This window comes from Coregonus clupeaformis, chromosome 28, assembly GCF_020615455.1.
Source record: "Coregonus clupeaformis isolate EN_2021a chromosome 28, ASM2061545v1, whole genome shotgun sequence".
NCBI lineage: Eukaryota > Metazoa > Chordata > Actinopteri > Salmoniformes > Salmonidae > Coregonus > Coregonus clupeaformis.
This window is the reverse complement of record NC_059219.1, coordinates 35,698,318-35,842,496: the sequence shown is the minus strand read 5'-3', so window position 1 is coordinate 35,842,496 and position 144,179 is coordinate 35,698,318. Positions and strand designations below refer to the sequence as shown.

At 45.1% G+C, this 144,179-nt stretch overlaps 2 protein-coding genes across 5 annotated transcripts; one reads left to right on the top strand and one right to left on the bottom strand.

The window, feature by feature from the left end:
* Positions 1-24,610: 24,610 nt before the first annotated feature.
* On the bottom strand, positions 24,611-32,288 carry LOC121543696 (interferon-related developmental regulator 1). Its single transcript, XM_041853824.2, has 11 exons — positions 32,069-32,288; positions 30,396-30,500; positions 30,079-30,160; positions 29,676-29,800; positions 27,927-28,084; positions 27,780-27,830; positions 27,366-27,544; positions 27,052-27,160; positions 25,991-26,125; positions 25,525-25,749; positions 24,611-24,963 (listed from the first exon to the last, which is right to left on the bottom strand). Exons 1-11 carry the CDS (start codon positions 32,097-32,099, stop codon positions 24,877-24,879), a joined length of 1,287 nt encoding a protein of 428 aa, XP_041709758.1. The 5' UTR covers positions 32,100-32,288; the 3' UTR covers positions 24,611-24,876.
* A 26,658-nt stretch (positions 32,289-58,946) lies between these two features.
* On the top strand, positions 58,947-133,744 carry LOC121543697 (ras association domain-containing protein 3). Of its 4 annotated transcripts, none has more exons than XM_041853826.2 (7): positions 58,947-59,498; positions 69,959-70,092; positions 127,468-127,575; positions 128,737-128,901; positions 130,872-130,959; positions 132,773-132,888; positions 132,972-133,744. In XM_041853826.2, the coding sequence occupies exons 1-7, from the start codon at positions 59,123-59,125 to the stop codon at positions 133,119-133,121; spliced, it is 1,137 nt and encodes a 378-aa protein (XP_041709760.1). In that variant the 5' UTR covers positions 58,947-59,122; the 3' UTR covers positions 133,122-133,744. The 4 variants fall into 4 exon arrangements, with proteins under 4 accessions (XP_041709760.1, XP_041709761.1, XP_041709762.1 ...); XM_041853827.1 differs by lacking the exon at positions 58,947-59,498 and adding an exon at positions 65,796-65,942; XM_041853828.1 differs by lacking the exons at positions 58,947-59,498; positions 69,959-70,092 and adding an exon at positions 100,833-101,207.
* The last annotated feature ends 10,435 nt before the right edge of the window (positions 133,745-144,179 follow it).

Here is a 144,179-nt window from a genome sequence, read left to right as displayed (position 1 = left end):
TTCTAAAGGGCAAAAGAGCTCAGCCTATGAATTACAAGGTAGGGGATCTAACTGAAGCAAAATACTAATTAGAAGACATCAATAACCAGGCGTGGAGGAGAGCTGTCCACGGCCAGCGGACCAAAGGTTAATTGATAAAAGGATAGTGATCCCACTCCATGGGTTTTCAGTGACACCCGCTTTGACTCTGAATATTCAATGACTTGTATTCATCCCTTTGACATGTTGTCAAAATGGAAATCTATCATTTGAATTGCAAGCAGTCAAGCACTTGCTTTCATATTTGAGTGTGAGAGAGGGTGTTTGTGATTTTTGTCAAAGACAGGTGTTCTCTGTAGGCTGGGCGGATGCGACTTGAGAGTGTTATTTTGAAAGATATTATACATAATTATTTTCCTGGTGGATAGTTGTTATAGCGACTGCTTGACTGGTTGTGAGAGGAAGTGATTTATACAACTGAATGAGTACACCACCGATGAGTAGTAAGGCTAATTATAATTGTTTCTATGATTGTAGATCTTGGTACTTGAAATATTTAATTAGTTAATTGGATGTGCAATGTAGTAAACTTAATTTCAACCCAACAATATCCCTCTCTTCATCTGTGTTTGGGAAGACATCCACAAACCACTACTAGACCACTAAAACAATGACTGGATGTATTTTCCCATTTTTTCCTCTATTTCACTGTCAAAGTGACTGTATTTCATGTCGTTTCTGTGGTTGGCATCATCAGGCTCAGTAGTGTGTGTACTGCAGTGCAGAGACACCTATTAGAGACACCTATTTCCCTCAGATTACACAGACCCACAAAGAATTTGAAAACAAACCCAATTTTGATAAACTCCCATATGTATTGGGTGAAATACCACAGTGTGCCATCACAGCAGCAAGATTTGTGACCTGTTGCCACAAGAAAAGGGCAACCAGCGAAGAACAAACACCATTGTAAATACAACCCATATTTATGTTTACTTATTTTCCCTTTTGTACTTTAACTATTTGCACATAATATGACATCGTTAATGTTTACTGTTAATTTTTTTATTGTTTATTTAACTTTTGTTTATTATCTATTTCACTTGCTTTGGCAATGTAAACATGTTTCCCATGCCAATAAAGCCCTTAAATTGAATTGAATTGAGAGAGAGAGCGAGAGAGCGAGAGAGCGAGAGAGCGAGAGAGCGAGAGAGAGAGGAGACTCAAATTATCATGTCTGATATCATTACCAGAGACCATTAAACTGTAATGATGTTCTTGTCATCTGAATTTGCATCTGAAGGGCCATTCTCCGAAGCAACACAATCAAATCAAATAATATCATATCACAGACACAGACACAGACACACACACACACACACAGATATGTACACACAGACATGTACACACATACACACACATGCATGTGCACAAGCACTCATACACACAGAGACAGACAGACATAGACACACACACAGACAGACAGACATAACATTAGACACACACACACATACACATATTCCCACAGGTGAGGTGATGACATAATGCATCAGCTGGGGGATATTGAATGCATGAAACCGGAGCGTTCGTCTGGAATGTGATTACCATTTTGATTTCTCATCTCATTTCTTCCTCTGGATTATCTATGCGATTTTCATTTGTTGCATGTATATCAGCTGTGATGAAAATCATATTTTTCTGACGAATCCAGTGCCTTTTTCCTGGTCTAGCTAGCTAGTCATCGGCTTTCTCTTTTGTGTGCAATAACTGTGGAAAGCAGAGAATTCAAATGTCAGTCACATCATCTGAACATTACGGTTTAAAAGGTTACATGTGGGCAGAGTCTGGAGCTGAGCAGTAGTCTGTGAGACTCGAAGTCAGACCAGAACATCCTTCAGCAATACAGAGGCTTACCAGGGATAGGGTGACAATGCAGCTACTGACGGTAAATGACTGTTGTATTTCAATAGATTTCCTGTTAGAGAGGAGAACAAAAATGTTACAGTAAACTGGAAAGCGGTGACAGTACTGATGGAAAATGAAATGGCCGCCATAAATAATGGCAATGTATTTACTGCCCTTGTAAAAAAAATATGATGGAATACATTTGAACCTTGAATGCATAGTAAAATGAGTTGAAGGATATATGGCGGGTGGCGGATGGCTAACTGACTGTAATTGCGCCTTAGCAATAGGCCTTTCCTTTAAAGTGTGTATGTGGAGTAATAAAGATAAGGTTATCTATTGTAGAGGGGTTTTCAGACGGCTGACATACTGTATGGGAGTATTCCTTTAGAGGAAATCATGGCTGCTACACGCAAGGATAGCCAGCCTGGCACTTGACGACCTTGTTTAATTCACTAGCACACTCTCACACTCTTGCCGAGACACACATGTGCAAGTGCACACACACATGGATACGTACACACGGACGCGCACAAACTCAAACATGCACACTCAAATGTGCAGACCAGCCACACACTTGCATGCATGCACACTCACACACACACACACACACACACACACACACACACACCAGCCCAAGGCAAGACATCTCAGTCCTCAGTGTTATCAGCAACCAGAAGCCACAGACAATGAAGCTCTGTGAAGTAACTACCTACTCTACATGTCTACATATATTTGGCTGTGTTCTATGATCCACTCATGTTAATACACAGTTATCTATTTTCTGCCTCACACAGCTGCCCTTTACGTCCTTTTATCAATTAAAGATCACAGAATGTTATAAAATCCCTCCATTTACAGAAAGTACAAAGCGTCCATCCACATTGTTCTCTGATCTTAGCGTAATGATACACTCATCATTTGTGTAATTACGATCCCGAGGATAGATCTGTCAGAAGAAAATGAGTTTCCCTCACCTTGGCTACTGTACTGTAGCGCTGAAATAAAAACAGCTCCTTTGAAATAAACCTAATTAAAAGAGGATGGGCTATGTGGGCTGATGGGGAGTGTAATGACAGAACCAGTGGTTGGTGGGGGAGATGGGAAAACAAGTTAAAAGGTTCCTGTATTAGAAGAGAGAGAAGACCGTCTGACTGGTGGGGGATGCTCCAGTCATGGGAATGAGCCAATCAGCTTGCTCTCTCCCTCTGAGCCGCTTGGCAACAACCTCCTCGGCAAAGGCAAGCTTCTGTGTGTGTGCGTGTGTGTTAATCATGTGACAGCCTGTACATGCCCCACTCCTCTGTATTCAGATATTGTATGAGAGCCAGCTGTGTAATGCACTCAGGGTAGACTAAACACACACATGAGTGCACACACACACACACACACACACTTTAATTTGTGCTATAAAATGCATGATTCAGGGGTGACCACTTTCATCCCATGATTGACAGATAAATGGATGACCTCATGAATTTATAATGAAGGTCCAGCTATAAGTAGACATGGCACTACAGTCTGTATAGTTGGAACCAGAATATACAATGATCATTTAGAAGCTACAGTATAAACTGATAGCTCAAGTCCCATATGGAAAACATAAAGAAGAATTGAACAAGATTCTTATGTTCTGCAGCAAATACACATACAAGATTCATAGAAGATTCTTGTAATAGCTGACTCACTGTTAATGTTGCATGTATTGTATAAAAACCATACAAGAGACATGTAAGCTTTCTATGGTCTTACATACCATATCTATGTAGGAAGATCACCACAGTCATGTATTCAAATCAAATCAAAGGTATTTATTAAGCCCTTTTTACATCAGCAGATGTCACAAAGCGCTTATACAGTATTCAATTGTGTTTGCCACATAAAGGCATTTAAGTTAACGCGTATACAAATACACCACTGAAATATAATCAGCCGTACAAGATTCTTATTTGATTTTGATTATTATTTTCCATAGGGGTTTATATATCATATATGTATCCAGGTTAGTCCTATTGAGATAATGAGATCTCAATTCTATAAGGAAACCCAGGGCAAGAGGAAGTATAATCATGTTTTTATTAACCAGTGTAAGAAGGCTACGAAAGGGTACGGAATATTCTCACTCACCAGCATATTAAGGGAATGAAAGGGTGTTCAGCACATGATATAGGTAAACTCCAGTATTGGCCCTGTATCTCTCCCTTCCTGTCAGGGTGGCTGTGTTTTGGGCTCCTAGGCAATGTTTCTAAAGAGGAGATAAAGCCGGGTTCCCGCTGAGGCCTTGGCTCCACTGCCAGAGCGCTAGCTGGCTCGTGCTGCTCACTCGCAGGTGTCTTCCAACACACCCTGGCCTTCTGTATCTGGCAGCTACACACAAACAGTTGTCAGCCTCAACGGGGGCCTGTGTGTGTGTCACTGGCCTCCATCATGGGAGAGAGGGGGATGGAGGGAGGGGATGTGTGTGTGTTTGTGCATGCATGCGTGTACATGCTTCGCTGTGTGTACATGTAAGTCACACTGCCACACAGAGTAGGAGCTACAATGCATCTGTGCCCAGCATGACAAATGCGTACCACTTCACTCAGGTCTAGAAACATTATGTATGGACACTCATTTGGTGTCAGTCAGAGTGACATACAATAATGTATAGACTGATGGGTTGCCCTTTTACAAAGTGGATTCATTCAACAAACTATTTAATTGGTCTGTTTAGTGATTATATCATCAGATTAAAACAAAAATGCATATATTTTCTCATGCCAAACAAACATTGTTTTCACAAATTCAGTGCAGTAGATCTGCGTCTGTTGAATGTTTACAGAAACGCAAATGAGATACTGAAGATTACAGTAAAATTCATAATTTAGTATACTTTGCTATACATTACAGACACACAAACACAGTGGAGTAGTTACAGAAGTACCAATGTGATTTTCCCAAGGCACTCTATTTGTACAGTATAGTGCATAAAGACTTGTCATTCCATTCAGTTTAGTGGTAAATAACTGCCACCTGCTGGTGGAAAATACAGTCTGCTTGACATTCCTCAGACATTCTTAGAACATGTAAATGCTTTAAAAAATATATATATAAAGATGAAGACATAAATACACAATTCTAACCTGTTTAAAAGAATGTCAAATACAACGCATTCGAATACCACCTATTATAAATGTAGATTATACAGCAGTACAGTATCCCTTCACCCCCCTCATAATCGTTTCTTTGATTAACACATGCTCCGCTGTATCATTCTCTCCTCACATAAACTACCATAACATAACCTAGATGATATGGGATAGGAGGAAGAGAGGAGAGGGACAGTCACAGAGTCATATCATCAAGAAATAAATTGTGCCATTAACCCATATGGGCTCTTTTGAGATAAGTGCTCCGTTCAAGTAGGCCCTGCATCAAGCGCAGCAGAATGCACCAAGACAAAAGGCTTGTGTCTAAATCCTTTCTAAGAACTGCTTATGAGGCTGACGACAAGTGACAACCCTCTCTCTTTGGCAAGCATGCCGTTTCAATATGCATTCTGTTTGTGTGAAGTGGAATATAAGCCACACTCTCCTGTGAGTTTTGAGAGGAAGACTGAAGAGAAGGGGTACCTCACTATGAGCAGTGGCTCTGGCTGAGGTCCAGGTACTGTTGAAGGAGAGTCTTCCACTGTCTCATCTCCTCCAGGTAAGTCCTCTCCACTTCACTACCGCCTGCTAACTCACCCATCCTCGATGTTGTCTCAACTGAGGACACAACATAGAAAGATAGAGATTGATTGATTGATTGCTTGAATTAATTAATTCATTAATAGGGGTATCAATATGTTGTGTACACTATTTGCATAGCATAAAGCAGGTAGGATTGGGTTTCTTGAGTGATGTAGGCCTATAGCATTTGAAATAATGTATGTAGATATTGATAGGTTATCATTGAAAAGGATATTGCTAGGTTACCCATCAGATAGACAGCGTAGGCAGACAGCACCAGGCTCAGCAGCAGAGCCAAAGTCAGGAGGATGAAGAGGATGAGGAAGAGTCTGGGTCGAGGGTGAGTGTGTGATGTTTTACTGCCCTCCTCTTCCTCACTGGTGTGTAGCGTCTTAATGCTCTCCTCTTCGATGCCAACAGTACTGTGTCCATTCACCAGCTGCATCACACCAAACAGGCAGCCTGGGAGATTAATACATTCTTTAACCTCTTCTTCAAGGGTTATTGTTGAGCTTCATGTTTTGTTTGTAGAGGTAGATGGAGGCTGCCTCTGGCTCTTTTAGAACATCTTATGTGTGTGTTTCAATGAGCCTTATCTATGTCTATTGATAGTACTTTGATTGATCCCTGGTAAATTAGTAGGAATAGATTCAGAGGTATCATAGACATGTTTTTTTAACATATAATTAGGCATAATGATTATGGCTCTAGATTGCAGGAAAAAGCTGTTTCAGGTGTATGAAAAATGCTAAATTCCCCAGAACACCCACCACCCTCCATCCTCACATACTTCGTGCCCTCTCTACAATAATGGGTGCATGAAGAAATAGATTTGTATACTTTTTGCCACCCTCACCTGGTGCAGGCCGGTGTTATGATACTGATGATTTGTCGCCACAGATGGTTTGTTTACATTCTACGGTTGTGACTTGATGGAGTAGGCCTACAGCTCCGTCTAGTGGTCACGTCGGGTACAGCAGTGGTTGACAACTGTAGCATTGAAGCTAAGCCTAACCCTAACCCTTTTCCTAAGGGTAACCTCATTCTTATAACCTGCTACGTTAATTCACCTAACCTGCCACGTTAATTATCTTAACTTGCCACGTAAGTTATCCTAACTTGCTATATAAACAAACCATACCATCAGTATCACCACACTGGTCATTGCTGTTGGCATTCTTCCCTCTTCTTTCTCCAGGAGTGGGTGTGGTCTGAGAGCTCATTGGCTGTTCTGAAACCAACCAGAGGAGAGGACAGTCAGGGCCTACTACTATATCTATCCAGAACCCTTACAGACCAAACACACCACCATAGAAAATAAGCCTTGACATTATAAAGAACATACAATTCATATACTGCACCATCATGACGGGAGCATTCATAATTCAATGTGGTATAACTGATTCCAGGCAAACCATGTGAGGGACATTTTATTTCCTGGATTCTGTCAGATCTCTGCCTTTGATAAAAATAAATACATGCCTCTCACCATGGCGGATTATTGATATGCACACATTCATAATCAGAGTACCTACAACATGCATGTGCATATATGAATATCTGAGTACAACATGTACAGTACATTATGCACATACACTACCAGTCAAAACCCAATTGAGATGGTTTGGGATGAGTCGGACTACAGAGTGAAGGAAAAGCAGCCAACAAGTGCTCAGCATATGTGGGAACTCCTTCAAGAATGTTGGAAAAGCATTCCAGGTGAAGCTGGTTGAGAGAATGGCAAGAGTGTGCAAAGCTGTCATCAAGGCAAAGGGTGGCTATTTGAAGAATCTCAAATATAAAATATATTTTGATTTGTTTAACACTTTTTTGGTTACTACATGATTCCATGTGTTATTTCATAGTTTTGATGTCTTCACTATTATTCTACAATGTAGAAAATAGTTTTGAAAAATAAAGAAAAACCCTGGAATGAGTAGGTGTGTCCATTTCTTCGCTGTATTTGTGGATGTTCAATATCAATACATAATTTCCTCCTTCCATCATATTTCCTTCTGTTATTTAGATTGATATCCACCATCTTGAAACCAGGTCAGTAAAAACACTTCAATGTGAGCCTATACGTGTACCTGCACCTCTCAGTGAATGTTTCTCTGACACAACAACAGCCAAAGCCCCACACTTCCTTTGTGCCTTGTCAACAAGGCAGAGAGCCTCAAGACTAGAGCTGACTAATTATACCCCAGCGGAGGTGACACACTAACAGGTGGCTGCTATCCCAGGCTCCCAGTCTCCCTAGGGACATGGACAGCCATCCAACCACTGCAGCCAGCCAGCGCTCAGCTCAGCCCAGTTTTCTCGCTCTTACAGTACCTCTGGAGACTAATTTGCTGCATCTGATTTAAAGGCACTCGACACACGCCACCATGGAGAGGTTCAGATTAGATATACTGTATATGCTAGCAGTTACCTGGACATTGTGAAAGCAATGCATGGATCTCCCAGTGTGTTTACATCCATCAGTGGGAGCACACAGCACAGCAACACACACAGTGAGCACCTGAGAGGAAAATGTGAGGAGTGAGGCGTTCTGCGACAATTTTTTATTGTGATAGGCAGCAGAGCTGGCTGGCTCCGGGGCCAACTGTATACAGGGGTGGAGGGATGGTGGGGAGGACAGTGTGAGTGTGTGTGTGTGGGGGGGGGGAGATAGAAAAATACTGTACATGAAAGCGGTTAGCATCCATCTGGAAGTTTGTGTGTGTGTGTGTGTGTGTGTGTGTGGACGTTGTCGCAACTGTTCTTAGGCTTCGATAGGCTGGATGCCTCTATTACCCTTGGGGGACTAACCAGCAATGGTAATGACTCTCTCACAGCTTTGCACCTCCCCACTTTCACTAACAGTTTGCACTAAACCCATCAAACATACTGTATAGTACCTACGCACATACGCAATGCCAGTGCAATGAATGCTATGAATATGCAACGGAGACAGTTTAAAGTTCATTATAACTCTAACATGATTGGAGACTGGAGCATAACTACTCATCACTATCAGCTATTCCATGCTGTTCAGACCTTCAAGCTCACAAAAGGTCTAGACAATATTCTCCTTGACCATGGAAAGCTCATATTGGTAATCCTAGAGAGGTTTAGTGAAGAGAAAGTGCTAAGTCTCCCGAGTGGCGCAATGGTGTAAGGCACTGCATCGCAGTGCTAGGTGTGCCACTAGAGATCCTGGTTTGAATCCAGACTCTGTGGTAGCCGGCCGCGACCGGGAGACCCATGGGGCGGCGCACAATTAGCCAGCGTCATCCAGGGTAGGGGAGGGAATGGCCGGCAGGGATGTAGCTCAGTTGGTAGAGCATGGCGTTTGCAACGCCAGGGTTGTGTGTTCAATTCCCACGGGGGGCCAGTATGAAAATGTATGCACTCACTTAACTGTAAGTCGCTCTGGATAAGAGCGTCTGCTAAATGACTAAAATGTAAATGTAAGTCATTCAGTAAAACAAGGACAGCCATTGAGTCTAGACAAAAGTGAGGACAGAGAATGCATTCAATAATCTGATTGAATTTGTACCAGTCAAGGAACATTCCTAAGCTTTTTCTTCGTATCTTGGACTAAATAACCCACAGATAGATAAAGAGCTTATATATTGTAAGATTCCACACAGCCTCAAGAGAATAGTGTCTGTGGACTGACTGACCTAGTCTACATGCATATGATGTGGGAATGAATAAGACAAGTCACTAATAAACAGACACAAACCTGTGAGTTTCAGCAGGTCCTTGGGGTCGGAGCACATGTTCATCTTGTGGAGGTCATTCAGTGATTCTGCCGTGTACAGTTTTCTCTCCTCGTCGAAGCACTCCAGGTCTAGACATATCTCTGTCATCGTCTCTGATGTTAGGGCCATCTTGAAGACAGGAAAGACTCTCTCAATGGAGTGTTATCACAAACTTAACCACAGAGCGCCAATTCCATGCCTTAAACCCGACCCCAATCCATAAACCAGATACTTTCAAAGTGGCGCAGCGGTCTAAGGCACTGCATCTCAGTGCTTGAGGCGTCACTACAGACCCCCTGGTTCGATTCCAGGCTGTATCACAACCGGCCGTGATTGGGAGTCCCATAGGGCGGCGCACAATTGGCCCAGCATTGTCCGGGTTTGGCCGGTGTAGGCTGTCATTGTAAATAAGAATTTGTTCTTAACTGACTTACCTAGTTAAATAAAGGTTAAATATATATATATATTAAAAAGAAAAGTGAACAAAAAAGTAATACAAATAAAATAAAAATGGACTTCAAAATTAGTTGATTCCAAAAATAGTCCAAATGAAGAGGCTAATAGTCCCTTTTTGAAGTGAGTAAAAAAGCCTGGCTTTAGTAATGGGTGACCCAGTGGCCACTGAGAAATGGGGCCAGGGCTGGGCATGGACCCCCTGGGGAGGCATGTGGGACATGACCCTCAGCAGGTCCACCCGGTCAGGGCCATGGAGGGAGGAATGACAGTGTTATAGTCTGGCACTGCTATCCCCTATTTCCCTCCGTCACTCCCGATTCGTCTGACAGACAGACAGCTGTGCCCTTGTCTTTTCCCCTGGGTCCCTGATAAATGACAGCTCAGAGGGTTTTAGAGAATACCATTTGCCATAGCCAGGAAAGGACTCACATACTGGAATTCACACATTAAAGGGTCAGTTCATGACCATTAGCGCGCAGCCTTCACCCCCATTAACACTGATAGGTCTATCAGTCTCTGGTTCAAAGTGCCTATAAAGTGGCATGTACAGTAGTCTGGTCCAAGATCCGTATGTGATTTATTCAATTCCTCTGAGTATCATTATTATACATACATTATATAGCATGATAACAATAGACTGTGGAGTGAGTTCTCCAGAGCACACACAGAGATTTGGGACCAGGCTAGCAAATACTGTCGTCTAAACAAAATCAACACAAAGTGTTGATCATTAGCTAAGCTAGTTTGACAACAAAGATACTTTGTCCCAGACCTTCAAGAATCATTGGCTGAGATTGCTAATTTACATACTGTTAGTCCTAATTGTAAAACTATAAGTTATCTATTGCCTGCCTTGCTCAAACGCTTTCTGGCAGTAAGTCATTGTTTTTCTATCACTGTACTTACCAGTTTGTAGGAGAAAAATTAAACCCGAAAGGTAAAGGATTTCCAAGCTGGATCACAATAAACTTGTGTGGTTGTTACCTCAATAAGCCAGACGGATACAGTGTTAATATCACAGCATTGTGTGTGTCGGTGTGTCCTCCTTTGCATGATGATCCATTTATCCCAACTAAATTTGGCCCGAGAGAGACAGAGCAGAGGATCAGGTTTCCAAATAGGCCTACTACCTGCCAAAACTTTAGATGAAGACCATCCCGTTCCCAATGTTAGCGGAAACCATTGGCATGAAAGATGCATCTGTCTATTTGTTCCTAACTTGGTGTTAAGCGATACCGTTTTCATAGCCTAAAGTTCAAGGCTTTGGTAGATTAAAGGGATAGTTTACTCAAATTACATATTGGTTTCCTTACCCTGTAAGCAGTCTATAGACAAGGTATGGCAGTCAATGGTACACTATATATACAAAGGTATGTGGACACCCCTTCAAAATAGTAGATTCGGCTATTTCAGCCACACCTGTTGCTGACAGGAGTATAAAATCGAGCACACAGCTATGCAATCTCCATAGACAAACATTGGCAAGAGAATGGCCTTACTGAAGAGCTCAGGGACTTTCAACGTGCCACCGTCATAGGATGCCATCTTTCCAACAAGTCAATTCGTCAAATTTCGGCCCTGCTAGAGCTGCCCCGATCAACTGTAAGTGCTGTTATTGTGAAGTGGAAACGTCTAGGAGCAACAACAGCTCAGCCGCAAAGTGATAGGCCACACAAGCTCACAGAACAGGACTGCCGAGTGCTGAAGCGCGCACTGTGTAAAAAGTGTCTGTCCTCGGTTGCAACACTCACTACCGAGTTCCAAACTGTCTCTGGAAGCAACGTCAGCACAATAACTGTTTGTCGGGAGCTTCATGAAATGGGTTTCCATGGCCGAGCAGCCGCGCACAAGTCTAAGATCAGCATGCGCAATGCCAAGCGTCGGCTGGAGTGGTGTAAAGCTTGCCGCCATTGGACTCTGGAGCAGTGGAAACGTGTTCTCTGGAGTGATGAATCACGCTTCACCATCTGGCAGTCCGACGGACGAATCTGGGTTTGGCGGATGCCAGGAGAACGCTACCTGCTCGAATGCATAGTGACAACTGTAAAGTTTGGTGGAGGAGGAATAATGGTCTGAGGCTGTTTTTCATGGTTCAGGCTCCTTAGTTCCAGTGAAGGGAAATCTTAGCGCTACAGCATACAATGACATTCTAGACGATTCTGCGCTTCCAACTTTGTGGCAACAGTTTGGGGAAGCCCTTTCCTGTTTCAGCATGACAATTCCCCCGTGCACAAAGCGAGGTCCATACAGAAATGGTTTGTCGAGATCGGTGTGGAAAACTTGACTGGCCTGCACAGAGCCCTGACCTCAACCCCATCAAACACCCTTGGGATGAATTGGAACACCGACTGCAAGCCAGGCCTAATCACCCAACATCAGTGCCCGACCTCACAAATGCTCTTGAGGCTGAATGGAAGCAAGTCCCCGCAGCAATGTTCCAACATCTAGTGGAAAGCCTTCCCAGAAGAGTGGAGGCTGTTATAGTAGCAAAGGCGGGACCAACTCCATATTAATGCCCATGATTTTGGAATGAGCTGGTGTCCACATACTTTTGGTCATGTAGTGTAACTACTGTATGGTACCTATGTTAGTATGAACACATTTCACATCCAAATAATCTATAAATAACTTGAGTCACAAAGATTTTTATATTTTAGGTTGATTTGGACATTTGCACAAAAATGCATACATAGGTACCATTGACTTGCATTGGTGCAATATGTCATTTTGCAATTTGGTTGAACTATCCCTTAAAGCTAGAATCCTAAGTTGCTACATCCATTTTGGGACTTATAAATTAGTGATATATACCCATTGATTCTTGAAAAATAAAACGTAATGTCTCATGAGCTTAGTTCAACTGGCGTACTGCATCAGAACCCAACATATAAGCTTGTTTTACTCCAGCGTTTGTAAACAACATAAATGTAATGGGTTGAAAACAAAGTCACTAAAAACAGACACCCCTTTATTATTATTATTTTTAAACCAATTTGTTTATGTACACTACCGGTCAAAAGTTTTAGAACACCTACTCATTCAAGGGTTTTCTTTATTTTTTACTATTTTCTACATTGTAGAATAATAGTGAAGACATCAAAACTATGAAATAACACATATGGAATCATGTAGTAACCAAAAAAGTGTTAAACAAATTTATTATATTTGAGATTCTTGAAATAGCCACCCATTGCCTTGATGACAGCTTTGCACACTCTTGGCATTCTCTCAACCAGCTTCACCTTGAATGCTTTTCCAACAGTCTTGAAGGAGTTCCCACATATGCAGAGCACTTGTTGGCAGCTTTTCCTTCACTCTGCGGTCCGACTCATCCCAAACCATCTCAATTTGGTTGAGGTCGGGGGATTGTGGAGGCCAGGTCATCTGATGCAGCACTCCATCACTCTCCTTGGTAAAATAGCCCTTCCACAGCCTGGAGGTGTGTTGGGTCATTGTTCTGTTGAAAAGAAATGATAGTCCCACTAAGCCAAACCAGATGGGATGGTGTATCGCTGCAGAATGCTGGGGTAGCCATGCTGGTTAAGTGTGCCTTGAATTCTAAATAAATCACAGACAGTGTCACCAGCAAAGCACCCCCACACCATAACACCTCTTCCTCCATGCTTTACGGTGGGAAATACACATGCAGAGATAATCCATTCACCCACACCGCGTCTCACAAAGACACGGCGGTTGGAACCAAAAATCTCCAGACCAAAATACACATTTCCACCAGTCTAATGTCCATTGCTTGTGTTTCTTGGCCCAAGCAAGTCTCTTCTTCTTATTGGAAATTTATGAGGCTGGTAACTCTAATGAACTTATCCTCAGCAGAGGTAACTCTTGGTCCTCCATTCCTGTGGCGGTCCTCATGAGAGACAGTTTCATCATAGATGGTTTTTGCGACTGCACTTGAAAAAACTTTTTAAATTCTTGAAGTTTTCCGGATTTACTGACCTTCATGTCTTAAAGTAATGATGGACTGTCGTTTCTCTTTGCTTTGAGCTGTTCTTGCCATAATATGGACTTGGTCTTTTACCAAATAGGGCTATCTTCTGTATACCCCCCCCACACACACACACACACACACACCTTGTCACAACACAACTGATTGCCTCAAACGCATTAAGAAGGAAAGAAATTCCACAAATTAACTTTTAAGAAGGCACACCTGTTAATTGAAATGCATTCCAGGTGACTACCTTATGAAGCTGGTTGAGAGAATGCCAAGAGTGTGCAAAGCTGTCATCAAGGCAAAGGGTGGCTATTTCAAGAATCTCAAATATAAAATATATTTTGGTTTGTTTAACACTTTTTTGGTTACTACATGATTCCATATGTGTTATTTCATAGTTTTGATATCTTCACTATTATTCTACAAAATAGTAAAAATAAATACAAATCCTTGAATGAGTAGGTGTTATAAAACTTTTGACCGGTAGTGTATTTGTCTTAATTAATCTAAATTGTATCTTCTTAGTAGTCCATCAGGCCAATAGATGGCGGTGTTGCACTGTGGTAGTAAGAGAAACAGCAAGTTCTGGCCAAGCGCGCACATCATTCTTCCGAATAAAGAAAGCGCCAGAACTTTGCAGACGTAAACTTTTTGGGGGCTCGTCCGGGATAGCGCCACTATCTGGTAAATTGCTGATTCTACAACTGGGTGATACGGACGTCAGAGCTGCGGAGAAGGCTGCGAGAGTTATCCAGAGAGCTGAGGCTACAGGGACGACTTCGAGAGTCACCAGAGAGCGGATTGAGGAGTGGCTCAAGAAGAAGCACATTAAGGTCCTGGAGTGGCCTAGCCAGTCTCCAGACCTTAATCCCATAGAAAATCTGTGGAGGGAGCTGAAGGTTCAAGTTGCCAAACGTCAGCCTCGAAACCTTAATGACTTGGAGAAGATCTGCAAAGAGGAGTGGGACAAAATCCCTCCTGAGATGTGTGCAAACCTGGTGGCCAACTACAAGAACTGTCACAGACAATGACACTACACCGAGCGAGACCAACAACACCTCAACAACCAAAGACACTGTGAGTAATTGGTCAGCACATGCAGCACCCCTGGTTGCAGAACAGGTATCTGGGTTGATAAGGGTTATTGATGTAGCAGCACTGTTTCCCCCGTAGAGAATTTAAGTTCCATGGTGGCCAAATCTCTGATTCTGTTTCTGATTTTACTTACAGTAGTATATGTAAACAAATTGATGAGGGTCTCCAAGAGAAATACCCTGAGTCAGAGGTAGTCAGAAATGTTCTAAGAGTAATCAAGCCAGGTACTTTCAGGGACATGTTGACAAACAAAGAGGATTTTACTGTAGTGGAGCTGAAACGCTTCTTTAGGTCTCACCTCAGAGATAAAAGTAGCACAGAGCTCTTTCAGGAGCTGAGTAACGCTATACTGCAGGACAGGGAAACGCCTCAACAGTTTGCATACAGGTTAATGGGGCTCAAACAACATGTACTGTTTGCATCACAGCAGAGTGGTGATGAGTTTGACTATGACAAGAAGCTGGTACAGGGTGTGTTGCTTCACACACTTTACCAAGGGCTCAGTGAAAAATACACTAAAATCAGAGATGAACTCAAGAAATATACCTCTGATTGTAGCGTGACTGATGACTTAATCCTCGAGCAGATAACACAATCAGCCAGTGAGGAAGCAGATAGACAGAAGCGTCTAGGTCGCAGTGCTAGACACAGACCATTAAATGTCAACTCAGCACAGCAACAAGGGGACAGTGAATATTGTGACCAGTCTTCCCCCACTCAGGTTGATGGTGAAGTGAAGGCCAATCGCACAGCCATCCAGGAGCTGACCGCAACAGTGTCTGCACTGGCTAAAAACCTGGAGAAAATTATAAAACCTGCTGCAGGTGAGGCCCAGGGGTACACACATCCCCCACCCTCCGGAGGTCAGACAAGAGTTGAGGCCCAGGGATATGCCCATCATCTATCCTCCAGAGCACCGACAAAATAGGAACCGAGATATGCCTCTTCACCACCATACAGAGCAACGACGACAGACAGGGCCCACACTAAGGGTAAATGTCAAGACTGTGTCCAGCAGGGAATTGAAAGCTGCCCTCACTGCTTCCATTGTGGACAAGAAGGACACAGAGCTGTCGGCTGCCTAACGAGACAGACGTCGTGAAACGGGTCCAGGTCGCTGGCGAGGGACAGACTGACCGCTGCAAACAAAACGTCCCTACTCCAAATCAGCTGTGTGAAGACAGAGAAACCAGCTACACGTCCACACACAGGAACATCAACACACACTCGGCCTAAGACACCCAAGGTGAAACGCGTTGCACAGCTTATTGGCAATAGATGTATGGTCTCATGCATATGTAATGGAGTCAAAGTTGAGATGTTGTTAGACATTGGGGCACAGGTTAGCATTGTACGGAGGGCCTGGGTAGAGAACGCTTTGCCAAGCGTTGAGATCCAACCCCTTGAGACTGTTAACTGAAGGCCAGCTCCACGTGACTGCAGCAAACAACACTACTGTCCCCTTGAATGGATGGATAGTGTCCCTGTAGCTTCTGAGTAGTAAACATGGGAAAATGGCCATACATGTGCCTATGCTAGTTAGTCAGAACTGTGTAGACTGTCCACTACTAGGCTTTAATGTCATAGAGGAACTCATCAGAGAAAACTGTAAACAGACTGATGGTGTCAATCTCAGTGCACTGCTGAGTGAGGTGATGAATGTAAAAGAAAAAGCTGTTGAAAAAAAATGAAACCATGGTCTCTGCCATTAAAGTGATGACCCATGAAGAAATTTGACTGAACTGTTTGGTAAAAGCGGGAAAGAAAGGACTTACCATTCCCACAGGTTAAATAGCTGAGGTGAAATGTAGAATCAGAGCTTGGCCAGAGGGAGGAACAATGATGTTCGAGCCAGCCATGGACAGCCATTGCCCAGAGGGTTTAGAGCTGTTTCCATGCCTCGTGGATTTGCCCTGTGGAGCCTCGAAGGTGGTAAAGATTCCAATTCAGAAATCCACACAACATGACATTTACCTCTCTCAGAGAACAGTGCTGGGTTGGGTAGAGCTGATGGATTACATCAGACATGTCATCACAGCACCTGACTGTCAGAAGAAGCATGTGAGTCAGTCTAGTAATGCTTTCCTATGCTCCACTCAGCTTCGCCATGGTGAGCAGAGAAAAGAGAGTCACACACCAGTTGGGTCCAGAGAAAAATGGCACCCACCTATTGACTTAGAACATCTACAGGAACAGGAACAGAAAATAGTCAGAAGAATGCTGTATGAAGAATCTGATGTGTTCGCACAGGAAGATGGAGATATGAGCTGCATTCCGAACCTTAAGCTGAAACTCAACTTGAAGGATCACACGCCTGTCCAGAAAAGTTACAACTCCATTTCGAATCCTCTATACAAAGAGGTGAAGGAATATGTCCAAAACCTACTGGAGAGAGGCTGGATCAAGAAATCCACATCTCCATATTAATCCCCGGTGGTCTGCGTGCGCAAGAAGGACAGCAGCCTGCGGTTATGTGTCGACTTCAGGGAGCTGAATCGCAAGACCATCCCTGATTGTCATCCGTTGCCACGGATACAAGACCTGCTGGATAACCTAGGGGGATACACATGGTTCTCGATACTCGACCAAGGCAGCGCTTACCATCAAGGCTTTGTGGATGAAAGCTCAAGACAAGCCACCGCGTTCAGCGCCCCCTGGGGGCTATATGTGTGGGTCCGCATCCCCTTTGGTTTGGCCAATGCCCCATCCGCTTTCCAGAGGTATATGGAAGGAGTTCTAGAGGGCATGAGAGACGACTGCTGTTCTCCATATCTGGATGATGTTCTCTGCTATTCCAAGACGTTCAGTGAACATGTGGAAGACCTGAGAAGAGTGTTTAGTCGGATGAGGAAGCACGGTAACAAACTGCGACCGAAAAAGTGTGAAGTCTTCAGACGCCAGGTGAGGTACAGTGAGGGAAAAAAGTATTTGATCCCCTGCTGATTTTGTACGTTTGCCCACTGACAAAGAAATGATCCGTCTATAATGTTAATGGTAGGTTTATTTGAACAGTGGGAGACAGAATAACAACAAAAAAATCCAGAAAAACGCATGTCAAAAATGTTATAAATTGATTTGCATTTCAATGAGGGAAATAAGTATTTGACCCCCTCTCAATCAGAAAGATTTCTGGCTCCCAGGTGTCTTTTATACATTTTTTTTTACATTTACATTTTAGTCATTTAGCAGACGCTCTTATCCAGAGCGACTTACATTTAGTGAGTGCATATATAATTGTTTTATACTGGCCCCCCATGGGAATCAAACCCACAACCCTGGCATTGCAAACACCATGCTCTACCAACTGAGCTACATCACTGCCGGCCATTCCCTCCCCTACCCTGGGCCAATTGTGCGCCACCGCATGGGTCTCCCGGTCGCGGCCGGCTACGACAGAGCCTGGATTCGAACCAGGATCTCTAGTGGCACAGCTAGCACTGCGATGCAGTGCCTTAGACCACTGCGCCACTACAGGTAACGAGCTGCGATTAGGAGCACACTCTTAAAGGGAGTGCTCCTAATCTCAGCTTGTTACCTGTATAAAAGACACCTGTCCACAGAAGCAATCAATCAATCAGATTCCAAACTCTCCACCATGGCCAAGACCAAAGAGCTCTCCAAGGATGTCAGGGACAAGATTGTAGACCTACACAAGGCTGGAATGGGCTACAAGACCATCGCCAAGCAGCTTGGTGAGAAGGTGAGCACAGTTGGTGCGATTATTCGCAAATGGAAGAAACACAAAATACCTGTCAATCTCCCTCGGCCTGGGGCTCCATGCAAGATCTCACCTTGTGGAGATGCAATGATCATGAGAACGGTGAGGAATCAGCCCAGAACTACACAGGAGGATCTTGTCAATGATCTCAAGGCAGCTGGGACCATAGTCACCAAGAAAACAATTGGTAACACACTACGCCGTGAAGGACTGAAATCCTGCAGCGCCCACAAGGTTCCCCTGCTCAAGAAAGCACATATACATGCCCGTCTGAAGTTTGCCAATGAACATCTGAATGATTCAGAGGAGAACTGGGTGAAAGTGTTGTGGTCAGATGAGACCAAAATCGAGCTCTTTGGCATCAACTCAGCTCGCCGTGTTTGGAGGAGGAGGAATGCTGCCTATGACCCCAAGAACACCATCCCCACTGTCAAACATGGAGGTGGAAACATTATGCTTTGGGGGTGTTTTTCTGCTAAGGGGACAGGACAACTTAACGGCATCAAAGGGACGATGGACCGGGCCATGTACCATCAAGTCTTGGGTGAGAACCTCCTTCCCTCAGCCAGGGCATTGAAAATGGGTTGTGGATGGGTATTCCAGCATGACAATGACCCAAAACACACGGCCAAGGCAACAAAGGAGTGGCTCAAGAAGAAGCACATTAAGGTCCTGGAGTGGCCTAGCCAGTCTCCAGACCTTAATCCCATAGAAAATCTGTGGAGGGTGCTGAAGGTTCGAGTTGCCAAACGTCAGCCTCGAAACCTTAATGACTTGGAGAAGATCTGCAAAGAGGAGTGGGACAAAATCCCTCCTGAGATGTGTGCAAACCTGGTGGCCAACTACAAGAAACGTCTGACCTCTGTGATTGCCAACAAGGGTTTTGCCACCAAGTACTAAGTCATGTTTTGCAGAGGGGTCAAATACTTATTTCCCTCATTAAAATGCAAATCAATTTATAACATTTTTGACATGCGTTTTTCTGGATTTTTTTGTTGTTATTCTGTCTCTCAAATAAACCTACCATTAAAATTATAGACCGATCATTTCTTTGTCAGTGGGCAAACGTACAAAATCAGCAGGGGATCAAATACCATTTTCCCTCGGATCGTATCCAGCAAGGGAGTACAAATCGACCCAAAAGACTTGGAGGCTGTGTTGCGGCTAAAGGAGAGGGAGCCACAGACAGTTGGAGAGGTCAGAACACTGCTGGGATTCTTCGGCTACTACAGGTCGTTCATCCAAGATTTCTCCAGGATGGCCAAACCCCTATTTGAGCTGCTACAAAGTCCATCAGAAGAAAAGGGGAAAACTGCCATGCCCAAATCAACCAGAAGAAAAACCCAGGCCAAAAAGGTTAGCAATGGACAATGGCATCCCAAGACACCAGTCCAATGAACGGCTGTACACAGAGCCATCGTAGCCAAGTTGGTGGACATGCTAACCAATCCACCCATACTAGCATACCCAGACTGTGACTTACCATTTGTGCTACACACTGACGCTTCCAATGAGGGTCTAGGGGCTGTCCTTTACCAACATCAGAACGGGAGACTACGTGTAATCGGGTATGGGTCCAGAACGCTAACTCCAGCAGAGAAATACTACCACCTCCACTCTGGCAAACTTGAGTTTTTAGCACTTAAATGGGTGATCTGTGACAAATTTAGAGACTATCTATACTATGCACCCACCTTTACCGTATACACAGACAACAACCCTTTGACCTATCTTCTGAGCACAGCTAGACTCAACGACGTAGGTCACCGCTGGGTCGGGAGTTGGCCGACTTTCACTTCGACCTGAAATACAGACCTGGGAAAATGAATGCAGATGCTAACACACTGTCTCGTTGTCCTGTCGTTCTCCACAACCACGTGGGTAAATACACAGAATCTATGCCACCAGAAGTAATCTCAGCGGTATGGCAAGGAAGCAGAGCAGTGAAAAATGAGGATGTTCCATGGGTGGCTGCGCTGCAAGTCAACTCTGGAGAGGGTGGTGTATCACCTGAAGGAGTGCCTGCCATCACACCAGAGAATATCAAGGCTGCCCAGCATGAGGATGCTGCAATCAGAGAAATCATCTCGCTGAAAAACAAAAGATGGAATCCAAATGAGAAAGAGAAAAAGCTCATGGGACCAGAAATAACGAGACTAGTCCATGAGTGGAACAAGCTGGTCATGGAAAATGGAATCCTGTGCAGACAGGCTGGACAACGAAAGCAACTTGTACTACCCAGCAAACTGAAATCAGTGGTGCTGAAGAACTTAGATGACGACATGGGCCACGTCGGAGCAGACAAAGTGATCCATCTAGTCAGGGAAAGATTTTACTGGCCATTCATGCAGCGTGAAGTAGAAGACTATGTGATCTGACAATGTGCATGTATCAAGCAGAAACATCCCTGTGTTCCAGAGAAAGCACCAATTGCTTCTCTCCGTCGACTATATGCACCTTGAGCCAAGCAAAGGAGGCTATGAATATATTATTGTACTGGTCGATCATTTCACACGCTTTGCACAGGCCTACCCAACGAAGAACAAGTCAGGAAGAACTGCAACCGAGAAGATATTCTAAGAGTTAATTCCTCGGTTTGGCTATCCTAGTAAGCTTCATCACGACCAAGTGCGAGAGTTTGAGAACAACCTGTTCCAGAGACTCCAGCAGCTTGCAGGGATCTCACACTCTCAAACTACAAGGGAACCCTGTGGAAAGGATGAATAGAACACTCCTACAGAGTGGAAAGACCATCTAACAAACATCGTCCATGCCTATAACAGTACAAGGCACGAGGCAACGGGATACTCACAATTTTTCCTCCTGTATGGCAGAGCCCCACGCCTTCCTATCGACCTACTGTTCAACCTCAAACCAGAAACAGTGACAAGAACCCAACAAACATTCGCAGAGAAGTGGGCAACAAAGATGCAAGACACATACAAAATCACTTCTGAGAACAGTCAAAAGTCCTCCGTGAAAGGGAAGAAGTACTACGACAAAGGTGTCAAAGGTGCAACTCTACAGCCACGTGATTGAGTCCTTGTGAGGAACCTATCAGAAAGAGGTGGCCCCGGGAAACTCCGTGCTTACTGGGGTAAAAAAGTACACCGAGTTGTGGAGAGAATTAGAGACTTCCAGTGTATAAGATCCAGTCAGAGTCTGGAGACAAAGCTCTTTGTGTGCTGCGCTGGAACTTCCTGTTGCCTGGAAATGACTTGCCAGTGCATCAAGACACTCCAACCAAACCTGCGAAAAGAACAATACCAAGACAAAAACAGACAACAAACAGTAACATGATTGACCAAGAATCGGACAGTTCAGATGAAAGCTACTTACCAGCACAGTCCTCGGGTCCATCAGAGCGACCAAGTTTACCAGAGTGGCGTACCAGACTGCAAGCTACTGCTCAGGAGTTCAGACCTACAGTGGCACAGGAAATAGAACAGATCCAGCAACAGTCTGAAGGACCTGAACAGCACATAATGGAGGATGAAGTGCAGGAGGAACTCCAAGATGTTGTGCTAGTACAGTGGCAAGAGGTCAATGGAAAGGAATACTTACCTGTGAGAAGGTCCTGGCACACTGGAAGGCCCAGAGAAATGTTTAGCTATGAGATATTTGGGACACCCGTCATACCAGTCATGGAGACAAGGAGCAAACGCAGTTGTGCTCAATTCTTACATGGTGCCTGGAAACATGATGACTTATCCAGTTTTACAAGGAGGTTACTGGCATGAAGGAACACCACTTGTCTGGACATGCTAGACACTGACTAGAAATTGACTTGACTATAGACAGACAAACAAATAGATGCCAGGAGTCATCAAAAAGAGGAGGGGAGAATGTAATGGGTTGAAAACAAAGTCACTAAAAACAGACACCCCTTTATTATTATTTTTAAACCAATTTGTTTATGTATTTGTCTTAATCTAAATTGTATATTCTACATGCTTTAGCGTAAGTAGTCCATCACGCCAATAGATGGCGCTGTTGCACTGTGGTAGTAGGAGAAACAGCAAGTTCTGGCCAAGCGCGTGCACCATTCTTCCGAATAAAGAAAGCGCCAGAACTTTGCAGACGTAAACTTGTGTCCGTTCTTTTTACTATTATAGGCCACCTCAGCTACAGACTGAGGCCGGTAACATAAACACTGTATAGCCTCAAAACATGGTTAAAACTATACTTCTGATATCAGTCCTTGCATCGATAGCTCTGTCTGAATTTGAGAGTGGTTACATTTCTCGATAACACTTTATTTGGATAGTCCATCTGTAGATGCGCTACAGACGAGAGGCTGGGACCAGCCGGTGCGCCAACGGATTGGCTGAGTAAGTCTAAACCACGCTCAGTCTCTACTCTGATTGGCCAGCAGGGAGTGGGAAATATCTCTGTCAGAGTATTTGAAGAAGAACTCAGAACAATGGATTAGTTCTCTGAGTGCCCTGCGTGGTATTTCAGTGGACCCGTATATACGAACATCATATTTACCATTGAAGGTTTTGCATTAATTAAAATACTAGTCTATTTAGAAGACGTGTATTGACCTCTTTTGTTCCCAATACCAGATTTGAATTACGCAATTTCTAACAATACTAACCCAAATGATGGACTATCCAAATAAAGCGTGACCCATTTCTCCAGGCCCATCCCTCAGCTTACCAAAAAAGATGCGGATGACCACTTTATGGTTTCAATTAAGGACTCTATAAATGTTTTTTTAATAATCGATAGCAGGTATTTGGCAGTGTTTAGGATCCAAACTCCAGAGAAGCAGGGACGTTCTTGGTTGTTTGACAAGTTACTTAATCATGCAGCATGCATCTCTGCAGTGTAGCATTAGTGTTCTATTACGAAACAGTCATACAAGTACTGTAATGCTGCATATCTTCTTCCCCAGTCCTTTCCTCATGTCAGCTTACACAAGGACTAAAGTGCGCACGCCGCTCTGGAGGACCCATTGTACAAACGGCAACATTCTCTGAAATGTCAACGTGACCGTTGCCTAGGAAACTGTAAAGCAGTTCCTCTTCATCAAATGTGAAATCGGCTTCCTGGAAAAGCTGACCCCAAATTAGTCTGCCATTGTGGTCCTCTGTAGCTCAGCTGGTAGAGCACGGCGCTTGTAACGCCAGGGTAGTGGGTTCGATCCCCGGGACCACCCATACACAAAAATGTATGCACGCTTTGGTTAAAAGCGTCTGCTAAATGGCATATTATTATACTGATCTTGTGTGAGTCAGAAAACCATTACATAATATGACACACTTCAGCTCAACATGCTTCTTATCCTATGACTGGTCTGCTTGAGGACTTGTCATAAACAATGATTGACCTAGTGATATGTACTGAAGATCAAGAAATGCACATTGAGACTTGTTCAGTAAGTATTTATTTGAGTTTCTCACTTCCCCAACAGACCTACTAAACTACACTGTGTACAAAACATTAACACCCGCTCTTTACATGACAGACTGACCAGGTGAAAGCTATGATCCCTTATTGATGTCACTTGTTAAATCCCCTTCAATCAGTGTAGATGAAGGGGAGGAGATGGGTTAAATAATGATTTTTAAGCCTTGAGACATGGATTGTGTATGTGTGCCCTTCAGAGGATGAACGGGCAAGACAAACAATTTTCAAATTCATTTGAATGGGGTATGGCAGTAGCTGCCAGGTGCACCGGTTTGTGTTTAGAATTGCAACACTGCTGGGTTTTACACACTCAGTTTCCCATGTGCGTCAGGAATGGTCCACCACCCAAAGGACATCCAGCCAAAGGACATCCAACTGTGGTAAGCATTGGAGTAAACATGAGCCAGCATCCCTGTGGAACACTTGAAACCCCCAACGAATTGAGGCTGTTCTGAGGGAAATGGGGGGTGACTCCATATTAGGAAGGAGTTCCTAATGTTTGGTATACTCTGTATATAACAAAATACACCAGGATTCAGTGGGGAAAGTCCATTGGAAGTGTTATCCAATTAGTGCATTTTCAAATAATATATCTCAATATTAATGAACACAAACATTAAAACAGAGCAACAAAGTCTGCATCTCACATGACACTTTATTCCCTACATACACACACTGGCTAAAATTTGTGCACTGGCAAGCCTATATGGGGAATAGGGCATCACTTGAGACATTTTATTATCTGGATAAGAGCATCTGCTAAATGACAAAATAAATAATAATATTTACAAATACCAACCACTTGTTGGATAAATGAAGGATAGTAACAACCGTGATATTCAAGATGGTTAAATTGATGGTTTATAAAAGAGCAGGTTGGACCATTAAATCACATCAAAACTCCCCAACGTCAATCCTCTTGTCTCTGAACTTGTTCCTGGCCTTTGTCCGAGCCTTGAATGCAGCTGCGTTGTAGAGATGCTGGAAAAGAAGACCGCAGTGTTAACACAATAAAATACAGGTTATTTTTTGCGTTGGAAGTATATCCATGTGAATGTCACGCCAATTACACATTTGAAATGTAAATACATAAATAATTAACCCAATGAGTCCAACCACAACGGAGGTGTGATTTGGACTTCTAGCCACTTTTCAATATTGTGCGTTTCAGCTATAGACTGCTGGGTTGTACCATTGGATTCATCTATTTCTTCAGCATTCATTGGTGTGTGTGGGGTGCGCTAGAGCGGTGTTAGAGACATGGGCGGATCCCGAAGGGGCTGGGTCTTTTTACAAAAACATCTGTAGAGTCCAAATGGTTTGAGCTACAAAATTGACAGAATGCAACTGTTTATGTCAAATTGTTTTGTGATGTACTTGTAGACCTGGTTGTCCTGAAAATAAAATGGTAAAACACTTAATTGCGAGGCTAAATATAAAGGCTGGAGATAAAGTCAGATAAATGAAAATAGTTAAATTAGCCATCAAAGTTAAATTAGCCATCAAAGAAAGAAAAGTATGCAGTCTAGTAAGGTTACTTACCCTTTCGAAGCGGGAGATTTTCATGGACTTTAGTGTGGCCGCGTCAACCAGCATGGGTGGTCCCAGTTCAAACACATCACGGATAAACTCATTAGCCTGTAGGTGGTAGTTCATGCCAGAGCCCACAAACTCCCTGAAGGCGTCGTAAGTCCTCTTCCTCACCCAGCTGTCGATGGTCATACGCTCAGTGCTGAAGCGGATTGTCTCAATCTGAAAGTCCCCTTCCTAACACACACACACACACACAGGTCAGCTGAGGCAAGGCTACACTGTTCTAGATTCTCACAAGACAAACAAATGGGTAAACATTGATAACTAGAGGGGTAGATTAGGTTGGCAATGGCAACCAGCTGACGACACAAGCACACAGAACTCACGCCATGAATCGGCAATGAGTCATCACATTACATTTAAATTCTATTCCCCAGACAGTGCTCATCTACTATTGTATAATCTGCCCACTCACCTCCACAGCCTTGAGCACGTCCCTGAACACCGACCTCTGCTTCCTCTTGTCAGTCTTGGCACGGTGTTTGTTGCAGTCGGTGGCCAGAGAGTTCAGCTTGTCACACAGGGGCTCCCAGTCATCATACTCAAACTCCTGAGAACATCACAACAGAGCACTGGTCAGTCATCACTAAAGAAGTGTTTACAGATTAACATGCTATGCTGGCACTGTATTTCTGTCAAATTCAATTTTAGTTCAGTACAGGATGGGGTTGTGTACGGCTATACGAAAATCCAAAACAGATGTTAGTATTCATTTTTGAGCAAAAACTATACTCATATTTTAACTGAAAAGGCTTTTTCTAAATTGAAATATCCATGTTACATACAAGGATATACCATGCATGACATTACAAATTATACATTTTATAAAACAGTGCTCCCCATAAAACAAATATTTAAAAATAACTGTGGCCTTCATGTGTAGCTTGTTGTTTATGTTAGCCAAGCAAAGAGTGTCAATGTTTAGCATATGTAGTGAGAGTTCACTAATGCAATGAAAGATTAAATAAATTTACAGAATTTAAAAAAAGTTACCGAAATGAGAAGGAATAGGCTACAACGAGCAACTAACAGGTAGGCCATTTCATCTGAATGGGTGTTGGGGAGAAATCGCAAAATGTGTCCTCAATTAGCCTAGCTAGCTAGCTTTTCAAGGCTACTCCAGACAAAACAGGCTCGGTTATATGGGATAAATAACATTGTGGCTGCTACAAGTTAGCTAGTCTTGGCTGTAGCTTCCCTCTCTCTGCCGCCGTCTGCTCGCTCCTATATAACCGGCACCTCTGCAGCTGCAGCAATGCTCAGGTTAAAAACGTACATTAAAAAAAATACACATTCTTTCGAATGTCCAGCTATCTGACAAATTCATGATACTATTCGAATAGGAAAATTTCAACCCCCCATCCCTAGTACAAGGGGATTGAAAATCCAATGCGAGCTTTGAACAGCACTTTCTAAATGAAATCTCAATGAATCTCCTGAATTGAAACATAGACCAAAGAACAGGTGAGCACTTACAGGGTCCTTGTCCCTAGCCAGCTCAAACAGCAGAGCGATGGTCTCTCCCGCTGCTATCCTCATGTTGACGTCATCGTTCTCCAACAACCGGGGTAGTTTGGGCAGGTGCCTGAAAGACAAAAACAAGTAGACTTTCAATTTAAGGCTTCCCGTCACCATGATATTTCCTTCATTACACTGGTACGACAACTGGAGAGGTAAGGACATCTCAGGCACGCACATTCACCATATTGTTTTGATCAGATGCAGCCAAGGCTGAAACGGACTGAAAGTTGTGTCCCAGAGAGACTTAGAGGTTCGCGTTAAGTACATACTTATGTGTGACTGCTTTGACCTGGCTGGCTGTGCAGATTGTGAGTAGCAGGGCCCAGGAGAGGAGGGCATTGGTGTGGAGCAGGGTGGTCTGGGGGTTGAGAGAGGGGCGACTCCCATCCTCCTTCACATAAGAACGCATGAACAAAATCTCAAAGCTCTCCATGGTGGCATACACATCCTGGAGACCCAACAGAGAGAAAGGGGTTAATCTTTTATGTTAAACCAGGGTGTGAGATTGGACTATGCAGTCATTTGGAGAGTAGTCTTGGTTTCGTAGCTTGTTCCAAATGCTGAACAGAATAAATGTTACACAGAATGCCAAATGCTTCAGCAGCACAAAAGACAAAAGTATTTCCACATACACTCAAGCATAGAGATAACATCACATTGGAACATCAAACATAGCCACATACCAGGATGTCATCTTCCACCACGAGAGTGCACAGGCCCAAACTTGTTGCACACTATAACGAAATAACAAAGGCTTTCAGTACAACAATAAAAGGCAATTTATAGCAAACCAACCTTATTTTAATGACAGGGTCCAGGCAGATACTCACAGCTTGTCTGGCTTGGATGTTGGCTGTTCCATCCAGAAGAATGTTCTTGAAGATGGGTTTGAGAGTCTTGAACACCTCCTCGCTCTCGATGCCTGAGCCCAGCTGAATACACAGCAGACAGGCCAGGGAGGCTGCCGCACGCTGCTCCTGTCCTTTACCTGAGATAGAGGGATTTGATTTATTAGGATGCCCATTAGCAACAGCTAGTCTTACTGGGGTCTGACGTATAACAAAAAATACATTACAGACAAAATACTTTACAATTTACATACATTAACATGTAGCGTGTGTGCGCATCTATCAGTTACACATACGCCAGTACATACACACAACAAGTAGGTCACATGGGGGAGAGGCATTGTGTTATTTGTTTTTTTTTTAAACCAGGTTTGCTGTTGACTTGCGCTATATAAGATGGAAGGGAGTTCCAACATGAATGTTTCTTATAAAAACAAGTGACGCAGTCAGTCTTTCCTCAACTCGTAGCCAAGAGAGACTGGCATGCATAGTATTAATTTTAGCCCTCTGATTACAATGAAGAGCAAGACGTGATGCCCGGTTCTGGACCAGCTGCAGCTTAACTAGGTCTTTCTTTGCAGCACTTGACCACATGAATGGACAATAATCAAGATAAGATAAAACTACAGCCTGCAGGACTTGCTTTGTGGAGTGTGGTGTCTAAAAAGCAGAGCATCTCTTTATTACAGACATACCTCTCCCCATCTTTACAACCATTGAATCTATACGTTTTGACCATGACAGTTTCCAATCTAAGGTAACGCCAAGTAATTTAGTCTCCTCAACTTGTTCAACAGCCACACCATTCATTACCAGATTCAGCTGAGGTCTAGAACTTAGGGAATGATTTGTACCAAATATAATGCTCAGTTTTAGAGATGTTCAGGACCAGTTTATTACTGGCCACCCATTCCAAAACAGACTGCAATTCTTTGTTAAGGGTTTCAGTGACTTCATTAGCTGTGGTTGCTGATGCGTATATGGTTGAATCATCAGCACAAATGGACACATGCTTTGTTTAAAGCCAGTGGCAGGTCATTGGTAAAAATAGAAAAGAGTGGAGGGCCTTGAGAGCTGCCCTGCGGTACACCACACTTGACATGTTGGACATTAGAGACGCTTCCATTAAAGAAAACCCTCAGTTCTATTAGATGGATAGCTCTCAAGCGACGATATGGCAGAGGCTGAAAAGCAATTACACAAGTTCTCAACAGGTTATGGTCAATAACATCAAAGGCTGCACTGAAATCTAACAGTACAGCTCCCACAATCTTCTTAATATACATTTATTTCAACCAATCAGTCATTTGTGTCAGTGCAGTACATGTTGAATGCCCTTCTCTATAAGCAGGCTGATAGTCTTGTTAATTTGTTTACAGAGAAGTAGCATTGTATTTGGTCAAACAATTTATTTTCAACAGTTTGCTAAGCGCTGGCAGCAAGCTGATAGGTCTGCTTTACCACTCTTGGGTAGCGTACTGACTTTGGCTTCTCTCCAGACCTGAGGACAAAGACTTTCCTCTAGGCTCAGATTAAAGACATGACAGATAGCTGACTCTATAGCCACTCCTACCATCCTCAGTAGCTTTGAGAGAGGGATTACAGTAACTGCTGAACCAGAACTCTAGATTCAAACACATAAATAATACAATGTGGGTCTGTATTGGTATTCGGTGAATATGAAGCATGAATTGGTGAAAGACAAAGCCTGTAGTAGTGGTAGTAGCTCACCTTTCTTGAGACAGCGCTCAATGCTGTCGGTGATGGTCATCCTCCTGTCCGAAATAAACTCGTACAGGATCCTGGTTGCCATGGCAGCCTTCAGCCCATCCAGGGCTCCTTGTCTAGTCTTGGCACTGTCAACGAGGTAAGATAACAATAAAGATTTAGGCCTAGTGTCTGCAGTAGCTTATGTAACAGCTTCACGATTCAATTCAATTATCAGCAGCGATCTGTGAACGGAAAGGATGACGTCTTGTTGCATTGTGTTCGTTATATAACAGATTTAACATCTCAGGTTCCATCGACCCAGTTCTAGGCCTATGATGTGATCTGGTTCCATGTCATCTGAAAGCAATACAGCTAACAGAGAAATAGCAGGTAGATCAGTTTCCCCACAGTGGTTTAGACTTGCCTCTTATCCACGGTGCTGTCAATGAAAACCTTCAGCTTGTACTGGAAATCCTCCTGGGCTGCCTCCTCGCCTGCCTCCCCCCCTACACATAGGAAGACGAATACAATACACCATGAGAAATACAGACTTGTACTAGGCTATTCCATTTGTAGATCGTATTCTTTGAACCATTTAAGACAAAAGCATAACGTAAAAGGCTGTATGGTATTTATCACAACTGAATTGTTACAGTACTTTACTTATTTTTGTTGACTTGCCCTTTGTTGCTTTATGACTGGGACACACAGGCAAGCATGTGTACACACACAATCACACACCTTCGTCTGCCACACTCATGGCGTCACTGAAGCTGCTGCAGTGGCTGAGGGTCTCGATGGAGGCATCCTCATCGCTGAAAGGTTGCACAGCTCCATGCTGCCCCCCTGAAACACAATTACATGATATCCCCACCAAAAAAATCATACATTAAGTAATGGTACAATATGTGCATTTTACTCTGGGGGTTTAACTAGTACACTTCCATGCAAGCACACTGCAGAACGTTAAATGCAATTATTTGACATGTGCTTGTGTTTGACAGAACAAAAAGCCAGATAGCTACTATTATGGGACATGCACTTGATCTTCTCTCCCTTCCGTCAATGGCTCCCTAGTCTTCTGCCGACTGTGCAAACAGCACAGCTCCTTGGGTAGGTAGCTGGCCAGGCAGTGACATAATCTAAACCCAGCTGGTGCAGCTTATTATGATAGGAACAGTCTTATCTGAGAGGGAGGGCCACACTGTCTGCTCTGCAGTGTGTAAATGTGACCATGTTCACGTGGCAATCCATTGCTTCCTTCTCAGACCACAGCACTGAACAACTGATTCTGAAAAAGCGGCAGACGCCACCCAAGTAGCTAGTCGCCTACCACGATCCTGCTTTATAGCATAGCTGGCACTATAACGTGTGCAAGTTATGTAGCTAGCTTGCTGTAATGTGAATAACTGGTTAGCTAGCTAGCATGGCTATCTAGGTAGCTAGTCCAGCGAGTGTTATATAACCATGAGGGGATTCGATTAATCTGTCCCGGTCAGGCGTGTTTTACACCGGGTGAACGTTGATTGCATTAGTTTTGGAACCGGGCTGCCTCCCGGGCGTGAGCCAGGTGTCCCGTTCAAACTCCACGGCGAAGACGGCTCAAAACTAAAGTTACGTAATCAAGCAAGTGCAGTAATGAGTAGGATTCGGTGTTCTCACATGCAAACGTGTTTTCTTTTTGTTAAAAACGCAATGTCTGCCTGCCCAATGAAAACCAGTTAAAAAATTCAAACGTATTTTATGGAAAAGCGATGTTGTACGTTTCTGGACGATGCACCATGCTGCCCGATGCACAACATGACCGAGCGGCGCAGATAACTGTTCCATTTTAGATAGGCGCTTCTCCCTCACCGTTTTTGCCCGTTGACGTCACTGGCCATAGACCGATTCCCCGCGGCTCAGCATAATCGAATCCGCCCAGTATTTGACTTCATCGGCTGTCGACCTCACTCAAATGTTGTGGCGTCCTTCCAACTAAACTTCGTGTACTCAAACACCCATCCTTTTACAGGAAGGGAGCCAAAGTGAACTCGCTAAAAACTAACAAATATGAGCAACACTGGCCAGCTGACGTTAGTTGCTAGGTAACAAATTCGTTTCAAACGTCAATTTAAAAATACTGTGTCGGATGTCATTTCTATAAATCACAATACTCATACAATAATGTCGGCAAACAATATGATATTGAGAGTTCTTTGTCAGATAGCGAGAGTTCTTTGTCTGAAAGATCTTGGCCTGATGTCAACGATAAACATATTTAATGATGCCACACTGTTTTGTAGTCCTCTCAGACATTACTTGTCTATGATCTCAACACGCTGTAAGAATGCATAGAACTACAACTCCTACAACGCATAAAACTCAAACGACGAGAGTAGGCCAAAACAACCGGTCTGTAGCGACTTGCTTACCCCTAGAACTCCTCTTCTTGGACCTTGGCATTTTCGTGCAGATAAGTATGAAAATATGACCAAAAATCAGCCGATACACGACCAGTTTTTATTAAACTGTCTCATAAATTGACAATCTTCCCGTGGCACGGTAGAGAGAAAGGAATTAAAAGCTATCCTGGAGAAAGACTGTGGGCGAAGACGATACATTTTCCCTCAACAAAAAACTAGGGCTGCGTTAATGGCGCGAGGTGTTAAGTATTTATACGACTGACGTCACATGATCAGGCATGGGTTTATCCCTACACCGCCGACCAATCATGTTGCATAAGTGTATGACGTAATGTGATTGGCATCTCTTTGCTGTCTGTCGTCATGTTCTCTGTGGTAATTTTTTCAGCCACATGAGGGTGCTGCTACCCTGTCCATAAAAGCCCTGCTGGCTCGGTCCTTGCTATTCGGATTCCTTTGTACGTCCAACTCTGACGTCACCCTATCGAAGTTGAAAATGGTAATGGCTAACCTACCATTTTCAACTTCGATAGGGTGACGTCAGAGGTAAGGTTAGGGTAAGGGTTAAGTGTAGTGTAGTGATGGCCCAAGGATCCCGGATAGCACTAACCCTGCTGTATCACTGGCCTAAAATCCTCAGTGGTGAAGTCTTCTGACTGGGTGGACAATGATGTATATAAACCCAATGATATATATATATACGCACAAAGATGCATATAAATGAGTAGCCTATATAAACGATGAAACACATAATTGGTAGTGGCACGCACTCGTCTTCTATTTGACACAGCTTTGGCCCAGTCTTTTAATGTAGGTTTGGTTGGCTACATCTTAGCAAACAAACATCCATATCAATCATTAGATTAGGCTAAGGTCAAATATTTAATTATTTGCGTGAACCTTTTTAACACTATTGATGCTGGTCAGAATTTCAGCTTTTACATTCAGATGATACCATAACTTATAATATAGGATAACAACCTTATAAAAAAAAGAAAGAGAGATTTTTGAAATTCTTTTCAGAGTTTTATTTTTATAGTTTTGCATGCAAGATAAGGCTTCTGCTTTGATGAATGAAAGTAATGTAAGGCAATGTTAATGCCTTGATGAATTTGAAAATGCAAATGTAATTGGAAAAAATAAAATATTGTAATTGAATAAAACAATGTAATTGGGGGAAAACTAAGACAAGGCTTCTGCCTTGCTGAATTGAAATAGCAAAAATAATGTAACTGAAAAACAAATGTAAGATTATGTTTCAGTTTAGAAGAAAAGTGTTAATCTAGGGTCCTCTCTCCTCGTCTTTAGTACAGTGTAACCGATGTTAAATTGCGTATATCATCTATACATTAAAGTAGGATAGGCCAGTCTTAGCCATAATTACGCATGGTCAGAATTCCAGTTGTATATTCAGATAGGCCTACAATAACTGTGGAACAATTACAGTGGGGGAAAAAAGTATTTAGTCAGCCACCAATTGTGCAAGTTCTCCCACTTAAAAAGATGATAGAGGCCTGTAATTTTCATCATAGGTACACGTCAACTATGACAGACAAAATGAGGAAAAAAAATCCAGAAAATCACATTGTAGGATTTTTTATGAATTTATTTGCAAATTATGTTGGAAAATAAGTATTTGGTCAATAACAAAAGTTTCTCAATACTTTGTTATATACCCTTTGTTGGCAAAGACACAGGTCAAACGTTTTCTGTAAGTCTTCACAAGGTTTTCAAACACTGTTGCTGGTATTTTGGCCCATTCCTCTATGCAGATCTCCTCTAGAGCAGTGATGTTTTGGGGCTGTCGCTGGGCAACACGGACTTTCAACTCCCTCCAAAGATTTTCTATGGGGTTGAGATCTGGAGACTGGCTAGGCCACTCCAGGACCTTGAAATGCTTCTTACGAAGCCACTCCTTCGTTGCCCGGGCGGTGTGTTTGGGATCATTGTCATGCTGAAAGACCCAGCCACGTTTCATCTTCAATGCCCTTGCTGATGGAAGGAGGTTTTCACTCAAAATCTCACGATACATGGCCCCATTCATTCTTTCCTTTACACGGATCAGTCGTCCTGGTCCCTTTGCAGAAAAACAGCCCCAAAGCATGAGGTCCTCCAAACACGACGAGTTGAGTTTTTACCAAAAAGTTCTATTTTGGTTTCATCTGACCATATGACATTCTCCCAATCCTCTTCTGGATCATCCAAATGCACTCTAGCAAACTTCAGACGGGCCTGGACATGTACTGGCTTAAGCATGGGGACACGTCTGGCACTGCAGGATTTGAGTCCCTGGCGGCGTAGTGTGTTACTGATGGTAGGCTTTGTTACTTTGGTCCCAGCTCTCTGCAGGTCATTCACTAGGTCCCCCCCGTGTGGTTCTGGGATTTTTGCTCACCGTTCTTGTGATCATTTTGACCCCACGGGGTGAGATCTTGCGTGGAGCCCCAGATCGAGGGAGATTATCAGTGGTCTTGTATGTCTTCCATTTCCTAATAATTGCTCCCACAGTTGATTTCTTAAAACCAAGCTGCTTAACTATTGCAGATTCAGTCTTCCCAGCCTGGTGCAGGTCTACAATTTTGTTTCTGGTGTCCTTTGACAGCTCTTTGGTCTTGGCCATAGTGGAGTTTGGAGTGTGACTGTTTGAGGTTGTGGATAGGTGTCTTTTATACTGATAACAAGTTCAAACAGGTGCCATTAATACAGGTAACGAGTGGAGGACAGAGGAGCCTCTTAAAGAAGAAGTCACAGGTCTGTGAGAGCCAGAAATCTTGCTTGTTTGTAGGTGACCAAATACTTATTTTCCACCATAATTTGCAAATAAATTCATTAAAAATCCTACAATGTGATTTTCTGGAAAAAAAATTCTCAATTTGTCTGTCATAGTTGACATGTACCTATGATGAAAAGTACAGGCCTCTCTCATCTTTTTAAGTGGGAGAACTTGCACAATTGGTGGCTGACTAAATACTTTTTCCCCCCACTGTATATCACTAAGCTGTACATTAGGATCTTCCAAGATGATTGAAGTCAATAAGAGCAGGACTGGAAAAAGCCTACATACTAAGTAACTCTCCGGGAGTAGGCCAACCCAACATCACAAAGATGGAACCTCAGGAAGATCAATACAGTTTTTAATTATAAAAAAGACAATCATAGCAAATAATGAAAGGCTTACTTTGGCTGCACAATCTTCCTCTGCTTCCCTTTTTCTGTTAGTACTTTGTGTCAGGGTAACAGTGACATCAGAGTCTGAGGAACCATCCACGGAGCAGCTTGCAGAAGAGTTAACAATCTGCCGATTACATGAATAAATTAATACTATGTTCTCAACAATGCTACAGGGATAATACAACCAAATTGCATATGTGTCTTTACATTTGATTGTTAGTCCTACACTAAACCCCATTTAGCATGCTTTAAATGTCAGGCCCAAATGATCTGTTAAGAAATCGTTAACCTACAATTCTACAGTTGAAGTTGGAAGTTTACATACACTTAGGTTGGAGTCATTAAAACCCCACTGTATGTGCACGGCATGGACTTATAGACCTGCAACCTCATAGCTGTCAGAAAGAAATAGGGCCTTTGGAGATGTTTTTGTACTCCTTTAGAGCTTTATACATTTTTTCATGTAAGACAAAGCTTCTGCCCTGATGATGGACTTGATGATGAAGTATTCATTCAGGGTACTCCCCCTCTTCTCTCCTCTCCTCCTCTTCCTCTCCTCAGTACACATAGCCGTACTGGGGGTAGCTCATCCAGTTAAATCGAGTACAGGCTTAACTGAAAGAACAACAAAGACGGAATGCAATGAAATAGTTAAATAGTTTGGGGAATTACCTCCTCTCCGAGGGAAGATCCTCCGAGCCAGATGATGTGATGGCAGGTAGCCCTATGCGGGGCTGCTGGTATCGAAATCTCCCACTGGTGGAAAGGAGTTCCTATGACAGGCCTTAAGGTTATAATAGCTAGTGGTGATGGTGGGGAGGTGGATGGTTGTCGAAAACTGTTGCTGAAAAACAGCAAGTGTGAGAACATGGTTAAGTTGACATATAAATACATACCCAAAATTACGCCCATTGGTTGAGAGAAAGGAAGGTGATAATTGCAAGAATGAGCCCATAGGTTGAACAGCAAGCATGAGGAATGTGCATTATTGTGCCGTGCTTATAAGGTAAATAGGTGAATGACATTCCGCACATGGCTAATAGGAAAGAGGAGAAGAAACAAGACGCTATGCTGATGATGATACGTTTGTATTCATTCCCACTATGCCCGTATAATAGGAAACTGAGTGAATTATGCAATGCTTACGGGATGAAATTAAAAGAGCATACAGACCAGCCTTCCTGATTGAACTTTGGTGAACTACATGTGTTGTAGTACACGGGCTGCGCAGCATAGCAGGAGTAGCCACAGCAATAGGTGGGCTGGACAGCAGTCGCCCAGGTGTATGTCATTTGCAGTGGAGGCTGCTGAGGGGAGGACAGCTCATAATAATGTCTGGAATGGAGCGATTGGAATGGCATCAAACACATGGAAACCATGTGTTTGATGTATTTGTTACCATTCCACTTATTCCACTCCAGCCAATACCACAAGCCCGTCCTCCCAAATTAAGGTGCCACCAACCTCCTGTGGTCATCAGCTCAAAGATCTCAGGTTTCTTCACCAACATGTCTTTGCCCATGCAGCTGGGGTCTCAATCTTCAGGAGGGTCTCTGGAGTGAGCATCTTCCCGTGGACCTTGGAGGCTGCGCCAGTGCCTGATTGCCAGTGGAGGCAGTGGCCATGCGGGAGTCCAGCAGGCTCTTCATAATCGCGCAGATTTCTGTATTCAGGTCCTTTGTGCGGGTCTCTGGAGATGCGCTGGATCCAGTGCAGGCGGCTGTGACCTCGGAGCTCAAACCTGCAGGTCCAGCGCTCTTCTTCTTCCCCATCTTGTTCTTCACGACATTCCCCAAGAAGCCTGAACAACATCTTGTTGATGTTATCGGCAGGGCTCTCTAGGGGCAGGGGCAGCCCAGGCACACCTATTAATTTAAATGCATTCCAGGTGACTACCTCATGAAGCTGGTTGAGAGAATGCCAAGAGTGTGCAAAGCTGTCATCAAGGCAAAGGGTGGCTACGTTGAAGAATCTAAAATCTATTTTGATTTGTTTCACACTTTTTTGGTTACTACATGATTCCATATGTGTTATCTCATAGTTTTGATGTCTTCACTATTATTCTACAATGTAGAAAATAGTAAAAATAAAGAAAAACCCTGGAATGAGTAGGTGTGTTCAAACCTTTGACTGGTACTGTAGATGTGTTAAACAAATCAAAATATTTTCAAAGTAGCAACCCTTTGCCTTGATGACAGCTTTGCACACTCTTGGCATTCTCTCAACCAGCTTCATGAGGAATGCTTTTCCAACAGTCTTGAAGGAGTTCCCACATATGCTGCTTTTCCTTCACTCTGTGGTCCAACTCATCCCAAACCATCTCAATTGGGTTGAGGTCGGGTTATTGTGGAGGCCAGGTCATCTGATGCAGCACTCCATCACTCTCCTTGGTCAAATAGCCCTTACACAGCCTGGAGGTGTTTTTTGGGTCTTTGTCCTTTTGAAAAACAAATGATAGTCCCACTAAGTGCAAACCAGATGGGATGGCGTATCGCTGCAGAATGCTGTGGAAGCCATGCTGATTAAGTGTGCCTTGAATTCTAAATAAATCACACACAGCGTCACCAGCAAAGCACCCCCACACAATCATACCTCCTCCTACATGCTTCACGGTGGGAACCACACATGCGGAGATCATCCGTTCACCTACTCTGCATTTCACAAAGACACAGCGGTTGGAACATCAGACCAAAGGACAGATTTCCACCGGTCTAATGTCCATTGCTCGTGTTTCTTGGCCCAAGCAAGTCTCTTTTTCTTATTGGTGTCCTTTAGTTGTAGTTTCTTTGCAGCAATTCGACCATGAAGGCCTGATTCACGCAGTCTCCTCTGAACAGTTGATGTTGAGATGCATTTACTTCGTCTTTTACCAAATAGGGCTATCTTCTGTATACCCCCCTACCTTGTCACAACACAACTGATTGGCTCAAACGCATTAAGAAGGAAATAAATTCCACAAATTAACTTTTAACAAGTCACACCTGTTTTGAAATGCATTCCTGGTGACTACCTCATGAAGCTGGTTTAGGGAATGCCAAATATAAAGAATTTCAAATATAAAATATATTTTGATTTGTTTAACACTTTTTTGGTTACACTTTTTTGGTTACTACCGTACGCACTACAGAGGGTAGTGCGTACGGCCCAGTACATCACTGGGGCAAAGCTCCCTGCCATCCAAGACCTCTATACCAGGCGGTGTCAGAGGAAGGCCCTCAAAATTGTCAAAGACTCCAGCCACCCTAGTCATAGACTGTTCTCTCTGCTACCGCACGGCAAGCGGTACCGGAGTGCCAAGTCTAGGTCCAAAAGACTTCTCAACAGCTTCTACCCACAAGCCATAAGACTCCTGAACAGCTAATCATGGCTACCCGGACTATTTGCACTGCCCCCCCACCCCATCCTTTTTACGCTGCTGCTACTCTGTTAAGTATTTACGCATAGTCACTTTAACTCTACCCACATGTACATATTACCTCAACTACCTCAACTAGCCGGTGCCCCCGCACATTGACTCTGCACCGTTACCCCCCTGTATATATAGCCTCCCTACTGTCACTTTATTTTACTTCTGCTCTTTGTTTTTCTCAACACTTTTTTTTGTTGTTGTTTTATTCTTACTTTTTTTGTTTAAAATAAACGCACTGTTGGTTAAGGGCTGTAAGTAAGCATTTCACTGTAATGTCTGCACTTGTTGTATTCGGCGCATGTGACCAATAAAATTTGATTTGATTTGATTTGATATGATTCCATATGTGTTATTTCATAGTTTTGATGTCTTCACTATTATTCTACAATGTAGAAAAAAATAAAACAAAATAAAGAAAAACCCTGGGATTAATAGTACGTTTGCTGATTTTGTACGTTTGCCCACTGACAAAGAAATGATCAGTCTATAATTTTAATGGTAGGTTTATTTGAACAGTGAGAGACAGAATAACAACAAAAAAATCCAGAAAAACGCATGTCAAAAATGTTATAAATTGATTTGCATTTTAATGAGGGAAATAAGTATTTGACCCCCTGCCACACCCTGGCTCTGGGACTCTATATGTTGAGCCAGGGTGTGTTCATTCTATGTGTTCTGTTTCTATGTTGGGTCTTCTAGGTTGTGTATTCTATGTTTGCCTGAGTGACTCCCAATCAGAGGCAACGAGTGTCAGCTGTTTGGCTGGTTGTCTCTGATTGGGAGCCATATTTAAACTGTATGTTTTCCCTTTGTGTTTGTGGGTTTTTGTTCCGTGTTTCGGTCATTTGATACCGTGGACTTCACGAGTCGTTTCTTGTTTTGTATTGTTTAAATTTTAACTAATTAAAGTATGTTTGTTCATCACGCTGCGCATTGGTCTCTCCCTGACGATCGTGACAGAAAAACCCACCATGCAACGACCAAGCAGCGTGTCCAGGGGCAGCTCTTGGGCTGGACATGGGAGAAGAGACGGTGGAGGCGAGCCGTAGAGAGGAGCAACGGCGTGATCAGGGTCGTCGTCGGGCGGTCGAGAGGCAACCCCAGAAAATTTTTAGGGGGGGGGCACACTGCATGGACGACGGGGCTGACGGAGGCAAAAGAGGGGCGGATTCTGGAGGCCACCAGGTTACGGATACACCGCCCTGTACGTCCTGTGCGGATGCCTCACACAGAGTGTGTGAGGGTAGGCATTCAGCCAGGACGGGTGGTGGCCGCTCTTCACTCCAGGGCTCCTATCCGTCTCCACAGCCCGGTTCGGCCTGTCCCTGCTCCACGCACCAAGCCTACGGTGTGCGTCGCCAGCCCGGTCCGGCCTGTCCCTGCTCCACGCACCAAGCCTACGGTGTGCGTCGCCAGCCCAGTCCGGCCAGTCCCTGCTCCACGCACCAAGCCTACGGTGTGCGTCGACAGCCCAGCCCGGCCAGTCCCTGCTCCACGCACCAAGCCTACGGTGTGCGTCGACAGCCCAGCCCGGCCTGTCCCTGCTCCACGCACCAAGCCTACGGTGTGCGTCGCCAGCCCGGTCCGGCCTGTCCCTGCTCCACGCACCAAGCCTACGGTGTGCGTCGCCAGCCCAGTCCGGCCTGTCCCTGCTCCACGCACCAAGTCTACGGTCCGGCCTGTTCCTGCCACTCGCACCAAGTATACGGTGCGCGTCGCCAGCCCGGCCCGGCCTGTTCCTGCCACTCGCACCAAGTATGGGGTGCGAGTCGCCAGCCCGGCCCGGCCTGTTCCTGCCACTCGCACCAAGTATACGGTGCGCGTCGCCAGCCCGGCCCGGCCTGTTCCTGCCACTCGCACCAAGCCTACGGTGCGCGTCGCCAGCCTGGCCCGGCCTGTTCCTGCCACTCGCACCAAGCCAGGGGTGCGAGTCGCCAGCCCGGCCCGGCCTGTTCCTGCCACTCGCACCAAGCCAGGGGTGCGAGTCGTCAGCCGGGTCCAGAACGTTCCTGCTACTCGCACCAAGCCAGGGGTGCGAGTCGTCAGCCTGGTCCAGCCCGTTCCTGCTACTCGCACCAAGCCAGGGGTGCGAGTCATCAGCCTGGTCCAGCCCGTTCCTGCTACTCGCACCAAGCCAGGGGTGCGAGTCGTCAGCCTGGTCCAGCCCGTTCCTGCTACTCGCACCAAGCCAGGCGTGCGAGTCGTCAGTCCGGTGAGGCCCGTTCCGGCTCCACGCACCAAGCCAGGGGTGCGAGTCGTCAGTCCGGGTGAGGCCCGTTCGGCTCCACGCACCAAGCTAGGGGTGCGATCGTCAGCCCGGTCCGGCCCGTTGCTGCTCCACGCACCAAGCCAGGGTTGCGCATCGTCAGCCCGGTCCGGCCCGTTGCTGCTCCACGCACCAAGCCAGGGGTGCGCATCGTCAGCCCGGTCCGGTCAGTTCCTGCCTCACGCACCAAGCCAGGGGTGCGCGTCGTCAGTCCGGCACAACCCGTGCCTGGGTCATCGGTGCCAAATCAGGTACCGCTCAACTGCTCCACAACGGAGCTGAAGCTAGCCGCTCCTGCTACGTCCAGGTCAGCTCCAGCCAGCGGGGCCAGACCGGACCAGGGGCGCTATGGGGGGTTTATTGGAGGGTGGTGGGCAAGGCCGGAGCCAGAACCGCCGCCGAGGAGGTATGCCCACCCAGCCCTCCCCTGTTTTGCTCTTATTGAGGCGCGGTCGCAGTCACACCCTGGCTCTGGGACTCTATATGTTGAGCCAGGGTGTGTTCATTCTATGTGTTCTGTTTCTATGTTGGGTCTTCTAGGTTGTGTATTCTATGTTTGCCTGAGTGACTCCCAATCAGAGGCAACGAGTGTCAGCTGTTTGGCTGGTTGTCTCTGATTGGGAGCCATATTTAAACTGTATGTTTTCCCTTTGTGTTTGTGGGTTTTTGTTCCGTGTTTCGGTCATTTGATACCGTGGACTTCACGAGTCATTTCTTGTTTTGTATTGTTTAAACTTTAACTAATTAAAGTATGTTTGTTCATCACGCTGCGCATTGGTCTCTCCCTGACGATCGTGACACCCCCTCTCAATCAGAAAGATTTCTGGCTCCCAGGTGTATTTTATACAGGTAACGAGCTGAGATTAGGAGCCCACTCTTAAAGGGAGTGCTCCTAATCTAAGTTTGTTACCTGTATAAAAGACACCTGTCCACAGAAGCAATCAATCAATCAGATTCCAAACTCTCCACCATGGCCAAGACCAAAGAGCTCTCCAAGGATGTCCGGGACAAGATTGTAGACCTACACAAGGCTGGAATGGGCTACAAGACCATAGCCAAAGCTTGGTGAGAAGGTGACAACAGTTGGTGTGATTATTCGCAAATGGAAGAAACACAAAATAACTGTCAGTCTCCCTCGGCCTGGGGCTCCATGCAAGATCTCACCTCGTGGAGTTGCAATGATCATGAGAACGGTCAGGAATCAGCCCAGAACTACACGGGAGGATCTTGTCAATGATCTCAAGGCAGCTGGGACCATAGTCACCAAGAAAACAATTGGTAACACACTACGCCGTGAAGGACTGAAATCCTGCAGCGCCCGCAAGGTCCCCCTGCTCAAGAAAGCACATATACAGGGCCGTCTGAAGTTTGCCAATGAACATCTGAATGATTCAGAGGAGAACTGGGTGAAAGTGTTGTGGTCAGATGAGACCAAAATCGAGCTCTTTGGCATCAACTCAACTCGCCGTGTTTGGAGGAGGAGGAATGCTGCCAAGAACACCATCCCCACCGTCAAACATGGAGGTGGAAACATTATGCTTTGGGGGTGTTTTTCTGCTAAGGGGACAGGACAACTTCACCGCATCAAAGAGACGATGGACGGGGCCATGTACTGTCAAATCTTGGGTGAGAACCTCCTTCCCTCAGCCAGGGCATTGAAAATGGGTCGTGGACGGGTATTCCAGCATGACAATGACCCAAAACACACGGCCAAGGCAACAAAGGAGTGGCTCAAGAAGAAGCACATTAAGGTCCTGGAGTGGCCTAGCCAGTCTCCAGACCTTAATCCCATAGAAAATCTATGGAGGGAGCTGAAGGTTCGAGTTGCCAAACGTCAGGCTCGAAACCTTAATGACTTGGAGAAGATCTGCAAAGAGAAGTGGGACAAAATCCCTTCTGAGATGTGTGCTAACCTGGTGGCCAACTACAAGAAACGTCTGACCTCTGTGATTGCCAACAAGGGTTTTGCCACCAAGTACTAAGTCATGTTTTGCAGAGGGGTCAAATACTTATTTCCCTCATTAAAATGCAAATCAATTTATAACATTTTTGACATGCGTTTTTCTGGATTTTTTTTGTTATTCTGTCTCTCACTGTTCAAATAAATCTACCATTAAAATTATAGACTGATCATGTCTTTGTCAGTGGGCAAACGTACAAAATCAGCAGGGGATCAAATACTTTTTTCCCTCACTGTATATATATATATATATATATATATATATATATATATATATATATATATATATATACAGTGGGGAAAAAAAGTATTTAGTCAGCCACCAATTGTGCAAGTTCTCCCACTTAAAAAGATGAGAGAGGCCTGTAATTTTCATCATAGGTACACGTCAACTATGACAGACAAAATGAGAAAAAAAATCCAGAAAATCACATTGTAGGATTTTTAATGAATTTATTGGCATATGATGGTGGAAAATAAGTATTTGGTCAATAACAAAAAGTTTCTCAATACTTTGTTATATACCCTTTGTTGGCAATGACACAGGTCAAACGTTTTCTGTAAGTCTTCACAAGGTTTTCACACACTGTTGCTGGTATTTTGGCCCATTCCTCCATGCAGATCTCCTCTAGAGCAGTGATGTTTTGGGGCTGTCGCTGGGCAACACAGACTTTCAACTCCCTCCAAAGATTTTCTATGGGGTTGAGATCTGGAGACTGGCTAGGCCACTCCAGGACCTTGAAATGCTTCTTACCTAGCCACTCCTTCGTTGCCCGGGCGGTGTGTTTGGGATCATTGTCATGCTGAATGACCCAGCCACGTTTCATCTTCAATGCCCTTGCTGATGGAAGGAGGGTTTCACTCAAAATCTCACGATACATGGCCCCATTCATTCTTTCCTTTACACGGATCAGTCGTCCTGGTCCCTTTGCAGAAAAACAGCCCCAAAGCATGATGTTTCCAACCCCATGCTTCACAGTAGGTATGGTGTTCTTTGGATGCAACTCAGCATTCTTTGTCCTCCAAACATGACGAGTTGAGTTTTTACCAAAAAGTTATATTTTGGTTTCATCTGACCATATGACATTCTCCCAATCCTCTTCTGGATCATCCAAATGCACTTCAGACGGGCCTGGACATGTACTGGCTTAAGCAGGGGGACACGTCTCGCACTGCAGGATTTGAGTCCCTGGCGGCGTAGTGTGTTACTGATGGTTGGCTTTGTTACTTTGGTCCCAGCTCTCTGCAGGTCATTCACTAGGTCCCCCGTGTGGTTCTGGGATTTTTGCTCACCGTTCTTGTGATCATTTTGACCCCACGGGGTGAGATCTTGCGTGGAGCCCCAGATCGAGGGAGATTATCAGTGGTCTTGTATGTCTTCCATTTCCTAATAATTGCTCCCACAGTTGATTTCTTCAAACCAAGCTGCTTACCTATTGCAGATTCAGTCTTCCCAGCCGGGTGCAGGTCTACAATTTTGTTTTTGGTGTCCTTTGACAGCTCTTTGGTCTTGGCCATTGTGAAGTTTGGAGTGTGACTGTTTGAGGTTGTGGACAGGTGTCTTTTATACTGATAATAAGTTCAAACAGGTGCCATTAATACAGGTAACGAATGGAGGACAGAGGAGCCTCTTAAAGAAGAAGTTACAGGTCTGTGAGAGCCAGAAATCTTGCTTGTTTGTAGGTGACCAAATACTTATTTTCCACCATAATTTGCAAATAAATTCATTAAAAATCCTACAATGGGATTTTCTGGATTTTTTTCTCAATTTGTCTGTCATAGTTGACGTGTACCTATGATGAAAATTACAGGCCTCTCTCATCTTTTTAAGTGGGAGAACTTGCACAATTGGTGGCTGACTAAATACTTTTTTCCCCACTGTATATATACAGTGGGGAAAAAAAGTATTTAGTCAGCCACCAATTGTGCAAGTTCTCCCACTTAAAAAAGATGAGAGAGGCCCTGTAATTTTCATCATAGGTACACGTCAACTATGACAGACAAAATGAGAATTATTTTTCAGAAAATCACATTGTAGGATTTTTAATGAATTTATTTGCAAATTATGGTGGAAAATAAGTATTTGGTCAATAACAAAAGTTTCTCAATACTTTGTTATATACCCTTTGTTGGCAATGACACAGGTCAAACGTTTTCTGTAAGTCTTCACAAGGTTTTCACACACTGTTGCTGGTATTTTGGCCCATTCCTCCATGCAGATCTCCTCTAGAGCAGTGATGTTTTGGGGCTGTCGCTGGGCAACACGGACTTTCAACTCCCTCCAAAGATTTTCTATGGGGTTGAGATCTGGAGACTGGCTAGGCCACTCCAGGACACTTGAAATGCTTCTTACGAAGCCACTCCTTCGTTGCCCGGGCGGTGTGTTTGGGATCATTGTCATGCTGAAAGACCCAGCCACGTTTCATCTTCAATGCCCTTGCTGATGGAAGGAGGTTTTCACTCAAAATCTCACGATACATGGCCCCATTCATTCTTTCCTTTACACGGATCAGTCGTCCTGTTCCCTTTGCAGAAAAACAGCCCCAAAGCATGATGTTTCCACCCCCATGCTTCACAGTAGGTATGGTGTTCTTTGGATGCAACTCAGCATTCTTTGTCCTCCAAACACGACGAGTTGAGTTTTTACCAAAAAGTTCTATTTTGGTTTCATCTGACCATATGACATTCTCCCAATCCTCTTCTGGATCATCCAAATGCACTCTAGCAAACTTCAGATGGGCCTGGACATGTACTGGCTTAAGCAGGGGGACACGTCTGGCACTGCAGGATTTGAGTCCCTGGCGGCGTAGTGTGTTACTGATGGTAGGCTTTGTTACTTTGGTCCCAGCTCTCTGCAGGTCATTCACTAGGTCCCCCCGTGTGGTTCTGGGATTTTTGCTCACCGTTCTTGTGATCATTTTGACCCCACGGGGTGAAATCTTGCGTGGAGCCCCAGATCGAGGGAGATTATCAGTGGTCTTGTATGTCTTCCATTTCCTAATAATTGCTCCCACAGTTGATTTCTTCAAACCAAGCTGCTTACCTATTGCAGATTCAGTCTTCCCAGCCTGGTGCAGGTCTACAATTTTGTTTCTGGTGTCCTTTGACAGCTCTTTGGTCTTGGCCATAGTGGAGTTTGGAGTGTGACTGTTTGAGGTTGTGGACAGGTGTCTTTTATACTGATAACAAGTTCAAACAGGTGCCATTAATACAGGTAACGAGTGGAGGACAGAGGAGCCTCTTAAAGAATAAGTTACAGGTCTGTGAGAGCCAGAAATCTTGCTTGTTTGTAGGTGACCAAATACTTATTTTCCACCATAATTTGCAAATAAATTCATTAAAAATCCTACAATGTGATTTTCTGGAGAAAAAAATTCTCAATTTGTCTGTCATAGTTGACGTGTACCTATGATGAAAATTACAGGCCTCTCTCATCTTTTTAAGTGGGAGAACTTGCACAATTGGTGGCTGACTAAATACTTTTTTCCCCCACTGTATATTTTTTTATCCAGTCTGATAAACACTCCAAACAGCCTAACCGACCGCTCGGAGGCAATCCCATGGTCCTAAAGCACACAGTTGCCTCGTTTTGTATCACATTCCAATGATAAAACTGGGGGGGGGGGGGACAAAAATGCAATTTCAGAATGTGGGGGACGGGTTGATTGCGCTTACCAGCCAGTTGTCTTCTTCACCGTGGATCTCTGACTGTGTCACTGGTTGAAGATAAGTAGTACTTCAATCGCCCACAACCCACGCTACATACACTAGAACAGGGGCGCCACTTTGGTTTTAGAAGTGGGGGGGACATAACCTGGCGGGGGGTCAGGGGGTCCTCCCCCAGAATTTATTTTGGCATCTAAAGCTAATTTCCTGCATTTTTACAAAATCCAATATGCCTTTTCCATTTAGAACAAAAAGTAAGCAAAAATGCCCACGTTCATCAAGCTAGGTAAGAGATCATTATTAAATATGTTTAAGTGATTAATAAGACTGAACTAGATCAAAGGTAATTCAATAATAAATATTGTGTTGCACCTTTAACCAAATGCCTAACAAATGAACAACTCTTGAAAAAATACAAAGACTTTTGATTGTCTTCATTAAGACATCCTCTATATTACATTTCAGCCAGAACGACCAGCCAGCCCGAGCCGCCTGCATGCCCGACTCCCACCTGTCTAGTCAATAACTAAACTCTCTCCCAGCACAATTTCCTTCCCAGTTTACACCTTTTTTTTATTCCCAAGGGAAAGGTTTGGAAACAAAAAACAAAACAAAAACACCCACATACACCTCAAATATACATTAACACACAGAAACAGCAAATCCTCCATGTAAATAATCTCATAGGACTAATAGTACTCCTTTTACTTGCAAACAATATAGCTGGATCACCCTGTCCCTAGGGGTCCACCACCCTGCAGCGCCCCAACCCAACACACCCCACTCGGCTTTAGGATGTTAATGTAACATTCATTATTGGTTTCGGGTGTGTTAGGCCAACGCCAGAGTGACAACCTACAGGACGGCAGACCACCAGGGCCAGGACTGAGCACCCCAGCAGCTAGGAGTTGCCTAATAGGCATCTCCCCTGACGTGGGCATATTTTCAAGACAGACTCCTTTAGTCGTACTGTATTGCATATAAGGCATCCAGGCCTTATGAAAGTTGCCCAGTATACCCTTAATCTGGTAATAAATCAAATCTAGTGATACATAACTTGACATTTTGGGAGGATGACCAACCATCCAATTAAAGGCAATGCATTTCTTAGCCACTATAAATGCTTGGTTACACAGTTTCTTCAGATAACAGTCTCCAGTATCAACATTTCCAAGCAAACAAAAACAGGGAGAAGGGGGAATCTGTAGACATGCTGAGATAAAAGAACATACTCTTTGCCAGAATTCAGCCAGCCTTCACAAGACCATAACATATGCAAATATGTCCCCTTTTGTGTTTTACACCTCCAGCAGAGGAATTACATTTTTGAGTAATTCAGTTTCACTGGCATATGGTTTGTTCTATGGATGGCCTTAAACTGCAGTAATTTATGTCTGAGATTATATAAACATGACTGTGCATTCAAACATATCTGTATCCATTCATCATCATCAATAGCTTCTACCAGGTCTTCCTCCCATTTTTGTTTTACATGTTTTGTGTCATCGGGAAAAGTCTCTATCAACCCTTGATACAGTTTGGAAATCAACTTTGGAGGTTTGTCAGACTGCCTTAAAATAGCATCTGACTTGTCCAGTGTTTGCTGCACAGAGAGAATAAAGTGTTGTATCTGCAAAAATTCACCTCACCTCCATCACAGACTGGTCTTCCCTGGCTGCCTGACCCTGCTGAGACCCCTGTCACCATCTGATCCTCCTAAAATGAGGCATGACAAAGAATTACCTACATTATATTATCCAAGAATAGAATCAATGGTTCAATAATTGAAATGACCATTATTCCCAGATCCCAGACTGTAGCTTTAAGCTTAAACTGCTGTCCTGTAGCTACTGTAGGTCTACCCATCAATTCAAGATGGAACTTTGTATCATTCACTGATATTTTTAATATAGGCCTACTGCAAAATTCACTTGAGCTCCGTAGACTGGTCTTCCCTGGCTGTCTGACCCTGCTGGGACCCCTGTCACCATCTGATCCTGCTAAGACATTAGCATTGTGTTGTGTACTGACTGCACTAGATGGCTGCATTCCCACCGGATGCCTGCGGGACCTGCGGGTCCCGACAGAGATCATTGCGCGTGGTCGTATTTTTCATGCTGCGGCGGGAGCAGGCGGTCAGACAGACTACTTTGGGATGAAAATATTGTTGTTGTCCCACAGATTATTTGGAATCGGTCCTCTTTCTGCTTCATCTTCAGTAGCCTACTTTTCCTAGTTGGGTGTGAGAGTTCAAGTGCGCCTAGTATGTGTGGTCTCATTGAAATAGAGTAGGCTGCCTACATGGGCGGAGAATCAAGTGGTAGTTAACTTCAATATGAAATGAACTTACATATGATTAGACTGTAGTTTACTACAGTGTCTGTAAATAAATATTGATAATGGAAAGAAGTGGAGGGCGCTGAACTAACGTGAGTCGAAGTGCAATCAAAAAATATAATCATAATTGAAAAGGAAAAAGGCACAACTCGCACATAGGTTAGGTTACTATGGTCAGCGAGCCTTTTCATTTTCAATAAATATTGATTACCCATTTATTTGTCTCTGCCTGCAAATCGTCCTCCTAAAAGGTAGGCTATAACCTATAGGCCTTTGCAAAACGTAGCAAGTGGCGCTGTCATCATTCTTGCTGCTTCCAGTTCAGTAGCCATATCTGCGAGATCAGGTGTGCGTGTGATCTCAAAATAGAGTAGGCTATAGCCTATGCATGGGTGGAGAAGCACGAGAAGTTATCTCTCAAAGGAAATGTTCTTCCTAAATAGGCCTCTTATTAGGCTATAGTTTACTACATTGCCTAGAAATAGGCCTAAATATTGATCACCCATATTTCTCCGTCTGAAAATCTTCCCACTCCTAAAAGTTAGGCTATAAAAATAGCTCAAGAGGATGTGCAAGTCTCTCCAACTCTGTCTGTTCTCTTCAAACTACATCTAGCATATTGGCTGATATAGCCCAGTAATAAGGGCCATGTGAGAATCTCTGGTAATTTAACCTATTTCTTAAGTTATTTTGCGCATTTGATATTGCCTGTAGGGCGCAAAATTGCTGGGACCATGGCCGGCAAGTGAGCTGCATCACATACGCCTAAAATAACATTGCTGGACTGGGTTTGGGTTTGGGACCAGTTCTTGTGGTTGGGTTTGGGACCAGTTCTTGCAGTAGCGGATGGGAGTCGGACAGAAAGCCAGTGGGTGCTGGCAGGAGCGGGATAAAGAAATCGATCCAGCGTAGACCTCTACTGTGCACGACAGTGAAGCCTGTAACGTTAGAGCTGTTTATTACTGTGTCAGTGTGAAAAGTAGGGAATTAGCTAGGGAAACTGACAGATCAATAACGTTACATTGCCATACTGACTAATAAAACTAATATTGCACTGAAAAAACGTCAGAAATTCAATCTTCAATCATTTGGCCGATGGTTTCATCATTTCATTCAGGTCTAGTGTGATTGAGGCAAAAAGAATAGCTAACGTTAGCCAACTTTGGGCCAGCTCTCTCTCGAATGGTACATCAACTGGCGAAAGCTAGCCAAGTTAATTTACTTCTGAAACAGGACAAAACAAAGGCTACAAAACATTTCTGTACAAACAACAGCTGTTAGATAGTAATAATAGCCCCTTCATACCGCTATCTGACAGATAACTAGAGGCTAGAGCTGACCTGGCTGTGGTAGCCGGCCGCGACCGGGAGACCCATGGGGCGGCGCACAATTGGCCCAGCGTCGTCCAGGGTAGGGGAGGGAATGGCCGGCAGGGATGTAGCTCAGTTGGTAGAGCATGGCGTTTGCAACGCCAGGGTTGTGGGTTCGATTCCCACGGGGGGCCAGTATGAAAAAAATAAAAAAATAAAAAGATAATGTATGCACTCACTAACTGTAAGTCGCTCTGGATAAGAGCGTCTGCTAAATGCCTAAAAATGTAAATGTAAATGGTAGCTACTGTACACTGTAACGTTACTGCATGATTGTAGCGGGTTTACTAACGCATTAGTTCTATTAGCTATGTTGACTATGACATTACTTTAGCTAATATGGTGACAATGATGTAGGCTGTGTGTAGCGGTTTGGCTTGGAACGTTTTTTTTTGCCTGGTCACATACAGTGAGGGAAAAAAGTATTTGATCCCCTGCTGATTTTGTACGTTTTCCCACTGACAAAGACATGATCAGTCTATAATTTTAATGGTAGGTTTATTTGAACAGTGAGAGACAGAATAACAACAAAAAAATCCAGAAAAACGCATGTCAATGCATTTTAATGAGGGAAATAAGTATTTGACCCCTCTGCAAAACATGACTTAGTACTTGCTGGCAAAACCCTTGTTGGCAATCACAGAGGTCAGACGTTTCTTGTAGTTGGCCACCAGGTTTGCACACATCTCAGGAGGGATTTTGTCCCACTCCTCTTTGCAGATCTTCTCCAAGTCATTAAGGTCTTTTGTGTTTCTTCCATTTGCGAATAATCGCACCAACTGTTGTCACCTTCTCACCAAACTGCTTGCCGATGGTCTTGTAGCCCATTCCAGCCTTGTGTAGGTCTACAATCTTGTCCCTGACATCCTTGGAGAGCTCTTTGGTCTTGGCCATGGTGGAGAGTTTGGAATCTGATTGATTGATTGCTTCTGTGGACAGGTGTCTTTTATACAGGTAACAAACTGAGATTAGGAGCACTCCCTTTAAGAGTGTGCTCCTAATCTCAGCTCGTTACCTGTATGAAAGACTCCTGGGAGCCAGAAATCTTTCTGATTGAGAGGGGGTCAAATACTTATTTCCCTCATTAAAATGCAAATCAATTTATAACATTTTTGACATGCGTTTTTCTGGATTTTTTTGTTGTTATTCTGCCCACTGTTCAAATAAATCTACCATTAAAATTATAGACTGATAATTTCTTTGTCAGTGGGCAAATGTACAAAATCAGCAGGGGATCAAATACTTTTTCCCCTCACTGTACAGCTGATGTGTTGTGCATTGAAGTCCACAAGCGAAGGGAAGAGCTGAAAGGAGGAGAGCGCATAACGTAGATGCAAGAAGGAATACAACGTGGCTGCTATGAAACTGTGAACTGTGTTTACATGTGATCAGGGGTGTATTCATTCCGCCGATTCTGTTGTAAAACGTTTCTTAAACCTGAAGCAAACTGAACAAAACGGGGATAAACATACCTGAATTTGTCCAATAGAAACTCTTGTTTGCAACTGTTGGACTAATGATTACACCGAATATCAGCTAGATGCAGGCAAGAGTGTGCAAGGTGGTATTGAATGTCACTGTCTGTCCATGTGTCACTGTCTGTCACATCAAATTTGTCTCTCGACCTGTGTGCACCTACGTTGTAAACTTTAATTCATAGGCTAGGTTATAGCAGCCTCATGATGGGTATAGGGAAAATGTGAGAATCATGTAATAGCCTAAACCAATCGCTGTTACATTTAACTGGGTGAATGGAATATGAATGACAGTCATCCAATATGCTGTAATAGAAATAAGGCCACACTCATGAAAAACAAACAAATCCTCCCTCATCTGAAACGGCACTGACCGCCTCTGGGTCACAGGTACACAAGCCTGTGAATGACTCCCAACCTTCAGAGTGGGTTAGAAGACACATAGCAGTGTGGTTGAATATCACGGGTGCCTGCTAAAACTAACAATGGGGATTTCCTTAGGGAATAGAATATTATTGTTGTCCATTTTGAAGGTGGCTAACTGAATCGATCTATCCAGTCTCAGAGACTTTTATCAGTCATAGACTATGCCTGCAATATAGTCACAACCTTTACCCAGTACAGCCAGCAGGTTGATATGGCCTGTACAGACAGGGAACAGACTGGCAAGCTGTTATATTATGTATTCTTTTTGGAAGGGGATACATTTGATAGACATTAGGAATATTCCAACCCCACCAGATTGTACAATTGTCCTAATATCTGAATAACTATCAATTTAGAAGAATAGATACAATAGCAGTGTCATTGCTTTGTTTCTCTAAATAAGCTAACTAACTGTTATCACGGGGTTTAATGCACCATAAATGTTGGATGCCAACCGCCGATAAACCCACTGAAGAAGAAGAAGTATCACGGGGTTGATGTGTCACACGTAGGTAAAAAAAAAAAAAAAAACTGTCATGTCAACAGCCCGACTTTGTTTCAATTTCGACCACGGCTCTGACTTTGACTGGAGACAGGTTATAAATAACCACAGGGAGTCAGTCGAACAGGCAGAACGAGAGTTCTAAGAATCAGAAGAACGCTCGCTCATTCACCCGCGAATTTATAACATAAAACTTCGGCAACTGGCCCAGACGTAATATAGCTAGCTTTTATTTGATAAAAAGTAACGTTAAGTGCCGATTTAATAACGTAAACGTTTTTTAAAACTTTGTCACCGTGAAAATTTTACTGTCCATAGTTTGTTTGCCAGTACGCGCCTGGTAGTGGACATTGATGACATTTCACATTAATATGAAAAGCGTATACTAAAATATGAAAACACTACGTCATGTCTCAAAGTCGAAATATATCTTACCTCGATATTGTTTTATGTCCTCCGGATTCGAGAAGAAAGGTGATGAGTTCAACGGTGAGACTGTCAGTTTGCATTAATTCTCGCACAGCATCCAGCCTAACTGACGCGATGCTATTTACCAGATTTTTTGCCACTTTTTTCCCTCTGGCCTCCAATTAATTATCCACTCCAATAACTTTTGAACAGATTATGTTAGAGACATGAGGTTTGGGCCATTGGTTTTCTTAGAGGAGTATGATCTACACAATTAACATATTGTATTTGACCCATTGGTCAAAATTGCGTTTTTGATTGGACACCCTACTATTTATGACATTCAGACTAAACATTTTTTATCTAAAGTAATTATAATTTGGTGGGTGCTTATATTTGTCCTATTTCCCATATTTAGGCTACAAGTGTGTAATATACCCGTATGTGAATTGGAAATATGTTTTTTTTTGCATATCCCAACTCCAAGTGCTTTCCTCAAGGGCACATTTACAGATTTTTACCCTTGGGGATTCAAACTAGCAACCTTTCAGTTACTGGCCCAAAGCCCTAACCACTAAGCTACCTGCCGCCTATTGATGTCATTTGTCAAACTGAGAAAACTCAGTCACAGGACAAAAGGGCATGCCTTGGCATGTTGTCTTCCCATTTTTTGGTATCAAAGTTATGCCCTTTACCATCAAGTGAGTGTTACTGCTCTCTAGAGGTGTATTTTTATGTTTTTGCAATGAAAATTCTCATTCTCCATTCCCAATGTGCTGTTAGGGCTGACTGTGCATTGCACTCTTCCAGGAAAGTATACGTTCATAAACTGTTTTTAAACCGCATAGGAGAACTTACACATCAATATTGCCGGATTTGTGTAATGGAGGATGTTGCAGCTATACACTCACTTCCTGTTGTGGTTTGTTTGTTTATTTTTGTTTAGAGAGATGGCGAACAGAAATGCCAATGGAAGTACCAACAGTAATGTGAATGGGAGTGCCAAAGCTGGGCTGCCAGGGGATATGGATGGCACGGAGGACAGTGTGGAGTTCAGACTGATGATGGCGTACGCCCAGAGGAGGAGACCTAGGGAGGTGTTGTGCCCGCTACCTCAAGGCACAGTCACCCAGCCGGGTGGCACAGAGACACTAGAGGGCCATGCGGACACATTTATAAAGAAGACGAAGAAGAAGAAGAAGAAGAAGAAGGGGATGAGAATGAGGCTGCAGAGACAGTTCAGCTGTTGCATCAGGACCACCAAGAACACCACCACCAGCATCACCAACGGGCACCCAAAGGTCCTGCTTCAGATCCTTTGGCAATGGTGAGTTTGTATCAGGGGACGGAGAGACAGGAGGGTTGTTTGATTGCATGTGTTGGTGTAATACTTTAAAATGTAAGGTACATTGTATGTTTCTTCTTTAGTCAGCTGGTTTGACCTCATACCAAGCATACTAAAGCTGTGTGTGTGTGTTTCAGGTTCAGTGGGAGATGAGCTGAACGAGGTAGTTGACCGGTTGACTCAGATTGCTGACGGAGTGAGCTTCAGTCCTTGGGATCTGGAGACTGATGGAGAGGAAGGTATAAGACTGACTCAGCCGCCATATCTGGGTTGTATTCATTAGGCACCAAATGGAAAAAAAGGGACAAACTGGGAGGGGCTACATGAACTTGTCCAATAAGAATACCTCTGACCTCTAACCCCTTACCCTCTTCTATCTCTGCCTTTCAGATGCTATAGAGACTCTGGTGGGGCTTCTGCTGAGAGGAGCGGGAGACAAACTCAATGAGGAGGTAAAGGATGGCAGGAAATATCCGTTTCTGTAGGTAGAACCAGTGTGATTGTGTAATTCTGTCTCTGTCCACTTGGTGTCACTACACACAGATAATATTAGTCTATCCGCAAGACTGGGTTTTAGTGATGGCATGTTTATACGGTTGTTGCCCAGTCCTCCCCTCACAAAGAGAAACAGGGAAGAGATGGTGGTGCATTTACTTATCATTCATCATTCATTTTTCATGACACAGGCTTTCACCCATAAAATACTTTTTGGGATTGTGGTTTAAACTTTACTGTCCTCGAACCTGTCCCTGTCAGGTCCTGAATGACGCCTCTTTGTCCTCAGAGCTCTTTGGCTCCTACAGCTTCTACGAGTGGACCATCTCTACCTTCCTCAGGAGACTGGGCCTGACCTCTGACCCCAGCACTCAGGGGTCACCCAAGGCCCAAATTGCCCTGACTTGTGAGGTAATCATGACAGAAATACATTTACATACAGTGCCTTGCAAAAGTATTCATCCCTCTTGGCGTTTTTCCTATTTTGTTGCATTACAACCTGTAATTTAAATTGATTCTTATTTGGATTTCATGTAATGGACATACACAAAATAGTCCAAATTGGTGAAGTGGAATGAAAAAAATCACTTGTTTCAAAAAATTCAAAAGAATAAATAACGGAAAAGTGGTGCGTGCATATGTATTCACCCCCTTTGCTAAGAAGCCCCTAAATAAGATCTGGTGCAACCAATTACCTTCAGAAGTCACATAATTAGTTAAATAAAGTCTAGCTGTGTGCAATCTAAGTGTCACATGATCTGTCACATGATCTCAGTATATATACACCTATTCTGAAAGGCCCCAGAGTCTGCAACACCACTAAGCAAGGGGCACCACCAAGCAAGCGGCACAATGAAGACCAAGGAGCTCTCCAAACAAGTCAGGGACAAAGTTGTGGAGAAGTACAGATCAGGGTTGGGTTATAAAAAAATATCAGAAACTTTGAACATCCCACGGAGCACCATTAAATCCATTATTAAAAAATGGAAAGAATATGGCACCACAACAAACCTGCCAAGAGAGGGCCGCCCACCAAAACTCACGGACCAGGCAAGGAGGCATTAATCAGAGAGGCAACAAAGACACCAAAGATAACCCTGAAGGAGCTGCAAAGTTCCACAGCGGAGATTGGAGTATCTGTTCATAGGACCACTTTAAGCCGTACACTCCACAGAGCTGGGCTTTACGGAAGACTGGCCAGAAAAAAGCCATTGCTTAAAGAAAAAAATAAGCAAACATGTTTGGTGTTCGCCAAAAGTAATGTGGGAGACTCCCCAAACATATGGAAGAAGGTACTCTGGTCAGATGGGACTAAAATTTAGCTTTTTGGCCATCAAGGAAAACGCTATGTCTGGCGCAAACCCAACACCTCTCATCACCCCGAGAACACCATTCCCACAGTGAAGCATGGTGGTGGCAGCATCATGCTGTGGGGCTGTTTTCATCGGCAGGGACTGAGAAACTGGTCAGAACTGAAGGAATGATGGATGGCGCTAAATAAAGGGAAATTCTTGAGGGAAACCTATTTCAGTCTTCCAGAGATTTGAGACTGGGACGGAGGTTCATCTTCCAGCAGGACAATGACCCTAAGCATACTGCTAAAGCAACACTTGAGTGGTTTAAGGGGAAACATTTAAATATCTTGGAATGGCCTAGTCAAAAAAGCCCAGACCGCAATCCAATTGAGAATCTGTGGTATGACTTAAAGATTGCTGTACACCAGCGGAACCCATCCAACTTGAAGGAGCTGGAGCAGTTTTGCCTTGAAGAATGGGTAAAAATCCCAGTGGCTAGATGTGCCAAGCTTATGGAGACATACCCCAAGAGACTTGCAGCTGCAAAAGGTGGGGGGGGTGAATAGTTATGCACACTCAAGTTTTCTGTTTATTTGTCTTATTTCTTGTTTGTTTCACAAAAAAAAAATATTTTGCATCTTCAAAGTGGTAGGCATATTGTGTAAATCAAATGATACAAACCCCCCAAAAATCAATTTTAGTTCCAGGTTGTAAGGCAACAAAATAGGAAAAATGCCAAGGGGGGTGAATACTTTTGCAAGCCACTGTATAACTTTTCAAACACTAATGGCCAGTTTCCCGGACATATATTTAAACCTAGTCCTGGACTAAAAAGCATGCTCAAGAATCCTGATTGAAAGTGTTTTTTACTACTGGAATACGCTTAATCTGGGTCTTGGAAACTGTCCCTGTAAGTGCTTTACATTGTATGTGGCTAAATCACCCATTGGAGTACTACAAGCATGTTTACCCATTGGCGCATAGCAGCCATTTTGTGTCAAAAGTCTCAACCCTCTCTGCTCCACCAGGTGACCAGTCGCCTGTCAGCAGTGAACAACCTCCCTATGAGCCGGGTGCTAGGCTTTGGAGCCAAATACCTGCAGGATTACTTCTCTTCCTGGGCCAGACAGCAGGGTGGATATGTACGTACATACAAAGATATATCGCCTATAGTACTGGAGGTCCACCTTCTTGCTCCTATCTACAGCTGACAAAAATATAAGTGGTATTTTGTGAGATGTTGAGCAATGATCAATACAGTTTTAATTTCTCTCAACAGGAGGAAGCTTTTGTGAATGATGATGAGGAGGAAGTCGACTGAGCCAGAGGGATTTTCCCCATTCTATACCCCCATTGGCTTCTTCCCGATTATCCACTCTTTTCCCAAAGTATGCACTTTCTGTCATGGATCAGAATTTGATTGGTGTAATTATTGGCTAAAGGGAGTTTCCACCATTGTTAAATCCATAACGGTAAGGGGTGGGAAAGGGTGGATAATTGGGATGTAGCCCTCCTCTAACCCTAACCTCTAACCCCTAGAGAAGTTTCAACTCAGGGCAATGTATTGCTATTATTGCATGCCCAATGAAACGTTGATTTTGCACAAAGAAACATGTACATAGAAATATAGATGACTATCTTCCAGAGCCATAGGATATGAGGGAAACTGTTAATCTCAAGCCCCATTCCTTCTTTTGAATTATACATTGATATGATATAAGAATGCATATGAAAGTACAGTATTTGGGTGTTTATAGGAATGTAAAAAATAGAAAAATCAGTTAAATTAAACATTATTTACTTTATTTTTTATTGTAAGAATAATGATGATGAGACGGTCTACTCTTGATGTAGCCTATACTGTCTGATCCAAGTAATGTTTACATAAAGCAACATTGCCAAAGATGTCAACATTCCAGACCTCCAGAACTTTTGTCCTCAGTTGATCCAGAGGTGGTCCTCTGTAGCTCAATTGGTAGAGCATGGCGCTTGTAACGCCAGGGTAGTGGGTTCGATCCCCGGGACCACCCATACGTAAAAATGTATGCACACATGACTGTAAGTCGCTTTGGATAAAAGCGTCTGCTAAATGGCATATTATATTATTATATAAAGGTGGAATAACTATATTTTTAAACCATGACTGGACCAAACACTGGGGCAGCTACTGTAGCCTATGTATACTGTATGGAAGTGCTTCTATTCTGACTGCTATATGGTCACACTGTCATTCTCTGTGTGTCTATTCATCAGAATGTCTGCGTTATTTGTTTAATAAGAATAATGAAACACATTCCATGTTATGATTATAGTGTTCAATGATTTAGACAGCTTTGTGACTGTTTGATTTTTGTTTAAATATTAATTTATTGAATAAAAAAATTGGTCTACTGAAAAGACTAATAACATTGTGTAAAATTATTTAGGACCAACTGGTAATTATATTGAAATGCAATCTCAAGATCGTCATGCACAGCATACCTGTACAGGTATGTCACTCATGTACAGGTATTGTGTACAGAACGTCACTCATGGAGGGAGGGGGGATTTCTTGGGGTCTGTACTGAAATGAACCCAACCCGTTTCCTGTACCTGCTCAACCTGCTTACAGACAACAGGAACACACACAAACAGGCCAGAGAGAGGACGCAGTGTCATCTATTCACACAATGTGGATTTCAACATGCAGATAAAATGACGTGTCGCCTACTGAACACCTTGTTCTGTGTCTCACCTGTGATGCGCGCGAGGAAGACTGTCATCATTGCTGTCGGCTGTGTGCTCGAAAGAGTGCGTGGGAATGTAAGACGATGCACCAAAGTAGGAAGTATTCACCGACGCGCTACATCCGCGTCGTATCATCGTTAATAAATCAGCACTGACACTGAGGACGAAGACGGTGGACTACAGTCGAGGGGAATTGTTCAACCCGCCCAGGATGCACCATTCGAAAGTCAAGGGAGTCAGAGCCGTCCGGAGGCATACCTCTCCTCCAAGCCGCAGTCTGGAGAGCATCGAGGCGGTCTGGAGCGAGGGAAGAGCGGACTCGTTACCAAACCTTGTAGAGAGAAGACCGGAGCCGGAGAGGAAACCGTACCCGGTGAAGGTGATGAACCCCGCGGAGAACGACTGCCGCGGCAGTAGGAAAAGGGGATTCAAGCCCCCGGATGTGAGGACCATATTCTCCCCCATTGAGAGAGACTCCCGGATGAGGGATGAGAGGGGGGAGGGACACACCTTCTACCTTGGTATTTCGGGCGCATGGTGCGATGTGTGCTGTGAATACATCCTCCACTTCTCCCTAATGTGTTCAGGTGAGTTCTACTACTGTATGATGGTTCAGGTGAGATAGTTTGACTGTCTTAACTCCAATATCCTCTGCTACAGCAGACAACATACTGGTTAACAGATAGCCTCAAGGTATAAAGCCTATCAATATAATGACTTATTAACTGGATACCTAAACTGCCTTATGAATCTAGACTTTCTTACAGGCTCCATACAATCTGGATATAAACACATACAGTGCCTTCAGAAAGTATTCATTCATACCCCTTGGCTTATTCCACATTTTGTTGTGTTAAACCAGAATTCAAAATGGATTAAATAGATTATGTTTATCACCCATCTACACACAATACCCCATAATGACAAAGTGAAAACATGTTTTTAGAAATTTTAGCAAATGTTTAAAAATGAAATGCAGAAATATCTCAAATACATAAGTATTCACACCCCTGAGTCAATACTTTTTAGAAGCACCTTTGGCTGCGATTAAAGTGGTGAGTGTTTTTTGGTTTAAGTCTCTAAGAGCTTTCCACACCTGGATTGTGCAACATTTGCCCATTATTCTTTAAAACATTATTCAAGCTTTGTCAAATTGGTTGTTGATCATTGCTAGACCTCCATGGAAAAAGTCAAGGGGTGGGAATACTTTATGTAGGCTGTACATGTTCAGAAAGGCATGGCTACATACAGACTACTTCCACACAGGGCCAGGCTCTACACACACACACACTCACACACTCACACTCACACACACCATGCTGATAAACTGGTTTGAAGGGAAAACACTGCCATTCCTGTACGCTCATACACATGCTTTCCTCTCGGCTCAGCTCTCTCTGCATTCTTCCACTGACAGTCACTCACTCACTCACTCACTCACTTCCTCAAGCTAATGTCATAGGAACCTGTTTACTGATGATTGATACAGTATAATCTTGTTGTTACTCCTATCATTTCTGCATTACTCCCCGCTGGGCAAAAACTGGTAGAATCGATGTTGTTTCCACATCATTTCAACCCCCAAAATCTATGTGATGACGTTGAATCAATGTGGAAAACTGATTGGATTTGCAAAAAGTCATCAACTTAAGGGCATTTCTTTTAACCTAAATCCAATGACATGGTGACATTTTTTGTTGATTTCACGTTGAATTCACATTAATTGACAACTCAACCAAATGTAAATCAAAACTAGACCTTGAACTGACGTCTGTGCCCAGTGGACCATCAGTCATCATACGTGTAAAAGCATTGCTTGTACGTTGATGGTTTTAAAGCACCTCTCCATATTGTCATGTCATTCTGCAGTGGTCTGATACAGTTGCAGCCTCTACTGTTGGCCTATGTTACATTAACTTGTTGACATATGCAATATGATGATCCAATGTCCAGTTGTGTCTTAACTAGACACTGAGAGTGGGTAAATGCAAATGCTGTAAAATATTTCCTCCTCTACACATCTGGCATAGAATGGGTCATAACCCAATCATGATTAGAACCATACCTTGGCCATTAGAACCATAAATTGGCCATTAAAAACCTGGTCATTAGAACCCTAACCTGGCTATAAGAACCCTAACCAGGTCAATTCATCCCTAACCTGGTCAATACAACCATAACCTATTTCAAGTTTTAATGTCACATGCACAAGTACAGTGAAATGCTGTTCTTGCTAGCTCTAACCCCAACAATGCCGTAATCAGTAACAATGTAATACTACAAATAACAAGGTAGAACAAAAACACACAAGCTATAAAAATAAGAAATAAGAACATGATAAAGTAAGTAAGCATACTATATACAGGGTCAGTTCCAGTACCATATTTACAATGTGCAGGGATACTGGATCGATAGAGGTAGATATGTATAGGGGTAAGGTGACTAAGCATCAGGATATATTATAAACATTGTAGCAGCAATGTATATGATGATTGTATGTGAGTGAGTGTGTGTAGAGTCAGTATAAATGTATGTGAATATTAAGTGTGTGAGCAAATGATGGAGTGAGTGTTTCTATGTGTGTTGGAGTATCAGTGTGCGTAGTGTGTAGGGCCCTGTGAGTGTGCATAGAGACAGTGCAAAAATAAGAATAAAATACAAAGGTCAACTCAGATAGTCCGTGTAGCCATTTTGTTAGCTATTCAATAGCATAGAGATCATATTAAATTACTATTAGTATTCTTATTCCTAATTCTAAGTGCAATAGAACCCTAATCTGGTCTTTAGAACCCTCACAGGTTCTGCGCTGCTGTCCCCTGCCCTATGTAGCAGCTCTGGCAGTCCTTTATCATAGGATAACCAGCTGAATTCCTTCTGTTAACCCAAATGTGACATCGGGCTGTACGGCCAAAGCTGACTTTCACAGCTGTGTTTACTGTGTCCCCCTCGTCCCCACAGTGAGACTGGACTCAGGTTGCAGCAGGTGATCCGGTGTGGGAGGGAAAAAGAACCAGCAGTATGTTCTGACCACTCAGTGAATGTTTAATGGTGTTGTGAAGTTTTCTGCTCTCGCACTTAGTTGACTCCCTCCCTGTGGGGTTCTTTTGTCGGGGGGAGGAGCTATTCTGTTATCAAAAAATATCAAATACAATTTGATTGGTCGCATACACATATTTAGCAGATGTTATTGCGGGTGTAGCGAAATGCTTGTGTTCCTAGCTCCAACAGTACAGTAATATCTAACAATACACAACAATGCACACAAATCTAAAAGTAAAATAATGGAATTAAGAAATATATACATTTTAGGACGAGCAATGTCCTATGTATATATACAGTGCATTCGGAAAGTATTCGGACCCCTTGACTTTTTCCAAATTTTGTTACGTTACAGCCTTATTCTAAAATTGATTAAATTGTTTTTTTCCCCCTCATCCATCTACACACAATACCCCATAATGACAAAGCAAAAACAGGTTTCTAGATTTTTTTTGCAAATTTATAAAAAAGAAACAACTGAAATATCACATTTACATAAGTATTCAGACCCTTTACTCAGTACTTTGTTGAAGCACCTTTGGCAGCGATTACAACCTTGAGTCTTCTTGGGTATGACGCTACAAGCTTGACACACCTGTATTTGGGTTTCTCCCATTCTTCTCTGCAGATCCTCTCAAGCTCTGTCAGGTTGGATAGGGATCGTCGCTGCACAGCTATTTTCAGGTCTCTCCAGAGATGTTCGATCGTGTTCAAGTCCGGGCTCTGGCTGGGCCACTCAAGGACATTCAGAGACTTGTCACGAAGCCACTCCTGCATTGTCTTGACTGTGTGCTTAGGGTCGTTGTCCTGTTGGAAGGTGAACCTTCGCCCCAGTCTGAGGTCCTGAGCGCTCTGGAGCAGGTTTTCATCAAGGATCTCTATGTACTTTGCTCCGTTCATCTTTCCTTCGATCCTGACTAGTCTACCAGTCCCTGCCGCTGAAAAAAACCATCCCCACAGCATGATGAAATATCCCCACAGCAAGGGAAGGGGACTGAATACTTTCCGAATGCACTGTGTATGTATGTATATGTATGTATATGTGATGGGATGTATAGACATTATGGACAGTATGTGGATAAAATATGTACTCTATCTGAAGAATACGTAGGACAGAAAAATATATGTACAGCAATAGTTGAATAGGATGGACCTGACTAGAATACAGTATATACATATGAAATTGGTAAAACAGTATGTAAACATTTATTAAAGTGACCAGTGTTCCATGTCTATGTACATAGGGCAGCAGCCTCTAAGGTGCAGGGTTGAGTAACCAGGTGGTAGCCGTTAGTGACAGTGACTAAGTTCAGGGCAGGGTACTGGGTGGAGGCCGGCTAGTGATGGCTATTTATCAGTCTGATGACCTTGAGATAGACACTGTTTTTCAGTCTCTCGGTCCCAGCTTTGATGCACCTGTACTGACCTCACCTTCTGGATGATAGTGGGGCTCGGGTGGCCTTGATGATCTTGTTGGCCTTCCTGTGACACCGGGTGCTGTAGATGTCCTGGAGGGTAGGCAGTGTGCCCCCGGTGATGCGTTGGGCAGACCGCACCATCCTCTGGAGAGCCCTGCGGTTGCGGACGGTGCAGTTGCCGTACCAGGTGTTGATACAGACCGACAGGATGCTCTCAATTGTGCACCTGAATGTGGCGCCTTCTTCACCACACTGTCTGTGTGGGTGGACCATTTCAGATTGTCGCCCTGTAGATGCGGATGGGGGTGTGCTCCCTCTGCTGTCTCCTGAAGTCCACGATCAGCTCCTTCATTTTGTTGACGTTGAGGGAGAGGTTATTTTCCCGGCACCACTCTGCCAGGGCCCTCACCTCCTCCCTGTTGGCTGTTGCGTCTTTGTTGGTAATCAGGCCTACCACTGTTGTGTCGTCTGCAAACTTGATGATTGAGTTGGAGGCGTGCGTGGCCACGCAGTCATGGGTGAACAGGGAGTACAGGTGGGGGCTGAGCACACACCCTTGTGGGGCCCCTGTGTTGAGGATCAGCGAAGTGGAGGTGTTGTTGCCTACCTTCACCACTTGGGGACGGCCCGTCAGGAAGTACAGAATCCAGTTGCACAGGGCGGGGTTCAGACTCAGGGCCCCGAGCTTGGAGGGTACTATGGTGTTGAAGGCTGAGCTGTAGTCAATTAACAGCATTCTTAAATAGGTATTCCTCTTGTCCAGATGGATAGGGCAGTGTGCAGTGCGATGGCGATTGTATCATCCATGGATCTATTGGGGCGGTATTTATCCCTGTCACTCACACTTAGCTGGCCAGAACCATTTGCCTTATAGGCCCAAATGGTCAGCTCAGCCTGAATGGCCTGGTCCAAATCCATTTACATGGAGAGGTGAGAAGTTGGTTAAATCAGATTAGACACAGAGGAGATGGTGGATTAACACAACCTTTCATTCACTACAGGGAAATGTTAGAGACCTGTTGTGCTCCTGGATGAGGAAATAATTTGTTGTAATTCTCATGAATAGATCAGCTTTCATTCTCCACCGAAGGCTGTGTGTGTTTGTGTGTGTGTGTGTACTGTGACGTCACGAGAGGCTGTGTCCTGGAGGGACGTTACATCCCCCTGAGGTGGCTGCAAACCCAGACAGCTATGGCTCCATCTGCTGGTATGGTCGGGAACTCCACCCCTCTATGGCCAATCTTCCCACGCAGCTGAAACAAATGAGGAGCTGATGAGCTGAAGGTTTGGGGTGAAGAGACACAGTCTCCAACCTGGGCTCTCTGGAGAACAAGAGTGCTGCACGTCCACTTCCATGAGGAATATAAGGATTTGGAGATACTTACCTTTGGGAAATACTCACCTTTGGCTATATGCACCTGTGGAAATACGTGAGAGACATTTGGAAGGACTTTTTGCTGGGTTGGCCACTAGCTGCAACGTGGACTACAGTAAGGCTGGGGAAAAGTTATCTGAGCGAGTGAGAATTATGATTTTGGATGTGGAAGAGACATCCCTGAACTGTTAACCCTTAAAGAGCCACAAGAGAACAGAATTTTGTTATATTTTCGTTAATTTCCCAAGACCTATAATAAAATCCTTGTTTTGTTTGAACCTTGTCTCCTTGCACTACTTGAGCAATCCCGCTGAAAGCTGTGTAGCCTCTCGTGACGTCACAGTACCTACGCGTGCCTGCCTGCGTGTGTGTGTGTGCGTGCGTGCATGTCTGCGTGTGTGTTTGCCCTAGTGCCCAGCTGCTGTTTGTGCAGGAGCAGGGACAGTGTGGCTCCAGAAGACACTGCCCTCTGTGACAGGTTAATGACCCAACACAATGACCACACACACACTTTATTTATTACTATCCTTGTGGGACCTAAAATTAATTTCAATTCAAAATCCTATTTACCCTAAACCTAACCCTAACCCTCACCCTAACCTTAACCCTAACCCTAACTCCTTAACCTAACGTCTAACCCCTAACCCTAATTGTAACCATAACCTCTAACCTAACCCATAAGCCTAAAATAGCCTTTGTCCTTGTGGGGTCCTGGGAAATGTCCCCACAAGGGAGAATTGTCCTTGTTTTACTATCCTTGTGGGGATTTCCAGTACCCACGAGGATAGTAATACACACACACACACAGAGGGGGGAATGGGGGACTACACTAAGGGGAGGGACTAGCCCAGGCCAGACATGACACAGAAAAGCCAGATGGGGCAGGATAGAGAGAGAGAGAAAGAGAGGGGGAGAAAGAGGGTAGAGAGGGGCCAGAGTGAAAGACAGTCCAGAGCTGGGATTTGCAGGACCGGGGCGACCTTATGTTGGATATGCCCAGTGTGTATGAGTTGGAACCTGGTTGTGTGAGCGTGTGAATGGTTGTGTGAGCGTATGTGTGTGAGTGAATGAATGAGCAATGGGGCTGGCTAAAGGATTTGGGAGGACTCTGCGGAGGTTATCTGGTTTCTTCTTCCGTGTTCCCAAACTGGTCCGCCGCTCTGGACGCCTGGAACTAAGCCTCCTTTGGAGGAACTCTGGTGAGTGTGTGAGTGTGTGTCTGTGCGTGTGTGTGTGGGCCTGTGTTTAGCCAACCCCAGAGCATGGTGTTAAGGCAGACAGAGGGTTTGGTGTCACTAAGAGGCCATGACCTGAGAGATAAAACAATTGTATGTACTCTATATACTGTTCCTTATAAACACATTGTTTAGGGACCTACAGTTCAGGTCCTTCAGTGTTCATGTTTCGTAGAGACCAGCCACAGATGCAGTGTTGTGTCCACAGACAGACAGATCACTCAATGTCATCCCTGACCTGTCATGAAACACGCTAGACTCAGCACAAACACTTTGTGTAAAAGGCTGGCAGACAGACAGACTCTGCAGAGAGACCGAAAGATGGGATACCGGTGAGAGGGAGAGTGGAAGAAAGATATGCGCGTTCCATAATTAAGTGTGTGTGCATTTCAGTTAGGTGTTTAGCAGCCATGTGTTAAAAGGCTCATAAGTGTTGAGTGAATGGGTTTAGTCCCGTTGCTGGTTCTATGGGAAACTGTTTACTGTTTACTGAGGAAAACAACACTACCACAGTGGAATGACAACCCTTCCTTCTCCTCCACTGACAGTCTGCACGGTCTGAGACCACCTGCTGTCCTGGCAGTGTGTGTTTTAGGGCAGTGTGTGTTGTTAGTGGAGCCAGATAAGAATGAGAGACTTGGAATTTAGAATTGAAGTCTCTGAATGTAGAATGTGGAATTAAGAATGTCGTTAAGTATGTGCAATGCTGCTTCAAAAAGGAGATCTATTTTCTATTGTCTAAAGACAACGCAGGAACAAATACAACACACCACCTTTCTGGACTAGCCACACAAATACACAGCTCTTCAGCCCCAGACCACGCTATTCCTATTACAGTCCAATACTAAACAGTGTTGTTCTATGACAGGTATTGTGTTGCAGCATCCAGAGCCTTAGTGTCATACCAACTGCTTTAGTAAATTGATCACGTCGACCCATAGCCCAGATACAGCTATTGTACCAACTGAAACACAAGGTTTCACTCAGCTTTGATTACAGGATAAGATAACTCTCTCTCTCTCTCTCTCTCTCTCTCTCTCTCTCTCTCTCTCTCTCTCTCTCTCTCTCTCTCTCTCTCTCTCTCTCTCTCTCTCTCTCTCTCTCTCTCTCTCTCTCTCTCTCTCTCTCTCTCTCTCTCTCTCTCTCTCTCTCTCTCTCTCTCTCTCTCTCTCTCTCTCTCTCTCACACTCACACTCACACTCACACTCACACTCACACTCACACTCACACACACACACACACACACACACACACACACACACACACACACACTCCATCCCCAAACACGCACACAGGTCTACCTGGTCACAGCGGGACTCCAAGAAGTGTAGTCTTGAGTACTGCTATGTCTTCTGCAACCACCCAGTGTGTCCTCTGGGTGAAGGTCTGGCTCTGCCCTGTTTACACACACTCTGCAAACCCTCTCTTTTAAAACCAAGGCTATGGTCTTTACATGTTGGGAGTGGTACTGCAAGATCCAAGTATTTTACTCTGGTAAACAGTCTTTGCGTCAGGGAGAATGGTGTTTACAGGGCGGAGGGTGGGGGGGGGACCGGCTGGGGGCGTGTGTTGTAGGGAGGGGGAGTTTGGCTGAATTGGCTCTTAACACGTCAGTGAGAAGGTAGCCACAGGTTCCTCATCTTTCCTCCCAGCACACAGAGACATGGTTAGACAGCCAGCTCTAAATACTACACACAGCTGACACTGGCTAGGCTCAGGGGCGAGTGGTGTTGGTATGCATCTGTTTGTGGAGTGTGTTGGTGTTCTTTGTGTGGGTGTGGGTGTGGGAGTGTGGGAAGATGCTGAGTTGCGCTCTGTTCTCCTCTCAGCTCCACTGATTAAGTCTGATCGATTGGTTTTGCCTGGCTGATTACAGGAAGGGCAATTATCAATGAGACAGCACAGCTATACCACACACACACACACACACACACACACACACACACACACACAGCACTCCCCACAGGCCCAGGAGACTCCCAGGGGAAAAAAGTGCTTAACTCATCAGACAGACAGTAAAAATCATCATCATCAGATTTCTGTCTGTCTGTATTTTGCAGTTTTTTAGCGTATTTATTTCTCCTCACTGGGGTGAGACAAATCTCCTCAAAGTTCATGCATCATAGGCATAGTATCTTATGGCTGATGACATAGCCTATGATGGTGTTTGTTATTATTTAATGGCGTAGTGGACGGACTGTGTAACATTTCCTCTCTGGTTTTGTCACAGCGCCAGGGCCTAGCTGGGACAATGCTCAGGCTTTGCCTCATTGTATCGAGAGCTACAGAGGGTTAGAGAAGGTTAGGGCAGGAAGCCTAGCAGACAAGAGCTGGCCACCCTCTTTGTGTGCTGGTGAGTTCAGAGAGGGGCATCCCTGGCCCACACACACATGGACGCACACACACTCTCTCACACGCACGGACTAACACACTCTCTCTCTCCCTCTATCTCTCCCTCTCTTTTCTCTCCTGCTCTCTGTGTGTCCATCACTGTGACCCAATGAGCCTCCATTTGACAGGCAAATCACCCACTCAGCACTACCATACAGAGAGAGTGGGAGGGGGAGACAGAGAAGGAGTGAGTGAATGTGGGAGAGAAAGAGAGAGAGAGTGGTAGCAGCTAGGCAAATTAGTCTCTGTGTAGGTCTGGGCTGGCGAGGGAGGTGGGGGTTCCCAATCCACACAGGCTATTGTTCCTGATGCTTGTTGTGCCTGTGTGTAAGAGAGTGAGTGCGTCAAGGCTGGGCCTGTTGCTACTGGCAAGTGGTGGTACAGTGTAGGCAGTGGTCAAGGAGAATTGGTTAGCGGACAGAGCATTGAAGGAGAGCTTCAGAGAGAAGAGTGTGTGAGGCAGGAGGGAGATGGTGTGCTGGTCGGGGATGGGAGCAGCCATCTGTAAACTGTCGGTGAAGCTCAGTCAGCAGGTGAAGAGGAGGTCCTCAGGTAAGAGATGAGACATACACACACACACACTCTGTTCCTGTACATCACTGCTAACAGTGAGGACTTGCTGGATGTTCTGTACTCTGCAGAGGGAGTGTCACAGTGATGTGTAATGTATTCTGTGTTATTAGCGGTCTCTCCCTGTCTCTCCTCCATACTGAGTTATTTCTAAGTGGGCTGCTGGATGCTGGCCAGCCAGCGCAGAGAATGAGAGGAGAAAGAGAAAGAAAGAGATATTAGAGATTCCTTCAACCTTTTCTTCTGCCGTGGCGGAGTTACAGTATGCATAAGAGGACGTTTCTGTGTCACTGTAGACTTTTCCCAGCCTGTCAGACAGATCTGATTGAATGTCAGCTGAACAGTTCTTCTTGTTCGTTGTCATATAATGTTTACTTTTTGTTGGACTTGGAATAGTTAGAATAGTAACTTTGTTTCACTTGACTGAGCTGAATGTTAATAGCTCAGATGAAATATTGTTTTAATTGTGACTATGAATGGGGTCAGTATGATTGTTTGCATACTGTGGACAACCTAATTTCCATCCTGTCCTCTCTTCAGACACAACACAAGATGACCTGAATATTGCTGCTACTAGAGACCTGAGCCTGGAGACCCAGGGAATATTTGCTTAGCCGTTTGGGGTTGCGTTATAGATTAAATATGTTAGTGGCTGGGTTATATGTTAGTGATTTGGTTATGGATTAAACTTGTTAGGGGTTGGCTGCGTAATTAACATAGTACTTGTGACCTGAGTGTATCCACGGGTCTCTGTTAATGATCACGCTGCTATTGAGGCAACACAGATAAAATACTTTAGATCCTCCTGGCAAGGAAGTGGCAAGAGTCTTTAAGAGGTGTAAGAATAGCTAGGAGTACGAAATGAGGGTATTTGGTGCAGTGTTAAACACTGTCAGCAGTAGCCTTGGCCCGCTCCGTTGACACACACCGAGAGAGAATGCAGGCTCTATGAGTCTGCAAGGTTAGATCAGAGTGTGCTCTTCACAATTGTTTAACAAGCTCCTCTCCTCCTGCTCCAGGGTGTAAGTATACATGTCACCCAGAGTGTCGAGAGCGAGTGTCGTTGGACTGTCACCCCAGTGGTCCTGTTGCCGTTGACACCCCCCTCAGCCCCTTCAGCCAGGACCACCTCAACAACAACACACCGCCCGTCGTGAGTACCCACCTTCTCTCTCACTCCCTCTGTATCTGTGTGTGTGTGTGGTCTAATTAAAGGGTCAATACTTTGTTCCTTGAGATGAGTGCTGATATTATATTCTGTGATGGTCACATTATGACTGTATTCAGTGTATTGTTGTTACTCACTACCGTTTTGCAACGTCAGGCTCAGTTCACCATTAGCTGCATTTACAGAGCTGCGGAGGGAGTGGGCTGCGATGTCTATATTTCACCACAAGGGGGCGTTGGAGTGCATAGAATGAGTATTCACCCTGCTCGTGATTACAGTGAGGGACTGAGACGTAGTTCACTTATGTACCGCCTGATGACGCTCTCTCTGTCTCTATACTGTATATCTTGTCATAGAGCTCTTGGTGGGAGTGAGTGAGTGTTTGGGGGATGTGTTGCTCTTAGGGTTTTTGGGGATAAATGGCTCTGAATACTCTGATGGTATCATACAGAAGGGTGTGTGTTTGGGATTAGCTAGGTGGGGCCAATGCTTTGAGACCAGCTGTCCATGTCATTCTCTATATAATAGCTCTGGAGTCAACGTGTGTGTGTGTGTGTGCGCGTGCGTGTGTGTGTGCATTCAAAACTACCTGGCCCTGTACAACAGCAACATGAACCGGCTGCCACATATAGCGGGGGTCGTGTTGGGTGACCTCACACACATTTCTGTCCTCTGTGGTCCCAGGGAAGTCCAAGGGTGTGTGTGTGGGGGGGCCCTGTCCCTAAGTCCCTGAGCCTTGGTCAACTTCACATACGCAAGCATGCGCACACACACACACACTACTCTCGTGTGTGATGGATGGATGGAATGAGTGAGGGCATTACGCCATATAGACACCCCTCTGTGGATCATATTCAGCATGTCAGAGATCTTCAACTCTGTCAAAACAGTCTGGCTTCAATACTGCAGTGAAACAGTTTAGTGGTGAGATGTTAGCTCAGCAGAAACATGGACCTAATGCTGAATAGTACTGAACAGTGCTGCTTAGACATGTAGATGTCTGTCATGTTGTTGTTTCACAGTGTTCTGTTTCTGTGTTAATCTGAGGATGGGTGTCTGTGTGTGTCTGTGTGTGTGTGTGTGTGTGTGTGTGTGTGTCTGTGTGTCTGTGTGTGTGTGTGTGTGTGTGTGTGTCTGTGTGTCTGTGTGTGTGTGTGTGTGTGTGTGTGTGTGTGTGTGTGTGTGTGTGTGTGTGTGTGTGTGTGTGTGTGTGTGTGTGTGTGTGTGTGTGTGTGTGTGTGTGTGTGTGTGTGTGTGCGGCCAGGTTAGACAGCGGGAGGTATTGTTGGGTTTTGACCAAACTCTCCCATGTGACTGCCCAGAACCAGAACCAGACTCATATATTTTTAAGATCCTTTATTATCCTTATATAACAAGTACTCTGAACCTCCCAGTAGACTGTAGCTCTATCTCTGTCCAACTCTCTGTCTCTGCTCTGTGGTCTGTGGTTCAAACTCTCCTGAAATGGACTCTGGCAGATAATGATATGAAGCCATGAGACAGTAAATAAACGATGTGTCTCAGAGAAGGAAATGGAATCCGAGAGAGGCTAGATGGATAGATGGATCTTCTCAGCCTCTGCTATACCCAGAGGACACAGACACAGGAAGACAATGAGTGCCTTATCCCAGTTTAGAAGAGTCTGTAATAAACTAGGAATAGAGAGGGCCTCTATAATATTACTCAGTAACTATCATGATTAATAGATTAACACCTAGTGGTCTGTCTGTCTGTCTGTACCTGTACTAGCAGATGAATCACAGACAGCTGGTTAGGGGATGAAGTTCACAGGAATGAAGGAATGACACTGACCCAATATGGATGCCAGCCAACACATGGTGACGTTTATAGCTAGGAGTCAATTCAACGCGGTGCAATCCTACACACTGTAACACACCCTCTGAGTGAGACAAGATCTTGGGCAGCACTCAGTCATGACGTGCAGGAGGGTAAAGTGATTAGCTGATTGAATAGATCAGTGATTGCATTAAGCAGTGATTGTTCTGGTCTGGAGTTTGTCACTGAGTTGACTATAACAGAGTAATACAGAGATTGACATCAGTCTGACCCAGAGCTCTTGCGCTGTCATGGGCTAACTCTGTTACTGGGCCTGAAACAAAGTTATTGGAAATGGCATGTCAGTGTCACTGTAGATTTTTCACCATAGAGACATGATTCACATGCAATCTACATCTCTGTCAGCGCTAACTGAAGTTCTATACACAAGATCTCACTAACTCAAAAATGAACACACTAATGCAAAACATTACGCACAAAGACACCTGGGTACATAATTTGTACTCAGTTAGTTAATGTGTAATTAGTTAATGTGTGATTTAGTTAGTTAATGTATAGTACATTTAGCTGTAGAGACAGTTGTGCTGACTGAGGAGGGGGGGTTCTGAGTGAGTGCTGAGAGTGACCTCTGAACTCTATGCCCATGTCCCCTACCGCACTCTTATAGGCTGAGCCATGCCCTCTGATAGGCTATCTAGCCAGACAGGTGGTAAATAATAGGGCCATTTCCTGTTCCTGTACGATGGGAAAGTCAAACACAGGGACCTGGGGGAAAACCGTCGTTAGGAGGAGAAGAATGTTAATGTATTCCCTCTGGGCTTCATTGCTGCTTGTTAACCCCAAATGTTAGGTTAGGAACACCTGCATAAATTGTTGATCTTTAACCTTTGACCTTTCTGATGTCACCTCTGTTAATATGTGCATTCTTCACAAACATTCACATACCTCTTTATCTGTGGAGGAATGATCAGGGACTCTACACCTCTCTGAGATCTCAGACTAAAGGGAGTCTTCCTGATTCCTTTCCCTCTTCTCCTCCTCACCATGCATGGAGTAATTTAGTATGTCCTATAGGGTTGCTTGCGTCATGCCATAGGTATGCTATCTTACCTGCTTCAGTCAGTTTTTCTTCCTTCTTAGCAGGGTTACCTTATCTTATCACTCCTCTTAAAAACTCCTCTTAAAAACATCCACTCTGATCTGAAGACCAACTTATTACTAAGGTTAAGCTATGGCCCAAAATGAAAGGATACATACAAGTGTAAGGTTCTGTATTTGTTTTCTTAGTTCACCTTGTGTTCTTGTACGTAGCCCTGTTTCTTTGTGTTCTTGAACATGGCCCAGTCTTTCATTTTTGTTCATTGATTTCACCTGTGTTAGTTACTCACCTGGTCTCTTCAGCTCTTTATTTAGTTCAGTTCTTTCTGTTTGTGCCTTGTGAGGTATTGTTCATTTTGACTCTACTAAGCCTTTTCCTAGCTCGTTTGTGATACCAGTTTTAGCCTTCAGTCCTAGTTTTGTTTCACCTGCCTGTTTGCCTACCTGTGTATGACCATTGCCTGCCTGTGACCACAATTCCTGCCCTCTGCGAAGGCGTAATAAACACCTGCCGCGCCCTGCACGTGAATCTACACCTTTTTCTCCCTGAGTATTCATTACAGAATACCTCACCAAAAACGAAATGGATTCAGCGGAGCTACAGTGGCGCTTAACCCGGCAAGAGGAGCGTATGGAGGTAATCGGCCATCTTCTCCGCCAGCCTATCCCTACTCCTCAGATGCCAGGTATCGTAACCCATAGCCCTCCTTCATTCATATCCATGCCTGGAAAATATGACGGTTCACCTGGGAAATGTCAGGGATTTCTGATGCAATGCAGCAAATACATTGAGCACAACCCCACTAACTTCACCACCGACAAGAGCAGGGTGGATTTTGTTGTGTCTCTACTCACAGGCAAAGCCCTGTATTGGGCCACCGCCATATGGACTGCCAACAGCACAGAACTCGGATCCGAGACCCATTTCCACACCCTCTTCAAAGAGGTATTCGATCACTCTCCTTCCGGTCGTCCTATAGGGGACCTCCTCATAGACCATGAACAAGGACGCAATTCAGCTGCCGAGTATGCCCTCGAGTTCCGCACCATGGCTGCAGGGAGTGGATGGAGTGAGGCTGCTTTACTTACCGTCTACCGAAGAGGGCTCAACAGGGAACTTCAGGCGGATTTGGCCTGTAGAGGTGACCTTCAGGATTTAAATCAATACATTCGTATGTCCATCTCCATCGACCACCTCATCGCCGACAGCCGAAGAACTCTGCCACCCAGTTACTCAAAACCTTTTCTTTCCATGATTCCGTCATCCCGTCCGATTCTTCCAGAGCCCATGCAGTTGGCTCATGCTCCTCTCCCATGTATCGAACGTCAAAGGCGGATCCAAGAAGGGCTCTGCCTATACTGTGGAGGGAAAGATCATCTACTCAGCCATTGCCCTGTTCGCCCCCCACAGTGAGATGAGAAGGGTCCCTCCGCTGCTATGCCATTCTCATTTTACATTTACATTTTAGTCATTTAGCAGATGCTAATGACATTCTCCATCCCAGTATTGATAACAGTGAAGGGGGTTACAAAGTACGTAGAGGGCTTGATAGATTTGGGAGCAGCAGGTAGTTTTATCGATCACCAGCTAGTACAAGAGCTTGACATTGATCTTACACCTGTCACCCCTCCCTTAAGGATTAACACTCTGGATGGGCAGCCATTGGGCACGGGCTTCATTATGAACCTGACACAGAGCGTTACCCTCCAGATTGGAGTCTTCCACACTGAAACCATTCAACTCATGGAACTTTCATCTCCAAACAGCCACTCATCCTCGGACACCCCTGGCTTTGTCGTCACGACCATGCCATCTCGTGGCGACAAGGTGAACTACTGTCCTGGTCTTCTACCTGCTTCACCAGTTGTCTCAGCCTACCCTGCAAAGCCACCACCATTGAGGACTCTGCCTCTGCAGTGCCACCCACCATACCATATGAATGCGCCCAGTACAGCAATGTCTTCAGCAAAATCAAGGCCTCCACTCTGCCACCACATCGCCCAGGGGACTGTGCTATTGACTTACTCCCTGGAGTGTCCCCACCGAATGGCCGTGTTTACCCCCAATCTATCAAACGGTTTCGTTCGTCCTTCTTCTTCCCCGGCTGCGTCCAGCTTCTTCTTCGTTGGAAAAAAGGATGGTGGTCTTCATCCATGTATTGATTACCGTTCCCTGAATGACGTTACGGTCAAGAACCGTTTCCCACTTCCTCTGATCCCAGTGACCCTTGAACAAGTGGGTCACGCCAACATCTATACAAAACACGACCTGCGGAGTGCTTATAACCTTGTCCGTATACGTGAAGGCGACGAATGGAAGACAGCCTTTATCACCGCACGAGGGCTCTATGAATACCTGGTCATGCCCTACGGCCTTACTAACGCCCCCGCCGTCTTCCAATCCTTTAGGAACGAGGTTTTCCAGAATATGATCAACCGCTTTCTCAGTGTCTACATTGATGACATCCTGATTTACTCCCACTCCCTGAAGGAACATACAATGAGGGGGAAAAAGTATTTGATCCCCTGCTGATTTTGTCCACTGACAAAGAAATGATCAGTCTATAATTTTAATGGTAGGTTTATTTGAACAGTGAGAGACAGAATAACAACAACAAAAATCCAGAAAAATGCATGACAAAAATGTTATAAATTGATTTGCATTTTAATGAGGGAAATAAGTATTTGACCCCTCTGAAAATCATGACTTAGTACTTGGTGGCAAAACACTCTTTGCAGATCTTCTCCAAGTCATTAAGGTTTCGAGGCTGACGTTTGGCAACTCAGACCTTCAGCTCCCTCCACAGATTTTCTATGGGATTAAGGTCTGGAGCCTTGCTAGGCCACTCCAGGACCTTAATGTGTGTCACGATCGTTTACGGACGAGAAGGACCAAGGCGCAGCGTGATATGCATTCATATTTATTTACGTACTGAACACACCACAAAACAACAAACGAAACGTGAAGTCCAAGGTAGACAAATAACATACCTCACACGGAACATGAGAACAAAGTCACCGCCGTCAGTAACTGGCCCAAACCCACCACCGTTAAGGAACTCCAACGTTTCATTGGGTTCTCCAACTTCTATCGCCGGTTCATTCGGAACTTCAGTTCATCTGCCGCTCCCCTCACTGCCCTTACCAGCCAAAGACCCGGACCCTTCAATGGACTGATACCGCACTGACTGCTTTCAACACCTTGAAACGCCTCTTCACCTCAGCTCCTGTCATTCGCCAACCTTTATCCGACCCTTCCTTTCACCCTGGAGGTGGATGCCTCCGAAGTAGGAGTAGGAGCCATACTCTCTCAGCGGGTGGGAACACCTCCAAAATCACATCCTTGTGCCTTCTTCTCCAGGAAGTTATCCCCCGCTGAGAGGAATTACAATGTGGGGAGCAGAGAACTCCTCGCCATCAAGCTGGCCCTCGAGGAGTGGTGCCACTGGTTGGAGGGCGCACAACATCCCTTTCTCATCCTAACAGATCATCGTAATCTGGAATATATCAGGGGGCCAAGAGGTAAAACTCCAGACAAGCCCGCTGGGCTCTCTTCTTCACATGCTTCCATTTTCATGTTACTTACATCCCTGGAATGAAAAAACGTAAAAGCTGATGCTCTCTCCTTCCAGTTTGACCTTCCGACCAGTAACTCAGACCCTACACCCATTCTTCCTTCCTCTTGCATTATGGGACCGGTACAGTGGGAGGTTCACTCTGCCATACAAGAAGCCCTAACCTCAGACCCCGCTACTCCTGAGACACCAGTTGGGAAGAGTTACGTACCAGCAGCTGTTAGACCCCAACTGATGCAATGGTGTCACACGTCCTTGGGGTCAGGACATCCGGGTATTACATTAATATTAATTAATTAATTAATATGCCATTTAGCAGACGCTTTTATCCAAAGCGACTTACAGTCATGCGTGCATAAATTTTTTTGTGTATGGGTGGTCCCGGAGATCGAACCCACTACCTTGGCGTTACAAGCGCCGTGCTCTACCAGCTGAGCTACAGAGGACCACGAACCACCAACTTCTAGCCCGAAAGTTCTGGTGGTCCTCACTGGCATCCGACGTCAGGGATTACATACTCTCCTGTCCAGTCTGCGCCCAAACCAAAAGCCCTTGTCATCTCCCTTCCGGTAAGCTTCAACCTTTGCCAATCCCTCACAGACCCTGGTCCCATATAGCTGTTGACTTCATCACAGACTTTCCTGAATCCTCTGGTAAAACCACCATCCTTGTCATAGTAGACCGTTTTTCAAAAATGTGTCGTCTGGTTCCTCTTCCTCGTTTACCTAACTCCATGGAATTGGCTGAGTGTATGTTCCAACAGGTGTTCCGTCTGTATGGAATTCCGGAGGACATTGTCTCTGACCGCGGGACCCAGTTTGTCTCCTGGGTGTGGCGAGCCTTCTGTGACCGACTGGGGGTTGCCCTCAGCCTCTCCTCCGGGTACCATCCCGGACGGAACGCCTGAACCAAGAAATAGGGAAGTACCTCCGCCAACAATGTTCTGCCTCTCTACACGACTGGAGTCGGTATATGGCCAGTTGAAGCTCGCATCTGCTACAAGACCATGGTGCTTGCCTACGGAGCTGTGAGGGGAACGGCACCTCCGTACCTTCAGGCTCTGATCAGTCCCTACACCCAAACGAGGGCATTGCGTTCATCCACCTCTGGCCTGCTGGCTCCCCTACCTCTGCGGAAGCATAGTTCCCGCTCAGCCCAGTCAAAACTGTTCGCTGCTCTGGCACCCCAATGGTGGAACAAGCTCCCTCATGACGCCAGGACAGCGGAGTCACTCACCACCTTCCGGAGACATTTGTCACACCCTGGCTCTGGGGACTCTATATGTTGAGCCAGGGTGTGTAGATTCTATGTGTTGTTGTTCTTTGTTCACAGTCTAGTATTGTATGTCTATGTTGGCCAGAGTGGTTCCCAATCAGAGGCAACGAGTGTCAGCTGTTGCTGGTTGTCTCTGATTGGGAGCCATATTTATACAGGCTGTTTTCCCACAATAGTTGTGGGATCTTGTTCCGTTTGGTTTGTTCCGTGTTGCTTGTTTACCTAGGACGTCACGCTGTTCGTTTATTGTTTTGTTCTTATTATCACTAAAGATAATAAAGTATGTTCGCTCATCACGCTGCGCCTTGGTCTACTCCGTTCAACGATCGTGACAGAAGATCCCACCATACCAGGACCAAGCAGCGTGTCCAGGAGCAGGCAGCCTGGACGTTGGAGCAGATAGTGGACGGGCAGGGGTCCTGGACCTGGGAGGAAATCCAGGCCGGGATGGATCGCCATCCATGGAAGGAGACGGTAGAGGCACGATGGAGAGAGGAGCAACGGCGTAAACAGTGTCGTCGTCGGTCGGACGAGAGGCAACCCCAAAATATTTTTAGGGGGGGGCACACGGCATGGGCGACGGGGCAGCAGGAGGCAGCTACAGGGTGTATTAGGAGGTTAGGTGATGAGGCCACCAGGTTAAGGGGGCTATTGGCCCAGAGGGAGCAGGAGTTAGTGGTGCAGAGGGTGGAGCTACTGGAGGCGATAAGGGAGAAGGTGAGAATAGAGGCACGGCGAGAGGAACTGTGTAGGCAGCTGAGGGAGCGGAGGGTGATGAAGAAACCCAGTCCCGCTCCTCACACCAAGCAAGTGGTGTGCGTCACCAGTCCGGTCCGGCCCGTTCCTGCTCAACGCACTAAGTTGATGGTGCGCGTCGCCAGCTCGGCCCGGCCTGTTCCTGCTCCCCGCACCAAGCCTACGGTGCGCGTCGCCAGCCCGGCCCGGCCTGTTCCTGCCACTCGCACCAAGCCTACGATGCGCGTCGCCAGCCCGGCCCGGCCTGTTCCTGCCACTCGCACCAAGCCTACGGTGCGCGTCGCCAGCCCGGCCCGGCCTGTTCCTGCCACTCGCACCAAGCCTACGGTGCACGTCGCCAGCCCGGCCCGGCCTGTTCCTGCCACTCGCACCAAGCCTACGGTGTGCGTCGCCAGCCCGGCCCGGCCTGTTCCTGCCACTCGCACCAAGCCAGGGGTGTGCATCGTCAGCCCGGTACGGCCCGTTCCGGCTCCACGCACCAAGCCAGGGGTGCGCATCGTCAGCCCGGTCCGGCCCGTTGCTGCTCCACGCACCAAGCCAGGGTTGCGCTTCGTCAGCCCGGTCCGGCCCGTTCCTGCTCCACGCACCAAGCCAGGGGTGCGCATCGTCAGCCCGGTCCGGCCCGTTCCTGCTCCACGCACCAAGCCAGGGGTGCGCATCGTCAGCCCGGTCCGGCCCGTTCCTGCTCCACGCACCAAGCCAGGGGTGCGCATCGTCAGCCGGTCCCGCCCGTTGCTGCTCCACGCACCAAGCCGAAAGGGTGCGCATCGTCAGCCCGGTCCGGCCCGTTCCTGCTCCACGCACCAAGCCAGGGGTGTGCGTCGTCAGTCCGGCACAACCCGTGACTGGGTCACCGGTGCCTGGTCAGGTACCGGTCAGCTGCTCCACACCGGAGCTTAAGCAATCTGCTCCTACGATGTCCAGTCCAGCTCCAGCCAGCGGGGCCAGACCGGACCAGGGGCGCTACGGGGGGATTATTGGAGGGTGGTGGGCAAGCCCGGAGTCGGAACCGCCTCCGAGGAGGAATGCCCACCCAGCCCTCCCCTGTTTGGTTTATGTTGAGGCGCGGTCGCAGTCCGCGCCTTTAGGGGGGGGATACTGTCACACCCTGGCTCTGGGGACTCTATACGTTGAGCCAGGGTGTGTAGATTCTATGTGTTGTTGTTCTTTGTTCACAGTCTAGTATTGTATGTCTATGTTGGCCAGAGTGGTTCCCAATCAGAGGCAACGAGTGTCAGCTGTTGCTGGTTGTCTCTGATTGGGAGCCATATTTATACAGGCTGTTTTCCCACAATAGTTGTGTGATCTTGTTCCGTTTGGTTTGTTCCGTGTTGGTTGTTTACCTAGGACGTCACGCTGTTCGTTTACTGTTTTGTTCTTATTATCACTAAAGATAATAAAGTATGTTCGCTCATCACGCTGCGCCTTGGTCTACTCCGTTCAACGATCGTGACAACATTTGAAACCCCACCTCTTTAAGGAATACCTGGGATAGGATAAAGTAATCCTTCTACCCCCCCCCCCCAAAAAAAATAATATAAAAAAATAATAATAGTAATAATAATAATATTGTAAAGTGGTTATCCCACTGGCTATAAGGTGAATGCACCTATTTGTAAGTCGCTCTGGATAAGAGCGTCTGCTAAATGATGTAAATGTAAATGTAAATGTAAAAATGTAATGGCCTGGGCCGAATACGCTCAGAACTCACTCATGCATTCATCCCTCCGCCTTACTCCGTTTCAGTGTGTCCTTGGTTACCAACCCCCCATGTTTCCCTGGGAGGCGGAGCCTGGTACTGTCCCAGCTGTTGACGACTGGTTTCGGCATAGTTAGCGGGTATGGGAGACCGCTCACCGGCATCTGCAGGAAGCCTCTAATACCCAGAAACGCTTTGCTGACAGACGCCGCCGACCTACGACACACTTTCACACCGGACCGCGTGTGTGTCATTGGTCCCTTCAAGATAACCCATCGCATCAACCCTGTCACGTACCGCCTCCAGTTACCCCGTCAGTATAAGATCTCCTCGTCCTTCCGTGTGTCTCATTTAAAACCGGTCACCTACAGTCCTCTTCATCCTCCAGTCTCAACCCGCAGTGCGCCCCCACCGTTGGATGTCGGAGGGAAACCTGCCAACGCCATTCAGGCCATCCTTGATTCCAAACGCCTGAGAGGTCGCATCCACTATCTAGTGGACTGGGAAGGTTATGGGCCTGAAGACCGGTCCTGGGTCCCCGACCAGGACATCCAGAGATGATTCAGGGATTCCACCATAACCTTTCGGATCGTCCCGCTCCCCGACCGACCGTGTCGAACCAGCCTGTCGGACGACTCTGCTCCCCCTCCCACCCACTCCACCCTCCGGTGCCGTTGGGTCGTCAGGAGCCTCCCTTGGGGGGTACTGTAAAGTTCTGTATTTGTTTTCTTAATTCACCTTGTGTTCTTGTACGTAGCCCTGTTTCTTTGTGTTCTTGAACGTAGCCCTGTCTTTCATTTTTGTTCATTGATTTCACCTGTGTTAGTTACTCACCTGGTCTCAGCTCCTTATTTAGTTAAGTTCTTTCTGTTTGTGCCTTGTGAGGTATTGTTCGTTTTGACTCTACTAAGCCTTTTCCTAGCTCGTTTGTGAGAACCAGTTTTAGCCTTCAGTCCTAATTTTGTTTCACCTGCCTGTTTGCCTACCTGTGTATGATCATTACAACAAGAGGGCAGGAAAAGCTCTACATAGATCGAACAAAGCTTTAGACCTCATGCTGAATGAAGATTCCTCAACAGCACACTGTGCAGCCAACAGAAATAGCCAACCCTTTCCTTAGTGACCCCACATGTTATATAAAATTATGTTGAGTGTAAATACCCCTGAACTCTGTTACGACTCTGTTTTTCACTTTCACTATGTTAATCACTAACAGGCTGCTCTGCCACACTCACACGGCTCTCGTTATAAGATATAGGCCTACACTCCTCTGGTAACAGAACCCAACCTCTCAGCAGTGTGCCTGGTTCTGGAACCATTCTCCAACCCAGAACTTATAACTCGGAACAAAATCCACAAAATCATATATTGCATAACAGCTCTGTTCTATATGATTAGTGGGCTGTAACTTCAGATAGTTTACTTTTTAGTGACCTAACCTCAACTGCAGGGATGTTGTGAAACACACTGTTAAAGAGGACTTGGTTAACCAGGTCACACCCGGTCCTGGTTTACTGTAGATGTTGATGTCGGAACTCTGGGTTTTATTGTTACGTGGTTGTTGTCAGGGAACGGGGTCAGAGTTCACCCCAGATTGGTTCAGCATGTTACTGTTTTACAGACAGGGTGTTCCGGCTGTCTCAATGTTCCCTCACTGTGTCAAACTGGGCTGATAAATAAAAACGATAACATTTTAAAACCACCAGAAATCCCCAGGCTTTCCAAATACCCCAGCTACCTCTGACAGACAGTGTTTCCTATCAGCAGACATAGCAGACATGTCTGGATCGAGGAATCTTCTGGGACTCTACGGTGAACTCTACTTAGCTAGAATGTCTATCCCTACTAGTCAATATTCATTTGTTCTGCGATACATCAGTGGTCATCCCAGTCCCTTATGGTTCCAACTTAGTTCCCCTATCATTCACAGCCCTGAGAAGTCATGTCTATAAAATAAAACCTTATGTCGAACCACAAGACAGAGTGACTTCTGTGCCACAATCACAGTCGCATCAACCCATCACAGCCTGATGACTTCCAGGTCAGCCTGTAAATACATGATGTATCATTGTTTGTTATCTGCACCTCCTTTCCTCTGTTGTCCCATCGTCTCCTCTCTCTCCTGCCGGTCTGTAGTGTAATCAGTGAGTCATTGTGTTGTTACCTGAGGAGGAGAGACGGCCATGTTGTTGACAGAGCCAACATCTAATCAGAGCCTGCATCTAATCCAAATGTGTTGAGGAATAATCTCACCTGATGTTTATGTTGCCTGTAGTGACTGCGTGCTTCCCCCTCAGTGGCTGTAGGTAGTGTGTGCGCTTCCCCCTTAATGTACAGAGTGGGGCCCTGATGATTCTAAGCCCTGTGTCCATCTAAAGGCCAGACAAAGGGGCCACAGTTAGTTACTGTATATGGGACATAAGGTGGGGAGAGAGCAGGTCTATTGTGACTCTATCCTCTTTAAGCGAGTCCTGACCTGCCTATAGTATTATACCTGTGAGCAGCAGCTGTTCCTGTGTTGTCTGCAGTTATGAGTAGGATAAAGTTGCCCCTATACATTTATCCAGGCTAAATTTTGTGTTTCCTCATTTAGGGTGGGGGAGCTGAACTTAGATCTGTGCCTATGGGCTGATCGTAGGGTAGCCTATGGTGTGGTATGAATTGTGTGTGTGTGTGTGTTTATGTTTACAATGCTGTCTTGAACTCTGCCCACCGTATCTACCCATATAATCTCCGCCTCTGCTCCACTCCGATAAGCTTCCACTGTAAATGGCACACATTCATCATTGATAAAGGTTCAGGAGAAAAGGGTACAAAACATGTACAAAATGAACATTGAAAGACTTGAGATTCAACTTGATTTGAGAAAACCAGAGAGCGTGTGAAGTGAATAGTGTTGATCTGCCTCTGTTTTGGCAACAAAGAGTACAGAATTATGGGCAGCAGCTCAACTCCCCAAAGAGTAAATGTGTTACCCAGTATAATAGTCCCTTTGATCTCTCCAGGGTCAATGTTGCGTGCCAGGTTCTTTACAAAATGAGTGCAAAATGAGGGTGGTTTGTGTAGCTCAGAAACCAGTTAAGTGAGATACAGTAGTCTGCACATAACTAAGAACTTTTTTGTTGTTGTTGTTAATAAAGTTGTGAACTTGTGAAAATTAGGTAACTACTGTAGCAAAGATGGAATATATTACACTAGCATAGTATCTGTATCCATGCATTCCTATGGTGTTTGATCAGGAATGAGTGGAGCGTCTTGGCTGTCAGAGAGTTTTGTGAGTTACTGTGCCTCAGAGGAAGAGAGGCAGCAGATCCATTACAACATGCACACTCGCACACACACACTCCCTCCAGTAGACTCAGTGCCTCAGGAGAAACACAGGAGAAGTCAAAGCTGAGTCACTCAGGCCGTACTTGGCTCAGTCAAGGTGGTAGGGACAGGTATCCACTACTATTGTGGTGTAATCTAACCTCATATATGGCCAAAGGGGTTTAAAGTTGATCCACAGAGAAGGGGCCAGGGTGTAATCCATATACAGTGCATTCGGAAAGTATTCAGACCCCTTGACTTTTTCCACATTTTGTTACGTTACAGCCTTATTCTAAAATTGATTAAATCGTTTTTTCCCCTCATCAATCTACACACAATACCCCATAACAACAAAGCAAAAACAGGCTTTTAGACATTTTTGCAAATTTATAAAAAATATACAACTGAAATATCACATTTACATAAGTATTCAGACCCTTTACTCAGTACTTTGTTGAAGCACCTCTGGCAGTGATTAAATTGTCAGTTTTCTCACAACGCTCTCTCCACAGACTAGCCTTTGTGGTGGAAGTCTCATTTATGGAGTCATTTATGGGACATTCCTTACACCTCCCCGACCTCCCCAACCTCACCCACTCACCTCCTTACGCCCCTACCCCTTTCACCTCACCACCTCACCCTCTCTCACTCTCACCTCTTCACATATAACTAACTAAACCTGCAGCGTGTAAACAAGCAGTGTGCTGAGAACCTTAAGCCCCTGCCTGCAGAGGAATGTGGGTAATGTCTGCTAAGGGCTGTGGCTCTCAGCCAGAGAGACTACAGGCCCAGTGACCGTTCACCTCTCTCTCTAGCTTGGCCTGCCTGACCGCTCTCTCTCTCTGTGGAGACCGGGAAGGGGGGCGAGGTTCAAGCTGAGTGTCCATTGTTTCACACCAGGGAAGGGAGAGGGAGTGCGAGGGGGTTGGGACTGAGAATGAGTTTCCAATTGTGTCTGAGACATTCTCTGTGCTGTTTTCACGCTCACCTACAGGAGCCGATCTGTTCCTTCCAAAGTCAGTACAGTACTACAGAAATACAAGCCAAGGAAGTCGCATCAACTAGTGCCCTTCACTCCACCTGACCAGAAGCTGTTGGTTAGACAGGGTTCTAGTGGACAGTATAGTTTCTCCTTAACAGGCAGTTGGCTCTGAGACTGCAAGAGAACTGGACAGAGAGGCCAGCTGTATGAATCTTCTCTGGCCAGGCTGTGTTGTGGTTGGAGGGTTTGGCTGTTCCGGTGCTCCTAGGTTATTTTTAGGTCGCCTCTGCACTCTGGGTTTAAATTAGGCCTGTCCCTCCATAAACCCTGAAAAAGCCTGCTACAGTATGTGTTGGGTGTGGTCAGGATAAGAGTTGTACGCCTTATTCATTACAGATGTTACATACATTTGACCCAGTAGCTGACGTTGTATCAGCCTTTCTAGTGACTGGGTGGGCTAGTTAGTTGTATGATATTAGTGTGTAAAAGAACAAGCCACACAGGAGGAGCCATGTAGAAATGTACTAAGAAAAAAGCCTCAGGCAACTAAAATCATATTAGAAATTAACTGCATGCACTTTTCATTGTGGTTGTTAAAGCATTATAGCGCTGCTCTCTGAAAATCGCAGTAATGGGTTCCATTTGTTAGCTGATGCAAGACAACTTTATCAGAGGCAAAAATGCCACCACTGAGTTAAAACATGAATTAAACCATATTACACATTTATGACCAAATAAACCCAGGAGCCAGCTAGCCTCCCCACAGTCAAACACCAAATGTGTTTTCAGAATGTTTATTGATACTTATACAACAGATTATGTGACACTGCATGGGTGGTTGTCAGAACAACAGCATGGGAAGCTGCTGCTGAAATGATTAAATGTCACGCCCTGACTCAGGGGACTCGTATATGTTGAGTCAGGGTGTGTATGTTCTATGTTGGTGTATATCTATGTTGATATTCTAGTATGTGTATTTCTATGTTGGCCGGTGTGGTTCCCAATCAGAGGCAGCTGTCGCTCGTTGTCTCTGATTGGGGACCATACTTAGGCAGCCTATTGGCATTAGTGGGTGGTGGGATCTTGTTCCGTGTGAGGTATGTTGTTTGTGTACCTTGGACTTCACGTTTCGTTTAGTTTGTTGTTTTGTCGTCGTTGTGTTTATTCGGTATAATAAACATGTATGCATATCACGCTGCGCCTTGGTCTGACCCGTCGATGAACGAACGTGACATTCAATTCCATTCAAATAACTTTATTGACTCGCTGTGATCAGCGCCAGTAGGAGAGAATGCCAACCCACACCAGTGAATGAGAGTCAGTACCCTGGCTAGAACCCAACCCAGCCTCATGTCTAACTGAGGGCCTCCAGATGGAACAAAGCTTTAATTTGGGTGTTTTTTATTCAGCTTTTCCTCGTCCAGGCCAAATGTTTACATAACCCAGTCTTTCCTCATATGGTAGAGATGGACCAGAGATGGACCCCAGGTCACTATAACCAATGCCTTGACCAGTTTGGATTGAAAGGTGAGAATGCAGTTGAACTGGAGTTCTCACGTAGGGGTCTCGCATCCTATTTCCTGGTTACTGATGATGTCATGTCACCCCTGGCTACAGAATCCCGTCCAAGCACCTTGAGCCGTGTGAGGGTGGCTCACATAGGCCTATGCAGAGTTTAGAAAGGGGCAAGACAAAAAAAGAAATTGGTTGTGACATTCTGATTTGATATATAGGTTATACAGTGGGGAGAATACACTGCCGATTTTGCAGGTTTTCCTACTTACAAAGCATGTACAGGTCTGTAATTTTTATCATAGGTACACTTCAACTGTGAGAGACAAAAATCCAGAAAATCACATTGTATGATTTTAAGTAATTAATTTGCATTTTATTGCATGACATAAGTATTTGATACATCAGAAAAGCAGAAGTTAATATTTGGTACAGAAACCTTTGTTTGCAATTACAGAGATCATACGTTTCCTGTAGGTCTTGACCAGGTTTGCACACACTGCAGCAGGGATTTTGGCCCACTCCTCCATACAGACCTTCTCCAGATCCTTCAGGTTTCGGGGCTGTCGCTGGGCAATACGGACTTTCAGCTCCCTCCAAAGATTTTCTATTGGGTTCAGGTCTGGAGACTGGCTAGGCCACTCCAGGACCTTGAGATGCTTCTTACGGAGCCACTCCTTAGTTGCCCTGGCTGTGTGTTTCGGGTCGTTGTCATGCTGGAAGAGCCAGCCACGACCCATCTTCAATGCTCTTACTGAGGGAAGGAGGTTGTTGGCCAAGATCTCGCGATACATGGCCCCATCCATCCTCCCCTCAATACGGTGCAGTCGTCCTGTCCCCTTTGCAGAAAAGCTTCCCCAAAGAATGATGTTTCCACCTCCATGCTTCACGGTTGGGATGGTGTTCTTGGGGTTGTACTCATCCTTCTTCTTCCTCCAAACACGGCGAGTGGAGTTTAGACCAAAAAGCTCTATTTTTGTCTCTTCAGACCACATGACCTTCTCCCATTCCTCCTCTGGATCATCCAGATGGTCATTGGCAAACTTCAGACGGGCCTGGACATGCGCTGGCTTGAGCAGGGGGACCTTGCGTGCGCTGCAGGATTTTAATCCATGACGGCGTAGTGTGTTACTAATGGTTTTCTTTGAGACTGTGGTCCCAGCTCTCTTCAGGTCATTGACCAGTTCCTGCCATGTAGTTCTGGGCTGATCCCTCACCTTCCTCATGATCATTGATGCCCCACGAGGTGAGATCTTGCATGGAGCCCCAGACCGAGGGTAATTGACCGTCATCTTGAACTTCTTCCATTTTCTAATAATTGCGCCAACAGTTGTTGCCTTCTCACCAAGCTGCTTGCCTATTGTCCTGTAGCCCATCCCAGCCTTGTGCAGGTCTACAATTTTATCCCTGATGTCCTTACACAGCTCTCTGGTCTTGGCCATTGTGGAGAGGTTGGAGTCTGTTTGATTGAGTGTGTGGACAGGTGTCTTTTATACAGGTAACGAATTCAAACAGGTGCAGTTAATACAGGTAATGAGTGGAGAACAGGAGGGCTTCTTAAAGAAAAACTAACAGGTCTGTGAGAGCCGGAATTGTTACGGGTTGGTAGGTGATCAAATACTTATGTCATGCAATAAAATGCAAATTAATTACTTAAAAATCATACAATGTGATTTTCTGGATTTTTGTTTTAGATTCCGTCTCTCACAGTTGAAGTGTACCTATGATAAAAGTTACTGTCACGATCGTCTGAAGGAGCGGACCAATACGCAGCGCGTGGAGTGAACATGATGACTTTATTAAATTAAAGCAACCACGAAAAAACAACAAATGACGATACGTGAAGTCCTCTGTGACACCGACAGAACATACAACACTGGAACAGGAACAATAACCCACAAAACAAAGGAGAAAACACACAGAATATATATGGCTCCCAATCAGAGATAACGAGCCGACAGCTGACACTCGTTACCTCCGATTGGGAGTCATAGACCAATCACCACTAGACACAAACAAAATGAAACTCACCCATCCCCAACACCACCAAATGAAATACACCCAAACCAATGACAATGAACAACCCTGGCTCAAATATCAAAGTCCATGGAGCCAGAGTGTCACAGTACCCCCCCCTAAAGGTGCGAACTCCGGGCGCACCAATATCAGGACTAGGGGAGGGTCTGGGTGGGCATCTGTCCACGGTGGCGGCTCTGGCCCCGGTCGTGATCCCCACCCCACCACAGTCACAACCTGCTTCGGTAGCCTCCTCCCAATGACCACCCTCCAACTAACCCCACCTGGACTAAGGGGCAACACCGGACTAAGGGGCAGCATCGGCCTAAGGGGCAGCACCGGGATAAGGGGCAGCACCGGGATAAGGGGCAGCACCGGGACAAGGGGCAGCACCGGGCTAAGGGGCAGCACCGGACTAAGGGGGCAGCACCGGACTACGGGCAGTACCGGACTAAGGGGCAGTACCGGACTAAGGGGCAGTACCAGGCTAAGGGACAGCACCAGGATAAGGGACAGCAACAGGATAAGGAGCAACACCGAGCTAAGGGGCAGCACCTGACTAAATGGCGGATCCTGGCTGGCTGGCTCTGGCGGATCCTGGCTGGCTGGCGGATCCTGGCTGGACGGCTCTGACGGATCCCGGTTGGACGGCTCTGGCGGATCCCGGCTGGACGGCTCTGGCGGATCCTGGCTGGACGGCTCTGGCGGATCCTGGCTGGACGGCTCATGGCTGGCTGACGGAACTGGCTGCTCGTGGCTGGCTAACGGATCTGGCTGCTCATGGCTGGCTAACGGATCTGGCTGCTCGTGGCTGGCTGACGGATCTGGCTGCTCATGGCTGGCTGACGGATCTGGCTGCTCATGGCCGGCTGACGGATCTGGCTGCTCATGGCCGACCGACGGATCTGGCTGATCCTGTCTGGCGGAAGGCTCTGGCTGATCCTGTCTGGCAGAAGGCTCTGGCTGATCCTGTCTGGCAGAAGGCTCTGGCTGATCCTGTCTGGCAGAAGGCTCTGGCTGATCCTGTCTGGCGGAAGGCTCTGGCTGATCCTGTCTGGCGGAAGGCTCTAGCGGCTCCGGTCTGGCGGACGGCTCTGATGGCTCATGGCAGACGGGCGGCTTTGCAGGCTTTGGGCAGACGGGCAGTTCAGGCCCCGTTGGGCAGACGGCAGACTCTGGCCGTCTGAGGCGCATCGTAGGCCTGGTGCGTGGTGCCGGAACAGGAGGTACCGGGCTGAGGACACGCATCTCAGGGCTAGTGCGGGGAGAAGCAACAGGGCATGCTGGACCCTGGGGACGCACCGTAGGCCTGATGCGTGGTGCCGGAACTGGAGGTACCGGGCTGAGGACACGCATCTCAGGGCTAGTGCGGGAAGCAGCAACAGGGCATGCTTGGCCCTGGGGACGCACCGTAGGCCTGATGCGTGGTGCCGGAACTGGAGGTACCGGGCTGAGGACACGCATCTCAGGGCTAGTGCGGGGAGTCGGAACAGGGCATGCTGGACCCTGGGGACTCCCATAACGCCTAGTGCGGGGAGCCGGAACAGGGCATGCTGGACCCTGGGGACTCACCTCACGCCTAGTGCGGAGAGCAGGAACAAGCCGGGCGGGGCTGGCGACGCGCACCGTATCCCTGGTGCGAGTGGCCGGAACAGGCCGGGCCGGGCTGGCGAAGCGCACCGTATCCCTGGTGCGTGGAGTAGGAACAGGCCGGGCTGGGCTGGCGAGCGCACCGTATCCCTGGTGCGTGGAGTAGGAACAGGCCGGGCTGGGCTGGCGAAGCGCACCGTATCCCTGGTGCGTGGAGTAGGAACAGGCCGGGCTGAGCTGGCGACGCGCACCGCATACTTGGTGCGTATGGCAGGAACAGGCCGAACCGGGCTGGCGACGCGCACCTTACACTTAGTGCGAGGGACCGGAACAGGCCGTACCGTACGGGAACACACACTACTGGCTGCACCTCGGGACTAGGAACGGGCCGGACCGAACTGGTTACACACCCCAGTACCTCACGCCGTGCCTCAACACCTTCCTTCCCTGCTTTACCCAGTAGCCCCCTTGACCTGGTAGCCCACTGAATCCGTCCCTTCTCTGCCTCCGTCAGCCCCCTTAACCTGGCAGCCCTCTGACTCTGCCTTGTGGCAGCCTCCTGCTGCTCCGTCGCCCAAGCCATGTGCCCCCCAAAAAATTTCTTGGGGTTGCCTCTCGTCCTTCCGACGTTGGCTCTGCCGACGCCGTTGCTCCTCTCTCCGTCGCCTCTCCTCTGTTTCGCTCCATGGACGGCGATCCATGCCGTCCAGGATTTCTTCCCACGTCCAGGACCCTTTACCGTCCAACAGTTCCTCCCATGTCCAGACCCTTTGCTCCTGGACGCGCTGCTTGGTCCTTTTTTGGTGGGTTATTCTGTCACGATCGTCTGAAGGAGCGGACCAATACGCAGCGCGTGGAGTGAACATGATGACTTTATTAAATTAAAGCAACCACGAAAAAACAACAAATGACGATACGTGAAGTCCTCTGTGACACCGACAGAACATACAACACAGGAACAATAACCCACAAAACAAAGGAGAAAACACACAGAATATATATGGCTCCCAATCAGAGATAACGAGCCGACAGCTGACACTCGTTACCTCCGATTGGGAGTCATAGACCAATCACCACTAGACACAAACAAAATGAAACTCACCCATCCCCAACACCACCAAATGAAATACACCCAAACCAATGACAATGAACAACCCTGGCTCAAATATCAAAGTCCATGGAGCCAGAGTGTCACAGTTACAGACCTCTACATGCTTTGTAAGTAGGAAAACCTGCAAAATTGGCAGTGTATCAAATACTTCCCACTGTATGTGGTTGTGATAGATAGGCAGGGGTTGTTTGCATGTACACGACACACGCTTAGACACACACACACACACACACACACACACACACACACACACTACCACCATCAAGGGCCACTGGAAATTTTAAAAGGTTGGTCCGAACGGACGCCTGCTGTTCCACCCATTCATCTGGGCGTATGTCAGTCTAAAGTATGAAATGCCTTTGATCTGTATTTTTAGTTTAGTTGGTTCTGGAGCTCTGGTAAAGCAGCATGTTGCACGGTAGGAAAATAAGAAAGCTAGCTTCGCTGTGCTGCATGTTCATTGAGGTAAGTGGCAAGCAGATGTTATGTTGTCTCTTTCGGATGTGTGCATTTAAGGATTCATATGGATTATTTGATGATGAGTGGAAGTGCTGATCATGTAGTCCTACAGTATGTCATTAAGTGCCACACTGACTAAGGAAAGAAAAGTATGAGAGGCAGGAGGAGAGAAGCAAGAAAGAAAGAAAGAAAGAAAGAAAGAAAGAAAGAAAGAAAGAAAGAAAGAAAGAAAGAAAGAAAGAAAGAAAACTATGGCTTTCACTACATTGGTGTGAATGTAATGATTTATCTCTACTTATTCTAATGTATGCAAGAAGTCAAATGTGGACCACGGAGAAGCCAGTGGAAGGTGGAAGTTGGGAAGAGGCGAAGGAGATGCGATGACGCGAAAGCGTAAGAATGGCGCTGCTAAGATCAAAGCTTTGTCTCCTGTGTATACACCATTGTTTGAGGAGTACATACTGTACATACCTACGTCTCCTGATTACAATCCAAGTAATCTCACTTATAGGTCTTCATGCTCTCTTGAGAACCTTGAGGATCTTAAAATGGAGTCAGTCGGCAGTGGTGAGCGCTCTGAAGTTGAGCCAGTCCAGGATGTAGTGGGCCTACCTGTGGTGGCATATGTGGTAGTCTTTCAATGTTTGCCCTGAGAATCCTACCAGAGATGATTTTGGACCTGTAGGAGTGAGATTTCTGGAAAGGGTGGATTCCTGCTTTTTGGCCGACCCATACGTTGCGTCAAGCTGGGTAAAGGACAAACTGGGAATGGTTACATCTGTGAATGTTTCAAGAAAAGGAATTGTTTGGATTTATTATGTATCCGCCTCCCAGAGGAAGCGGGCGCTTCGAGTCACGCGGCTCGGGGCTCAACCTGTGGTGTGCTTTTCTCTCCGGAGCAGGGCGCAGCAAAAGGGGTGATCAGTGGGGTAGCGTTGAATGTAGAGGTGGATCAAATGAAAATGAAGATTCCTAGTGTTTGTGACTCCCGCCATTTGGTGAAATGTAGACCTGGTGGCAACGGTGAGATTGAGAATACCCGGTCTGTCTTGTTGAGCTTTGACCCAGAGTTTCTACCTGATAAGGTCAGGTTAGGTTATATTTGCTATTCTGTGAGGGCCTATGTTTTCCGAACCCGCTACGGTGCTTTAGGTGCCAAGGATTCGGACACGTTGCAGCAGTGTCTAGAAGGGAGATCCCACGATGTGAGAAATGTACAGGAGGGCATAGTCAGAGGGAGTGTACAGTTGGGATAGAGAAAGCACAGTGTGTCAACTGTGGGGATACGAAGTGCCCTGTGAAAGAGAGACAGGTTGAGATTGCCAGAGTTCAAGTGGGGCAGAAAGTTTCCTATGCTGAGGCAGTGAAGAGAGTAGAGGATAGCCCAAGGGTGAGTGAGTCGACTGGGAGCCCCCCTGTGAGCAGGCCTGAAGAGGATGAGTTTTAGTAAGGTTGGATTTCTTGCGTTTATAGCTATGGTGATCAACTGCACTGCACCGATGGAGCGGACATCACTGAAGATAGATGTGGTAGTTGCAGTAGCAGATAAATATTTGTGTGTGAGAGATTTTAGTGCAGAAGATCTACAGGAAGTTTTGAGAGAAGGGGTTCCATCCATCAGGCCGACAGCCTGGTGTAGGATCGTTTAGAGCCAAAGTAGTGGGATGGGGTGTTTGGTTTTAGGGGATAGTATATAGGTGCATGGTTAGATGGTGGTGCAATTTAAGTTTGTCCCATTCCTCTTTTCCCTTTTTTGGGGGGGCGACCAAAATGTGCAATCCGCACAATCACGGACAATCACAGTCCGACCTGCGAAACGCAGCAATACGCAACACAGCGTCTAGTCTGCCGGAAAACCACACGAAGAATAAAAAAAATAAAGTCAAAGGTGATTGGATAAACAACTTTCAATCAACCAGTGATATATCTAGGGTTGCTTGAGAGGGTAAAATATGTTGAGGAAGGAGTAGATTCAGTTGTAAGTGAACATTTAAGAACACAATACTATGCTTTCTTGAATATATTCACAGATGGATCTAAGGACCCTAAAACAGGGAGGACAGTAGCAGCTTTTAGTGTTCCTGAGTTTAAGGTGGCAGTGATGAAAAGAGCAACGGATAATTTATCTGTTTACACAATGGAGTTGTTGGCCATACTATTGGCTGCAGTGGGTGGAGGACGTGAGGCCAGACAGGGTAGTCATCTGCTCTGACTCCTGTGCAGCACTGATGAGCTTAAATTAATGTGTGTCTCAGAGCAGACAGGATGTATTGTATGAGTTTTTGCAGTGTTTGTATAGGGTGAAACAGATGGGGATATTTGTTATGTTCCTCTGGGTACCAGCTCATGTGTGAGTAGAGGGGAATGAGGAAGTGGATATTATTGCCAAGCAGGCTCTTAAACATCCTAAAGTTGAGATGGAATTGTCAATCAGTAAAGCAAAAGCCAAGGGATTAATAAGAACAGTGGTTAAAAATAAGTGGCAACAGTTGTGGAACAGAGAGTAAGGGAAGACACCTGTATAAGATCCAGGAAAAGGTGGGGGCAGGGAGGTCCTTGGGCCGAGAGAGAAGGGAGGAAAGTGTAGTCACAAGGCTGAGACTGGGACACACAAGGCTAAATAGTACATTGAAATTGGTGGGGAAACATCTGACTGGGAGGTGTGATCATTGTCAGGAGGAGATGGAGACAGTGGAACATGTTCTATTTCAGTGCCAGAAATATGTGAGAGAAAGGGAGCGATTGTTATTAGATTTGAGGAGTAATGGGGTTGAAAAGCCAGGATTAAGTGAACTGCTGGGGAAATCTTCAGGGGATGTAGTATTTAATTATGTATTTCGTTTCCTTAGGGAGACGAGATTATTGTGTAGGATTTAGACCGTCTCTGACTCTGGTCCACACTCCAGTCCAGTTGGTGGTGGTAATGCAGCTTAAAGTTGGTTGCCAACTGCCATATAAAATCCACAGAAGAAGAAGAAGAAGAAGAAGAAGAAGAAGAAGAAGGCAAAAGGGGAAAACATCTCGAGAAACGTAGGGATGCCAGAGTCCATTGGTGCAAACCAGGAGTATGTTGGAAGTAACGTTAGACAAAGATTTGGTTGGAGAGCCTCGTAAATGGCATCCCTTGAGAAAGCAAGAACAAAATGTATGTTAGGAGAAGTGCAGTATTATCATAAGGAGACATATACTTGGATTACAAAGGAGGAATGGAGGGGAAAAGAGAGGCAGAGGAGGTCTAAGAGAGAGAGGGAGGAAGATTGTGAGCTTGAGTCGGTTAAAAATGGCGGAAAAAAGGGAGAAGGTTTGTTAAAGAAGAATGGTAGAAAATTTAAGTAGAGTGAGCTGAAGACAGAAGGAGAATGGAAGTGAATGAGGGTGAAGTATCGGAGGTGGTAGGTGTGGTGAAGTACTCGCCTGAGGCTTGCACCGAGGGTCAGGATAAAGATGAGTCTGTGACAGTAGGAGTGAAGTTTTTGGAAAAAGTGGACCCTTGCCTTTTGGCTGATCCATTTGTGGTTTCAGGGTGGGTGAAAAAAGCATTGGGTATAGTGGAATCGGTGAGGGTAACCAGAAGTGGTCTAGTGATAATTGTTTGTGTTTCTGTTGGTCAGAGGGAGAAGGCGCTCGGAGTTAAACAAATGGGGGCAAGAAATGTGAATTGTTTCGCTCTCAAGAAAAGGGCACCATTGAAAGGAGTGATTACTGGGCTAGCAGTAAATGTAAAAGTTGACCAACTGAAGGGGAAGATTCCCGGTGTTCATGATGCTCGTTGTTTGCGACGCAAACAGGGTGGCGAGAGTGGGGAAACAGAAGAGTCATTGTCCGTTCTTTTGAGTTTTGAAGTTGAGTCTTTGCCCGACAAAGTGAAGTTAGGATATATAAGTTATCCTGTATAAGCTTATGTGCCGAATACATTAAGATGTTACAGGTGTCAAACTTATGGGCATGTGGCAGTAGTGTGTAGGAGGGAGGTTCCAAGGTGTGAGAAGTGTGCAGAAGGGCATGAGACAAAGGAATGTGTAGCATTGGGAAAAGTAGTGGTATGTGCTAATTGTAGGGGTGCCCATGGGGCTGGGGATCAGAAATGTCCCGTGCTAGAGAGGCAGGTTGAGGTTTCCAGGGTAAGAGTAGTGAAGAAGTTGTCATATGCTGAGGCAGTGAAGAAAGTAGAGGAAGATGGGTCAAGGGGGAGGAGTGGTGAGAGTAGTAGATATGTACCAGTACAGAGGGATAGGCCAACAAGTGATATACACTACCGGTCAAAAGTTTTAGAACACCTACTCATTCAAGGGTTTTTCTTTATTTTTACTATTTTCTACATTGTAGAATAATAGTGAAGACATCAAAACTATGAAATAACACATATGGAATCATGTAGTAACCAAAAAAGTGTTAAACAAATCAAAATATATTTTATATTAGAGATTCTTCAAATAGCCACCCTTTGCCTTGATGACAGATTTGCACACTCTTAGCATTCTCTCAACCAGCTTCACCCGGAATGCTTTTCCAACAGTCTTGAAGGATATGCTGGGCACTTGTTGGCTGCTTTTCCTTCACTCTGCAGTCCGACTCATCCCAAACCATCTCAATTGGGTTGAGGTCGGGGGATTGTGGAGGCCAGGTCATCTGATGCAGCAGTCCATCACTCTCCTTCTTGGTAAAATAGCCCTTACACAGCATGGAGGTGTGTTGGGTCATTGTCCTGTTGAAAAACAAATGATAGTCCCAGTAAGCGCAAACCAGACGGAATGGTGTACGCTGCAGAATGCTGTGGTAGCCATGCTGGTTAAGTGTGCCTTGAATTCTAAATAAATAACAGACAGTGTCACCAGCAAAGTACCCCCACACCGTAACACCTCCTCCACAATGCTTTACGGTGGGAAATACACATGCGGAGATCATCCGTTCACCCACACCGCGTCTCACAAAGACACGGCGGTTGGAACCAAAAATCTCAAATTTGGACTCCAGACCAAAGGACAAATTTCCACCGGTCTAATGTCCGTTGCTCATGTTTCTTGGTCCAAGCAAGTCTCTTCTTATTATTGGTGTCCTTTAGTAGTGGTTTCTTTGCAGCAATTCGACCATGAAGGCCTGATTCACACAGTCTCCTCTGAACAGTTGATGTTGAGATGTGTCTGTTACTTGAACTCTGTGAAGCATTTATTTGGGCTGCAATTTCTGAGGCTGGTAACTCTAATGAACTTATCCTCTGCAGCAGAGGGATCTCTGGGTCTTCCATTCCTGTGACAATCCTCATGAGAGCCAGTTTCATCATAGCGCTTGATGGTTTTTGCGACTGCACTTGAAGAAACTTTCAAAGTTCTTGACATTTTCCGTATTGACTGACCTTCATGTCTTAAAGTAATGATGGACTGTCATTTCTCTTTGCTTATTTGAGCTGTTCTTGCCATAATATGTACTTGGTCTTTTACCAAATAGGGCTATCTTCTGTTTACCCCCCTACCTTGTCACAACACAACTGATTGGCTCATACGCATTAAGAAGGAAAGAAATTCCACAAATGACCTTTTAAGAAGCCACAACTGTTAATTGAAATGCATTCCAGGTGACTACCTCATGAAGCTGGTTGAGAGAATGCCAAGAGTGTGTAAAGCTGTCATCAAGGCAAAGGGTGGCTATTTGAAGAATCTGAAATATAAAATATATTTTAATTTGTTTAACACTTTTTTGGTTACTACATGATTCCATATGTGTTATTTCATAGTTTTGATGTCTTCACTATTATTCTACAATGTAGAAAATAGTAAAAATAAAGAAAAACCCTTGAATGAGTAGATGTTCTAAAACTTTTGACCGGTAGTGTGTGTTTCAGTAAGATTGTATTTTTAGCATTTATAGCAATGGTTATTAATTGTACTGCAGGGATGGAACGTAAATCGAAGAAAATTGAGGTTGTGGTGGCAGCTGCAGAGAGGTACTGTATTTGGGTGTGCGAGACTTAACATCAGAAGAGTTACAGGGTGTGTTAAGTGGTGATGTCTCATCCTTTCAGGTTGAGGGCATGAGGTAGGAATACATAGATTTAAATAATGGAGTAGGGTGGTGTTAATTGTTTATTTTTGTTTTTTGTTTATTTAATTATTTTGTGAGTGTAGTGTTAGATGGTAGGGTATTTATTTTATTGTATTTTTCAAGCAAAATATAAGGGAGTTGTACTACAGTCTAGTAGGTGGCGTTAATGCAACATATTGGATGCCAACCACCGTTAAAACTCATAGAAGAAGAAGAAGAAGAAGAAGAAGAAGAAGAAGAAGAAGAAGAAGAAGAAGAAGAAGAAGAAGAGGGAAGGTCTTTTGAGTTTTGAAGTTGAGTCTTTGTCGGATAAAGTGAAGTTAGGATATATAAGTTATCCTGTGCGAGCTTATGTGCCGAGTACATTACCATGTTACAGGTGTCAAATTTATGGGCATGTGGCAGCAGTATGTAGGAGGGAGATTCCAAGGTGTGAGAAGTGTGCAGAAGGGCATGAGATTAAGGAGTGTGAAGCACTGGGGAAAGTGGTGGTATGTGCTAATTGTACGGATGGCCTTGGAGCTGGGGATCAGACATGTCCAGTGCGAGAGAAGCAGGTTGAGGTTTCCAGGTTAAGAGTAGAGAAGACGTTGTCATATGCGGAGGCAGTGAAGAAAGTAGAGGAAGAAGGGTCAAGGGGCGGGGGTCATGTGGTCTGAAGAGACAAAAATAGAGCTTTTTGGTCTAAACTCCACTCGCCGTGTTTGGAAGAAGAAGAAGGATGAGTACAACCCCAAGAACACCATCCCAACCGTGAAGCATGGAGGTGGAAACATCATTCTTTGGGGAAGCTTTTCTGCAAAGGGGACAGGACGACTGCACCGTATTGAGGGGAGGATGGATGGGGCCATGTATCGCGAGATCTTGGCCAACAACCTCCTTCCCTCAGTAAGAGCATTGAAGATGGGTCGTGGCTGGCTCTTCCAGCATGACAACGACCCGAAACACACAGCCAGGGCAACTAAGGAGTGGCTCCGTAAGAAGCATCTCAAGGTCCTGGAGTGGCCTAGCCAGTCTCCAGACCTGAACCCAATAGAAAATCTTTGGAGTGAGCTGAAAGTCCGTATTGCCCAGCGACAGCCCCGAAACCTGAAGGATCTGGAGAAGGTCTGTATGGAGGAGTGGGCCAAAATCCCTGCTGCAGTGTGTGCAAACCTGGTCAAGACCTACAGGAAACGTATGTAAATGCAAACAAAGGTTTCTGTACCAAAAGTTCTGCTTTTCTGATGTACAGTGAGGGAAAAAAGTATTTGATCCCCTGCTGATTTTGTACATTTGCCCACTGACAAAGAAATGATCAGTCTATAATTTTAATGGTAGGTTTATTTGAACAGTAAGAGACAGAATAACAACAACAAAATCCAGAAAAATGCATGTCAAAAATTTTATAAATTGATTTGCATTTTAATGAGGGAAATAAGTATTTGACCCCCTCTCAATCAGAAAGATTTCTGGCTCCCAGGTGTCTTTTATACAGGTAACAAACTGAGATTAGGAGCACACTCTTAAACGGAGTGCTCCTAATCTCATTTTGTTACCTGTATAAAAGACACCTGTCCACAGAAGCAATCAATCAATCAGATTCCAAACTCTCCACCATGGCCAAGACCAAAGAGCTCTCCAAGGATGTCAGGGACAAGATTGTAGACCTACACAAGGCAGGAATGGGCTACAAGACCATCGCCAAGCAGCTTGGTGAGAAGGTGACAACAGTTGGTGCGATTATTCGCAAATGGAAGAAACACAAAAGACCTGTCAATCTCCCTCGGCCTGGGGCTCCATACAAGATCTCACTTCGTGGAGTTGCAATGATCATGAGAACGGTGAGGAATCAGCCCAGAACTACACGGGAGGATCTTGTCAATGATCTCAAGGCAGCTGGGACCATAGTCACCATGAAAACAATTGGTAACACACGACGCCGTGAAGGACTGAAATCCTGCAGCGCCCGCAAGGTCCCCCTGCTCAAGAAAGCACATATACAGGGCCGTCTGAAGTTTTCCAATGAACATCTGAATGATTCAGAGGAGAACTGGGTGAAAGTGTTGTGGTCAGATGAGACCAAAATCGAGCTCTTTAGCATCAACTCAACTCGCTGTGTTTGGAGGAGGAGGAATGCTGCCTATGACCCCAAGAACACCATCCCCACCGTCAAACATGGAGGTGGAAACATTATGCTTTGGGGGTGTTTTTCTGCTAAGGGGACAGGACAACTTCACCGCATCAAAGGGATGATGGACGGGGACATGTACCGTCAAATCTTGGGTGAGAACCTCCTTCCCTCAGCCAGGGCATTGAACATGGGTCGTGGATGGATATTGCAGCATGACAATGACCCAAAACACACGGCCAAGGCAACAAAGGAGTGGCTCAAGAAGAAGCACATTAAGGTCCTGGAGTGGCCTAGCCAGTCTCCAGACCTTAATCCCATAGAAAATCTGTGGAGGGAGCTGAAGGTTTGAGTTGCCAAACGTCAGCCTCGAAACCTTAATGACTTGGAGAAGATCTGCAAAGAGAAGTGGAACAAAATCCCTCCTGAGATGTGTGCAAACCTGGTGGCCAACTACAAGAAACGTCTGACCTCTGTGATTGCCAACAAGGGTTTTGCCACCAAGTACTAAGTCATGTTTTGCAGAGGGGTCAAATACTTATTTCCCTCATTAAAATGCAAATCAATTAATAACATTTTTGACATGCGTTTTTCTGGATTTTTTTGTTGTTATTCTGTCTCTCACTGTTCAAATAAACCTACCATTAAAATTATAGACTGATCATGTCTTTGTCAGTGGGCAAACGTACAAAATCAGCAGGGGATCAAATACTTTTTTCCCTCACTGTATCAAATACTTATGTCATGCAATAAAATGCAAATTCATTACTTAAAAATCATACAATGTGATTTTCTGGATTTTTGTTTTAGATTCTGTCTCTCACAGCTGAAGTGTACCTATGATAAAAATGACAGACCTCTACATGCTTTGTAAGTAGGAAAACCTGCAAAATCGGCAGTGTATCAAATACTTGTTCTCCCCACTGTATATACCAGTACAGTGGGATAGGCAAGCAAGTGATATGTTTCAGTAAGATTGGGTTTTTAGCGTTTATAGCAATGGTTATTAATTGTACTGCAGGGATGGAATGCAAATCGAAGAAAATTGAGGTTGTGGTGGCAGCTGCAGAGAGTGTTAATTGGTGATGTCCCATCATTTCAGGTTGAGGGCATGAGGTAGGAGTGAGTATATTTAAATAGTGGAGAAGGGTGGGGTTAATTATTAGTAGTAGTTTTGAAGTTGTGAGTGTAGTGTTAGATGGTAGGATATTTATTTGCTTAGTTTTATTTTATTTTTCATGAAAAGATAAGGGAGTTGTACTCCAGTCTAGTAGGTGGCGGTAAGGCAACAAATTGGATGCCATCCGCCGTTAAACCTCATTGAAGAAGAAGAGGAGGAAGAAGAAGAAAAAGAAGGACTTTCAATGAGTTATAGTAGGCGTGTCTTCAGAGCGGCTGACAGGCAGAGCAGCCAGCCGCTCGATGGTTGCAACAGTTTGAGGAATTCTTAGTTGTTGGTTGAGGAGTGAACGGAGGATTGGTGTGGTCGAACGTTGGAAAGTATTCGGCTTTTTGGGGTTCACAAAACAAGTTTGCGGAGGTGTAGCCAACTTTCTTTTCAAGTTGTTGCTTTGCTGCTGTGGTCTGCTATTAGTTTTCCATTAGTTTTTTGATGCGGCCAAATTTGAAGAGATTAGTTTTCTCATCAAATGACGTGGACTAGCACCATGAGTAGTGGCTACAGTAGTTTAGAGGAGGACTCCGAAGAGTATTTTTTCACCGCCAGAACTTCGTTCTTCAAGAAGCCTTCTGGGAAACCAACCCAGTGCAAGGTACATGAACTTTAATTTATGCCAACGTCTCATCTGGTAGCTACTGTGTTTTGACATAAAGTTAGAAAACTGTTGTTAAATTGCTAACGTTAACGAGTTACCAGTTTCGCATGCAGTCTACTCTACAGTATTTTCAACGTAGCCAATGTTGGCAGGCAGGCTGGCTAGACATTTCAGGAGCTAACGTTGGCTATCAATTATTTGTTTAGGCTTAATCCATATTGATTTGCCAGGCTGTATGGTTTAGATTTGAATGGAGCTAATCTGATGGTGGGCAATTATAACCATAATCTGAGTGGCACGTGCAGCTAAATATTTCAGAGCCACGTGGGATCATACTTTGATAGGATAGCCATTTATGGGCCTCTCACTTTATATGTTAAACTATAGAAAACAATTAAAGTGTATAGTTGCATTTTAAACTGTGGAAGAGTTGGTTAATTGGAAACTTGCATGCCAGAGGAGACCTTGAGCCCCTGATTGGGTTAAAGCCCATGGCATCCTGACTATGGGGTCTGGAACTCATAAGTAGGTCCGTTGTGCTTATCAGTACTGGTCTGTGTCTCAGACTCAAGACTCTGCATATAATGTAACAGTTATTGTCCTGTCACACACAACTGCATTCACCAGAGGTGAGTGTGTGTGTTCTCGCACGTGTATGTTGAGCTTGCAAATTCTGCTCAGCCTGACCTCTCATATTTCCATATGACCTTGACACAGTCATATTCCATGCCAGGCTGCGGACAGCGTTGCCCATGCAAGACTCACACACACTATGCCATGAAGGGACTTGTCCAGTAAGCATAATGCTGTGTCTTCCCCCACAATGGTGTTATTGTGGGTGAAATGTCACACAGAGGGTCTCTCATAATAGCTCCTCTAGTTAACCCACCAGCAGCTCAAATCCTACTGATTAGGGGTCTATTCATCAAGCGCCGTGTGGATGACTTAATGCATTCTTGTAAATGTACTGTACTTCTTCATGGTGCCATCGGTTATGCCACTGCTGCTGGTTTTCAATAGGTTTCATGGGCTTAGATAACTCTCCTTCCTTTCCCTCCTGATAGCACCACCACCAACATACAACAACAGTTAGGCTACCAGTTAATGATAAACCTCAGAGGGGCTAGTTAGGGTAGTTAGTTGCTTCTCCTAAGTCATTCCATTGCAATGTCTCCTCTTGAGCAATGGTTTATGCCATGTGGTGATTTATATTCTGTGTTGGCCTTGGCCCATGTTTAACCAAGAGTGCCTGTTCATTGTGGTGTGTGTGTGTCTTTACAAGTCAAAGCTTCAACATGCCTCAAGTCTTTCTGTTTACCCTTTAGCACCATGGACACTAAGGGAAATGGAGGCTCGAAAGGCTCTGACCCTGCCTGGGCTGCTGGGAAACGGCTGCAATAGACACACTCACACACAGCGGTGGCACAGCTTCTGAGTGACAGGGCCTCATAACCCTCCTCAGCTAGTCTCTGTGTCTCCAGAGTAGCTAGCAAATACTGTAGACTACTCAGTAACTCACAGCCCCCTCTCTCTCTGTATACGGAAGGATAGGGTTCTAATGGGTCTGTAGTGGAGCCATGTTATATTGATGTATAGTACATTAATCATAATAGTAGGTATTTAGTATAAGAGTGTGTATAGTATTAGTTATAGTACGTTTTTAGTAGAGCTGGGTTGGAGCCAGCAAGTGTGACTCACTTGCTGGCTCCAACCCAGCTCTACTAAAAACGTACTATAACTAATACTAAATTGGTTCCAATTTAAAATGGTGGCTGTGTAGGAGGAGAGGGCTGCTTTTTGTTTCTCTGCTCCAAAGTCAACAATGGCAGATGCTTACATAAGAGAATCACCACACATTATCTCCTCTGACAGTCTTCCTGTATAAAACTCAAACTACGGGCTGCCTCGGTAACAGAGAGGGCTGTTTGTTGGTTTGAGTGGAGGACAAGTGGTGGCTATCTGTAGTTTGTGTGTTTTTAGTTGCTGTACAACAGTAGATGTATTTCAGTCTCTCTCCTTGAGTTCTCTGTTTCCAGATGGAGAGGGTGGGAGAGGTGTCTGTCCAACAGAGGGAGGGAGAGAAACAGCCTAGTATCGGTCTACCTTAGACATCGGAAACACAGCTCTGTCCGGACCAGAGGATGTCCCAGATTAATAGAAGGGGAGGGAATCACACCCATGGTTTCCAACATTTTCTGTGGTAGCTACAGATACAGAAGCTGCTTTAGCCTCCCTTCCATTCTCTGCTGGTGGTGGGAAAAGGCCCCTTTTAGTTGGATCTCAGTCCTGCAGGCTATATTCTCGTGAGAGTACAGGAGAGGACTTTGATGGCAGCAGCAGTGTCCCCACACTCACTCGGGGAGGCTGGGTTTGACTTGTCTATGACATCACCTGACAGCATGGTGTGCAAACCGCATGTCAGGACCTTGATCAACCACACAATCCATTAAAACACCCTCTCTCACGCTTCTCCCCCTCTTCCACCCCTGGTTCCTCAGCTATTGTGTTGCAGTTCCTGAATGTTCTCAGTTTTGTATCCGGTTCTCTGTCTACTGCCACTTTCAGTCCAAGTTGTGCATTATTACTAGAGGTGGGACTAACTTCCTTGCCATGTTCGTATTGTGGCAAGGAAACACAACATGAAGAGGATTGAACTTCTTTAGGAAATCAGCCCTAATGTTGAAAACAAACATCATTATGTTGTCATCCAGAGTCACATTTATTTGTTTCCCAAGTTATAGCACACAATATTTTACATACAGCAGGTTTTTAAAGGACCAAAGAGTTTGGTCTGCTTCGTGTTTTTCATTTTTGCCATGGAAAAAATATTGCGATATTTGTATCATCCTGGCCCTAATTATTACAGTATCACATTTACCACAGTTCCTCCATTTTGTCCTGCTTGTCATCTTGCTGTAGGAAATTAGAAAACGTAAACAAACATGGAATTCCAAAGTACATACAACAAACCTGTTCTCCAGACCTGCTCTTCCTCCTGGGCTGTACTGTGCTAGCGTTCCCTTAGCACTAGCCTTTGGGGAGTGGAAAGGGTCTGAGTGGAGAGAGCGAAAGAGAAGAACTCCAGGAGCCCCAGCCAATCTCACACTCACACTAGAACCTTCAGTCTGCTGTGGGTTTACATAGTGGCAGCCAGACCTCTCCAGACTCCTGTTCCAGAAGGAGAAGTGAGAACGCCTGAGCGCTCTGTCTCTGTTATTCAGGGATGGGGTGTCCGTTTTTTTACAGCATACTGACAACTCTCTTAGCGTGTGTGTGAGAGAGATATATGACCCCTCCGACTTGAGTCTTCAGAACTGGAGATGAAGAGAGTTTGGAAGTGGCACTCCCAGCCTAGACAATATGTATGATCCGCTCCAGCGAGAGCTCCAATAGATCTGTGTAATTAACAAGTAAAATATATATAGAGTACTTTGTGTGTGTTTCGTTATGGCGTGTTGATGATAGGAGACAGAATAGCATGACTAAGCCTAAGCAGTGGCACAGGGTTCAAATCAAAATGTATTTGTCACATACATGCGTTTAGCAGATGTTATAGCGGGTATAGCGAAATGCTTGTGCTTCTAGCTCCGACAGTGCAGTAATATCTAACAAGTAATATCTAACAATTTCACAACATATACCCAATACACACAAAACTAGTAAGGAATGGGATTTAAGAATATATACATAAATAGACAAGCAATGACAGAGTGGCATGGACTAAGATACAGTAGAATATTATATTTCTTAAAGTGGCGAGTGATTTCAATAGGCAGCAGCAGCCTCTAATGTGCTAGTGATGGCTATTTAACAGTCTGATGGCCTTGAGATATAAGCTGTTTTTCATTCTCTCAGTCCCAGATTTGATGCACCTGTATTGACTTCGCCTTCTGGATGATAGCGGGGTGAACAGGCAGTGGCTCGGGTGGTTGATAGCCTTGATGATCTTTTTGGCCTTCCTGTGACATCTGGTGCTGTATGTGTCTTGGAGGGCGGGTAGTTTGCCCCCGGGCTCGGGGCACCACTTGAGGTACAGACTGTTTGAAGAAGAGTCGCTGAGGCTTTCATCTGTTTATATTCAGAACACAACCAACCTTAAACCCTGCTCAGCTAGACTCAGCTGTGTGTGCCTTTGCACTGTGTGTGTGTGTCCGTGGGCTCTGAGTGTTTGTGTCAATGGGTGCCATGCAGACCTGTTTCCTTCCTGCTGTTGTGAGTTTTGCTTTGCTGCAGAAAGGAGAGAATGTCAACTGTTTCTCTGTTTTCATACTTCAGCTAAACAGAGCAAGACCCACACAGCATACTCCCCCAATCCAGCCCTCGCAGCTACTGATAAAAAAAAGGCTGATATGGAAACATGCTTCTTAGTTTAGAAATGTAAAACGGGGCCTAAATAATCTAGCCTACATACCAAACAGAGCCATGTTGAAAAAAAACAGCTTGTGCTCTAAAGGTGGGTTTTACTGCAGGGAGTTAGTATGGGTGTAGGCTACTTTATGATCCGGGGCCAGTCTTGCTCTGTTATGTAGCATGACCTGCCTGCATGTTATATAAAGCACTTTAACTGTCTGCTGCTCTGTTAGTGTTCTGTTCTAGAGGAAACTCAATTTGATTGTTTTTGCAACGGCCCCTGTTGCTATCTCAGCACGCGCACACACACAGAGCAGAGCAGGCTCCTTGATAATATGATTACCTTTCAAAGACTGCCTGCGTCATGGAGCAGATTAGGTGTTTATTAAACACTGGACCCGTGTGTGTGCTCGACTACTCGTGCATGCACAACCACATCAGTCATGGAACGGACGCACTCTATGCTAGATCAAGCTTCCAGACCTACTGAACTGTATCACCTGTGGTCATGTCCCATCCTAGCAAGACCACAGAACAGGTGGTCTATGAGACACACAACCCTTCACTGTCTGTGAGAAAATCCCCCTCTCTGGACAACAAACTATCATTATCCTGAATAATACCCTGTAGTAGAACTACTGAGGCCCAATAGGAGCTGGTTCTTACTCATAGGTTGCAGAAGACACCTGGTCTACAGGTGGATATTATACACTAGGAAGGGCATCCAGGTGGTCATTTAACTGATGGGAGTCGGCCACCACCCTCTCATCTCCCCTGGCTAGGGTCAGAGGTCAACTGTCATAGAGCAGAGGGTTGTGGGTCACTATCCTTGAGGATCCCTGGCTGCCATATGCTGTTTCTGGGAGCAGTTAGAGAAATTGGCTGTGGTTGTAATTACTGTACCACCATCACACACACTACGCATGTTATCTACACACTACGCACAAGCTCCACACACACACCAGAGGAGAGCGAGAAAGGGAGGACATGCCAACAGCATAGAATGAATTAGGTCTAGTAGCTACTAGCTAGCTACACCCATTGACGTGTACTTTTAAATGTATACAGTGTATCAGCTGCTCAATCTTGTCACTTGTAGGTCCATGTAAGAGGGAGTGTAACAGGACGTCTTGGAGAGATGAGATTGAAGCTGCTCAGGCCAGAGTGTTGTGGAAACCCATTCTTTAATGTGGGCCTAATGTGTTTATTGCTTTGTTGATGGGTATGCCAGCACTCCCAAAACACACTCGCATGGGTGTTCCAGCCCTCACAGTATACTGAACACCATGTGCCTAATTCAAGTAAAATTGTATTTGTCACATGCAACGAATACAACAGGTGAAATGCTTACTTATAAGTCCTTAACCAACAATGCAGTTTTTAGTTAATTTAGTAAATATTTTCTTAAGTAAAAAAGTAACACAATAACGAGGCTATATACAGGGGGTACCGGTACTGAGTCAATATGCGGGGGTTCAGGTTAGTCGAGGTAATTGAGGTAATACAGTTGAAGTCGGAAGTTTACATACACCTTAGCCAAATACATTTAAACTCAGTTTTTCACAATTCCTGACATTTTAATCTCAGTAAAAAGTCCCTGTCTTAGGTCAGTTAGGATCACCACTTTATTTTAAGAATGTGAAATGTCAGAATGATTTATTCAGCTTTTATTTCTTTCATCACATTTCCAGTGGGTCAGAAGTTGATACACTCAGTTAGTATTTGGTAGCATTCCCTTTAAATTGTTTAACATGGGTCAAACGTTCCGGGTAGCCTTCCACAAGCTTCCCACAATAAGTTGGGTGAATTTTGGCCCATTCCTCCTGACAGAGCTGGTGTAACTGAGTCAGGTTTGTAGGCCTTCTTGCTCGCACACGCTTTTTCAGTTCTGCCCACAAATGTTCTATAGGAATGAGGTCAGGGCTTTGTGATGGCCACTCCAATACCTTGACTTTGTTGTCCTTAAGCCGTTTTGCCACAACTTTGGAAGTATACTTGGGGTCATTGTCCATTTGGAAGACCCATTTGTGACCAAGCTTTAACTTCCTGACTGATGTCTTGAGATGTTGCTTCAATATATCCACATCATTTTCCTTCAACATGATGCCATCTATTTTGTGTAGTGCACCAGTCCCTCTTGCAGCAAAGCACCCCCACAGCATGATGCTGCCACCCCCTTGCTTCACGGTTGGGATGGTGTTCTTCGGCTTGCAAGAGCCCCCTTCTTCCTCCAAACATAACGATGGTCATTATGGCCAAACAGTTCTATTTTTGTTTCATCAGACCAGAGGACATTTCTCCAAAAAGTATGATATTTGTGCAGTTGCAAACCGTAGTCTGGCTTTTTTATGGCGGTTTTGGAGCAGTGGCTTCTTCCTTGCTGAGCAGCCTTTCAGGTTATGTCGATATAGGACTCGTTTTACTGTGGATATATATACTTTTGTACCTGTTTCCTCCAGCATCTTCACAAGGTCCTTTGCTGTTGTTCTGGGATTGATTTGCACTTTTCGCCCCAACGTACGTTTATATCTAGGAGACAGAACGCGTCTCCTTCCTGAGCGGTATGACAGCTGCGTGGTCCCATGGTGTTTATACTTGCGTACAATTGTTTGTACAGATGAACGTGGTACCTTCAGGCGTTTGGAATTGCTCCCAAGGATGAACCAGACTTGTGGAGGTCTACAATTTTTTTTCTGAGGTCTTGGCTGATTTTCTTTTGATTTTCCCATGATGTCAAGCAAAGAGGCACTGAGTTTGAAGGTAGGCCTTGAAATACATCCACAGGTACACCTCCAATTGACTCAAATTATGTCAATTAGCCTATCAGAAGCTTCTAAAGCCATGACCTCATTTTCTGGAATTTTCCAAGCTGTTTAAAGGCACAGTCAACAGTGTATGTAAACTTCTGAACCACTGGAATTGTGATACAGTTAAATAATCTGTCTGTAAACAATTGTTGGAAAAATTACTTGTGTCATGCACGTAGATGTCCTAACTGACTTGCCAAACTATAGTTTGTTAAGAAAATATTTGTGGAGTGGTTGAAAAACTATTTTTAATGACTCCAACCTAAAGTGTATGTAAACTTCCGACTTCAACTGTATGTAGGTAGGGGTAAAGTGACTATGCATAGATAATAAACAGCAAGTAGCAGCAGTGTGTGAGAAAAAAAACATGCAAATAGTCTGGGTAGCCATTTGATTAATTGTTCAGCAGTCTTATGGCTTTGGGTAGAAGCTGTTAAGGAGCCTTTTGGACCTAGACTTGGCGCTCCGGTACCGCTTGCTGTGCGGTAGCAGAGAGTACAGTCTATGACTTGGATGACTGGAGTCTATGACAATTTTTTGGGCCTTCCTCTGACACTGCCTAGTATAGAGGTCCTGGATGGCAGGAAGCTTGGCCCCTGTGATATACTGGGCCGTACGCGCTACCCTCTGTAGCGCCTTACGTCCGTATGCCAAGCAGTTGCCATACCAGGCTGTGATGCAACCGGTCAGGATGCTATAGAACTTTTTAAGGATCTGGGGACCTATGCCAAATCTTTTCAGTCTCTTGAGAGGGAATAGGCATTGTCGTGCCCTCTTCACGACAGTCTTGGTGTGTTTGGACCATGATAGTTTGTTGGTGAGGTGGACACCAAGGAACTTGAAGCTCTTGACCCACTCCACTACAGCCCTGTCGATGTGAATGGGGGCGTGTTCGGGCCTCCTTTTCCTGTAGTCCGCGATCAGCTCATTTGTCTTGCTCACGTTGAGGGAAAGGTTGTTGTCCTGGCACCACACTGCCAGGTCTCTGACCTCCTCCCTATATGCTGTCTCATCGTTGTCAGTGATCAGGCCTACCACCGTTGTGTCGTCAGCAAACTTAATGATGGTGTTGGGGTCGTGCTTGGCCACGCAGTCGTGGGTGAACCGGGAGTACAGGAGGGGACTAAGCATGCACCCCTGAGGGGGCCCCGTGTTGAGGATCAGCGTGGCAGATGTGTTGTTGCCTACCCTTACCACCTGGGGGCTGCCTGTCAGGAAGTTCAGGGTCCAGTTGTAGAGGGAGGTGTTAAGTCCCAGGGTCCTTAGCTTCGTGATGAGCACTATGGTGTTGAACGCTGAGCTGTAGTCAATGAACATCATTCTCACATAGGTGTTCCTTTTGTCCAGGTGGGATAGGGCAGTGAGGAGTGCAATTGAGATTGTTGATCTGTTGGGGCGGTATGCGAATTGGAGTGTGTCTAGGGTTTCCGGGATGATGGTGTTGGTGTGAGATATGACCAGCCTTTCAAAGCACTTCATGGCTACAGATGTGAATGCTACGGGATGGTAGTCATTTAGGCAGGTTCCCTTGTTGTTCTTGGGCACAGGGACTAAGTATGCCTAATTATTATGGATGGTGATTGTGACATTGAAAAACAGGTAACGGTGCAATAACTGGTGTCTTCACTGAGCCTTATTATCCCTCTCTGGGTCTTAGTCACAGCTTCGCTATGGCTGGCTGCTACAGTCACAGCCCTGCTATGGCTATAGCTGCTGGTCTCCGCCCTGGCTAGTACTGTAGCTGTGTCTGTGTGTTTAGTGAGAATGCTTTGTCTACGACTCCTGTCGGAACAGTATTCCATCAGCCACACCATTCATCTCACACTCCATTGCACCACACATGCCAGAGATGGGCCTCAGTTCAGGTTTCTATTAGAGTTGTGAGGTGAATGAGTCTCGAGGGTCTGTTGTCTCTCATGTCCAAGTTGTATGGGTTTATTCATGGTAGGAAAAGCAACCGCACACCCCCGTCCCATTCCCTCACAGAGAGTGTGGACAGGTTTGTATATGTGGCCTTGTAAACCTATAGCGCCTCTGTGTGCTGTGTTTCTGCACATGGTCAGTGCCTGACTGAGTATGGTCTAAGCATGCATTTACTGAGATACACATCCCTGCTATCACGTGTTCTTATTTCTATTTTGAATTGAGCAATTATTCAGTTCTGGACATGCTCAGGGTAAAATTGAATACTGTCTGGTTCTCAGAACAGGACCGCTACAGTTGTAGTAGGCTACTGGCGGTTATCAAGCTAATCTCTCTCTCACACACACACACACACACACACACACACACACACACACACACACACACACACACACAGGCTGAGTTAATGATTGTCACAGGAGAGTAGGCTATAGTTAGCTAACCGGCAGTCGTTCATCATTAACTAACTGCCTTTAGGCCAATATTATTAACAGACCTTCAGTTTCCCAATGAGAGGCTTGTCACTGTCTCAACTCTCCATACTCCAGGTTGAAAGCCTTTCATCAACGTTGATTTAAAGTAGTGCAGTGCAGTTCTGATCGTCAGAGTTTAGTCTACAGTTGTAGAGTATTAGCCTGTTTTGATTGGCTTGGAACAGTTAATACAGTAGTTTCCCACAGGTTCAGTGTTTGATGTGACAGTCTGTACCGTGCAGCCAAGGACCTTGAGAATTGATTTTCCGCTGCAGATTCCCTGCAGCCGTGCTGACTGAGTGGGCTAGCCTGGTGCCGTGAGTGTTGTTGCCCTTGTTACGCTCTCTGCAGTATGGTTCCTGTCTCGTCTTTGCGAAGTGAGTGTTACAGACATGATGGAGAGATTGGGTCAATGCTACTTCCATAGACTAGCTCTACAGGCTAGCTCCCTGCCGATTCATACCTCCGTGACAGTTTTGATGAAACATACTGTAGGTCTGTGTAGGAGTGTTAGTCGGACAAAGTCTACTTCCTCCCTGAGTGAACCACATAGGATCACATCTGCTCAGACGTCCCCATGTCCCACATACTGCTCTCCCGTTTGTGTGTTTATATTGTGTTCCTGTCTCTTGCCACAGACACACCTGTTTTTCGTCCCACTATTTATTCCCTTTATTATCCTCATTGTGTTGGTCTATAGGAATGTTTTCCATGTTACTGTAATCAGACCTGTCTGAAGCCAAGCCTGTTTTATGTCTCTGAGATGGAGATCCACTAGAGAGAGAAGTGGATCAGGAAGACAGAGGAACAGTGCTGGGCCTAGTGCTATTTGTTACACTGCATTCCCCATGTGTCTCCTATCGCTCAATGCCATGGCATAGGCCTAAGCTACATACTATAGCGAATGTGTGTGTATTGTGTGGACCTCTCCCCCTATGGGCCTCTCTCACATTTAGGCTGACAACATGCTGACCCAGCACAGTGGTTTGAGGCATGATGAATCCTCCCCAGGCAGTTAATGTGAACTGTCAATCATCCCTGTCTCCCTAGGTAACAGGTCTGTGTGTGTCCAATTTGTAAGTCGCTCTGGATAAGAGCGTCTGCTAAATGATGTAAATGTGTCTGGTCTGCAGTGCAGAAACCCAACAGAGGAAGTCTGGGTTATTGTTGGCCTGGGTTCTCAAAGGACTGGCCTTCTGTTCACATAGGTGCCTTTCAGTGCTGTGAAATGTTCTATTGCCTTACAAACTAACATAGCTACTGAAGAACAGGGAAGTCTGCCTTTCATAATGTCACATCTCACCACCCCATTCTTACTTCCCATTGCTGTAACACACACACACACACACACACACACACACACACACACACACACACACACAGTGTTGGGTAACAGGGACGGATCAGATGAGGTGATGGGGGAGGACTGGGTGTGGTAAAGTAAAGGCCTGAGGAGCTGAGAGGTGGGAGGAAGTAGAACAGTCTTGTTATTGGACCACAGTGATGTAATGTATTTATTATAGGCTTAGGCTACGCGCTGCAGTTATGAAACCTGTCTACCCAGTCAGTCATACTCCGCACACTGATGTTAAGCCTATATTTCAGGAGTCTTAGAATAACAATAACTGGGCTGGAACATCCTGGCAAGAAGCCACTTGTGGTTGCGGGATAAAGAGTTGCGTTATCAGCACTGTCTAGTGTGGTGAAGCTATACAGCAGTGGGAGAGCTGAGTTGGAGGAGGACTGTACTAGGGCTGACCCCATTTTGTCGACTGGTCGATTGTTTGGGCAATAAGCTTTTGGTCGACCAATAATGTTTTTAGTTGAGCAGTTACAAAAAAAAGTTTTTATGGAACATGTCTTGATTGACGCCTGTCTGTGGACTAATCCATTGTAGAGGTCGCGCCGATGGCTCACCAGTAGTACATTTACCGTTAATTCCCATCATTTCTAATCTACAATGTTTGTTTGGTTACTGTAATTTCTGTTAATGCATTCAATATATTATTATTATTATTATTATTTGTTTTTTACAGTTTTCATTGTCGGCGTGGACACGTTGTTTGCAGAGCGCACAACCTAGGCTACACTTTTTGGTTTGTTTCATTCCATTTACGAGTTGTCAATTTATTCATTGTGTTTTATTTGGAGTGCTCCTGTCTGAGTAAGGACGTGCACCTGATTACGCGTAGAAGTAGGCCTAGGCTACCTGGCCTGCGCTCAAATGTAGGCTTATAAATGTGCCCATTTGGGGATCGTATTTATGATTATCTTAACTCACCACCACTAATGAGCTGTGGAGCTTCTCAAAGTAATTTTTTCTTCACCTCAAACAGCAAGTTAACAAGGTCTGTTTTTACATCCATTGAGAATGACAATAGTTCCTCAATGTAGCCTGTTTGAAAAATTGTTCCAGCTTTCTCCGTTTAGATAACCAATCAGCTTGAAAGGGGAAAAATATTGTCATGCTCTGATATGTCATAAAATAGGCCTACCTGATTACTTCTTATCCCTTGCACAAATAGACTACATCTGTGTCTGACCGGAGCTCACTGGTGTGGGGAAACTCTGAGGGCCCAGAATATTTTATACAATGCTGCAAGTTTGTTAGCACAAGCTTCCTGCTGGACCAAGTTGATAGTTGATACAATGTTTCAAGTTCCTTGCAGACAGGCCATGTTTAGCCAATGTGAATTATTTTTATCAGGATCTTTTCTAACTGCAGGCTGCAATATTTTTATTTGTTGACTTTATGTAGGGACTTTTTATAAGTTACAATATGTAAGTTACTTTTAGAAAAGTATAATTTTAATTTAGAAATACTTTATTATAAAATAATGTGCATATGAAAATCATAACTGGCAGGCAGATGGGTATAGATGGTAAGATAAATTGGGACTCCAAATAGAAAAGGTTGCCGTCCCCTGGTGTAGCCTATTACCGGCAACTTCGGAGCGTGATGGCAGAATCTGCGAAGGCCAGCGGCAGCGGGAAGAGGTGGTTCAGGAACAGGTTTTTTTCTTCTGGTTAGGCTATCTTGATTTCTGACTCACTCTTGAGTAATTTGTGTGTCTTAATTATTTAATCATAGTGTGCTTAAATCATCAGACAAGCTCAGTAGCCTACATATAGATTTTATTAAAACACATAGGGTGTGTCTAATTAGGTCTGTCCCCAACAAAAAAATTATAATCTTGTCCTGTTCTTTCGACCAATCGATTGGTCGAAATGTTTAAACAAATGTTTTCATATATAGACAGACAAACACTGTTTTAATTAAACCCAACTACATACAGTGGGGAGAACAAGTATTTGATACACTGCCGATTTTGCAGGTTTTCCTACTTACAAAGCATGTAGAGGTCTGTAATTTTTAACATAGGTACACTTCAACTGTGAGAGACGGAATCTAAAACAACAATCCAGAAAATCACATTGTATGATTTTTAAGTAATTAATTTGCATTTTATTGCATGACATAAGTATTTGATACATCAGAAAAGCAGAAGTTAATATTTGGTACAGAAACCTTTGTTTGCAATTACAGAGATCATACGTTTCCTGTAGATCTTGACCAGGTTTGCACACACTGCAGCAGGGATTTTGGCCCACTCCTCCATACAGACCTTCTCCAGATCCTTCAGGTTTCGGGGCTGTCGCTGGGCAATACGGACTTTCAGCTCCCTCCAAAGATTTTCTATTGGGTTCAGGTCTGGAGACTGGCTAGGCCACTCCAGGACCTTGAGATGCTTCTTACGGAGCCATTCCTTAGTTGCCCTGGCTGTGTGTTTCGGGTCGTTGTCATGCTGGAAGAGCCAGCCACGACCCATCTTCAATGCTCTTACTGAGGGAAGGAGGTTGTTGGCCAAGATCTCGCGATACATGGCCCCATCCATCCTCCCCTCAATACGGTGCAGTCGTCCTGTCCCCTTTGCAGAAAAGCATCCCCAAAGAATGATGTTTCCACCTCCATGCTTCACGGTTGGGATGGTGTTCTTGAGGTTGTACTCATCCTTCTTCTTCCTCCAAACACGGCGAGTGGATTTTAGACCAAAAAGCTATATTTTTGTCTAATCAGACCACATGACCTTCTCCCATTCCTCCTCTGGATCATCCAGATGGTCATTGGCAAACTTCAGATGGGCCTGGACATGCGCTGGCTTGAGCAGGGTGACCTTGCGTGCGCTGCAGGATTTTAATCCATGACGGCATAGTGTGTTACTAATGGTTTTCTTTGAGACTGTGGTCCCAGCTCTCTTCAGGTCATTGACCAGGTCCTGCCATGTAGTTCTGGGCTGATCCCTCACCTTCCTCATGATCATTGATGCCCCACGAGGTGAGATCTTGCATGGAGCCCCAGACCGTGGGTAATTGACCGTCATCTTGAACTTCTTCCATTTTCTAATAATTGCGCCAACAGTTGTTGCCTTCTCACCAAGCTGCTTGCCTATTGTCCTGTAGCCCATCCCAGCCTTGTGCAGGTCTACAATTCTATCCCTGATGTCCTTACACAGCTCTCTGGTCTTGGCCATTGTGGAGAGGTTGGAGTCTGAGTGTGTGGACAGGTGTCTTTTATACAGGTAACGAGTTCAAACAGGTGCAGTTAATACAGGTAATGAGCGGAGAACAGGAGGGCTTCTTAAAGAAAAACTAACAGGTCTGTGAGAGCCGGAATTCTTACTGGTTGGTAGGTGATCAAATACTTATGTCATGCAATAAAATGCAAATTAATTACTTAAAAATCATACAATGTGATTTTCTGGATTTTTGTTTTAGATTCCGTCTCTCACAGTTGATAAATTACAGACCTCTACATGCTTTGTAAGTAGGAAAACCTGCAAAATCGGCAGTGTATCAAATACTTGTTCTCCCCACTGTATGCACTGAGCTTGTCTGATGATTTAAGCACACTGTTTGATTAACCTCTTAAGGATCTAATTGCCTGTAGCTCAGGACCTGAAGCAAGGATATGCATATTCTTGATACCATTTGAAAGGAAACACTTTGAAGTTTGTGAAAATTTGAAATTATTGTAGGAGAATATAACACATTAGATCTGGTAAAAGATAAGACAAGCGTTTTCTATTTATTTTTCATCTTTGAAATGCGGCAGGTAGCTTAGTGTGTAAGAGCGTTGTGCCAGTAACCGAAAGGTCGCTGGTTCTAATCTCCGAGCCGACTAGGTGAAAAATCTGTCTGTGCCCTAAAGCAAGGCACTTAACCCTAATTGCTCCTGTAAGTCGCTCTGGATAAGAGCATCTGCTAAATTACAAAAAAAAAGAGAGGCCACAATATAATATTGCAGTTTAGGCGTAATTTAGATTTTGGCCACTAGATGGCAGCAGAGTGTGTGTGTGCGCAAAGTTTCAGATTGATCCATTGAAGCATTGCAATACTGGACTATTTCGTATCAAGTCTGCCCAAATGTGCTGAATTGGTCAATTGATACATTTTCAAGTACTTAACTATAGAGAACACATTTTGTATTACCATATCATTTTTGTAAGTTTACACACTCCCAGGAATGTCATACATGATGGATCATTAGCTTATACACTAACTTTCACACATCTAGATGGCCGGGCAGGGTGGGTGTGGAGCCAGAGACTGCAGGGGTTCAAACTGCAGAACCCAGTTCCTACATTTTTTTGACTATAAAAATCGATTTGATCAAACAAAACTATGCTACATTTTATCTCTGGGACCCATAGGATGGCAAATCAGAGCAAGATTACTGAATGTAAGTACATTATTTACCTTCAGAGGTGAATGTATCAAACCAGTTGCCGTGATACGTTTTTTGTTGTTGTGCACTCATCAAACAATAGCATGGTATTTTTTCACTGTAATAGCTACTGTAAATTGGACAGTGCAGTTAGATTAACAATAATTAAAGTTTTCTGCCCAGATAAGACATGTCTATGTCCTGGAAAGTTTGCTGTTACTTACAACAGTCATGCTAATCACATTAGCGCACGTTAGCTCAACCGTCCCGTATACGGGACACCGATCCCGTAGAGGTTAAATAATGAAGACTCAAGAAAGAGCCCGATGGTCACACTGTGTTAAAAACAAATGACAGCGAGTGCCTGTGTGACTGGCGCACCTTGTCTCGCTCTCCTCCCTTCTGCAGTGTAAAGTTCTTGCAGGAAATCATGCACAGAACGAGCAGTATGGCTGGTGGCATTGTCATGCTGGAGGGTCATGTCAGGATGAGCCTGCAGGAAGGGTACCACATGAGGGAGGAGGATGTCTTCCCTGTAACGCACAGCGTTGAGGATGCCTGCTATGACAACAAGCTCAGTCCTATGATGCTGTGACACACCGCCCCAGACCATGATGGACCCTCCACCTCCAAATCGATCCCGCTCCATAGTACAGGCCTCGGTGTAACGCTCATTCCTTCGACGATAAACGCGAATCCGACCATCACCCCTGGTGAGACAAAACCGCGACTCGTCAGTGAAGAGCACTTTTTGCCAGTCCTGTCTGGTCCAGCGACGGTGGGTTTGTGCCCGTAGGCGACGTTGTTGCCGGTGATGTCTGGTAAGGACCTGCCTTACATCAGGCCTACAAGCCCTCAGTCCAGCCTCTCTCAGCCTATTGTGGACAGTCTGAGCACTGATGGAGGGATTGTGCATTCCTGGTGTAACTCGGGCAGTTGTTGTTGCCATCCTGTACCTGTCCCGCAGGTGTGATGTTCGGATGTACCGATCCTGTGCAGGTGTTGTTACACGTGGTCTGCCACTGCGAGGACAATCAGCTGTCCGTCCTGTCTCCCTGTAGCGCTGTCTTAGGTGTCTCACAGTAAAGACATTGCAATTTATTGCCCTGGCCACATCTGCAGTCCTCATGCCTCCTTGCAGCATGCCTAAGGCACGTTCACACAGATGAGCAGCGACCCTGGGCATCTTTCTTTTGGTTTTTCAGTCAGTAGAAAGGCCTCTTTTAGTGTCCTAAGTTTTCATAACTGTGACCTTAATTGCCTACCGTCTGTAAGCTGTTAGTGTCTTAACGACCGTTCCACAGGTGCATGTTCATTAATTGTTTATGGTTCATTGAACAAGCATGGGAAACAGTGTTTAAACCCTTTACAATGAAGATCTGTGAAGTTATTTGAATTTTTACAAATTATCTTTGAAAGACAGGGTCCTGAAAAAGGGAGGTTTCTTTTTTTGATGAGTTTATATATATATATATATATATGTGTGTGTGTGTGTGTGTGTGTGTGTGTATACACTACCGGTCAAAGGTTTTAGAACACCTACTCATTCAAGGGTTTTTCTTTATTTTTACTATTTTCTACATTGTAGAATAATAGTGAAGACCTCAAAACTATGAAATGACACATGGAATTATGTAGTAACCAAAAAAGTGTTAAACAAATCAAAAATATATTTTATATTTCAAATTCTTCAAATAGCCACCCTTTGCCTTGATGACAGCTTTTCACACTCTTGGCATTCTCTCAAGCAGCTTCATGAGGTAGTCACCTGGAATGCATTTCAATTAACAGGTGTGCCTTCTTAAAAGTTAATTTGTGGAATTTCTTTCCTTAATGCATTTCAGCCAAACAGTTGTGTTGTGACAAGGTAGGGGGGTAAACAGAAGATAGCCCTATTTGGTAAAAGACCAAGTACATATTATGGCAAGAACAGCTCAAATAAGCAAAGAGAAACGACAGTCCATCATTACTTTAAGACATGAAGGTCAGTCAATATGGAAAATGTCAAGAACTTTGAAAGTTTCTTCAAGTGCAGTCTTAAAAAACATCAAGCGCTATGATGAAACTGGGTCTCCTGAGGACCGCCACAGGAAAGGAAGACCCAGAGTTACCTCTGCTGCAGAGGATAAGTTCATTAGAGTTACCAGCCTCAGAAATTGCAGCCCAAATAAATGCTTCACAGAGTTCAAGTAACATGAACTGTTCAGAGGAGACTGTGTGAATCAGGACTTCATGGTCGAATTGCTGCAAAGAAACCACTACTAAAGGACACCAATAAGAAGAGACTTGCTCGGGCCAAGAAACACGAGCATTGGACATTAGACCGGTGGAAATATGTCCTTTGGTTTGGAGTCCATATTGGAGATTTTTGGTTCCAGCCACCATGTCTTTGTGAGAAGCGGTGTGGGTGAACTGATAATCTCCGCATGTGTATTTCCCGCCGTAAAGCATGGAGGTGTTATGGTGTGGGGGTGCTTTGCTGGTTACACTGTCTGTTATTTATTTAGAATTCAAGGCACACTTAACCAGCATGGCTACCACAGCATTCTGCAGCGATACGCCATCCCATCTGGTTTGGGCTTAGTGGGGACTATCATTTGTTTTTCAGCAGGACAATGACCCAACACACCTCCAGGCTGTGTAAGGGCTATTTTACCAAGAAGGAGAGTGATGGAGTGCTGCATCAGATGACCTGGCCTCCACAATCCCCCGACCTCAACCAAATTGAGATGGTTTGGGATGAGCCGGACCGCAGAGTGAAGGAAAAGCAACCAACAAGTGCTCAGCATATGTGGGAACTCCTTCAAGGCTGTTGGAAATGCATTCCAGGTGAAGCTGGTTGAGAGAATGCCAAGAGAGTGCAAAGCTGTCATCAAGGCAAAGGGTGGCTATTTGAAGAATCTCAAATAGAAAATATATTTTGATTCGTTTAAAACTTTTTTGGTTACTACATGATTCCATAGGTGTTATTTCATAGTTTTGATGTCTTCACTATTATGCTACAATGTGGAAAATAGTAAAAAATAAAGAAAAACTCTTGAATGAGAAGGTGTTCTAAAACTTTTGACCGGTAGTGTATATGGATGATTTATAAAGCCAGGCATATTTAACAGTTAGGCGATTGATTATATACGTAATTAAGTTGGTTTGCTCTCTCCTCAATTTTCTTAAACAATTAGGCTAAGCCCTATTCGCACGGGACTAGTATTACTAGAGAACGTCGGTTATGTAATTATTACCCCAGAATGTCCGTTATTCCAGAGGATGATTCGGACGGGATTAGTTTTTTTTCCCCAAACTGCCCCCGTAATTCTTTTAATTTTTTCCAATTAATTGACAGTTATGACGGAACCCTGTAGGTCCAGGCGATAACAGGACTACACTGATAACTCCAGCTTGGTTCCCAAGTTTCTAAACGATACCATCATTGGTATAGTGTCGCCATAATATTTGAATTGAGCAAGTGTGATCATAATCATTAGGATATTTTAACGATCCGCATTAGACGTCCTAAATTCCCCCCAGCCTTCAGATGTCAGCTAAACAGTGCACTTGCACTTGAGATGCGTTTTAAGGCTTTGGATACGAAAGTGAACTTATCATTTCCAAATGTTTTGGTCAGTTATATGCTGCTTTGCGATCTATTAACAGCAAGGGAACATTAAATAGGCACAATATTTTTTACTGATCCATTTGGCAATATTCAAATCACACGAACAAAAACATTCACTGTGGAAGTTGATACATGTAGGCCCTTCATATAAGGCTATGCGCAGCACTTTGTTCAATTTATCAAATCAGTTATTGTTTTCTTGCTCAAACCGCGAGCAACATCTGTCAAACTCAGACATTTCTCTCAAAACACAGGGATGTCGATTCGCACGGGACTAGTATTGTCAGAGGACCTTGGAGTTAGCCAAAAAACAGTAGGGTATTCTGGCTGGAATTGTTTACTCTCCTGCCGTGTACAAATTACTGACATGGCAGATTCGGACGAGACTAAAATTATAGACCTGGTGTTTTGTGCTTGTGCACATAATTACATTACCTGACCACCCCCAGTAAAACTAATCCCGTCCGAATAGGGCTTAAGGCAAGGGCTGTTTCCTCATCTCCGCTGCCTCCACTGCATTGTTCTCAATCCCAATATGCTGGTTAATTTTGCTATTATGCACTTAGCAACATAGGGAAAGGTGCCAATTGAATGGCGCACTAAGGATTATGTTTCAGAACCACAGACCGCTACCATACCCAACCCGGGATAAAGTGCGCGTTATAAAATATTATTTTACATAATATAACCACATACAACTTCAGTATCACATGTCTTAGAGTGATGGACTGTGCCATCCCGTGGCCTCCACAATGGATTAGTTCACTGAGACGAGCGAATCAGACAGGTGTCTTGTGCACTAAAGAAATCTCGGTCGACCAACAGCCTATCGACCAAACAATCGACCAGTCGACTAAATGGGGTCAGCCCTAGTGTCTATATATGGAAAAATACACGTTTTAACATTTCTACCAGTCGATTGGTCGAAAGAACAGACGACTCTTGGTCTACCAATATTTTTTATTTATTCGGGAACAGTCCTAGACTGTGTGATTTGGAGGAGATGGTAATACTCCTCAGTTTGACAGGGAGGACCTGACTTTGATGTGTGGAGCACATGGATGCATGCAGACTAGAGAGAAACCGTGAGAGGGAGATCACCAGGAAACGGCCCACAAAAAAACACGAGCCTAGTGTCTGTCCCTCAGTCATCGTTAATTCCCTGTACTCTGACTAGGGCTTGGAATTGCCAGGGACCTCACGATACGATATTATCACGATACTTAGGTGGTGATACGATATGTATTCCGATTCAATACTGTGATTTTTATTGCGATTCACTGTTCCAAACATATTGCTCACCATGTGTCTGCTGCAGAGGGACAAGCGAGAGCCATGATAACGAGTTTTGATCAGTCATGGAAATAAAAGTGCTTAAAACAAATTGGCTCCCTATTTAAAAAGAAGATGGAGAACAATCTATGAAGGAAAAATACTGGAGTTTGCAGGTACAGCCAACTAGCACAAAATAATATTGCGATATCGTCAAAACGATATTATACGACATATCGTCCCCAAAAAATCCCGACATGTGACGATCACTTTTTTTTTCTTAGCCACCCTTCTTCTACCTCGGACCCCTCTCTCTCTCATATGTTGTTTCAGACTTGGTGTGGAGCAGTAGACTACACAGGGAGCACAGACTAGGAGAAACATGCAGATCCCAACTCCCCAAGATTAATATTTTCCAATCTCTGCAGTGTTTTCATACCTCAGCTAGATAGGGGGTCTGTGGAGATCTCTATCAGCAGTGTGTGTGTTCCAGGCCAGCAGCCCAGGGGTCTGTGGGAAGAGTCAGCAGTTCTGCTGGGGTGGTTTCCATTCCTCTTCATTCTTTTTGTTCAGCCCAGAGTTTGTGTTCAGCTCAGTATTTTAGTTTTATGTGTGTACAGCAGTGTTTCATTCCTGACCTCTTTACTCGTCCTCAGTAAAGCCACTTTCAGTTATGCGAGTCCATCGACACCACAGGAGGCAGGATGGACCCTGTCACCCTCTCGCTCTCACCCTCTGACTCTGAGCCCACTGAGCAGGAATTCACCTCTGTTCTACCCAGTGGGACACTAAGGGATGGATCACACTCTCCTGCTGCAGTCAATGGAGTGGTTTAGTCTTTCCTATGCTATTCTGTGTGTTTGTGCATGCAGTACTAGGTCATACTCAGTACAGTAAATAGCTGCTGGAATCCCTCCAGGTCAAAATGAATACTGTGCTGTTTTTAGTGTGGTGTCAGGGAATTGGCTGTGGTGTAGTGGTGGTATAGGAGCTCTCCAAGTGGGTTTGCACTGGATGCGGTGTCTGCAGTGCTTGGTTTATGTCTACAGAACCTGCATTAGTTGAAGAATGTCGATGTCCATTATGCAGAGGAAAGGTGTGGCTGCTGTGAACTTCCCCTCTAAGCTGAAGAGGAAGTCACACACAGAGGGTGGGGGGGGTAGTTGTTACATCACTATGGCACTGAATGAGACTGTGGTCATGGATTCACAAACTACCGTAACACATAGTCAAACTGCTCTTCCCATACTGATTTTTTTAAATGTAGAACAATATCCACGCCCACACATCCAGATGTAGGTTAAGTCAGGGGTGTTTAGTCTATTTCCAGCTTTTCTTAGCTTGTTTTATTTTTTGCTTGAGAAGCATGGCTGTCTGGATCTGTCCATCTGTAAATGGATAACATCAGGTGTGTGTGTGTAATCAGGTTTGACTGACTGACTGAGAAAAGTCTGATGACACAAAGCTTAGCCTATTCTTTGAACACACCAAACACATTACACCACACCTCTACTTCACACACATTACTTCACACATTAAGCCACACCTCTACTTAACCCAGCACTGAACTCATTGTAACTCTACATTTACATTTACGTCATTTACTAAGGCTTACTCTAAGCACTCAATCCCAGGGCCACTTTAACGCACGCTGGCCCACAGCTATCCCACATTGCTCGCCACCTGACTCTTCACCCTAAAAAAAACAACTCCCCTCTCCTCTTTATCAGTCCTGCTCTTATACCTCTGCCACCCCAGCTAACCCTGCCTGCCTCAGGAAAGAGTCTAGCCAACTGGCATTCATTAACCTTGACGCTGCAGTAACTACAGTGAAGAGTGTAGGGCGGAGACATAAAGAGCGACAGGTTGAACTCTCGGGGACAGTCCTAAAGTCTGTTCTGCTGTCTTTCTGCTCTCCTCCTCGCCGGCTGCAGTGTAGTGGCCCGTGGCTATAACAAACACTGTGTGGGAGGGAGGGAGAGCAATATGGTTGTTTTTAGCCATTACCTCATCGGAACGTTTGTTTGTTTTGCCTTTTGCCTGTCACGCTCCGGATCACTGGTGCTCCTCTTAACCCTCTCCTGTCTGCCCCATCCTGATCTGTCTATATGGACTCAAATACACTACCATTTACATACTCTGCCTCGTAACCCAAAGTAATGATAATGATGTTAGTTTGTTCAAGACCGCATTCATGAACCGGTTCGGTGCTGAGCCATCTGATGTAGTCATGACCTCTGAGGCTCTGTTTGAAACCGAGGTAATCCTATAGAGCTGGTTGGAGAGGGTGAGAATACATTTTTTTACCACAGTAGTAGCTAGCAAGTGTTCACCAACCTCTTTCTCTGTGGCTACCCATAATCCCCTGGGTCTTACTGTGAGCCACCTTAATCAGCTGTGACCTGTACGACCCAGTAAAGTACTTCAGGGATGACTAGCTCTAGAAGGCTATCTGTCGTGGCTACAGTGTGTGTATAAATACATGGTGGACTTTTAGGCTTAAGCCCCCCACAGACGTACGATTTTAGCCATCTTATGCCATGATTTTGCCGTCCCTGACTATTGCGAAGTCGTGGGCAAAGTCGTAGGTCGTAAACGATTGTCAATCGTCTTGGCTCGTTCAGTGTGACAGGGTCTACGTCTGACGATTTTAAGTACCGCTACGTGCGGTTGTAGGCTCCGACAAAGTTCTGACAGTATCAGATTTTTTTGGCCTTTATCGTGTAGTGTGTGGCTGGTGTTAAGAGCCGATCTCGGTGACTGATCAATAGGAACACAACCAGCACTGATTTATTATGCACACAATGATACGATTATTGGGAATAGTCCGAATAATATAATAGTTTGATTTAAACGTTTGCATGCTGTGCAATAATAATGATTTCCCTAATAATCCTGTTTACATGAAAAGACTGAATCTGACGTACTGTCTGCAAAGGCCTTTAGTTATCAGTGCAGAGCCACTTTCTCCTATGCATATCAAGGCCTCTGTTAGCACTACACAGACATGATAGCCTACTTGAATGCTAACAGTGCGGTTGACCTAGTATTCCTGTAATCCTGTAGTGAGTCACTGGGCTGGACCAAGCAACAGGTCAATGTCACCTGTTTGGGCTCATACACTGCAACCCATAGTCTCATGAACCTACTGGGTCACACCATGAGCTAAGTGGACTTGACCTACAGTTCTCCTCACAGGCCCATCCTACTACAGCTCAACCCAGCCCAGTCCCCAGTCAGTGAAGACAGCTGGCTGCAGCAGGAGTCTAAACCCTAGCATTAGACCACATCCATTACTAACTGTAACAATAAGGAGCTCTGTACTGTTACTTTATGAGCCTGTTTTCCTCTGTGGTAGGCAATAAAAAAGTAAATCAGAAGCACCTCCAGAAGAGCATTCATAGCATGCCTTTTACTACCTTGATGTTGACATTAAAGAGAACACTACTAGTAGGTCAGGAATATAGCCCCAGTCAGCCCGGTCTCCCTGAGGTAAATACTAGGCTATTAGAACCATACCACTCCACTATCAATGTTATTGCCTAAGGCGGACTCTTCGGTGTGTACACGTTGGCACCCTGGTCTCTCGTGCACTCACACACAGTGTGGCCTTATAAGGTGTCCAGTGCCTGCTAGGTCTTGCCAGGATACCGAGTGAGGTTTAGGTTTGTTTTTAGTAGCTAGGAGCCTTAGAGAGCAGAGCAGCACTATGCCCATGTAAGAACACACAGCGCTGTCTGGACTTTGGACTCAGGCACACACACACTGAGGATGACGTGTGTCTGCTATGACTGCATGATCCAGAGTGATATGGAGAGGAAGCTGCATTCATGTCCATTTAGAAATATGACTAAAATCAAATCCTTCTGCTTTCCAGGAGTTTAAACTTTGTGTGTGTGTGTGTGAAGGTCACAGCCTTCAGCAGTATGACTCATCTCTCTGGATCTGATGAGCACATTCATTACATAACTATGACCTCCTCTCTCCCTGGGTTGGGCCTGACACACTTCTGTCCTATGGTGGGATGAGTGGTCTGTGTGTGTCCGTGCTGTGGTGGACCCTTGCCTTGAGGGGGAGACCCAATGAGACACAGGGTATGTGTGTGAGATGTATGACGGTCGTATGCGTGTGATGGCAGTGTTTCCCCTAGATTATTTGCCAAAATCAACATCTAGGGCAGGGCAATTCAATTACTGAGCAACAATATAAACGCAACATGCAAATATTTCTAAGATTTTACTGAGTTACAGTTCATATAAGGAAATCAGTCAATTGAAATACATTAATTAGGCCCTAATCTATGGATTTCACATGACTGGTCAGGGGCGCAGCCATGGGTGGGCCTGGGAGGGCATAGGCCCACCCACTTGGGAGCCAGGCCCAGCCAATCAGAATGAGTTTTTCCCCACAAAGAGGCTTTAATACAGACAGAAATACTCATCAGCTCTCCGGGTGGCTGGTCTCAGATGATCCCGCAGGTGAAGAAGCCGGATGAGGAGGTCCTGAGCTGGCGTGGTTACATCTTGTCTGCAGTTGTGAGGCCGGTTGGACGTACTGCCAAATTCTCTAAAACAATGTTGGCAGAGAAATTAACATTAAATTATCTGGCAACAGCTCTGGTGGACATTCCTGCAGTCAGCATGCCAATTGCACGCTCCCTCAAAATTGAGACATCTGTGGCATTGTGTTGTGTGACAAAACTGCACATTTTAGAGTTGTCTTTTAATGTCCCCAGCACAAGGTGCACCTGTGTAATGATCATGCTGTTTAATCAGCTTCTTGATATGCCACACTTGTCAGGTGGATGGATTATCTTGGCAAAGGAGAAATGCTCACTAACAGGGATGTAAACAAATTTGTGCAAAACAATTGAGAGAAATAAGCTTTTTGTACGTATGGAACATTTCTGGGATCTTTTATTTCAGCTCATAAAACATGGGACCAACACTTTACATGTTGGGTTTTTGTTCAGTATCTATTGTTACGGGGGCCCAGATTTTAAAAAGGTTAATTCCGATTTATTCTTCGGAAGAATTGTATTAAAAAGCAACCACCAATAAAGCACTTTCCTTAAAATGAAATGTTGCCAGAAGTAATTAGGAAAGATGTGGCGGGCGCTCAACAAACGTTAGTCGAGGTACAACCAAAACATTTGTGACACTCGCGCACTATTATTTTGTTTTATTTAAACAAATATTAAAAGGTTCTAAAAGTAATTAGATCGTTTTATTATTATTATTATTATTATTATTATTATTATTATTATTAAAATCATCTGAAAATGACGCATCTCAATAAATAACACAAAGATACAGTATGTCAAATCAGGTAATGCCAAATTCCAGTCTGAAGGAAGTATGCTTTGAATGAATTTCCCTCAGTCATTAGGCACGTTTTTTGTCAGTCCCTTTTTAACGAGTCCTTGTGAGTATCAGAGAGGGAAATAGAAGGCACGTAGGTGTTACTTAGTCGTAGCTTTCAGAAATGGGGTCATAATATTTTGTAGCTTAAACCGTTCAAATGCTAGAGCCAACTTCATATGAAGAAAAAATTATCTACATGCGACACAGGCTCTAAAAGCCGCTAGAAACCACACTATAGACAACCACCATAGTGCTTGTCATTTTGGCACTGAAGTCCGATATTGGCGTAGATTATTTTTGCAGATATTTGATTAATGTTAAGATTTGATCAAAGGGCCAGTATAAATTAATAAACGGGCCGGATCTGGCCTGCAGGCCGGCAGTTAAATATCCCTGATCTAGGGGATATCCCCTGTAGCTCAGTTGGTAGAGCATGGCGCTTGCAACGCCAGGGTTGTGGGTTCATTTCCCACGGGGGGCCAGTATGAAAATTTATGCACTCACTAACTGTAAGTCGCTCTGGATAAGAGCATCTGCTAAATGACTAAAATGTAAATCTAGGGCCTCCAAATGAAGGTCAGGAAAACACTGTGTGGCAGGCCCAGGGCTGGAGGCCTGTGCGTGTGTGTATGCTCTTTGTATCTGTATCAGCTGATCTTACCAATCTCTTCAGGCCATAGCACATGTAATAACACCACTTAACTCTGTTTGTCTCTGTTTCTGTCTATCAGGATGTGGAGCAGGAAAGGGAGTTACGGACTCATCTCAGCAGAGAGGAGATCAGACAGAAGGTCGAGCTGTACAACTCCTCCTCCAAGGACCACCTCAAAATGACCCTGGTAAGTGACCTCTAACCCCTGACCCCGTCCACTAACCCTTAACCCAACTCCTCCATCAGACACTAGGCTACCTCACAGTTTATCATCCCTTGTGACCTAGCTACCCACTTCAACCCCTTATCCCTAAACTAACTTGTATGACTGTCAGGCTCTGATGGTTATCTCTGGCACGAGTGTGTGCGTGGGTCTGCCAGCCTTCAGAGCTGAGCTGAACTGTAAAGGCTCATTCAGCGCTCATGTTTTGTGTGTGTTCTCTAGCCCCTCCTGATCCACAACAGAGACGTGACACACACTCACGTTTGCTCGCTGCATGCTTCCGCCACATCTCTCCGTCTGTTTACTAATGATGAGGATGATGATTGAACAGAAGCTCTTTTGTTGTCCTGACCTCCGCTGTTGTGTAGAAGAAGACCGACTCTGTCTAACTGACTGCTCAGTGCTCACCAGGCTGTGGGCATGATGGTGGCACACCACATGTTCACCAGACTAGCCTGCCTGAGAGATGTGTACCAGATTAATAACTGTAACATACTTATTTCCTTCTGGGGAGGGGTCAAAGTTCGAACCAATGTTCTTCGATTCACATTGATGTCCATATAATCCATGCTATCTGACCTGACAGTCTGTCATCTAAAACATGCAGTCAGGCAGGCATAATGACTGTACTGCTGTCTTCTGTCTTCTTTAGAATGTCTTTGTTTGCTCCCACACCCATTTTCTTCTCTCTCCTCTCTTTGTGTCCCCAATCTGTCCATCTATCGCAACCACAAGTCACTCTTTGTTCTCTTTCTCTATAGAAACATAACTACGTAACAGTGCGGGTGCGTCGTGGCATTCAGCTGATTGAGGAGTTTCAGCTCTCATCACCTTTAATGACCCTCTCTCTCTTCTCTCTTTTACCCTTCTAAACACTCTCTCTCTCACACACACGGTGCTGTCCCCTGTGCCCAGGGGGGTGGCATGTGAAGTAATGAGCATAGAAATGGGCCCACAAATCAGGGCTCCATCTGGTAACTGTTAACCCCCCCACCCCATCATCTGCTCATCTCTCACACAGACATGACCGAGCTTACTGTGTGGGTGTGGTGTGCGAACATGCGTGCTTGTGTACATGTTCTGTGTTGCCCTGCCGTATCCTGACCTGTCTCTCTCTCCCTGTAGAACCCAAGTGGTGTGTATACAGGGTTCATCAAGGTGCAGTTGGAGCTGATGAGACCCATCACAGTACGAGAGGGCCGAGGAGGTGGGGGAGGAGAGGAGGTTTTCTACATCCCCCGGGGGGTGACTAACACTCTTCACATCAGCTCGAACAACACCGTACGACAGGTGGGTCTCACACACACACACACACACACACACACAGTTACGTACAACCTGCGTGCAGTGATTTGTAGAAAATCGCTATACAGTGCCTTCGGAAAGTATTCAGACACCTCGACTTTTTCCACATTTTGTTATGTTAGTCTTATTCTAAAATTAATTAAATATTATACCCATTAATGACAGTGAAAACAGGTTTTTATAGATTTTTGAAAAATTTATGGAAACTAAAAAACAGAAATACCTTATTTACATAAGTATTCAGACCCTTTGCTATGAGACTCTAAAATTTGCTCCGGTGCATCCCGTTTCCATTGATCATCCTTGAGATGTTTCTTCAACTTGATTGGAGTCCACCTGTGGTAATTTCAATTGATTGGACATGATTTGGAAAGGCACACACTTGTCTATGTAAGGTCCCACAGTTGACAGTGCATGTCAGAGCAAAAACCAAGCCATGAGGTCAAAGGAATTGTCCGTAGAGCTCCGAGACAGGATTGTGTCGAGGCACAGATCTGGGGAAGGGTACCAAAAAATGTCTGCAGCATTGAAGGTCCCCAAGAACACAGTGGCCTCCATCATTCTTAAATGGAAGAAGTTTGGAACCACCAAGACTCTTCCTAGAGCTGGCTGCCCGGCCAAACTGAGCAATCGGGGGAGAAGGGCCTTCGTCAGGGAGGTGACCAAGAACCCAATGGTCACTCTGACAGAGCTCTAGAGTTCCTCTGTGGAGATGGGAGAACCTCCCAGAAGGATAACCATCTCTGCAGCACTCCAACAATTACATTTACATTTTAGTCATTTAGCAGACGCTCTTATCCAGAGCGACTTAGTTAGTGAGTGCATACGTTATATTTATTTTAATTTTTTCATACTGGCCCCCCGTGGGAATCGAACCCACAACCCTGAAGTTGCAAACCCCATGCTCTACCAATTGAGCTACATCCCTGCCGGCCATTCCCTCCCCTACCCTGGACGATGCTGGGCCAATTGTGCGCCGCCCCATGGGTCTCCCGGTCGCGGCCGGCTACGACAGAGCCTGGATTCGAACCAGGATCTCTAGTGGCACAGCTAGCACTGCGATGCAATGCCTTAGATGGAAGCCACTCCTCAGTAAAAGGCACATGACAGCCCTCTTGGAGTTTGCCAAAGGGCACCTAAAGACTTTCAGACCATGAGAAACAAGATTCTCTAGCCTGATGAAACCAAGATTGAAGTCTTTGGCCTGAATGCCAAGCGTCACGTCTGGAGGAAACCTGGCACCATCCCTACGGTGAAACATGGTGGCAGCATCATGCTGTGGGGATGTTTTTCATCAGCAGGGACTGGGAAACTAGTCAGGATCGAGGGGAAAGATGAGCGGAGCAAAGTACAGAGCGATCCTTGATGAAAACCTGCTCCAGAGCGCTCAACCTCAGACTGGGGCGAAGGTTCACCTTCCAACAGGGCAACGACCCTAAGCACACAGCCAAGACAACGCAGGAGTGGCTTTGGGACAAGTCTCTGAATGTCCTTGAGTGGCCCAGCCAGAGCCCGGACTTGAACCCGATCGATCATCTCTGGAGAGACCTGAAAATAGCTGTGCTGCAATCCAACCTGACAGAACTTTGAATGGAAGAAACTCCCCAAATACAGGTGTGCCAAGCTTGTAGCGTCCTACCCAAGAAGACTCGAGGCTGTAATCGCTGCCAAAGGTGCTTCAAAGTACTGAGTAAAGGGTCTGAATACTAATGTAAATGTGATATTTCAGTTTTTAATATTTAATACATTTGCAAAAACCTGTTTTTGCTTTGTTTATTATGGGGTATTGTGTGTAGCTTGATGAGGGTGAAAAAAAACAATTTAATCCATGTTAGAATAAGGCTGTAACTTAACAAAATGTGGAAAAATTCAAGGGATCTGAATACTTTCCAAATGCACTATAATTATATATAAACGCTGATGCTGATCTTTATCGTTAACATTGTTTTTATCAGGTGATCCAGGCCCTGTTGACCAAGTTCACCGTAGCTGACAATCCTGCTAAATATGCCCTGTACAAACGCTGCCGCAGGGAGGAGCAAGGTAAGTGTGTCTCGTGTGTTTGCGGTCTGTCTTTCTAACTAGAGGAGACACTGTAGTTGGCTTGTCATGCCATAGATTCCAGACTGTGTTAGCTGGCTGGATAGCATACATGCCAGAACTGGGCTGGTGTCTGAACATAATTTGTTTGTGCGGTGTATTCATGACAGTTTTCGAGTGTGTGTGGGTATCTGTAGGGTCAGGGTGTGTATTTCTAGATGCCTCGCTCTCATGTTGCTGAATGCCACAGGGCTGTCCCCACACACATTGCGTTTCACCCCTGTGTCAGGAATACCCCGCCAGGGCGGAACACACACACACACAGCGTGTCCAGCAGCAACTGTTCTCCCACCAACCAGCCAGCCTGTGGAGAGAAGGCCCCAACAGGTTTCAGGACAGTTTACAGTAGCAGCCTGTGTCTTGGTCTTCTGTTCCCCCCCCACTACTGTTACTACAGTTCTTCCTATGCTAGGGCTCTGCTAGATGAGATTGAGAGGGCAGCTCGCTGGTGAGGCTCAGCCTGGACCTTAACCCGGCTCTGAGTCAGACCCCAGCAGACGCGCAAAGCTGGATCAGTCCCTATACCACAGAGCAGGAGATTAGCCCCTCTTACTGAAGACTGGGTGGGGGCAGGGTTAGAGGGGCAGGGATAGAGTAGTCGGGAATAGGAGTGCAGGTAGATTATGGTTTATGATTGTGAATAGGTCAGACTTCCAGCCGAGTAGCGGTGCTGTGTGCAGTCTGTCAAGGTCTGTCTAATCTCTTCTCACAATGTTGTGTAATCTGACAGCTCTTCATTATGTCAGGGGAAATGCACACACGCTATCACCGACCTCTAGGAGAGTGTGACTCTCAGACGTTGTAGTGTGTGTTTGCGGTGTTTTCCCCTCGGTAAATGAAGAGGGGAGGGCTGAGCCTGTTAATGAGATGGTCTGTCTAGACAGTCTATACTGTGTCCAATTAAAAAAAAAAAACACAGTTTAGTTCCACTAGCTGATAAAAACCCTCCTCAAACAGATGCACCCCCTGGGTGGAGTAGGCGAAGGACTGGGGGCGTATGTGCAGGGCTGTGTATGGCACGGACTCAGTTCGTAATTGTTAGGATTTGTAGTGTCATAAATCTGACCCTAGATCTGTGGTTACTGTGTGATATATGAGGAAGGGTAAGTGTATGCATGTCTATGTAACTTGTGACCCATTCCGATGGTGGTGGAAACTTAAAAGCCCCTGCCTGCAGCAAGAAATACCATGGTGATGTCAGAATCTGGTGTGGCATGGAATGCGGATCTCTCCCAGTCCTGCTGAGATGGACGGCTAAATGACGTCTGGTACATAGCTGTGTAGAGCTAGTCTCTTTCACCAGCTGTGTTTAATAGGGGAACCTATAGGCTGGTTAGGCCTAGCAGGAACCTCTACTGTAGAGGGACAGGCTGAGACCATGTGGTGGTATGTGCTGGTGTCTCTGGATAAGGAACATGCGGGAGGGTTTAGGGCTGCCTGCTGACTGACTCGCATGAAAGACTTCTCTCTCTGATCTGACAGGGCTGCTGTGGTTATTTACCCGTATGTGTGTGCGTTTTTGTGTGTGCCTACCCCATGGCATGGAGCCAACACTTTTATCCAGGGTTGTTTTCCATGCACACACACACCACTTTGGCCTATCCCCAGTTTCCCAAGCTCTCATTTGTGTTTTACAGCACATCTTCCCCCTGACTCAACACTGAACCCTTTTGTAGAATGCCCTATGATCATGCATTATAACCACAGCATTTTATGATACTAATGTTCTAGCTGGTGTGCGTGTTTCCTCCTGTAGTGTACGTGTGTAAGCTGTCAGAGGGAGAGCATCCGTTGTTCCTGCGTCTGCTAGCAGGTCCCAACACCGACACATTCGGCTTCGTCCTGAGAGAACAGCAGACTGGCGAGGTCATGGTAAGACGCACACTGAACTCCCACACACTAAACACACACATTCACACACTCTGTATTAACCATACCTCTCTTTCCTCTTCCAGTGGGATGCGTTCTCCATCCCAGAGTTGAGTAACTTCCTGAGGATGCTGGAGAAGGAGGAGACTGATCGGGTGTGTTCCGTGACGCGTCGTTACGACAACTACAGACTCAAACTGCAGGAGGCCATGAGAGCAGCAGGGGGGCCGGGGTAATGCTACTACTGTCCCTGAAGGAGAGAGGACAATGGGGGCTGGGAGCCAGAAGCCAGTCTGAGGGACACTGAGGGGAAAACTGGTCCAACCTGATTCAGAAACTGGAGAGAGACAGACAGCTGGAAAATACTCCAAATTATCAGTGGACCCCATGTGCAATACACTGGATGGACACTAGAGGGCAGCTGTGGTTCCACTGCACTCAACCTGGACTTCACTAAGCATTGAGGAGCACTCAAGAGACTAGCTCCATGTCTTTACTGAGTAGGCCTACACCCTGTGTGCCATATCCACTCTTCTGTTCTCTCTTTCGATCCTTCTGTTAATGCGATCTCTGTAGTTAGTTCCATTTTTTATTATTTTAGAATGGCCTTTTTGAACATGTGAATGATTCAAACCCCAAAATATTTGAATCAATTTATTTTGACTTTTTATTTAATTGGCGGATGCAATGGTTTGTACATATTGTGTATTGTCGTTTTAATTTATGTGGGTGAAGCTTTGTTCTGTTTTTTTGCTGAAGTGGTTTTTATTGTATTCTATGGAAGCGTGGCAACAATCCAACCCCCAGTGGGAATAGGGACAGAGTCGTGTGCTCACTGATTTCTCTCACAGGGGTTAATGCACAGAAAACACATCAACAAAATATAGGCTAGACTGGTTTATCATGGAAATGACACAGTATTCAAGGTAACTGAGAGATGGACAAGATGAAATAGAAACTAGAAAAGACAAATGATACAGACCAGAATATGAGTGGTGTATTTAAACTGAAGGTTGTGATGGTCTTGAAAGGTGACGCCTATTTGGTGCAGTTTGAAGAGTCTGAAAGTCACAAGCTGTTTGGGGTGTAGAGGTCAGGATGAAAGTGTGACAACTTGTGACCAGACTGACAGTTAGTGGAGTTTGAGCTGACCGCCCACCTCTGACCTCTGGACAGAGACCAGTCATATCAGAGTAGAAGGGGTTAATGCTGTGAGAATGGAAAGATTTTCGGAAGTTGACTAATGGTTTGAGGAAGTAGAAAAGAAACTTAGACTGTGTATAAAAAATAAAAATAAAAACATGATAACATGGTTAGGAATAGCAGCAAAGGACAATGGCTATATTGTTCCTGTTCCTCTGGTATTCATTTAACATGGCTACATTTGTCCTAATCTGCTGTAGGGCTTGTAGAATAAATGCTTTAAATCAGCCTTACATTGCACCAGTGTGTGAACCCTGAAGCAAAGCTGCATGTGTCATGCTCTCTGCATGGGACATGAGGAAATGGATGTGCTAACAGACCAAAGAGACTAGTCCGTTATTGTAGAGGTGAAGTCACATGGCAATGTGTTCAGTCTCCTAGACTTGGAGAGAGTGGCTAGAACCTGTTGTTCTGAGAAGTTCTCACATTTTGCCTCCCCCTCCCTGTACGTCTCTCTCAGTACTGTATTTACATCTCTACCAGGGTTGTATCCATCTTCTGGGGGTTACAGGAGAGGTCATTTGAACAGAGACTGTACTTTGGGATAGATGGACAATCAATTGAATGGACAGAGCAACTAGTGAGTCCATTTTCGGCCATCAACCCTCGGCACAGTATCAAAACACACTGACCAAATGCAAGAATATATGTTGAATTGGCATGTTTAAAAGCCTTGTTGTTTATCTGCCAGTACAAATGACGTTTTTCTGATGGTACTGCATTAGTTGCCATGTGTATCTCCATAGAAGAGTAGTGGTGTGGTTATATAGCCCCACCTTATGGATAAATGCTGTAACTGTGTCCTCTCGGTCTTCACCTGCATCAAACTGTTGATCGAAAGCCTGTTGGTGATATGATGTGCTGTTGCTTTCTGTTTTCCTGTTCTATAACTGAAGATATTATAAAATGTTTAGATTTATTTTAGGCTTTGCCTGGTGCAAGCTCCTAGAGGCCTCATAAAAATTAAGGGAACATTTATAGCTAGAGTTTATTATAAGTGGTTACACACCCAGAACTTAATTTACGTTTAAACACTGGGTTAATGGAATTAGATATGGTAAAATACTCTATTACGTTTTATATCCTAAAGCCATTATTTTATTTGCAAACCCTGCTAAATTTCAAAGCACAGTGTTACGTTGACAGATACCACTGGCCCTGTGTTAGCTAGTTATAGGTCTGCACATCTCAGCATCAGGGCTTTGAATCAGACCAGTTAAAATCTATCTACAGAGCTTCTATCGGACCAGTTGAATATCTCCTGAAGCTTCTGGGCACTTTACCTTTAATTCAGGGATTTTTCTTTTGCTTTCCTCTCCTTTTACCAGATGCTGATCTTCCACTATTATAATTCTACACAATGTTTCATAATTAGGCCTTTTCTTATTGAAATATGAGTGGCTTTTATGAAAGATTTAAGGTTTTTCTAAAACTTGACGTTTATACAAGCTCCTGTATGATTTGTTAGACTGTGAAAGTTGGTTTATCTTCAATTGTATCATGTTATGGGCAGTGCTATCTGGTTAGCTTTGTTAAGTCTGGGTTGTAGGAATATGACTGCTTAAGTAACCCATATAAATATACTATAGCGCATGCATTATCTACACTAATGCATATAGGCCTACTATGTGGCTCTTATGGAACCATAGGCTAGTACTGTTGAACTTGGAAATTTATGAACAGTTTATATAGATATACATAAACTAGATAGATGCATAACTGTTATTTGCCAAAGATCGCTGGCCCCCCTGTCTCTTCAGCTATGCTCTTGTAATGTTCTATGCTGCAGTGCTGTATGCAGAGACTGTAAGATCTATACCTGGAATGGTTCTCCTGACAGTGTTAGTGATGGTTCAGTACCAGGATGTGGATGAACACAGCAGCTGTGGGCTCAGCTTGGAGGAGATGGGATGGAACCAACATGTTATAATGAAAAAAACATTGCTATATTCTATTTATATTATTGATGATGCAGGTTTCTTTTTGTACGTAACTGTTTCTTTTTGGATTGTTACCAAATGTGGCCTTTACTTCTCTAAAGGACTGAATTCATCTATTAAAGTTTAAATTGTACAAAAAAATTGATTATTGGTGAATCCAATGATCTGGCCACTGAATCAAAAATGTTGAACTATAATGATGAGACCTGACTGCACTCCTATAGGCAGCTCCTAAAGGGGAAATCATCAGTTGCTAAGTAAGATGAAGTATTCGTCGACGATCTCCACCTCCTCTCCAGTACACATAGCCATACTGGGGGTAGCTCATTCAGGTGTTGCAGTAGTACAAGGGCTGTGCGACATAACAGTGGCATCCGCAGCAATAGGTGGGCTGGACAGCGGTCGCCCAACTGTATGTCACCTGCTCATAGATCTCAGGTTTCTTCACCGGCATGTCTTTGCCTGTGCGCCCGGGGTCTCAATCTTCAGGAGGGTCTCTGGAGTGAGCTTCTTCCCATGTACCTCGGAGTATCAAGCAGGCTCTTCTTCATCTCTCAGATCTCTGTAGTCAGGTCCTTTGCGTAGGCGGCTGTGACCTCAGAGCTCAAAACGTACAGGTCCTGCATTCTTCTTCTTCCTCTCCCGAGCCCGAATAGCATCTCGTTGATGTTATCGGGAGGGCTCTCTAGGGGCCGGCCAGGGGCAGCCCAGACCATTTTCTCCCCAATTGGATACATTGAATCACTTTCACATTTATTTACAGAGCTATGGATGTGAGGACCATCCATGATATCAAATGTATAGTTTTGAGGCTATACAGTGTTTACATTGGAGTAAAGCAAGCTTATATTTTGGGTTCTTATGGGGTACGACAGGACAGTTAAAGGGCAACTCCACCACTTTTCAACTTAATTTTCATTATTTCCAGCGCAATACCAGTGTTAACATATGTGACACAGTGCATTTCTAAGTTTTGTTGAAAAAATAAAGTTCAGTAGTTTTCACATTTTAAAAACAGTGATTTTCAAATAGTGAGATTTGCGGTGACATGGGGAGCACAAAAATACCCTCCCTTGGGCTAGAAACTCGACTTTGAAAATCAATTTTTTACTTTTAATCCTACCCAGTGATGTCACAGAGAAGCATTTTTTTAGGACCTTCTCTTGTTAAACACAGATAATAGAAGCACGCCATTTACATATACAGTATGTAGACACTGGTTTGGTGCTAGAGATGATGAATATAAGGTTGAAAAGTGGCGGAATTGCCCTTTCAACTAAGCTCATGAAGCATTTATAGGGAAGAATGGCGCCGGAGGAGATGACACCCGACAAGGCCCAAATCCCTGTCATTCACATGAGAAAGAGACGGAGATATCATGGACGTAGGTCGGGGTGCCTTGTAAGGATCCGACGACGAGCAAGTAATCTGCCTCTTCCATCAATCCTATTAGCCAACGTACAATCATTGGAAAATGTAAATGGACGACCTAAGATCAAGGATATCCTACCAAGGGACATTAAAAACTGTAATATTGTATGTTTCACTGAGTCGTGGCTGAACGACGACATGGATAACGTACAGCTGGTGGGATATGCGCAACATCGGCAGGATAGAATAGCTGACTCCGGTAAAACAGGGGGGGGGCGGTCTGTGTATATTTGTAAACAACAGCTGGTGCACGAAAGACCACACTATTTACCGAGAGTTTTCTTGTATATTTTTCATAGCTGTCTATTTACCACCACAAACTGGCACTAAGATTGCACTCAATGAGCTGTATAAGGCCATAAGCAAACAGGAAAACGCTCATCCAGAGGCAGCGCTCCTATGGGCCAGGGACTTTAATGCAGGGAAACTTAAATCCGTTCTACCTTACACGTACAAAGCTATCCCTGGGCCTCCATTTGGCAAATCTGACCATAATTCTATTCTCCTGATTCCTGCTTATAAGCAAAAACTAAAGCAGGAAGCACCAGTGACTCGGTTAATAAGGAAGTGGTCAGATGACACAGATGCTAAGCTACAGGACTGTTTTCCTAGCACAGACTGGAATATGTTCCGGGATTCTTCAGATAGCATTGAGGAGTACACCACATCAGTCACTGGCTTCATCAATAAGTGTGTCGATGATATCGACCCCACAGTGACCGTACGTACATACCCCATCCAGAAGCCATGGATTACAGGCAACATCCGCACTGAGCTAAAGGGTAGAGCTGCCGCTTTCAAGGAGCGGGACTCTAACCCGGACGCTTATGAGAAATCCCGCTATGCCCTCCGACGAACCATCAAACAGGCAAAGTGTCAATACAGGACTAAGATTGAATCGGACTACACCGGCTCTGACGCTTGTCGGATGTGGCAGGGCTTGCAAACTATTACATACTACAAAGGGAAGCACAGCCACGAGCTGGCCAGTGACACGAGCCTACCAGACGAGCTAAGTGACTTTTATGCTCGCTTCGAGGCAAGCAACACTGAAGCATGCATGAGAGCATCAGCTGTCCTGGATGACTATGTGAGCACGCTCTCCATAGCCGATGTGAGTAAGACTTTTAAGCAGGTCAACATTCACAAGGCCGCAACACCATTATCCCAGAAATGTGCATACCGCCCCAACAGATCCAGAGATGCGATCTCTATTGCACTCCACACTGCCCTTTCCCACCTGGACAAGAGGTACACCTACGCGAGAATGCTATTCATTGACTACAGCTCAGCGTTCAACACCATAGTGCCCTCAAAGCTCATCACTAAGCTAAGGACCCTGGGACTAAACACCTCCCTCTGCAACTGGATCCTGGACTTCCTGACGGGCCACCCCCAGGTGGTAAGGGTAGGTAACAACATATCTGCCACGCTGATCCTCAACACGGGGGCCCCTCAGTGGTGCGTGCCCAGTCCCCTCCTGTACTCCCTGTTCACCCATGACTGCATGGCCAGGCACGACTCCAACACCATCATTAAGTTTGCCGACGACACAACAGTGGTAGGCCTGATCACCGACAACGATGAGACAGCCTATAAGGAGGAGGTCAGAGACCTGGCCGTGTGGTGCCAGGATAACAACCTCTCCCTCAACGTGATCAAGACAAAGGAGATGATTGTGGACTACAGGTGGAAAAAAAAAGAGGACTGGGCACGCCCCCATTCTCATCGACGGGGCTGTAGTGGAACAGGTTGAGAGCTTCAAGTTCCTTGGTGTCCACATCACCAACAAACTATCATGGTTCAAACACACCAAGACAGTTGTGAAGAGGGCACGACAAAGCCTATTCCCCCTCAGTAGACTGAAGATTTGGCATGGGTCCTCAGATCCTCAAAAAGTTATACAGCTGCACCATCGAGAGCATCACCGCCTGGCATGGCAACTGCTCGGCCTCTGACCGCAAGGCACTACAGAGGGTAGTGCGTACGGCCCAGTACATCACTGGGGCCAAGCTTTCTGCCATCCAGGAACTCTATACCAGGCAGTGTCAGAGGAAGGCCCTAAAAATTGTCAAAGACTCCAGCCATGCTAGTCATAGACAGTTCTCTCTGCTACCGCACGGCAAGCGGTACCGGAGCGCCAAGTCTAGGTCCAAAATGCTTCTTAACAGCTTCTACCCCCAAGCCATAAGACTCCTGAACATCTAATCAAATGGCTACCCAGACTATTTGCATTGCCCCTCCCCCCTTTTACACTGCTGCTAGGTCTAGCAAACTATCAGGTTGGCTCCTGAGTGGCGCAGTGGTCTAAGGCACTGCATCGCAGTGCTAACTGTGCCACTAGAGATCCTGGTTCGAATCCAGGCTCTGTCGCAGCCGGCCGCGACCGGGAGACTCATGGGCGGCGCACAATTGGCCCAGCGTCGTCCAGGGTAGGGGAGGGAATGGCCGGCAGGGATGTAGCTCAGTTGATAGAGCATGGCGTTTGCAACGCCAGGGTTGTGGGTTCGATTCCCATGGGGGGCCAGTATAACAAATAAATAAAAACATAAAAATAAAAATAAATAAAAAAAGACAAAAAAAAGAATAAAAATATGTATTCACTAACTGTAAGTCGCTCTGGATAAGAGCGTCTGCTAAATGACAAAAATGTAATGTAAATGTCTACACCTGTTGTATTCGGCGCATGTGGCAAATAACATTTGATTTGATTATATTCTTCAAGAATCGATGGGTACATATCATTAAGTTAAAAATGGATGTAGACTGAACAAAAAAAATTAAGCAACATGCAACAATTTCAAAGATTTTATTGAGTTACTGTTCATGTAGGGAAATCATTCAATTGAAATAAATGTATTAGCCCCTAATCTATGGATTTCACATGACTGGGAATACAGTATCTGTTGGTCACAGATACCTTAAAAAAATTATAGGGGAGTGGATCAGAAAGCAGTCAGTATCTGGTGTGACCATTTGCCTCGTGCAGCGCGACACATCTCCTTCGCATAGAGTTGATCAGGCTGTTGATTGTGGCATGTGGAATGTTGTCACACTCCTCTTCAATGGCTGTGTGAAGTTGCTGGATATTGGCAGAAACTGGAACATAGTCATACACGTCAATCCAGAGCATCCCAAACATGCTCAATGGGTGACATGCCTGGTGAGTATGCCTCCTGTAGCTCAGTTGGTAGAGCATGGCGCTTGCAACGCTAGGGTTGTGGGTTCGATTTCCATGGGGGGCCAGTATGAGAAATGTATGCACTCACAAAAAAAATCTGTAAGTCGCTCTGGATAAGAGCGTCTGCTAAATGACTACAATGTAAATGTATGCTGTCTATGGAAGAACTGGGAAATTTCAGCTTCCAGAATTGTGTACAGATCCTTTCGACAATGGGCCTCAGGATCTCGTCAAGGTATCATTTTCATTTTAAATTTTTGTCATTTAGCAGACGCTCTTATCCAGAGCGACTTACAAATTGGTGCATTCACCTTATGATAGCCAGTGGGACAACCACTTTACAATATATATATATATATATATATATATATATATATATATATATATATATATATTTATTTATTTCTTATTATTTAAAAAAAAAAAATTTGGGGGGGGGTAGAAGGATTACTTTTATCCTATCCCAGGTATTCCTTAAAGAGGTGGGGTTTCAAGTGTCTCCGGAAGGTGGTGAGTGACTCCGCTGTCCTGGCGTCGTGAGAGAGCTTGTTCCACCATTGGGGTGCCAGAGCAGCGAACAGTTTTGACTGGGCTGAGCGGGAACTGTACTTCCGCAGAGGTAGGGGGGCCAGCAGGCCAGAGTTGGGTGTAGGGACTGATCAGAGCCTGAAGGTACGGAGGTGCCGTTCCCCTCAGCACCGTAGGCAAGCACCATGGTATTGTAGCAGATGCGGGCTTCAACTGGAAGCCAGTGGAGTGTGCGGAGGAGCAGGGTGACGTGAGAACTTGGGAAGATTGAACACCAGACGGGCTGCAGCGTTCTGGATGAGTTGTAGGGGTTTAATGGCACAGGCAGGGAGCCCAGCCAACAGCGAGTTGCAGTAATCCAGATGGGAGATGACAAGTGCCTGGATTAGGACCTGTGCCGCTTCCTGTGTAAGGTAGGGTCGTACTCTGCGAATGTTGTAGAGCATGAACCTACAGGATCGGGTCATCGCTTTGATGTTAGCAGAGAACGACAGGGTGTTGTCCAGGGTCACGCCAAGGATCTTTGCACTCTGGGAGGAGGACACAACGGAGTTGTCAACCGTGAATGCAAGATCATGGACCGGGCAGTCCTTCCACGGGAGAAAGAGCAGCTCCGTCTTGCCGAGGTTCAGCTTGAGGTGGTGATCCGTCATCCACACTGATATGTCTCCCAGACATGCAGAGATGCGATTCACCACCTGGTTATCAGAAGGGGGAAAGGAGACAATGAATTGTGTGTCGTCTGCGTAGCAATGATAGGAGAGACCATGTGAGGATATGACAGAGCCAAGTGACTTGGTGTATAGAGAGAATAGGAGAAGGCCTAGAACTGAGCCCTGGGGGACACCAGTGGTGAGAGCGCGTGGTGCGGAGACAGATTCTCGCCACGCCACCTGGTAGGAGCGACCTGTGAGGTAGGACGCAATCCAAGAGTAAGCCGTGCCGGGGATGCCCAACTCGGAGGGGGTGGAGAGGAGGATCTGATGGTTCACAGTATCGAAGGCAGCAGATAGGTCTAGAAGGATGAGAGCAGAGGAGAGAGAGTTAGCTTTAGCAGTGCAGAGAGCCTCCGTGACACAGAGAAGAGCAGTCTCAGTTGAATGACCAGTCTTGAAACCTGACTGGTTTGGATCAAGGAGGTCATTCTGAGAGAGATAGCAAGAGAGTTGGCTAAAGACGGCACGCTCAATAGTTTTGGAGAGAAAAGAAAGAAGGGATACTTGTTTGTAGTTGTTGACATCGGCGCGATCGAGTGTAGGTTTTTTGAGAAGGGGTGCAACTCTCGCTCTCTTGAAGACGGAAGGGACATAGCCAGTGGTCAAGGATGAGTTGATGAGCGAGGTGAGGTAAGGGAGAAGGTCTCCGGAAATGGTCTGGAGAAGAGAGGAGGAGATAAGGTCAAGCGGGCAGGTTGTTGGGCGGCCGGCCGTCACAAGTCGCAAGATTTCATCTGGAGAGAGAGGGGAGAAAGAAGTCAAAGCATAGGGTAGGGCAGTGTGAGCAGGACCAGCGGTGTCATTTGACTTAATAAATGAGGATCGGATGTCGTCAACCTTCTTTTCAAAATGGTTGACGAAGTCATCCACAGAGAGGGAGGAGGGAGGGGGAGGAGGAGGAGGATTCAGCAGTACATGTCTGCATTCAAATTACCATCGATAAAATGCTATTGTGTTCATTGTCTGTAGCTTATGCCTGCCCATACCATAACCCCACCGCCTTCATGGGGCACTCTGTTCACAACGTTGATATCAGCAAACCGCTCACCCACACGACGCCATACACGTTGTCTGCGGTTGTGAGGCCGGTTGGACGTACTGCCAAATTCTGTAAAACGACATTGGAGAAATGAACATTCAATTATCTGGCAACAGCTCTGGTGGACATTTCTGCAGTCAGCATGCCAATTGCGTGCTCCCTCAAAACTTGAGCCATCTATGGCATTGTGTTGTGTGACAAAACTGTATATTATAAGTGGCCATTTATTTTCCCCAGCACAAGGTGCACCTCTGTAATGATCATGCTGTTTAATCAGCTTCTTGATATGCCACACCTGTCAGGTGGATGGATTATCTTGCCAAAGAAGAAATGCTCATTAACAGGGATGCAAACAAATTTGTGCACAAAACTTTAGAGAAATAAGCTTTATGTGCGTACGGAAAATGTCTGTGATCTTTTATTTGAGCTCATGAAATATGGGACCTACACTTTACATGTTGCGTTTATATTTTTGTTCAGTGTATATATAACATAATAAATGCCATTTAGCATGCGCTGAATACAACAGGTGTAGTAGACCTTACAGTGAAATGCTTACTTACAAGCCCTTAACCAACAATGCAGTTACTTTATTACTTTTTGACAGCTATGAGGTTGCAGGTCTATAAGTCCATGCCTTGCATATGCAGGCATGTGCACAGATAGAGGTCTGGGTGCCTGAGCACCTGGCCTTTTGCCCTATCAGAAAAGTGTCCTTTCAGATTTGTGCCGTTGTTTTATTATTACATTTTTACTTAACTTTTAGGGCTTTATTCAATCTGTATCACTGAAGCGTTTACAGATTGTGCGATAGAAATGTAAAGGTAGTTTCCGATTGAGCCAACATAGCGTTTACCATGAACGCGGAACATTGAATGTCACTCACGCTGTAACGCTGAATTTCAGCAATACAGATTGAATATAGTCTATTTTCTTTTTTGTTGTAGAATTCTAGGCTATAAAAATAGAGGATCTCCTATCTAAAAACAATGACCCCCCCAGTGGTCTGAATTTTTCCTTTGACCTCCAGCCATTTTTATGAACAAGTATGCTAAATGAACATATCCTTTCCACAGCTTATCAGCTTGCACTTAAGATGTTCCCTTTGTTGATGATGCTTATTATGCATTACGTTTGAACCAAAATATTAATATGTAACAAAGATGAAATGAAAAGGAAACACCCCTTCAAATTAGTGGATTCGGCTATTTCTGACACACTCGTTGCTGACAGGTGTATTAAATCGTGCACACAGC

Coding starts and splice junctions, on each gene's coding strand:
- LOC121543697 (XM_041853826.2), top strand. CDS start 59,123: ATGCACCATTCGAAAGTCAAGGGAGTCAGAGCCGTCCGGAGGCATACC. Junction 70,093..127,467: donor ACAACAACACACCGCCCGTC/GTGAGTACCCAC, acceptor TCTGTCTATCAG/GATGTGGAGCAGGAAAGGGA. Junction 127,576..128,736: donor ACCACCTCAAAATGACCCTG/GTAAGTGACCTC, acceptor CTCTCCCTGTAG/AACCCAAGTGGTGTGTATAC.
- LOC121543696 (XM_041853824.2), bottom strand. CDS start 32,099: ATGCCAAGGTCCAAGAAGAGGAGTTCTAGGG. Junction 27,831..27,926: donor ACATCCAAGCCAGACAAGCT/GTGAGTATCTGC, acceptor ATTTCGTTATAG/TGTGCAACAAGTTTGGGCCT. Junction 27,545..27,779: donor TGGTGGAAGATGACATCCTG/GTATGTGGCTAT, acceptor TTGGGTCTCCAG/GATGTGTATGCCACCATGGA.